The sequence below is a fragment of the Podarcis filfolensis genome, assembly GCF_964270895.1.
Source record: "Podarcis filfolensis genome assembly, chromosome: 1".
Classification (NCBI taxonomy): domain Eukaryota; kingdom Metazoa; phylum Chordata; class Lepidosauria; order Squamata; family Lacertidae; genus Podarcis; species Podarcis filfolensis.
The window spans coordinates 113,213,504-113,335,399 of NC_139604.1; the positions used below are offsets into that span (position 1 = coordinate 113,213,504).

The following is a 121,896-nucleotide window of genomic DNA, read 5'->3' on the forward strand; positions in this document are numbered from 1 at the left end:
TAGAAGGAGTGGTGGAATCACTGTCTTCCTGCAGCCCAGAGAAATTGGCTCCGGAGAATGGCAGGGCCCTCCTAAACAAAATGATGGATGCCAACTTGAATTACTTTCAAAGAGGACTAGACAAATTCATGGAACATAAAGCTATCGATGGCTACTTGCTAGGATGGCTATGTTCTGTCTCCACTGGTGGAGGCAGTAATCTCTGAATACCAATTCCTGGGAATAACAAGTGGGAAGAGGGTTGTTGCATTCAGGTCCTTGTTGCAGACTTCCAGTTGGCCACTGTGAGAACTGGATGCTGGACTAGATGGGTCATTGCCTACATTGGCTCCCAGTACATTTCCAAGCACAATTCAAAGTGTTGGTGCTGACCTTTAAAGCCTTAAACAGCCTCAGCCCAGTATACCTGAAGGAGCGTCTCCACCCCCATCGTTCAGCCCAGACACTGAGGTCCTCCTCCGAGGGCCTTCTGGTGGTTCCCTCCCTGCGAGAAGTGAGGTTACAGGGAACCAGGGAGAGGGCCTTCTTGGTAGTGGCGCCTGCCCTGTGGAACGCCCTCCCATCAGATGTCAAGGAAATAAACAACTATCTATTTGACTTTTAGAAGACATCTGAAGGCAGCCCTGTTTAGGGAAGTTTTTAATGTTTGGTGTTTTATTGTGTTTTTAATATTCTGTTGGGAGCCATCCAGAGTGGCTGGGGAAACATCATCATCATCATCATCATCATCATCATCATCATCATCAAGCAGCCTCTTAGAGGGTGCAAAGCTGCCATGGGGGGGATGCAAACATGAATTGGCAAAAATGGCATCTTCTTCTTCTCTTCTCTTAAGAGACATCAATGTACCCTCCCTCACCTTGGAGGATAATATCTAGTGATATCAAATGCCACATTTCTGGATATTCCGCCCTCAGTATTTTAAAACTTCCATCTTGACTACAGCACCCTTTGATTCACATCAGAGTACCTGAAGAAGGTTGGGCGCCTGTTTTTTTTTTTTTTTTAATGCTTTAAAACTTTCTGTGTTTTGTTAGTCACTGTTATCTCAAGCGTGGAGAACTTCAGGCTGAGGAACCCATCACAGCCCTCTAAGACTCTGCGTCTGGGACTCTCCCTTGGTTATCCACCCTGCCCCTGTCACACCTTTTATTGCCCCTGTTTCATATTGTTTTTCATTGCTTTTGCTTGGCTGGAATGTGTTCATCAACTCTGACAGTGCCTCCTGCTTCACTGGGATGGAGGACAGAGAGGTGTGTGTGTGTGTGTGTGTGTGTGTGTGTGTGTGTGCGCGCGCGCGCTGTACAAAGGTAAAGGGCAATAAAATTGGGGGAGGAAATTTCAACGTGTGCAATGGAACCTCTCCCGCCCGTCCCATGACAACCCCAAATATTCCCAGAGGGTTGGAGGGTGTCCCCTAGGACAGTTATAGGGTCCCATAGAAGGGAGGAGAAGGGGGAAACATTCAGTTGCACTAGGATAAATCTTTGCACTGAGAGAATGCTTGTTATATTGAATTCCACCCAATATTTATATTAAGGACCACTTTTGCCTCAGACTCCACCTACCTCTGGCATGAGGTCTTCAGAAGGTTGCTAAGATGCTTCGGCCCTCAGACTGAGAAAGTTTCCACACTCCCGATAAATATGTTTGTGTGTGTTCACTAAATGGAGTTTTCCACAGTTCTTCGTGGCAGTTCAGTTTTCTCCCTCCTCTGAGCAACATTTATGTTAACCAAGAACGCTTCACTCAGTCTCCTTTGGGCCAGCTGATACCGCAGGGGTTTGTTGCTGGGCCTCTTCTCTTCAGATGCCGAGTGATAGCAGCAGATCACTGGGGAATTTTCTTTCCCTCCTGTTTACAATGCTCTCGGTTCCTGTCACAGCCTGGCATGTTTATATCTGCTGCTCATTCTTCCAAAGCTTTCAGCCATCCTGTTTCCACATCATTCCCTACATTCCACCCACCCAGGCACACGCTTTGGGTGGGCACATGAGGAGCAGTCCATTCTGCAGGCAACATTTCCTCTTAAATTCCAGCCAACCCTGGAATTTCCTTCTACACCTGTGATTTATACTACAATTATGGTTTGTCGATTATTAATATTAATACAATTGAATTTATCAATAAACTGTTGGTTTATTAATTAGTTAGGCCCCTCAAAGAGTGAACAACATATCCATATAAATGAAAGATGCAATAAAAGTGAAATAAGTCAATCAAAACAATATAAAATAGCACACTTGCCAAATCTCATTGGTGAGCATCTGAAAGCAGCCCTGTGTAGGGAAGTTTTTAATGACTGATGTTTTAATGTATTTTTGTTGGAAGCCGCCCAGAGTGGATGGGGAAACCCAGCCAGATGGGTGGGGTAGAAATAATAAATGATGATGATGATGATGATGATGATGAGCTGCTCTCCAGCATTCACATTTTATTTGGAAACCAGGTATTCTCTCCCTGGCCCTCCTTCCCTTCCTCTCTCCCTCTCTTTGTCTCATAGAATTGTAGAGTTGGAAGGGACCCCAAGTGTCATCTAGTCCAACCCCCTGCAAAGCAGGAATCTCAACTAAAGTACCATGACAGATGGTCTCCTTGTCTCTCTCCCATCCACAACCAATTACCATGAAGGAATGCCCTTACCCACATTATAGCCCAAGGAGGTAATTCCCATTGATGTTGTTCCCTTTGGAGCCAACCCATCAGTGGCAACCCATCACAAATCTTGGTCTCCAGATATATAGTGTCCCCTCTCCCCAGAAACCAGCCACAGTTGTGTCAAAGTTCTTACTCTACAGGGGTGGAGATAAATAGCCAACCCTTCTGATTCCTCCAACAGGCTGTTCTTCTGCAGTTGCAAGAGAAAAGGACAGAGGAAGCTAAGATGCTCTCCATCTGACAGCCAGCAATAGTCTTACTTATTCCCTGCTTCCTCTGTAATGACCACAGTACAACCATGATAGCATGTGGTCTCTATGCTGCCAAGTTCAGCAAACTACAGTTCCCAGGATTCTTGGGGGGGGGAGCCACGTGCTTTAAATGTTTGGTATGCATTTGACAATTCTTTCCCTCCCTCTCTCTCCCCATGATAGTTCTCCTCTGCTTCCTCATTTTGTATCATCCTGTCTCCTTTTCGTGTTAACCCTTCCCACCCACTGCAAAGCTGTCACTCCTCCTGCAACAGCCGCCATGTTAAGATTGGTGGCGGTAACTAGCGTGGCATATAATAAATGGAGGGGGGGAATCATTCACAAATCTTCTCTTAATTTCCCCCCCAGCGACTGCTTTAGATGTCAGGAAGAAAGACACTTCTGTTCACAAACAATCCCTTTGCATCATCCATCCTCCTCTGAGGGCAGCAGCCAAACTCCACGAGTTTCAGGGCATATTTTGCAAAGCAGAGTCCTCTCTGGGAAAAAAACAAAACACAAAACAGTGCAGCAAAAGGATCAATCCGCATTATCGGCATCCCCTTCACTAATTAAAAGGTGCCAGTTTTCTTCCGTTTGAAAAGCACCATCTCCCCATCACCTCTCTCTTTCTTGCTGGCGGCTTTGATCAGAATTGGGCTGTACTCCAGAAACTCATTAAAAAGAAAGTGCAGCCAACTCTTACTTTAAAAGAAAGTGTGTGTGTGTGTGTGTGTGTGTGTGTGTGTGTGTGTGTTGGCGGAGGTGGGGGGGGAGAAGATTGCTCATCTGTCAGAAGAAAGACAAACAATGTCATACGATTGGCTGCTAATTTGCTGTCCCCCAGGAGCTCTCCTTTATTTTAACTTTTTAAAAATATATATATAAACACAGAAGGGAGCTGAGCTACTGAAAGATGCTGAGTCAACCTGGGATCTGCTCAGCTGAAAGCACTTTCCTTTCTTAGAATGGGCAGGGAAACGACATGCAAAACTCTCCAAGGCAACACCATGTGGCCAAAGGTGCCAAACTCTCCCCCCCCCCTCCTTTAAATATCTTTAAAGCTTAGGAATGAGGAATTTTCCTGGATAACACCACTACCTAATGTCTCTTACAATATGCCACTGCAATGGAGTGTTGGGTGCATTCTGGGAAGTTTGAGGTCTAAGAGACACAGCCAGTTCCCCTTATGAGCCAAGTGCGTGTTATGTATTCAGTGCTCTGTATTTGCCTAAGCTTGAGTCTGGACTAAGGATTCTGAGCTCCTGTGTGCTGATTCGACACATGTTGTCCAATCATTTCAGGATTTTAGCCTCTGCCATTGGCCCTCTGAGTCGTGACTGGCAGCTTGGAAGTGTAGACAACCAATCATATTGGGAGTGGGAGTGGCCCAGGCTTTCAGAAATGTATATAAGTAGTTGCTTTGCCTCTGTTTCCCAGTTATGTAGTTCAATAAAGGCTCTTGCTGTTACCACCGTGTCTTGCCTCATGGGAACCCACCCACACTTCAGTGTGGGTGCTGGAACACGACCCAGAATCCTTTGCAAACACATTGGCATTCCATGGCTGTTGTGCGTGACTATGGGGCTGGGGTCAAGCTTGGCTGGGTGCCTGCCAAGGACTCACTACCACTGGCATGAGCCTCCTGGACTTGCTCCTCCTCTGCAACACTGCAACCTTGCTCTAGCCCAGAGGGGATGAACGACTAGGTCCGTGATGATGGCAACTACTGCTCAGTAACATCTGGAGGTCCACAGGTTCTCCCCACCCCTGCAGCGCCCACAAGGGAGTCCAAGACTTTTGTTCTTCCAACAGCTGCAAGGAATAGGGAAATTTGTCAAGTTTAATGTCTTGTGTTATCACTCTGTAGGAGAGGCAAGCTGCCCCTGTGAGACTCCAGCTCCCATCAGCACCAGCCAGCATGGCCAATGTTGGGGGATTGGAAAGGCTGATCCATCAACATTTGTGTTTAGCGGGTGGCGCTGTGGGTTAAACCACAGAGTCTAGGGCTTGCCGATCAGAAGGTCAGCGGTTCGAATCCCCACGATGGGGTGAGCTCCCGTTGCTCGGTCCCAGCTCCTGTCAACCTATCAGTTTGAAAGCACGAAGTGCAAGTAGATAAATAGGTACTGCTCCAGCGGGAAGGAAATTGGCGTTTCCGTGTGCTGATCTGGTTCACCAGAAGCAGCTTAGTCATGCAGGCCACATGACCCAGAAGCTGTATGCCGGCTCCCTCGGCCAATAAAGCAAAATGAGCATCACAACCCCAGAGTCGTCCGCGACTGGACCTAACGGTCAGGGGTCCCTTTACCTTTACACCTTCAAATATCACATGAAAGACTTTAGGACAGGATGGATGGAACTGGGGTCCTCTGCTGCTTCTGCATCCATGCTATATAGGAGTGTTTGTTTTTGAAAAGGTCGGTGGGTGGGAGTGCCTTTTTATTTAAAAGTCTTCTACATGCATGCATGCATATTGAAATCCTGTTAGTGAGGGAGCTTTTATTACTCATGCTCCTTCCACGAGCTGCAACTGAATAAGACAAATGCAAATTACAAAGTGTCAGCGACTTGCCAAGGGTCAAAGGTAGCATAGAGGAGATGAGTCTGTGGTTTGTTATACATCGTTCCAGCATACAAATAGTGTCGGGTATTACATTAATGAAACAGATTCGTGAATAATTGTGTTTATTTATTTATTGTACAGGATTTCCATTTTGTGAAATTTTGCCAAACCAAGTAGTGCCCTTCCATCACCATTGCTATACAGAAGGAGGAGGAGGAAGACACTTTTCAGGGCTAAACTGGGATATATACTCAGACCTCATAAATGAGAATGGGGAGGATAACCACGTAGCTCTTGGACTGCTGCTTTGGAAACCTAACAGTGGGTGTAGCTTGCAGGAAATCTAGTTATCAGTTATATATCTGCAAGATTGCACCATCTGGCTGACCGCAGTGGGAAGCAGGATGCTAGAATTGCTGGACTATTGAACCTATGCAGCAAGGTTTTTCAGATGCTTTTATGACATGGCACTATGGAAGATGTAGGTTTGCTGCGAGGAGTTAACAATTTTGTTTTGTTTAAGTGTTTGCTAACGGATAAAACAAAAGGATCTAGACGTGGAACAAGAGAGGGCATAATGGTGCTTGGTTAACCTTGGGGATTCTAGCGTGTGCTGAAGAGAGTGCTTAGGTCATCTGTTATCTGTGCTAGAACTAAATGGTACTCTTTGGCTTGTGTTAATAGAGTATTAGAGACATGATAGCTGAATAAATTATATCTTCCACTTAGGGAGAACCGCGTTCTTTATAAACATTAATTGCAGACTAGAGACCTATACTGTGTATTTATTTACATTTACTGTAACTAAGGGACGCAGGTGGTGCTATGGGTTAAACCACAGAGCCTAGGACTTGCTGATCAGAAGGTCAGCGGTTCAAATACCCGCGATGGGGTGAGCTCCCGTTGCTCTGTCCCAGCTCCTGCCAACCTAGCAGTTCAAAAGCACATCAAAGTGCAAGTAGATAAATAGGTACCACTCCAGCGGGAAGGTAAACGGCGTTTCCGTGCGCTGCTCTGGTTCGCCAGAAGTGGCTTAGTCATGCTGGCCACATGATCTGGAAGCTGTACGCCGGCTCCCTTGGCCAATAAAGCAAAATGAGCACTGCAACCCCAGAGTCGGCCACGACTGGACCTAATGGTCAGGGGTCCCTTTACCTTTACCTTACTGTAACTAAATGTCTACATTAATTAATCAATCGATGATGACGTCTTAGTGGTTTATTAAGTACAATCTAAAACATTCATTAAAAATAACATGATCTGTCTATCTATCAGATCAACAATTTTAAACTGTTATAAAACAATGACACCTAATAAAAGTACATGTTAAAATTAATATCTCTCGTGAATCTCCCGCTGTTTAGGTTCATTGGATGACGTGGGGTTCTAGTGTCATGAGCAATACTTGCATGATCTTGTGCCCTTTTCCCTTTCACATTCCCGCCCCACCAAAAAAACTTAAAATAATAGACTACCTTCTTGAATTATCAACAGTCAAAACCCAAATAAGACATCTCTGCTCGTTTGTACATGCTGTCTCCATGCTGTATTTTTCTGCAAACTAGATTTTCTCCTCCATTAGCTATCAACGGTTATTGAACAGTGTGCAAATCAGAACTTTGTCCCTGTACTATGTGTCTGTGCCCCCACATTTCTAAGCCCTTTCCTCAAAACCATGAGGACAAACTCCTCTTTAAAGGGAAGAATGAAACCTCAGATTGGGACAGCAATAGTATTCTGTTATAGCATGCTCAAATGGCAAGCTGGAAAGCCTTGTGGTATATTCCAGGGTGTGCATGGATATAGGACTGGGTAATCATCAACAGCTGTTGTAGGATATTAAAAATACAGAAAAATTGTTGGAATATGAGCCTCAAATCACATGGTTTTTTTGTGATTGCTTCTTAGTGTTTCTCCCTTAGTCCAAGGTTTCCTGCAGTTGTTTCCATGGAGATCAGGCCTAATGTGGCTGCTGACATGGAATATTCTTAGCCAGTTTACATCTGATAAAGAAAACTCCTCCCCCACACACTTCACTTTCTTCCCGAGTCCTTTGCAATGAGTTAAAGGCTGCTTGCTTGCTCTGAAAGTCACACAGAGTGGTGATAACTAAACTCAGAGAAAGAATGAGGAGGAAATCAATGTGAAGGGAGAAGATGGACACACTCTAAATTCACAAATTACACTATGCGTATAAAATTCAAAGTATTTTTGGATTTCTTTGAATTCCTGGGCAGCGCTGGGCACTCCCCAATATTTGAGGGGCTGGGGTATTGCTTTTGTTTGATATGAAGTTATGTATTTTTTGTGTTTTTATATTGATCCTTGGATGGCGGGCGGAATAGGATTATGATTATGATTAGAGGGAGAGTGTGAGGCAAGGCCTTTTTTCAGCCAGAACTTGCCGGAACCTCTCAGGTGGGCGCCATTGTCATTCTAAGGGAATGAGGGAGGTGCTCACGGTGAGTTCCTGCATCATCTCTTTTTTCTAGAAAAATAGCACTGGTGCAAATCCGAGCTAGTGTCATAGAAATCAGGAAATACAACTTGTGAGGAAAAGGGTCAGCATGAAATGAAATTAGGGATTAACGAGGCAATCTAGCTGTTGTTTATTTGTTTGTTGTAAATTTATCTCACTAACGTGCACAGAAGGACTTGTCAATTTTGGTTCTTTCGGTTTCTCATTTTCTAATCTTAATTTGGTTCTCCACGTTTTGCTGCCCACTTGATCATTGGCTGAAACAAGAAAAGAAAATTCCTTCCAGTAGCACCTTCAGATACCACACCTATCAGCCAATCACCCATTCCCACCACCCTTCTGAGTAATACCCCTCCCCACCCTCTCACTATATATAAGGATCTGGTGGCTTCTGTTTCAGTGTGCATGCACACAAAAGCTCATACCAATAACAAACTTAGTTGGTCTCTAAGGTGCTACTGGAAGGATTTTTTTTTTATCTTGTTTCGACTACAGCAGACCAACACGGCTACTTACCTGTAACTTGATCATTGGCTGTAGTTCAGTGGTTCTCCAACCAGAGCGAGGCTGCTGAGTCTAGACACTGTTTTAATTTCCCCCAATGCCAGTTGTGGGGGATATGTATTTTAAACATATGCAACTCTTTCTCTGGGAAGATCTGACAAACTCCCTCCCTCCCTGTTATTAGGTGGGTGTTGAAAACCTTTTTTTATTCATTCCAAAAGACATTTTATAATTGATTCTGCTGTTTTTATAGACCATCTGTTGTTGTTGTTTTCAACTGTTGGTTCGCACCCACATCTAGTTGTATGACTGCTCTGGTTATAGTTAATGCTCAGTGTGTTTTTGTTGTTATATTTTACAATGGTACCCCTGGTTAAGAACTTAATTTGTTCTGGAGGTCCGTTATTAACTTGAAACTGTTCTTAACCTGAGGTACCACTTTAGCTAATGGGGCCTCCCGCTGCCGCTGCGCAATTTCTGTTCTCATCCTGAAGCAAAGTTCTTAACCCGAGGTACTATTTCTGGGTTAGCGGAGTCTGTAACCTGAAGCGTATGTAACCTGAGGTACCACTATATTGTATGAAATTTAGAGAGCTGGTGTTAAAAATGAGATATTGATAACTAAATAAAAACATGTTGTTTGATACTGTCCTTTAGATTGCAATTCCCTTTCCTAAGTTTCTAGACATTAATATTTGAGTGTGTGTGTATGTGCTTAGGGGATACATGCTCATTCATATTTACTTTATTCTACTGTCTTTTTGGCTTTCCTCTTTGTGCTTCTCTGAGAGTCTCAGGTGAATGATTAGATGTTTTTATTAAATTCATAAAATACCAGAGGCTGCTCTCCTGCTTGCTCTGCTCACCAACGTCCCTGCCATTCCCCCCTAGAGCTTTCCCTTACTACCCCATGCAGCTATTAAGCTTACTTTTCACCTTCCCAGCTCCATTTCTGAAGCCACTTTTCTCTTCTAGTCTTCTGACCATGTTTGCCTACCTTTTCACATACAAACCCCATTTTCCAGCATGTTTTGGGTAACTCAGGGATGGAGGGACACTGGAGTTTTGTTTTTGTTTTTTTAAAGAGAAAATGAATTGACCAGTTTTAAGGAGAAATATCAGAGATGGTTATAGAAGCTAATATCAAAAAGCTAACACATCAAAGCCTTCCGAAACTCCCTTCTCAATGTACTCAAATCTTGTTTTGAACTGCCACTTCTGCCCCTCCATGTCACCCCCTGCTCACTCTACATGGAGATTTGACATTATTTAAAATCACTTTTTCCTGTCAGTGTCTCTTCTTCTGTGCTTTATTCAAATCTCTGCTGCTGTTCAAAGCGGCCACTTTTTCCTCTCAGCATGTGTCCACCCCCCACTTTACTCAAACTTCTGACATGGTTTAAAACAGTTCCTTTTCTCCCTTTCCATGTTCTGGCTATACTCAAATATCTCCTGCTTTCATTCCTCAGTTGCCTCATGTGCGAGAGAGAAAAGATGCGCAGCTCTCAAATATTAAATAAATCAATTTTAATAATAATGATGCTGTGAGCAATTTGGAAGAAAGGTGAGAAATAAATGTAATAAAACTACAGTGGTACCTCAGGTTAAGTATTTAATTCGTTCCGGAGGTCTGTACTTAACCTGAAACTGTTCTTAACCTGAAGCACCACTTTAGCTAATGGGGCCTCCTGCTGCCGCTGTGCCGCCGGAGCACGATTTCTGTTCTCATCCTGAAGCAAAGTTTTTAACCTGAAGCACTATTTCTGGGTTAGTGGAGGCTGTAACCTGAAGCGTATGTAACCTGAAGCGTATGTAACCTGAGGTACCACTGTACATCAAAATTATGTTCTATATTATGTCTTCAGATGAATTCCTCACATGAGTGAACATATGCGGGTAAGGCAGAGGAGATCTCCAATGTTGGTGCATCTTCCTAATCACACTCCCAACTGCACACAAAAGGCCACCAACCCATTTATTTATTATGATCAATGTCAGCAGTAGGTGGCTGAGAAATTTAACAAATAAATGTAAGTTATTAATTGCTTCCCATGAGGCACCTCAAAGTGATTTATAATATAATAAAAACATATATAAAATAGTTACACATGTAAAAACAATTAAAACAATTGCACATATAAAATAATTGTTAGAAACCATCACTCTGTGTGTGTGTGTGTGTTCTTGAAGGCCTTCCCAAATGTTGTGTTTGATTATAATGTTTTGAAAGAAACCAAAGATGAGCTTGGCGATGGAGCACCACTCTGTTTTGCTTTATCTCCTGCCTTCTCTCTGTCTTTGGCTGCTCTGGGCTTCAGGTTGGCAAAGAGCCGGGTTCTCTCCACTCGGAGACTGGAGAGCTTCCCTCCATTTGTAGTTGGCATCTTTTATCAGCCAGATTTCAGCAGCTCTCCTCTCTGCTTTCCAGGCCAAAAGCCAGTGACTGGCAGCTGAGGTCAGGGAATGCAGAAAATGTTATGGCAGGCTGGAACCCTGAGAAATAAATTTATTCTTTTTCCTCCTGTCCTCCCAGTGTCCCCTTCCTAGGAAGCTAGACAATATTTATCTGTGGCTGCCATCCACAACACAGAACAAACAGTGCAGTTCTCCCCATGCTCCATTTTCACTCTCACTCACTTGTTGGGATGGGTGACTGTCAATTTCGGTGTCTCAGTTTCCCAATCTTAAGTTCTGTTCTCTACAGTGTGTGTGTTTTGTTTTGTTTCAAGTTTGCAAACTGTTATGGCAAAGCCCTCATGAAAATTCACCAACATTTTAACACCAATTTTTCCTAATATGCACATTTTTATATGCAGTTTTCACCAATGTACACATTTTTCCAAACCACTTCAATATAATACATTTTGTATGCTATTTTCACAAATATATGCATGTTTATGCATAAGTTACCCTAGTATGTGCATTCTTGTACACGTTATTTGACTGGAGAACTGTGCTGCAAAATTCAGAGAAGTTTGAATTTCGAAGAATGGCTGTATCTCAATTCTAAGATTGCCATGGAAAGTGTGAATTAGGTAGGTTTTTGCTTGCCCACAAGGAATGTGCTGACGGCAAACATCTTGTAGGGATTTTCCCACATCTATTTCACATAGGCTGTGACAAATGCAGGTGGAGAGCTGCAAGTTTCTGTCATATTAAGGCATTTTTGTCTGCATGTGTGAAATTCTGCTTGTGTTCCTGCAAAACACTCAGAACTGGTGATCCAGGAAAAACTAAGATCCTGCATTCATGTATATTTTCAAGGGAAACAGATCAAATATACACAAATTCTTCATACTTACAGCTTAACCTCATCCATGTTTACTCAGTAGGGCTTACTCTCATGTTAACTGTTGATGACAGGGCCATATATTTTTGCACAACACATAAAGTGAGTGTTGACACACATGATTCAGACCCTGCATAAAGGCACTGTTCCACATGGTACAGGCAGAGAAAGGCGGAGGCAAGCTGCTCTTACTACTGCTAGGTAAGGTGAGGCAGCCATCTCAGCAGGCCAGTTTACGGGTAGCACAGCAGGGGAGAAAATTTGTCTGTGTAAGCCCCAATGCAAGAAACAACAGTTGCACAAGAACCCATTCATTTCATTAAGAGGTTCACAGGAAAACGCCCCGCTGCCCATGTCCTGTGCTATTTTGTGAAACTGCCATTTGGATTTGCTGGCGGCAAAAATGTCTTACTCAGCCTTGAGGGAAGCATTACTGTAAACCAACCAGAGCCAGATTGTGACTGTATTCAAGAGAGCAATCTCAAAATTAGCTGAAGCCAGCATCCAAATACAACAGAGCTGCATTTCCCCCTTGCGTACCAGGGCCCAAGTACTAACCTGGTTGGTACACAGTGTCAGAGAGAAAGAAGCAGGTTTACCATGGCACCACCCTGTCAGGTACAAACCACATAAGTCATGAGGTTTTCTCAATCTAGAGGCTTGTGTGCTGTAATCATGAGCAAATTAAGAATGGCTCATTGCAGACACTGTCATTTGTAATCACAAACAAGTGCTTTCCCGTGTTTGGAACTTGCAAGGGAAAAAACACAACGAAGTAATTAACATTCTCCCTGTGTACCTTTCATTCGCTTGCAAAACAAAACAAAAAAAACCACCCATCAACGCGGAGGCATGACAAAGTGTTTGTGCTGAGTCAAATGAAGTCAACAGCAAGGGCCGTGACTGTGCCCCACTGAGCTTTGTGCTCCTTGAGCAAAAAGGCAGAGGGCATGTCTTGGAGGATTCCTGAAACATGCTTGAAATGCTGAACAAGCACTATAGGAAAACTTCACTGAGCGGGAGTTGAGAAGCGTCGCCAATACTTCCAACTGCTGCCAGGATGTAACAGAAGGGTGAACGAAGCCCATGAATCCGACAACGTGGAGGTGCCCCTGGAAGATGTGCATGCGATCTGTGTTTACCCAAAACAGCCCTGGTTTTTGCTACCTGTCCCAGGAAAGTAAGGGTTCCTTGCTTTGTCCCTGTTTTGCTCTTTGGCATCCAGGTGAAAATGCTGCAATGTGGGAGTGCTCCTGTTCAATGTGCCAGCTAGGCAGCCAGCCGGGCCCTACACAACATTCCCATCTCTCTCACCTGGCAATTGCACAACAGTCAGCATTCCTTGACCACTTAGTCCAAATTGGGCTGTGTGGGGCAGCAGTTGCACACCCCATGGTTGCTCATTTCCTTGTTGTTGTTGTGGGGGTGGGGGTGTTTCTGCAAACCTCGATGTTCCCCTGAGCATTCTGATACCCCCTCTCTTCTTTCTCCATGGCCTTATTTTGGCTAAAGTCTTGTCTGTACACACCAGCTGAGCTGGCTTCTGGAAGGAGCAATTGTTGGGTAGTAGCTTTTCAAAAAAGCTACTAAGGTTTCCATTTGACATTTAGTCTCCTCCATTTAGTCAGTGGATGTTAACTTTTCTGATGAAAAGCTGCTGCATCTTGTCTCTGGTACTGACATGCATCTCAATGTGCACGCATGAGCAGTAAGGCACTCTGCTTGCCATTTAATACGCTGCAATGATTCTGCAGCTGGCAGAATTTTGACCGATGCAGAGCCATCAGGAATGATACACGGCAAAGCCTGAGGGATGGCCGCATTCCTGAGGTGCGATGTTTCTTCCTGGCATGCCTTCCCTTCCCCTTCCTCCCTTTCCCTTGCTCAGTAGGCTCCGTTGTGTCACATCAACATAATAACTAGATGCAAAGGGCAAACTGTACAAAGAGGAGGCTGAACAAAAGATCCAAAATTTGCTCTTCTTTCAGATTTTATGATGAGCAACACTATTTCAACATTCTATTTTGAAAGATAATATTCATCACACTGGCCAAGAGTGCTATGCAGGGGCTTAAGTCTACCTAGAACTTCCTCCTTCTGAGCTAGGAATTCTACTCCCTAGGGCAGGTTGGCTTTGCTCATTTATCAGCAGTCTGCCCATGCTTATGCTGGGGTTGATCCCCTGGCAGGTGGAAATAAGTACCATTGCTCAGTGGTAGAATATCTACATTGCAAGCAGAAGGTCTCAGGTTTAATCCCTGGCTGTCAGTGTAGACAATAGTGAACTAGATGGACCAACAACTGACTCCCATGTTCCTTTGTACATAGTGCTGAGCCCTAAATGAGAACTGGCTCAAATCAAGGATAGATGTTTGACATTACAACAACTTTACAAGGTCTATCATATTTACCAACACCGAACTCATTATCAGAGTGTTGGTTATAGCCAAAAAGGCACCATTCATGAGCAAGATGGAGCTATTAGAGGACTCGAGGGAACCGCAAGGGTTGCAGAGGTACAAAAGGGGGGAACCCTAAAAGACACACACCCACCCCCCAAAAATACAGCCTAATGAGGACTGAGCATCTTCAGTGGCTACAGAATGCTGAGTGCATGTTGGGGGGGTTGGGGGGAAGAAAAGGAAATGGAAAATGCCTTGAAAATGTTATGGCAGGCTGAAACCCTGAGCAGGACCACTCTACACGGCAACATTTTGTTGCAGTCCTACTTATTACTCTTATTTGAGTTGTGTAGCAGGGAAACAGAAATGGAGAGACATTAGCTGCCCGCTGCCACACCATGACCCCATAGCAAATGCTGGTCTATCCCACCCAGTTGAAAGATGCTAAATGGGGCCTCCATGTAGAGGGGCAGTGTACCTGCAAAACCCAGATACTCCTGGGGACAAACAGCAGCAAACGGCACTTACTTTCAAGGCCTCCCTTTGAGCTTCTCAGAAATATAGTGCCAGCTGCTGTTCAAAGCAAGATGCAGCAACTTGGGCTAATCTAGCACGGCAATTCCTTCTGTTTGAGCCAAAAAGTCTCTCTCCATTGCATCCCACTGGATTTCAAGTGAAATTACATCACTTTGACTTTCAGCAGTGAGCAAAACTCCTCCAAGATTTACATGCTGTATAAATACCAAACAAGAATGCTGCTTCAGAACGAATCATCTCGCTTCCAAAAACACACACGCATACTTAATTTCCATGACTAATTCATAACGGAGTAGCTTCTGCATAACCCGACTGGGGCACAAGGCAGCAACCGGCTCCTTCGAACAATGTCATTTTTGCTGAAAGCAAGGGAGAAAGGGAGCATTTGATTCAAAGCCTTGTTGCTGTTTCTCCACTGTTACCAATGACAGCATGGCTTTGCAGAGCCTATGGGGGAAAGAGTGCTTTCAAAAGAGTGCTGCAAAGGTCTCTCTGGGGCAATTAGGTTCGCTGAAACCAGAAACCTGGGATGTGCAACGTTTATTTGGGCAAAGAGCACAGTGCATAAATGAGACAGTGACGTCATGAAAAGGATGTAAACAGGTGCTGCTTCAGTCTTTCTGAAGAGGGAGACCTCATGGAGCTTCCATTTTGCAGCGTTTTGGTGGGTGGTGTTTCGACGTTCCCAAACCTTCCCCAACCCCCCTGACCACTTGAAAATTGCTGGACCAACTTAATGATTTCCCCACCTGTTCTAGCAGTTGGAATGGGCTGCTCTAGATGCTGTATGATTTTTCATTGCATTTTTACAGAGCAGCTGAATGAAGCTCATCGGCCACGTTCCTTTGGGGGCAATTTGTTGGGGGGCCACATGTTGGTGCTGCAGGAGCCTGTGGAGGGCAGGGCTGGTGCCAACAGAGGCAATTTTAGGGTAGTACAACCAGTGTAGCTGTATTGGGCGCTGAACTGCAGGGGGTGCCACAAAAGTGCTGTAGAACTGAGCACAAGAGGTAGGGGTGCCCGATTTTAGCATCACACAGGGTGCCACTGAATTTTGAGAGCCCAAAGTGCACCACACTCTCCTTCTGCCACTTGCTTCCTCTTGTTCACCTGCTGCTTGCCCTCTGCAGGAACCAGGGCCATATGCAATGAGGCTGAGGGCCACATAGAGTCATGGGACTGCATACTACCCAGCCCAGCCTTAAAACACCTGAGGATTTCTCTCCCACCTTTTGATACATAAAAGCAATCTATGTAAAAAAGAAATCTCATACAACTACAATGCCCTCTTGCAACACATGGCAGGCACTGCTCTGTGACAGCATAGCCACCCATTCCCCAAACCCAACTCTCATTAGGCTGTTCCACCTCAACTGACTCTCATTCCAGTGGATTCCTCCCATGGGTTGGTATATGGGTAGTCCATTGCCTAACTCTGTGCTCTTTACACTGATCTTTTCTCTGTCTTAAGAGCAGGGAGGAGCAGCCAAGTGTCGCAACCGCATTTCTCACCAGCAATATGCTGCAGTGAGTCTCAGGGTGGGGCCACATTCAGTGTTTGGGACCCACTGCTTCCTCATACACTGTGAAGCCTCCCACAATAAGACTCGGTTAGTTCCACTTGTGCAGGGCTGGCTCCAAGTTTGACAGGGTCTGGGCCACATGCTCTCTAGTAGGGGAGACCCCGGCTGAAATGCTGGTGGGCTGCTGCCAGTCATCGCAGGGACAACACTGATCTAGAATCATAGAATCGTAGAGTTGGAAGGGACCCTGCCCCCTGCAATGCAGGGATATGCAGCTGTTCCATAAGGGGATCGAACCTGCAACCTTGGTATTTTCAGCACCACGCTCTAGCCAACTGAGCTATCCAGACCTAGGTGAGCTGAAAGGTCTGTCTCAACATAAGGCAGATTCCTCTGTTCTTAGAACTATGCAATGGGAGAAGGTTGCAGCCTTACCTCTGGAGCCAGAACCAATACACCGTAACCTCTACTCTTCCCTGAATTTGCCCTACCAACAAGAAACTATTTGGGCTGCTGCTGAGCAGCTGATATATTTCAGGCACAGCCTGGTCCTCCGAAGCCTGCTTTCTTCTAGGAACCGGAGTACAAAAAGCTACAAGAGCAGAATGCTTAGCAGCTCGCCATGAATCATGGAACTGAAAAAGGGGGAGAGTCCGTGTGGAGCATCGGTTCACGCGGTCCTCTGTCACAGATGCTTCCCTTAAAAGTGTCAGAATAGATGACCTGGATGTAGGGAGCAGGGGAAAGGGAGGGGAGTCGACCCTGGTAAAGACCCTGAGCATCTTTTCACTGTATCATGGAAGTTGCAGGCATCTCACACAAGGGTCCTACATTGCTGCTTCTCTTGTGCTAATCCTGTTTAGGCAGGCATCATTTAACAATCTGGGCTCCCCCCGAAGGCTGCAGCAGCCAGCCAGAGGAAACTGCCCTGTCAATCTGAAAGGAAGCTGAAGGGCAGCCACGGCGCTTGTGTACAAAGCAGATTTTGAGCTGGGGGCACGCAGATGCAAAAGAGAAGCGCAGAGTGAAAACGCAGGGACCCACAAGAGCGTTAACCCCATGGCCTGCTTTAGACAGCAATTCCCCTCTCAGCCTCTCCCCAGAGAAAAGCAGCTGCTTTAGCTCTGCCAAAATGTCACCGATCAACCTCTTCTTTTCAGCAAAGCAAATGTTGCCTCCCCATTCTCCAAGTCAGCACCAATCCAGATAGCACAGCCAACAATGCGCATGCCAGAGTCTCCCAGCAAGTAAGCAAAGCGGTGGGCTGGCAAGGGAAGAAGTGAGGGGGCGGAGAGGAAGAGAGGAAAAAGCTGGAAGACGCTTGTCAAATCCCAATGCCTTTCTGTGTTAAATCTGTAAGGCATCCGAAAGATCCAATATGAGAATCTTTTGCTAGGGAGACTCAAGGGAAATTCCAGTAAGTTGTAATACTGAGTACAAGGCAACAATGCAAGTCAAGTTCCCTGAAAAGATGACAGACCTTCATCAGCTTAAGATCCATCTGTTTAAGGTTAGAATAATAGAATAATAGACTTGCAGAGTTGGAAGGGACCCCAAGGGTGATCTAGTCCAACCCCCTGCAATGTAGGAATCTCAGCTAAAGCATCCATGACTATTAATAATAATTTTACTATTTATACTCTGCCCATTTGGGTGGGTTTCCCCAGCCACTCTGAGCAGCTTACAGTATATCTAAAATGGCCACCCCAACCTCTGCTTAAAAACCTCCAAGGAAGGAGAGTCTACAACCTCCTCACTGAGTCCATTCCACTGTCAAAAGGATCTTACTGTCAGAAAACTTTTTCTGATGTTTAGTCAGAATCTCCTTTCTTGTAACTTGAAGCCATTGTTTCGAGTCCTACCCTCCAGAGCAGGAGAAAACAGGCTTGCTCCATCTTCCATGAGACAGGTTGATCATTGTGTGTCCCCCCCGTGTATGAAACTATTTCAAGTCAATTGCTCACAGTGACAATTCTGTCGTGGTTATTAATTTCCTTCCACAATGTTAGGCCTGGTCGTTGTCCTCTTCAGATCACCACACAAACGCTTCTTGTTCTTTTATATAACTTTTTATTGCGTATTAACAAAACAATCTTATAAACGGTTCTTAAATATTATTCCTCAGAGTCACTTCTTTCAGATACCTTCTGAGCTCTGCTTCTCCATGACCAGCCACTCTCAAAATGGCGAAGGCTCCTTTCCCTTCGTTTTCCCTCTCTTTTTTCTAACCTCCTGGCTAGAGCTGGCCTGTATCTCCCCTCCTCCGAATCTGAGCTAGAACTTAACCCTTGCCTTTCCTGTGAACAGCCGGTCCCTCCCTGTTGTTCCTCTTGCTCCCTTCTATTAGATTCACTGCTCTCCTTCCCCCCTTGGGGAATGCTTTCTCCCTCTGAGAAACTGGAAACTTCTAACTCTTCCCTGACACACAAAGTAGGGGTGGGTGTGCGCATTTGGTGCAGGTCGGGTCCTTTAGTGCAAGTGGGGCACTGCCCCATCAACCTCAGTCTGCCCCCACTTGCCTGCTGCCTTACTTACAAACAGTCCAGGGAATGTTACATGGGCTGCCACCTTCCTCTTCTTTAGCTGCCATTGTAGAACTCAGCCAGTCATTGGGTCAAGCTCTGCCAATAACTGATCTAGCTCCACCTACTGTTGACCTCTCTTCCTTCTGCCCTACTGGTCCCAATGGGCATCAGTCACCACCACTGCTGCTCCAACCGTGGGGTGGGGTGTTTCTTGCAAATCTGTGTTGCACTCTTCCCTTCTGTTTTTGTTTTCAAGAAGTGCACTGTTACAGATCATGTGCGGAAGTTAACTTACACGCTCTATAATCCAAGCTGGATATTTTCCTCCCAGGGGTTCCACAACACAACCATAAACTAGTGGGAAATGAGTACCATGTCAAAAACACTCTTTATAGTTGTTGGTTAAGCTACAATTCTGGGCTTGTAATGCAACTTTTATAGATTTTGCAGTGTTTTAGCCAGATTTTTTAAAAGGCAGGATATTAATGTTTTAAAGGACAACAGAACCTACTTCATTGCCCTCCACCCGACTGCTGCCACATGGCCAAAGCCCTATGCATGATGATCAAGCAAAAGGGAATTACAAGTAGGAAGGTATGTTTTTAGTTAATTTGCTAATGGCTACCCACATTGGTTCCATTTTCTGTAAATTACCAATTAGACCTGCTGTGTCTTGTTTTGATCGAGGGGTCTGTACAGTTGCTAGCCAAATAAGAGCTAATTCTTCAATGCTCCATAGCATTTGCCATCTCAGGGTCCAACAGTGGCTTTAAGTACCTTTTAACAAAACAGGCCCAGCTCCCCGTTGGAGACTAATTCAACAGGAATTTCCAGGCCAGTTGGATGAAGTTTTTGATTCAGCTGTGATCAAGGGCTGCTTTCAGACCCCAATTTAAATAGGAAGACAAGCTGCTTGTATTGAGTATTATATAACTCGACATAAAAGTGGTCTATTGGTTTACACCTTCCATATACTTATGTGCAGCAAATGAAAAGACTGCTGGACAGCAAACTCTGAGCAAAGGGAAAGTGTGGCCAACAAGTGGCAGCTGTTTGTCACAGAGATTAGCCCGTCTCACATGGTATGCTCTAAAACCACTTCTTGGAGGATTCTGACATGACTGAACCAGCATGCTATGTGTAAGCCCAGTTGAGCCCCTGATTTAATGGTGGATCTCGACCTTTTCTCAGATCTGGCATTTGCCCTGGATTTTAGAATAGTTCAAATTAGATGTTCTTCTGAGCATCTTTTTGTAAAACAGAGGTTTCAGATTAATCAAATCTTCTACTGTGGCTGTGTTATGGTACAGACTGCCATTTTGGGGCAGCCTGATTATTTTCATCCAGCTCTCAAAACGAAGGACAAGCACTATATCCATCCAAAAATCATTTTTATTATTAACATAATCTTCCCATTGAGCCAAGTGGGTTTATAATGCATAAGGAATGTCGGTAAATATTCCGTCTTTAGCATCTTTTTACATATTTCCATTGATAAATAAACTCTGAATTCACATAAAAAAGTTAAACTTAAATAACTAATATTTTCTTTTCATTTCTTCTTCTTCTTCTTTTAAACAGGCATACATTGGTAAAATATAAATATTCTTGTACACAACCTCTCTTCTAAATAAAGGCAATAACAATTAGCTACACATCACAGTTATAAACAACTAAAAACATAAACCTTTCGGTTAATTTGTCTGCCTGGACTACTGCAGAGATGGAGCACAGCAAATTTCACATTTTGATTCCGGGCCCAGAGAGGTTGAAAGACATGAAGAGAACGGGTCTTTGACAGGCTTGGTTAAAAATAGGCTGCTCTGCCACTGAATTTTAACTCGAATCTATTATTCTACAGTTGGTGTTTGATTCTATTTAAAGTTTTACATAACACTCTGATGTCACCTAATAAAACATGGCACAATACGCATTTGAACAATAGCGTCAGGCTTTAAAACTACTATGGGGCGAAGATGCAGGTGATACACGGGTGGTGGCATGTGTATGGTTCCCCCACACTTCTGGTTAGTTATTTCTCTGCATTAACAATAAGATGCTGTATCACTTCCGCAGTCAGAATCTCCCACAGTAATGAGCAGATTGCCTGTTTTGTTGCATTACCTCTCAGCCCGAAGAGCCGCCCTTCGAATCAGGAGGAAGGCTTACGCAGCATGCTTCCTAACATTCTCACATGATGATTCATCAATTTACCCGGACAGCCTTTCAGAGGACTCGAGGGATGATGGTGAAAGGGACAATGGGGCTGCTGGCCTCGAGCTCCAGAGCTGTCAGGAAGCACTCGGTCGCCGCATCGTCATTGCCCTGAGCTTGCAAAACCACCCCGAGGCCATTCCAAACCTCGTGGGCCGTGGAGTTCACCTGGACAGCGTCCCTAAGGATCTTCTCGGCCAGGCTGTACCTTCCAAGCTGGTGAAGTATCAAAGCCTGCAGCGAGCAGAGAAAAGAGTGCCATGGGAAAGAGGTTGAGGGAACGGCAATGAAATACTGCAAATTTAAAAAAGAGAAGAGCACATTCTTCAGTCAGGGCAAATGAGAAGACCATGGCAACAAGGCTGGGCCGTTACCAAATCCCAAAACATTTGGATTCTGCACTCTGGGCAAATTCTGTAAGAGGAAGAGCACATGCTAAAATGGAAAATGAACGGAAGATGTATGTGTGCAGAGGCTGAGCCTCCGGTGATTTAGCTGAGAGGAACTCCTAAAGGGCAAGTGTAGGCTGTGCAATCCTGGAGGAAAAGGCAGCTATTCAACAGCACTTCTTGCAATTTTCCATTGCAGTTAAGGCAAGCAGTATGCATTCTTCATCAACACACAAATAAACAGTTCAGTTGTACACATTAATTATTAGATTCAGTGGAAGGGAGGCATTCCACCTCTGTGTCAAGCAATTGTTAGGGAACCAATTTTTTTTTTGGAAGAGGGAAGGACACACCCATAAAACAGGATTATTTTTCCCAATAGGAAGTTTCCTCTTTGGTATTCTCAAACAAGGGCAAGCTTTTTAAACTCCTAGAATAATGAGATCATCAACCTATTAGTCAATTGAGGACTCCTTCCACTTCAAATTCTGGCAGGTAGAAGCTAGCCTTTTGAGAAAACAAACAGAACAGCAAGTGGCTATAAACTATGCTTTGTAAACATAGAAAACAAATTAAACGAGTATGTAAAGATCACGATACACTATGCATACATGGAACCACTCCCCTCCCTCCGGGACATTCACTCTAAGGCAAAGGTTTTCAACCTTTTTGAGTCCACGGCTCCCTTGACCAACTAGATTCTTTCTGCAACACCCCTGTGGGGCTCAGGAACCCAGTTGTGTCACCCCTTGCCTGCAGAGCTGGCAGCCTCTCACCCTTTGAAAAACACCCTTCCTTGTGGAGTGTTTCCTCAGCCTCCTCTCTTCTCCCCTCTCCTTGGGAGTCCTCCAAGCAGCTGCTGCCACCACCCCCCCCGGTCTCTGAGCTGCCCCCAAAGAGAGCTGCCTCCTCACACTGCCCCACAGGGTGCCTGGGACTTGTCTGTCCATTCCCGCCAGCTGGCGGACTGGCTGGCTGGGCTCCCTCACCTGCTTACTTGCTTACTCTGAGGCCACCTCAGCTCCTGGCAACCAGCACCACCTGGCCAGCCCCAGAGGCACCATTCGCCGGGGGAGCTTGTAGCCAGGGCCGCTGCAACAAACAGCTGTGCAAGCCTTTGGGAGGCAGAGATGTGAGAGCACATCAGAGGAGGGAGAGAAGGAAAGAGGGACAGAAGCCAGCATTGCCCGCAACACCCAAGGGTGCCACAGCACACTGGTTGAAAATCACTGCTCTAAGGTATATAGAGGTGACATTTCCCATTCTGTTGATTGTTCTTAATGAGCAGAATGTACTTTAGTGAGCTGTGTTTATACACAGTATACCTTTAAATAAAAAGAGTTCTTTTCAGTCAGCCACTATACCTAAAGCACCATTAGATTTTATTTATCCTTCAGAATTCAACCATACTAGCATTTTTTAAAATAACAATGCCTTTATAACAACTCTGTAATGTGACTATGCTTGGAATATTAGTATTCTAAATTAGTATTAAGGGGAGGGGTATTCCAGCTGTATCAGTTGCACCTACAGAGAAAGGTACAGGTTTCGTACCGACTGTGAGGGCAAGGTTAAAAGTATATCAGCAAATAAATGAATCCAGACATCTCCTCCTTCTTAGGGATTTTATTGTCTATCTAGCGGATTAAAAGGGTAGCAGGAGTAGCATGGCTGCTTCTCTAAAGGAAGCATGAAATGATCCAGGAAACTATTTATTAGTGCTTTCATTTGAAGAAAGGGCACATGTGACATTTAATCTGTTTATTCTGATCAGGCAAGTGCTTTGGGCAAATGAGATAAAATCTTAAAAGCGGCATTCAGATTTGAAAATATGAATGTAGTAAAGAAAACAAACCCAAGAGGGTTTTAGAATGCAAACATTCCTTGCTAATCCTTCATCTCCACCTGACTCACAATAAATGAACTTTGCATTCAAATAATAAAAACTGACAAAAATTAACGGGTAGTTAAACTATATTTTCGTGCCAGTTAAGGCTATTGGAATATAATATCCATTCTACATTGAAACACAATATATTTTTTACATTATTGGGTATTAGTGATCCTACTTTATCTAGGATCTTCAAGAATCCCTCTGGTCAATGGCAAAATTACAGCTTATTCAAATAGTTCTAGATTCTACATCTTATATTTTGGGCAAAACTTCACCAGATAATTTATTTTGAATTCTTTTATTGGTGGATTATTGATAAATATAAGGAACCATCTCTCTCTCCCCCAGGTCCAAATCCTCAATATGCCAGGGGAAGGCTATCAACAGAATATATTATTCGTTTAGAGATGGAAGGGTTTCAAAACAGTTACTTGTTTCTCTTCTGAAGGGAAAAAGAAAAGGATTATTTATTTATTTATTTTTAAAAAGTAAACTTTGCAAGGCCTCACAATAAAAGAATTGAACTGAACTAGACAGTGGAACACTGTTTGTATGCAATGGTATGTCTTGACTATGTTATTGTGTTTGTTTTTCATGCCTGTTCCTGTCTATTTGATTGTACAATGCAAACTCTCTAGTACACTACATAAATGCAGCTGTGCTATAGTGAAGAGTCCAATTCTCATTGTTCTTGCCCTCCTGCCCTGTCGCCCTCAAACAAACCTTGGAGCTAAGGTACTGAATTGCTTTTCCTTGCTGCAAAACTCTTGTTGCTAAGGGGAAAATGCTCTTCTGCTTGGCAACAGTGTTTTCATAAGGTCAGCCGTGGTTGTTGCTACACGCTGAACTTTATTTTGCTCCAAAACAACAACAAATGAATGCATGAAACAAGTTAGTGCAATTCTAGAAGTATTTAAGAAGAAAGCAGCTCCTTGTGGAAGAAAGAAAAGCTTTGTAATGAGGAACACTTGAAATGGCAAGAGTGTACAGTTTGTTTTAAGCTGCAGCGCTCCGGAATGGCAAATATGTATTTTAAACATGACAATCAATTGATGTTTCCACTGATTTCAAGTAAACTAATTTAATCAATTTCAAAAGAAACTAAAAGGGACCTAGATATATTTAAAGTAAAGAATGTACCAGTGCTGTTTTAGGCGCACCATTGGCCTAACTGGGCATGAGGACGCTTGCTGCGTTAAAACTCATCCTAAATTCATACTAGCCATAACAGCTCGTATCAAAGGAAGAAGAGCTGGAGTAAAATAAAAACATACTTCTGTTTTATTGTTTCTGAATTCTAAATCATTCTCTTTCTTGCTGAGAAATCTTTGTTTATTCCTTAAATGTCATGCTGATAAAGGGAGGCTCATGCTGCTTAAAGAAAACATTTGCCTTCCCCAGCCTCAAGCCCTCCAGAGGTTGTCAGATATTACAACTCTGCACAGTCCCTGACCATTGCTGAGGCTGAGGGAAGCAGTAGAGAAAAAACATCTGGCGAGCACCAGGTTGGTGGGGGGAAACAGGGGCATAGGAAGGGGGGTGGCGGGGGCAGACCGCCCTGGGTGTCCTCACTGAGGGGGGTGAGATTCAGCCCGCCACCCGCCTGCGACTCCCAAGCCTACCCTGAGCCTTTGGGGTAAGGGGGGGAGCTATGCTGCTTTGCTGGCGGCATTTGCCCCTTCTCCCTTTGTTTTGACAGCTTGGGAGTCGTGGGCTGGTGGTGCGCCAAATGTCCGCCATGGGCAGATTGCTCCTCCCCCAGCCTCAGGGCGCGCCGCTGGGGGGAAGCTGAACTATTTATTTACTTATTTGCTTGAAAAGTTTACAGTCGTACCTTGGCTCCTGAACACCCTGGGAGTTGAACGTTCTGGCTCCCGAACGATCGAAAACCGGAAGTGAGTGGTTTTCAAACATTTCGGAAGTTGAACAGACATCCGGAATGGATTCTGTTCGACTTCCGAGGTATGACTGCATAGGCTGTCCTAAAGCAGAGGCTTACAATAAGGAAACAATTCGAAATTCAATAACAATATGGTAAAAGTATGCTACAGAAGAAAGACAAGTTGCAGAGATTTGATTTTAAAAAATCTTAAATAGATTAAAAGGCCTGGGAAAATAAAAAGGCCTTCACTTGGCAGCGAAACACCACCAAAGCAAGTGTCAGGCAAGCTTTTATTCTGGGCATGATTCAGGTGATGTATCTTATTGGCCTAAAAATTGTGAGTGCACAAAGTATCACAACAGTCTACATCTTTTTGGCTTTGCAGCATGGGCAGGTTGAAAAACCAAGCCCTGTGGCTTATTTTAACAAGATGTGTAATTGGCCTGCAGTACTGCCTCCAGGTTCCTACGGCAAAAGAACACAAGACCAACTGCTTGCCGCCCTTAGATATCTATTTCTGTTTAAATCATAACACTTCTCTTCAAATGCAAGTTGCATCCACCCACACAACTCAGCTGCATGAGGCCTGAGTCACACACGGTTTTAAAATGCATCTCTGCAACAGTCATCAAGCTAGGAATTCGATCGCAGCAAAAGGAACAGGAAAAAAACCTTAGATTTTTCAGGAATCCAGCTGCACCAAAAAGCCACAGTTTGTACAATGACAGGACAGTTTTGTCAGTAATACTACCAGACAGACAGTTTCCCTTGGCCTGTTTTTTTTAGTACATCCTGCTTTTACATAGGTTTTCTTGATCAACTCCAAAGCTCAAGCACATCATTGGTAATTTTTCTGCTTTTTGTATCATTGATCCATTTATCACCCCACCTCAGCAGGGCAGTTATTCATTTATTTCTCAGTAACTAATGGCTGGCACAAAATGAACATGGTGGTAGCAGCAGCAGTAGCAGCAGCAGCAGCAACAACAACTACTGTATACCACACTTATGTGCATTTGGATGAACATTTTTGCAGTTTATGAGAATGCTGGTGCTGTAAAAAGGCTACCCGAAAAAGTGCCTGTATCTCTCTGTGTACACACAGCACAGGGCCCTCCACAAAGTGTGTGTTGCTTTCAGTGCTTTTTTTTCTAAACAAATAATTTAGGGGTACTCTCATTTTCCTACTCGTATTGAAATATTGCCCCTCAATGAGACCAAGCTTAGATTCACAAAATGTTTAGGGGTATGCGTCCCTCTGCGTCTCCGTTGGAAAAAAAACACCGGTTGCTTTCATAAAGGGTGATGTGAATCTGACATATATTCATGTTGAATGGCAGTAAATCTGTTTTCTTTTGAAATTTCTGCTTTGTTACATCTGCACAAGTGGGTTATGTGCCAAGTCAGAAACACTTAAATCCATTAAAGTTCATCCTGAGCTGCCAAGAAAACAGTAACATTCATGGTTTTGAACCTGCGGTAAAGTGGGGGGAAATCTGAAGAGAGGAAATGGAGTTGGCCCTGATGAGTCGAGTAGGAGAATTGTATTTCCACATTGGCACAACTTCTCTGTCCTTCATCTCTAAGCTTATTTTCTCACCTTCTGCTGGCCCTGCTGTGTATTTTACATAGCCATTTATTTCATAGGTGTATAGATTCAACCGAGTAGCTGCTTTTAATTAAAAGCAACAAAACAAAATGAGATACGATGTTTTTGCTTTCTAGTACAACAATACTGGTTTCTTAAGTCATCCTTCCCCAGTATAAGCAGAAATAATTACAGAGAAGCATTTTCAATCTGATATGAATCTAAACATTTAATCAGAGGAAGAGAAAAGTAAATAATAGTGATACAAGAGCCACAAAACATGGCTCATACAAAAGATGATTGAGCTTTGTTTATACAGGATAGATCTCTGGGTAACTTGCAGTAGAGCAACAAGGATTTCCGATTACCAACTGTTTAACAACAGAAATAGCCTTTCTTTTCTATTTCCAAATTAGGCTACTGAAACAAATCAATTGTTGTTGTTTAAAAAAACCTGTTTTGGATCTTTTACAGGTATTATACAGAACAATATAAATGGTGTTTTCTGAGCGGAGGGGGATCAAGAATCGTGACTGTGAGTCCTGGAAGACCTGCTCCCTGCCTTACAGGCCTTTTTCCACCTGGCCTGGGAGGGCAGGGCCTGGACTGACTCCAGCTGCAAAAGCTGAGGCTGCTGAACCGAATATTGTTTAGGGGGTTTTGTTTGGGGGTGGGTGTTGCTGTTAATTTTCTGTACTTTCATTTTGGATCTTATGATTTATGTGGCAATTGTTCAATTTGGTTGTTTACTTTTTAATGTTTTCTTTATGACTACTTTTGCTATGTTTGTAGTCAGGTAATTTTTTTATATGTTGTAAGCTGCCTTGAACATGGTTTTAGCTTTGGAAAGGCGGCATACAAATAAAATGACTGACTGATTGAAGAACGGATTTTTGTGTGACAGTTCTAGTACAATCCCCCTTCTCCAAGAAAAAAAATTCTAGGCAGAAGAGGTGCTCTGGGCAGAAGAGGGTGTCTCTGCCCTTTTTTCAAAGCCACTATTTCAAATTTGGCTCCAGGTGATGAATCTCTGGCTGCTTAGGAAGTAAAAGGAGACTATGTAAGCTTCAATAGTACAGTAGTATGTCTTATATAATTGATTAAATGTATCGACAAAATCTATTTTCAAGTCAAGGTTTCTATGTTTTTTGATGTCCTTTCATATGAAAAACACATTATTTGACAGACCAAGATAACACCAGTCTTGAAAGACCTACGTTGGCTCCCAGTATGTTTCCGAGAACAATTCAAAGTGTGGGTGCTGACCTTTAAAGCCCTAAACGGCCTCGGTTCAGTATATCTGAAGGAGCGTCTCCAACCCCATCGTTCTGCCCGGACACTGAGGTCCAGCTCTGAGGGCCTTCTGGTGGTTCCCTCACTGCGAGGTTACAGGCAGCCAGGCAGAGGGCCTTCTCAGTAGTGTCACCCGCCCTGTGGAACACTCTGCCATCAGATGTCAAAGGAAAAAACAACTACATCTGAAGGCAGCCCTGTTTAGGGAAGCTTTTAATATCAAAGGACTATTGTATTTTAATATTTTGTTGGAACCCGCCCAGAGTGGCTGGGGAAACCTAGCCAGATGGGCGGATTATAAATAAGAAATTATTATTATTATTATTATTATTATTATTATTATTATTATTATTATTATTATTACATTATAATCATCATCATCATCCTTCTACAAGTACTTTTCTGGTTTCAATAATGAAAATGCATTGAATTATAGAGGCCACTCAGAAGCCACACACCGTCTACCTTGTTATTGTTATCCTATATCCAACTTCAGTGTATAAAGATCACCACAAGCGCTCTCAGGTGAGCTAGGCTGAGCAACTTTGCCCAGGGTCACCCCAGGGAACTTAGTGGGCATGTAGGAATAATGAATCTATATCCCTCACATGCTACCCACCTGCACCAAAACTTCCCCTCCCTTCCAATAATTGTGCTATCTGCCATTTTGAGCAGACATTTTGCCAAGATTTTCACTGCTAAGATTCTTTGTACAGCAGCTAAGTAACTGCAAAGATTTCCAAGAAATGAGTTACACATAAATGTGAGTGACGTGAGGAGGCACTTTCTCTCTTTTCCATGCATTTTTTATTTTGTGTCAAGATGATATACACATGATTCATGCTAACTGAAGCAACGCATGGGCACCAACTGTCAGCTCAACTGACCAGTACTTCCCCTATTTCTTCTTCTACTGCTTAAAAAGAAGAAGCCAAGCTGAATGATGCTTTCAAAAAGTTAACATTTCAAAGTATTAGTTTGAGCTAATGGTTCAGCATCAAGGTCATCATGCTTTCACAACCACAAAACCTAAAATATTACTTTTAAAAAAATGAAAGTTGGAACTCCAAATTCCAAAATGACCCAGTGGGAGAAGTCACAGCCTGGGAAAGGAAAATGAATGAATTTGAGATGTTTAGGTCTGAAGTATGGGAAAGTATTGTTTCAGAAGACATCTGAAGGCAGCCCTGTTTAGGGAAGTTTTTAATGTTTGATGTTTCATTGTGTTTTTAATATTCTGTTGGGAGCCGCCCAGAGTGACTGGGGAAACCCAGCCAGATGGGTGGGGTATAAATTATAATAATAATTACTACTACAGTGGTACCTCGGGTTAAGTACTTAATTCATTCCGGAGGTCTGTTCTTAACCTGAAACTGTTCTTAACCTGAAGCACCACTTTAGCTAATGGGGCCTCCTGCTGCTGCCGCACCGCCGGAGCACGATTTCTGTTCTCATCCTGAAGCAAAGTTCTTAACCCGAGGTACTATTTCTGGACAAAAAAAATTTTTTTTCCTTCCAGTAGCACCTTAAAGACCAACTAAGTTAGTTCTTGGTATGAGCTTTCGTGTGCATGCACACTACTATTTCTGGGTTAGCGGCGTCTGTAACCTGAAGCGTATGTAACCCGAGGTACCACTGTACTACTACTATCAGAACGTATAACAGCTGGATGTTAGCCTAGAGAGAGTATTTTGTATAATTTTTTTGTATGTAACTGACAGATGGAAATTGGAAGTTTATCCTTCCTTCCCTCTTCTATTCCTCTCTTCTCAGAGTGAGAGACTCCTCGGGAGAGAGCTCCACAAACTGGATGCCACAACAACAAAGACTGTAAGAAATAAGAAGGGAACATCTAGTCCAGCATTCTGTTCTCACAGTGGCCAATCAGATGCATATGGGAAGCTCGCAAGCAAGACCTGATTGCCTCAGAGCTTTCCCTACTTGCAATCTTTAGCAATGGGAATGGGCAAGGAGGGGCAGCTGCCCCCCCATCAATAAAAACCAATAAAAATAAATAGCAAACTTGAGGTTCTGTCCCCTCAACAGAAGGCCTGCTCCCCCCAACAAAAATCCTGGCTACATCCATGGTGATGGGTATTCAGGGGCACACCGCCTCAGACAGCGGAAACCGTTGACAGCCATCATGGCCAGCAGCCTTCTCCCCTCTTACCACTTGCCTCACCTCAGATGGCAGGAGGAGAAGCAAGAGCGACTCCCTTGAAAAGTCAAGCCTTGGGTAAAGAATATATACTTGGGGTTCTCACTCCATTATTAAGTAGTTACATGTAAAACACATTTTTATCCAAAGCGAAAGTGTAAAGAAATGTGCGCACAGCTCCTGGGCTTCCTGTGCATGATGCTTTCTAGCATCTCCCAAAGAGGACTGCATGATGCTTAAGCTTTTAGCTCCCTTGTAACGCTAACAGGGCCTTTTGTCTCTGCGCTCTTTCAAGGTTGGTGGTTTGCTAATGGTCTGCTTTGCTCCCCTTTTAAAACCTGACCATTAAGTGCTATAAAAGACCCTTTCTTCCAGGTCAAATGCTTTATGCAAGGAAATGTGGCTTTGGGGCATGGAAGCTTCCTTTTAGCATGCCGAATCTTTGTCAGCATAACTTCTCCATCCAATTTCCTAAGCAAAAGCCCCGAACAATGACGCAGAGCTATATTCCAAAGACAATGTCAGGGTCTCAATATGTATGATCCAGATGCTTCCCTAAAAGCCTTGCTTTTTGAAATAATGCCACAATATAAACTATGGGTAAGCAGAAGATAGGGCATGGGGAGCCAGCCAAACACACTCAGAACCCCTCTTCAGACCTTCTTGCTCAACACAGGAAAACAGCAGGTGGAGAGGTGGAAGCAGATCATGGAAGACCAAAGTCAAAATATTGCAGTGTGCAGAGCTCCTGTTCAGTGTTCCTTCCAGGCAGCCATCCTGTCTCCTAGGATGCTCCACCGAAATCTCCCCTCTTGGTTTTCCACCCCTAGACACTCTGCATTCTGTGGCCAGTGAGTACGCTCAATCCTTACTGGTTTATTTTGGTCTTAAGACTTTTCATACTTCAAACTGCTAGGGCTTCCCAGGATGTGCTGATACCTGCCAGTTTGGCTACACAAGGATCCACACTTGGAGAACAAGTTCATTATTACACATGGAATTATTTATTGGCCAAGTTTTTCTTTTAGACAGCTTAATTGATAATCGCTAAGCACTAAAAATCTAAAACTAATGTGGGCAGACGAAGGTGATAGACTATATGGGACTGGCCGAGATGACTGGCAGAATCCGCGACCAAGGAAAAGAGACGGTGGAAGAAGATTGGAAGAAATTTAAAGTTTATCTTAAGAACTGTTGTAAAATTAATGAGTGCTAAAATGTCATGGGTAATGTAAAACAGAATTGCAGTGACAAATATTTGGGTAAGAGAAAAGGGATTAAAGAAAGTGAATTATAAGTAATTGAAATTAGGGGTTGCTGGAAAAGTTTAAAACAGGGATGCAGAAAAGGGAGGTATGGGGAAGTCGTTGAAACAAGGTTTAAGGAAAAGAGGCTATGAAATTATACGTGTTTAAATGTTTGTTTGTTTATGTATTGTCAGTTGTATTGTGTTTTAATATATGTTGGAAAATTAATAAAAATTTATATTAAAATATATATATATAAAACTAATGTGAAGCAAAGAGCCAGAATCACTCACCCAAGGGGCACTCCTAGAGAGGAAGGTCTTTGGAAACCTTCTGACATTCACCAGGGAACTTGCCTGGTTAAACAGGTTTAACCAAGAGGAGCCACCACTGAAAAGGCCCTGTTTCTTCTCCTCACTCCTTTTATTTAAACAGAACCAAGTGTCCAGATAAAGGCCTTAACATTCGACAAAGAGAGCAAACACATTAACTATTCTGCTGCATTCTGGTGTAGCGGCTCAGTGCAAGGAAAACAGCATGCTGGATTTAAGTATAGCATCTAACAAGGCTATGCAAATATTACAACTGTAGAACTAAACAGTGACAAAGATCAGAGAGAGAGAAAAGATATAGGCAAGCAGCAAAGAAAATTACTACTTTCATTGAATTGCCTGCAGCTCACCCAGTCCTTAAGGATCATGGGGGGTAATGGAATATAATTTAATCACATTCAACGCCACATCTTCATTGCCAATTTTACAGCAAAACTGATAATCAGTTCTTAATTAATATTATAACATTAAATTGCTTTAAGAAGCCTTGAATAGGAGAGCCACTCACCAAATTAAAAGGTAATACAGTGTATTATCTAACTGAGCAGACACTATAAACACATTATCAAGCTTCCTTACATTTTTTTTTTAAGATGCATGTTCTTCTTCTAAAACCAACAACACAAAATGAAGTTACCATAAGTTAGTATTCAGGAAACAGCACTGCTACTGAGCATTAGTCATGATTTAATTGGCTAGCTGATTAATCAGTTGATTTACTAAAATTCTTAGTTGGATCATTTAAGTTTCTATACATAATTATGTCTGGTTCAGAAATCAAGGAACCGCAGTTAAATTGGCCTATATACTAGGCAAATATTGATACTGATACATTACCCAAAAAATTGGCAAGCTGATACAAAATTAGTATGATGCTGTACCAGTGGGCTGAAATGCAGAGATTCAACATCTCCTTGAATTCTGTGAAATAGGCTAGGTTTCTTGCATCCTCAAGAACTCTCTGCCCATTCTTTTAAGGCAAAACTATACGTCAGGCTAAATGTGTTATTAATAACTACATGAAGTCTTTAAAGCAATTTAATAGCAGTTTCACCAGGACAGCAGTGTGCACGGAGAATTTAAGTGTTCATTCCCAAGCTGTGATCTCAATGAGTGCTCCCCCTGGCTATGAGTCTTAGGAAAAAGTTTGAAGTAGTTACTAAGGACACTTTTAGCATCCTGTGTCATTTGTCCTAGTAAATCGGGGGGGGGGGGGCGCTACACCTTGTACATCATTATTATTTTAAATGATGAGCTTGGCTTGACCCTCACGACAGAACACTGTTCTCTGATATGCACAATTTGACAAAACATTAAATAAAACACGCTATATAACTCTTTTGAAGAATGCACCTTGTTAGGCCAGTGAAGTTTAACACTAGCACTTTAACCAGATACAAGATGAGCAAATCGCAATGACATCCTAAGTTTGGCTAGAAACGATCTACTTAGTTCAATGCAATTAGATACACGAGCATAAAGTCGTTGCCACAACTTGCTCTAGCTTGAGCACTGCCATTAATTTATATTTTCCAAATCATAGAAGTGCTTCTGTTTAACTGATAAGCAATGGAAAAGAGCATCTTTTCCAATGCTAACACACAAAGGAGACAATAAAATGGAAAGCTCACATGAACCTGCCATCTGACATTTCATCTTCAAAGGACCACTATAAAAACTGTTGCATTACAAGGCGGAAACTTTGTTTCAGTAACATTTTCCAGTAGATTTTTAAAAAATAAATACTTAATGGAATTCTCCGCTCTGCCAACAGAAAGAAGAATATCAAACAAGATATTCTGACCACTGGCCACTCTCTTGCTCCTCTATGCTGTTCCGGGTTTCCTCCTGACCCCCTCGAGCCAATTTTGGGAAAGGCTGGCTCACTATGTATGCATAGATGCTCAGCTGGAGCACCAAGGAATCGCAACATTAAAAAATACACTGTAATTAAATGTTTTTCTCCTGGAGAAATGGGCTCTTCGAGCAGAATCTAACTCAAGTTAGCATAATAATGGAGCAGAAGTGGGTGAGTTTGTTCAGACTTAAGTAAATGCCGGTTCACACAACAAGGCGGCGTACAGCAATGTATACAATAAAATATAATCCACCATAAAAGCAGTACAAAATTACTGATCAAAGTGAATTCTTACAAAAGTCCTAGCAGACACAAATAATACCAGCATCCACCCAAAGAAAACTTTGCTATAGGAAGCTTGAAACACAGTCAAAAAACCCTCTCTTCAAAATTTTGGGAAGTGTCTACTTAAACCTTATGCCACTGATCTCTTACTCATTCTGTTATTACTATAGAGACTTGTTATTCCCATTTTACAGACGCTAGCCCTTAGCAAATGCAAACTGTGACTGCTCGCTTGCATATATTAAGTAAACACTTGACACTGAAAACGCGTACGTTTTTGGGGCAGCGTAGGACCCAGCCTGCTATAATTGGCAGGGGCCCAAAATGTAAAGGGGAAAAACATAAAGGGAAAAAAAGGCAAAAGGACATGGGGAGGATGGGGAAGAGGGCCACACTATTGTCTAAATCTTGGAAATTTGTGTAACGTTTGTTATGGAAAGGGGGGGGGGGAGAAGGAGGCTTCTCCCCAGCATTAAGTGAAGTTATCCTAGCCCATTTTCCATCAGCTGAGGACAAGAGTCTCTATGGCGTTCAGAGGAGTCTTTACTGGAAATATAATAGAAACTGCTTCTTTCAAGTTGAATTCAAGTGGGCAAGGAAGGGGATTTTAATGTATGGCTTTTATTTTAACATAAGTGTGCTGCTTTCTGTCCACCGCCCACGCGCTTTACAAGGTACCTTTTAGCACTTGCCAATGTGCTTAATTATCTCGAACAGCCGGAGAACCAAAAAAGAAAAGAAAAAGAAACCTTCCCCTGTTCTGTGTTCCATTCTGGTGTGTTTGCCTTATGTGCTCTTTTTCGGGATGCAGGGAGGAAAAGCCTCTCTGAATAATTCATAGGGGCCTAGGCAGAAACAAGCTCCTACTTTTGAATAAAAACGTTGGGTACAAGGAAGGGATTATAACTTTTCCACTGAGATCTATTTGCAGCAGAGGTACTTTGAACAGCTATGTTAAAATGGGACAGTGGGGTTTTGTTTTTTGGGTTTTTTGCACAGCAAAGCTACACTGAAAAGGCTACTCTGCAATACAATTCTAATGGAACAGATCAAAGATACCATTCCTGCTGGCCGAAAGGAGATTCCCAAACTTACGCCTATAACTTCTGTACCACTATGAACCGTTCGCTAATGCCAAACTAGACATGGCATTCTTTAGTCCCTCCTGGCTGGTTTTAACAAATAAGACAAATAAAACAAGACACACACCCCCTCCAATAGACTTGGACTGTGTTGTTGTGGAATGAGGCAGAGAGAGCATGAAAACCTTGCCATCCTGGGGTGCCTTCTCCTAAGTTATTACATTTATTTCTTTATATCACTGGCGGTTGGGGTCCCCCCCCCCAGTTTTGAAAGATTAGCATTCTAGCCGCCTTGGAAAATAATATCACAAGTCTTGCTGCCCCCCCCTTTTAAATAAGACAGTCTTCCAAAATATCTATATTGTAGGACATCCCGTATCGTTGGAAACGTATTTGCATTGGGTGTCTTATATCTTTGTCTTGAATTGTATATTATATATTGGGATGTTGTGTAATTTTTGGCACCATCCACATGTTTGAAACTATATAAGGTATCACACTTATTAGTGAGAAAATGTAGAGGAAAACCAAGGGAATTTCACTGTTGTGCCCAAATATTTCAGACTCCCCTTCCTCTGTTAATAAATGTGAAACACACACACAGCATTTAGAAAGAAAACTTATTACAAAACTTGCAACCACTTGAAGAACTGAAAAAGAAATTTGAAATCAATACTAATTTCCATCCACATGAAGCAGAAGACATGAATAGGAAAGAGGTAAAAATATTGAGTTAAGTTGTACGAAAATCAGATGCAGCGAAATGCCTTATGCAGCAGTTAAATGCCTTATAAGTAATTCATACTGTGAACAAAATCAAAATGAGCATGTCAGCAGGTCCAGTGTTGTACTGCAATCTGGGAGAACAATCAAAGCTACGCTAACATCGGTGCAGAACCTACAGCCCACAGCCTAATTAGGCTCACCAAGGCAGGCATGGTGGTTTGGGCTTAGTCAAGCCACACCCACCCAGGCCCACGCAGAGCAGGGAACAGCCAAGTACATTTGCCCGGGTCTCAGAGGGCTAAGCTGACAGGGGCACCTGGGACTTGCTGCTTTTTTGTTTGAGTTTATAACTTCATTCTAACAAGACTCCTGCCCGGGCCTCACACAAGCGCTGCATGGGCCTGCACCCACCTGCCCAAAATCTGGCAGCATATAGGACATGAGCTTTTGTGCAGATACAACACATGGCTGGCCCAAATGTGGCTTGTGGAGGTTGCTAACCAGCTGATAGGTGTCACCTGCAGAACCCTGCGCTTAGTGTTGCATGGGACTTTTGGCGCTTGCAGAGAGCCGTGTTCCTGTTGGGTTTTCTAAGCACGGAGCAAAAACGGATGACTTGACATAAGGTGATTGAAAGGGAGACACCCACCTCTCCTGGCTGTCTCACCTCGCCTCTCCTGGGTTCCCCGGCTGACCCTGGGAAAGGCCCCTCTGTGCAAAAGGCCACCACTGACAACTGTAAGTTGTGCGAGTCAAACCAGCAACCCCAAGAGAAGCCCCCCCTCTACTAGCTAAATGCGGCTGATGCTGCAACTGTGCTGTGCATGGGTGGGGGGCTGCCAAGGAGCAGCACTGGAAGTCGTTTGTTCCTTATTTATTATTTTTACCAATGTGGTTCTGTCCTCTCTTTCTCTTCATCCACCGCAGATAGCCTCACAACAGTTTTGAGACCAGTGCCCTAAGGCCCCACATTAACTGAACTTACGGAACATCATTGCAGACTGCTCAACAAATTTCTAATTATCCAACTGTTTGTATAATTGGGGCGCAATAATGATATTAATCACAAAGCACTTGACATATGCAAAGCCTTTTCCAGTGTTCAAGCGCTTTGCGTGCATTCTGTGGTATAAACAGGACTTACCAATCTCTGCATACTTTTGACATGCGTTGGGCTAATAGATAAGGCCTCTTCATACCAGCGTTTGGCTTCATCAATATTTCCCCGAAGTTCTGCCACTTGACCTCTCATGTACAGAACGTTGTGAGACATTGGAAAGAGGTTAGCAGCTTCCTGAGTACATGCTGTGGCTTCTGCAGGCTTTCCAATTCCTATGTATACTTCAGCTGTGAGGAGGAAGGAGAGAGATGAATGAGTGGTCCTCCCTAATTAATATTCTCTCCATTGATAGTTATGGCTAAGTTCCCCAAGGAAACTACCTCAAGCAAAGATTTTCTCTCTCAATTATATATATTCCAATCTTCATTAATTCTCTTGAGATGCCAGCTTTTGTGAATCCAAGGGTACAAAGGGTAGGGTGGGAAAGGAACAAAGGGAAACTTGGGCTTAGCTCTGATGTGGGACAATAATGAGGTTACACGGGTTGTTTCAGGGCTTTTTCTCAGCTGGAACTCGCCAGAAATCCGGCACCTCTCAGGTGGGCACCATTGCCATTAGAAGAGAACAAGGGAGGCGTTCATGGTGAGTTCCAGCACCTCTTTTTCTAGAAAAATAGTACTAGGTTGTTTCCATATGAAAGAAAACAATCTTCAAACCTCTCCCATCTCTATCCACGCTATTTCTATCTCTATGAGTGTCCCCACCCCCATCATTCAGCCTGGACACTGAGGTCCAGCTCCGAGGGCCTTCTGCCGATTCCCTCACTGTGAGGTTACAGGGAACCAGGAAGAGGGGCTTCTTGGTAGTGGCGCCCGCCCTGTGGAACGCCCTCCCATCAGATGTCAAGAAATAAACAACTACCTGATTTTTAGAAGACATCTGAAGGCAACCCTGTTGAGGGAGGTTTTTAATGTTCGATGTTTTATTGTGTTTTTTATATTCTGTTGGGAGCCGCCCACAGTGACTGGGGAAACCCAGCCATAAATAATAAGCTATTATGTTATTATTACGATCCTTTAACTTTTTTTAAAAAACAACAACAACATGGCCCCGGAACAGGAGAATTCAGACAACATGCATTAAGGATAACATGAACTTTGAGACCCTTTAAAAACACAATGGGTGGGATTCAACTAAACTGTCATGTGTGCTCAACAAGCTCCAGTCACACAATTTGACTCCCCCCCCCCCAAAAAAAATTCCCCTATATCAGCTCCAGGTTGGGGCAGAGAATCAGGCAACTAGTTCCAAATACTCAGGGGAAAGTTGGACTTTTATTTCTAAGAGAGCAACCTCCCTCTACTATAGCAACCGCTTTTGAAACCGAGGGACAGTTTCATAAACTGTTAGCAATATGGGATGGGGAAGTGTTCAAAGGCGGGGGTGGGGAATCTGAGGAGCACATGCAAGCCTTTGGGGATTCTTAAAGTAGCTGTCTGGATCCCAGCCCAGTAAGTAAAGATTATTTTAACCAAAGGTGTGAAGGCATATATTAGCACTTCGATCTGCTGGGAACCAGCAGAGGAAGAATAAAGGAAAATCTGAAAAGTTTGATGAAGCCCTTCCAATAATTGCATAAAAACATCAAGGACCTCATAAAAGCATTTGGTAATTTTAAAGCCAATGTTTAAGTAAATTGCAGCCCAGGCTACAGAACAAAATTTCTTGCGATTAGGCTCAGACAGGCACTCAAGTCTGTCTCTCAATGAGTTATTAATGATGAGGGACTGCATGCAATTTGTTTCCATTGACACTTTCAGGCATTTTCTCTCCCTCTCTCAAATTTTGCCTGATATCATTCATACTGCTCTGAGCTACCTCAATTTTCACAGAAGCAGTAAAGATGCTGATTTATAAATTCCCTATATATCTCCCCTTTCCTGCTCACTTGTACTTTAATAACCAAACAACATCTACACGCACACACACAATTTTGTTTCCCCCTACCCATCGCTGTAAAATAATGTCGCTGGTATATAAAAAACTGCTTCCATACGAAGGTTTTTAAATAAGCGCTATTTACTACCACCAGCCTGATAGTAATATGTGGAAAAAGTGACAGCCAGGATCCCAAGGGCCATTCATGATGTACCACAGGGACATTTACTTAACGTACTTTCCACTGTAGTAACAGTGCCTTACAACAAAACAACACAACACCATACTGTACTTGTCAGGCCTAGCTTTCTGATAACAAACCACCTCTTACTTTCTCTCCCACCCGCCCACCAACCCCAAATATTATGGGACCATCCAAGGTGGCACTGCATACAATGCAAACAGTGGCGTTCTGGCATTAAAGTTGGAACCCCTTCTCATCAAGGTGTGGAAGAGAGGGAGAAAGACAATTTAACTCAACGGCATCACCCTGGTTCTATTCAGGTGAAACTCAAACCAGGGCTCAGGAACATCTAGCTGCCTAGGTATGCCAAAAAAGCTTGGGAACAGGAGGGTTCAAAAGAGTAGCCAGGCTTAAAAAGGTAAAGGGACCCCTGACCGTTAGGTCCAGTCACGGACAACTCTGGGGTTGCGGCCCTCATCTCACTTTACTGGCCGAGGAAGCCGGTGTACAGCTTCCAGGTCATGTGGCCAGCATGACTAAGCCGCTTCTGGTGAACCAGAGCAGCACACGAAACACTATTTACCTTCCCGCCGGAGCGGTACCTATTTATCTACAGTGGTACCTCAGGTTAAGAACTTAATTAGTTCTGGAGGTCTGTTCTTAACCTGAAACTGTTCTTAACCTGAAGCACCACTTTAGCTAATGGGGCCTCCTGCTGCCACTGTGCCGCCGCTGCATGATTTATGTTCTCATCCTGAAGCAAAGTTCTTAACCCGAGGTAATATTTCTGGGTTAGCAGAGTCTGTAACCTGAAGCGTATGTAACCTGAAGCATATGTAACCCGAGGTACCACTGTACTTGCACTTCATGCTTTTGAACTGCTAGGTGGGCAGGAGCAGGGACTGAACAACGGGGATTCAAACCGCCGACCTTCTGATCGGTGACCTTCTGATCAGCAAGCCCTAGGCTCTGTGGTTTAGACCACAGCGCCACCCGCACCCCTTGTAGCCAGGCTTAAACAAGGCCAATTATGCAATTCCAACTCAAACAGATGGGAGGCAGAGTCTGTATGAGTCACAGAGTAACTCAGGACTGACTTGGGACATATTAGGTCTTGTCTGGATGCCATGCTTTGGAATTTCACGCAATGGGAGGCTGGTCTAGTCCCATTGCAGATGAAATTATTCCGGCAGGCCTTTGACTCATAATGTAGTCTTGGCTGCTGCAAAATAGGTGCCATTTTACTGGTGTATTTTATCTTCCTTGTTTAATGTTTTCACTTTGCATATTATTGTGCTTTATTTTATTTGCATTTCATTGCTTTTGGCCACCTTGAGCACCATTTGAAACATGTCAACCAACCAAAGTACTTCATTTAAAGGCCACTGTCTCAGGCTTGAAGTAAGCCTCAAGGCTTTCTGAGGCTTACAGAAAAATAAAAAATAAAAAATGTATTTGAAGGACTGTTGTTCCAAAAGAAAAGCTCCCCAAACACACAAGCATGCGTGTGCTACTATGACATCACATTTTTCTTCTCAGAACTATTGGGCATACCCAACAACCTCCACTAGTTGGAAGAAGTCAGCACAGAAAAGGCATTAGACAAGTTTGATCTTACAGAGGACTAAAGAACAAAACAAAAAAGTGAAACTTAAGCTGCCGTAAGACTCTTGTGACTTTTTGGTTGGTTCTAACAAAGGTATTGCTCAACTATGGATTTAGGAGTTACCTTTGTTTTTTAAAAAAACCTAAACACAATCATTCTAATTCAAGGGGGAACAAACAGAATTTGGAATATTTAAATATGGGAAATGTGTAAATAATACACCTCCCACATTACTGCTCCAATTAAAAAGGAGCTTTCAAGTTGGAAAGTAGGGTGGAAGACCCAAACACGTATCATCCACATTGTGACTGTTTTGCACTATGTCTGGAATTAGTAGGTAAGCATCTAATTTATTTGGCCTGATAAAACATAATTAACAACAAGATGTTTTACAACATAACAAAGTTTAAACAAATCAAACTGTTTTGTAACTCAGTACCATAAATTGCTCCCATTTATCTGTCCCTTTTATATAGCATAAAAAGTCACACCATACACCTTTATATTTCCAACCTCAAGGCTCAGTTCAGATCTGAGGTCAAGTACATTCTTTTCTTCCCTGCAACATTCTTCCTCTCTTTATTTATCGTTTTAGGAAGCAGACAAAGGCTTCTATCCTAACCTTACGTACCTGGGGGCACGCCCCACTGAACTCAGTGTGATTCGTTTCTGATTAATATACGTAGGATGACAATATACAGTTGCAAACCTATATGCCCTTACTGGGAAATTGGTAGCTGAGATTTCCTATTCTTGTTTTTATCATCCTGCTACTCCCACTACTAAATATTTTGGAACGGTATTTGTCTGCCTGTCTGTTTTCTATGCATTTTGGACACTTCTTAATGAAATTTTTGCATGATGGTTTCTGAGATCAAGGAGCAGGTATGGACATCATTGGGTGCCATTTTCAATCAAGATGGCAGACCGAACTTTGCAATACCGCACTGAGTTTTTGCTTTCTCAGCATTCTGGAGCAACGCTGGGTACAAGGCTACAAGTTTCTCATCTTTGTATCCTACTAATGCACTCAGGACAGTGTACATGCCCTGCCCCACCCCACCCCTCAGAACAACCTTATGATGAAGATTAGCGCAAGATGGGTTCCATGAATGAGTGAGTAACCAGCATTCTAGTTTCTGTATTTGCAGACAACATCTCATTTGGGAAAATAATCTGTGGATCTGATTCCTCTAACTTGCTGTCTAAGACAATACAGCACAGTTAACAGATACATCATATGGGTCTTCGGCTGCTTTGTTTTGGGGAAAAGTGATTTTACTTCTAACCTGTATTTCAAAAACAGCATCGTTTCTTGAAATAGGTACATTATAGTCTCTGATAATAGCTTGCCACCTCATTTGTGGGTCGAACTGCCTTAAACGTTATTCCATAACTCTGTAATGTCGATATCTCAATATACCTCACGTATCTGAGCTTTAACACCAGAAGGTTCAGTCAACCTCTTTTACTCTATTAAAGCACATTTACATGAGTTTGTTATTGACACCTCAAGTCAGAAGAGCATGAGGCTCTTAATCTCAGGGACTTGGGTTCGAGCCCCACGTTAGGCAAGAAGATTCCTTCATTGCAGGAGGTTGGACTAGATGACCCTTGTGGTCCCTTCCAACTCTACAATGTTATTATTCTACATAAAAAATGTATTTCAGATTCTCCACCCCCCTCCCGAAATTAGTTTTAGCTTGCTATTCTCTTTTGCAGTCTGAAAAGCATATAATTGCAGATGGCATTTTATCTTTTTTGCCTGAAATTCATGGTTTGAGCTGCCCAGATTAAAGTTCACCAAAACAACGTCACTCTTAATTTTCAATGAGGCACTTTAAATTTCCATGACTTAACATAACCTGAGCAGCGGATGGGAAGGGGGCGGCGGGGGTGGGGTGGGGAACTCAACCTCCTGACAAGGTTGTTAAATACTAAATGCCACCCTCCCCTAGACTACTGTTTCATAAATTAAGCATACCATGTTCTTGTCTTGAAATGTAACGAAATGCCACATTCCGAATAAGTGTCCTTAAAAGCTGTGCTTTTAGCTGACATACAATAAAAACATTCTGCCCCGCTGAAGGCAATGACTACAGATTCCTGTAGCTAATGAGCAGGAAAAAAGAAAACAGCAGCTGTGCCCTATTACCTGCATGAAGCCAGATTTGAGCCAGAGTCATCCAAGGATGCAGAGGACCTTGCTTCGGAGCACTGCTCTGCAAAGACGAGGCAACTTCAGACAGTGCCTGCTCCACTCTAGAGGCTGCTATCGACGTCGCATGGATCGAACCTGCGGAAATAATAGACATAGCTTGCATCAGAAAGAGAAAGCCTGGGCTTCAGCTGCTTGCTGTTCTTCATTTTAACTCTGTGCATGTAAAGGTGTTGCGAAACCTTAAAACACCTACGTTTGCCAGGCTCCCCCTTCCCCTATTATAAGGATGTTAGTGTTAGTGAACCTGCATTGAAAGCCTATTACATTACTAGCGGAAATGACAGATGAGATTGGAGCAGCCACTCGTGAAACACAAAGCTTTCGACGACCGACAGCAGGTATACAAGTTCCACGCACACACATACAAGCTGTAAGACTCCAAGAGGTTTGGGGATGATGCTTATATGATGTAACTCTTACTACTTACTCTTCACTGCTAGTTATCACTGAACACCCCACCTCCCTGGAGGGGTAATTAGAATACTATTTTAAGGATAATAATAGAGAGACTAAAATAACCTAAGAAATGCAGAATGATCTCAACGTTTCCCTGAACAGAAACCAATTAAGTTGCAAAGACTATAAAGTTCACTTAATCACCAATATTAGCAGCTGGGGAAGTGAACAGAACGAGCACTTCGTCCAAAATGGAGTTGATAAATCTAAGCAGGGAGGGGGGAATCTAACCAACAGATTATTCTTTTCCTTGATATTTTCCTATATGTTACGGTTATTGCTCTTAGCCAATTTCTATTTGATATGAATGTACAAAAAAACAAGCGGCTCCTGCCATAATACTAGATATCTTCCTATATCAGTTTTGCTGTAGTTCCTAAACATGTGAGACACTCACTGCATCTCTCTAACGTGGTACCAATTAAACATGACGTTCAAAGACTTAAATGCACGCTTGACAAATGTGGAGGTCACTGAAGAATATAAACAAAGAGTGAAGCATCAGAAATGTTTGCAAGGAGAAGTAGAGAGACGAATGCCTTCTTTGTCAAGCTACAAATAAATTGGCGCACTCATCTAATCACCTTCTAATATTTCCTTGACGGCAATTTTGGAACAGAGCTGCTAAAATGTACCCTGAATAATGTCAGGTGTTTACATTGTAACTTCTTGTTCACACATAAAGTTATCGGCGTCTTAAGTCTGGCAAGAGCTCCTGGGGCTTTAAGACTTGTGTGACAAGCAGAACTTAATCGACTGAAACTTTCCCTGGCATGCAGAAAGGGTAAATGTCATCTGCTGAACTGCTTGCCCCACAGAAGCTCCAAAAGGAACAGCTTTAAAAGAGAACTAGACAAATCAATGCAGGAGAAGGCTGTCGTTAGATCTCCGGCCACAATGGCTACGTTCTGCCTCCGTTGTCAAGAGTCAGTTGGTTCTGGAACTTAATCCGTTCCAGGAGTCTGTTCGACTCCCAAAACGGTTTGAAAACCAAGGTGCGGCTTCCAGTTGGCTGCAGGAACTTCCTGTACTCAATTGGAAGCCGCAGAAGCTTCCAAAAAACGTTTGCTAACCGGAACACTCACTTCTGGGTTTGCGGCGTTCAGGAGCCAAAATGTGCAAGGACCAAGGCGTTCGAGAACCAAGGTACAACTGTATGCCTCTGAATACCAATTGCTGGAAATTCCAGGTGGGGAGACTGCACTCGAATCTTGCTTATGGGCTTCCCATAGGCATCTGATTGGCCACAGTGAGAACAGGATGCTGCACCAAATGGGCCTTTGGTGTGATCCAGGAGAGCTCTTTTATTTTCTTATTACTGGAAATGCTATGGGCACCATGAATTCAAGATGTTACATAAGTAATGACTTCTCATTATTGAAAAGGGGACCGCTATGAGGGGACATTCATACGTTTTGGCACATATAAATGTGGTGAAGACTAACCAGGTCTTCCCCCCAAACCAGCTTTGATACCTGATTTAGTACATATATTATCCCTGGCATCTAGGATTATGGCCCCTATAAAGCAGCATTCAAGTCAAGTGAGCCCCAACTGCAGTGTGAACCAACATAACCCTGATACGGGCTTAGCACCTCAGTGAAAATGAGGCCTATGTGGGAGATGGTAGGGATAAGGCAAACATCTAATCTCCATACACACATCTATCACAACAACTGTTCCAATACCTCCCATTTATGTTTTTCTAGTCAATCACCAACTGGAGATTTTCTGCTATCAACTAGGGCTTGCTTGTTTAGCTAGAACACCCTTTTCATGGTCAGGGCTTAACTCTCTGAAAATAGCAAAAATCCAATATTCAGCTGTGGCTTCAGCCACCAAATTTGCTGCCTCACTTCTTATTACACTGCATAGCTATTTGTGTACCACTTCACCTTATACCCGTTCCAGGAGTCATTATAAACTTAACAAAAGTAACTGAGCTACGATTTCATTCACTAGGATGAACCAGTGCTTTGTTTAAACGGCTTAATTTTATAGTGCTTTATTTCAACAAGGGACACCTGCCACTATTTGAACCATCGACAAAGGAAGCCTGTCATTGTGACAAGATGATTATTAAATTTTCCAGCATTTCTTGCTAGTGTTTACTTTGAGAAGGCCTTTTGTTTCTGAACAGCTGATAAATTGGCTGACTCCAGCACAAGGGGGGCGGGGACAAACCAAAAGAAGACAATTCTGTATTGCTTTTCTACTTGAACGTTTATGGGATGGGGGGGGGAATCCCCTTCTTAATATGATGAGCATGTTGCTACTTCCCCTGTGTTTATCTTTAGGATTGCCAAGTGAATGATGAAATGGTAAATACTTGACATAATGCAAATCCTTCAGAGGCTCACCCCTCTCCTTGCTGCAAAATGGAAAGTTGCTTTTCAATCAAATTTCATGAGAACAATGTCTTAATTAAAGGAAAGGAAATGAGCAAAATCATGCAAGGTGAAAACACAACCCGATTTCACATGCACACACAAATAAAGCAGGTGCCAGAGCATGTAAGAGTGCTAAACTGTGGTACATGCAGAGATCTGTATGCCGGTGCAAGTAAAACTCTCTCTAGATTAAGAGACAGTACATTCTGTAGGACCAAATAAAACATTTATGTGTACGTCTAATCTAGGGGTAGCCAAGTTTGTGCCCTTCAGATGCTTGGACTACAAAGCCCATTAGACCAGTCAGCATCATCAATGGTCTGGGCTGATAGGTGTTATAGTCCACAATAACTGGAGGTAATACCACACTGGCTGTCCCTGGGCTAATCCCACAAGACGGTGGGCAATACCCAATGATAGTCATACTGAGAGTAAGAACAGTGACAACAATGGTGTCCACTGATTTCAATGGATCTAGTCTGAGTATGACGAACATTGTATATCACCCTTTATTAGCCACTGCAATAATTCACCCCCCACCTCCAATATGTTAAAAGGCTCGTCGACGTTTTCCAAAATGGATGGTGTACATTAACGAAGAGGAGCCTGGGGCTTCCATCAACAAACAAAACTTTCTTTGTTCCATAGGGTTGGTACATGAAACAAGTATCATGGGTTTTTTGCTAATTGATCATACACTGCCATCAATATAATTTAGAATGGTGCCAAGACCACATAAATGGCTAATAAATAACAATACAGTATTAGGCGTAAGAATGCCAACAACGTATCTTAAATAAATAAAAAAAATAAAGTACTTAATTTTTTTAGAATAGGTTAATCTTGCTTTATTTTCTTTTCAAATCTTTTTATTACAAGTTCAGCCTCTTATTCCTTCCAGCCAAGAGGCCAGAAAATGAACTAACTGATCTGGAGAAATCATAAATATGGTGGATTACGGACTTATGCAATGGATTTTATAAAGTCAGCCCCTGCTCCCAAGGTCCTTTATTTGCAGCCCTCCAGAAATTAATACTGCCTCTTTAATAACAGAACTCTAGTCCTAGCTGAGGGCATTCAGATCTCATAGGATTTGCAGCCTCAGGGGTGACTTGAATGGCTAAGGAGCAGCAGCCTTGCTTTGCACAATGTCAAACCTCCATGACGAATGGACACACATTTACATTCTGTGGTGGAGGGAAGGTGTTATTACTAAGCCTTTAGAAGTTTAAAAATAGACCTGTATAGTAAATACTACTTACAAACTGAAAAAAGGGAGAAAAAACCATGAAAGTAAGCATCTGGAGGGTTGCCTTTAAACAACAGATCAAACCACAAATTAAAATCACGAAGGATAACAGCTATAAAACAGAACTGCACAAAAAAAGCAAAATACACTTCTGATAACCTTCAAACTGTAAGCTCGTTTTCTTGTTTTTCCAAAGGACAGTGAACATTTCGAAATAAGGAGTTTAAAATCACGATGAATTCCCGGTAAGAATTTGGAGAAAGTTCTTGTTAAATAAATCCCTTTCATGTCATGTTAACAATCAAACTGAATATAGAAAAACAACAGAGTATACATATTGAGAGCAAGAAAGCTACAGAGGGTTTGGACCAATTCTATTCATATGGATTCAATGGGGGAATGAAAGTGCATAAACAACTGCTCTGAGGTCAAATAATTGAGGCTCCTACAAAACTGCCACATAACTATATTTCCCCCCCTCATAAGATATTGCAGCTCTCGCTGGAGGTAGAAAATTCACAGCCTGCTTTTGTGCTTTCATTTCTGCAGCATCTCATGATTGGTCCTACATCCCTATGGAAAGCTAAATAAGTTCACGGCTTCACCAACAACAATTTAATGCTACGTGGGCTATGCTCTGTAGAGGCTCTGTTTTAGAAAAGGATATTGTCTATCACACTTCCCCAGCTGTTAGCTAGCATCCAAAGTAATAACCACTCCTGAATTTTTAAAGCTTTTTTTTGGGGGGGGGGGAATAAATCCCCAAAAGTTCATATCAGCACCCGTAAGTGCAGACAGCACGTGATTCCAACCACTGCAAAATGAATTCTGACACAGATCCATCAGAGACCAGTAGACGAAGACCAAATTACAAACTACACCTCACAGCCATTTTCTGGGCAGGACCATTTCAGACAGCAAAGACATTTTTTTGTACGCTCCCTCATGAAGAAACCCCACCTTACTTCAGGTAGTAAACTAACACACCAAAACAGAAACGTTTAGCACAGCATCCTTTCAGATGCACTACCTGACTGCCTGGCCTGCAGCCCAAAGTAGCAGAGCCCAGAATTGTATCACCTTAGCTATGGCCTCACTTTCTGTAAGGCGCAGTAGGGCTCTGAGGGAGGGGCGATATTTTTTTAAATGTCCCATTGAAGAACCAGGATCACAGAAAAGCCACGACAAAACAAGTGGGAGCAGAATTAACATCAATATGAAAGCACAAGTGCTATCCTTTCAAACAGCATCTTGAATAGGATCCAACTACATTGTGACCTGATTAATTTGCACTCCTTTGCTACTTAATTTCTAGCACCTGCCATCTAATTCAGTGCCAGAGACAACGATTTACTCACTCTACTCCTCCGAAACGAAAAGATTAAGCCAATTTACGATAGCCAACCCCCCCCAACAACCACCACAGTGCAAAAGAAACCTTTCCTGTCTTGAAGCTAGCGTCTAGGAATGAAAATTGTTGCCAATTATATTTAATTCTGTCAAATAAAGGTCCTAACATTTCAAAACGAGTTAATTGCATGGATGAGAACAAAATCCAGTAAAAAATAAAAAATGTTGCACCTATAGTACAAAAGGAGAAGTAGGAGCTGAGTTTCTACCACTCAAGAATCAGTATAGTACAGTGGTACCTCAGGTTAAGTACTTAATTCGTTCTGGAGGTCCGTTCTTAACCTGAAACTATTCTTAACCTGAAGCACCACTTTAGCTAATGGGGCCTCCTGCTGCTGCTGCGCTGCCGGAGCACGATTTCTGTTCTCATCCTGAAGCAAAGTTCTTAACCTGAGGTAATATTTCTGGGTTAGTGGAGTGTGTAACCTAAAGCAAATGTAACCTGAAGCGAATGTAACCTGAAGCGTATGCAACCCGAGGTACCACTGTACTGACAAATTTGGGTGCATACTTATAATACTAACAGCGTGTTTTCCGAGTGCTCCATCACACATGATGTGGAGGCACAGGCATGTGGACCAAGAGTTGCCATGCCCTAAGAGGGGCCAGGTTTTCTCCAGCTTGAGGCTTCAGATCCAGAGCTGTGAGGTAGGTTGGGGAGTTAAAATGGCAACCCCATCGCTTCTTCTTTCTTCTCCTGGCTCACAGCCAAGACATGTAAATCTTCCACATCCTGGTACACCCCCAGCGTTAATCCTCGCTCCACAGCACTGCATCGACAATGGGTACCAATCCTTGCGCAACAGACTCTTGGAACAGCTGTGCCACTGACCCATCACAATATTGCTAAAATGCCTTATGGCAGCACTTAGTCGGTGCTCTCAGGGAGGCAATGGAGCCCCCTGGTGGTCCCTTGATGTAACATTTCATGAGCCTTCCAAGGGTATTGGAGTGAGGAGACTGATTTAAGAGCATGCCCACTTGAAACCATCACTGCTTACTTGAAGAAACATGGAGTATTGCAGCCTAAAACTCTGACAGTTTCAAATGCCTAATGATTTTTTAAAAAATAATATTCATCATCATATAATCCAAACAGGTAGATTGCACTAATACCAAATACCTTGATGTTCAACAACATTTACGGGCAATGGATGCTTAGCAGTTATGGAGATTATCAGAAGCACAAACAGAGCAAACTAGCACGCCTATCAGAAAGAGGAAATCAGTTTACAGAGTGGCGGTTCGCAGGGCCCAGGAACGAGGTCACAGTATGGATTGGTTGCATAGGGCCAGACAAAGGTATCGGATTTGGGATGAGGGTGAGGAGATTGAGGAGACATAAACAGGTGGAGAGGAGATTCTGTTCTTGAGAGAGGTGAAGATGTGGAGGAATCAGAAGCTAAAAAGTGAAAGAGAAAAATATAAAGAAAATGCCAGGAATAGGTTTTGAATGGATTAATGGATGCCATGAAAAGAAAAGAATAATCCTAATAATGTATAGCTCATTTAACCACCGCTAAAAAGGAAGCAACAGTTTACCACACAAAATATATTTTCCTACAAGCACTGCAAAAAGGTCGTTTTCCTTACATGAAAAAGAAATTTTTAAAATGTTTACTGAGATTTAGTAAAACCAGTTTCAATCAAGTCAAGTTATTTTGGAAAGGAAAACTGATATAATGGAAACATTTGTAAGGCAAGCTATTTGGCACATCCAATAGGAATACAGATGGCAAAAATTATTTTCTGAAACAGGGGTAGCCAAGGTGGTGTCTTGCAGATGCTTCGGACTCCAACTCCCATCAGCCCCACCTAGTGTGGCAATGCTCAGGGATGACGGGTGTCGTAGTCCAACATTTGCAGAGCACCATGTTGCCCACTGTGTCCTAAAACCTGAGTGCCTGAAGCTGCCAAATGCTTGTCCAAGTTAGAAATAAAACACCAACTGTCTAGGTAAGTGATTCTGAACTTCATTTAAAAAATAACTAAATCCTTGAACGACAGGAGACAGAAGGTCCGCTTCATCACCCTGTTCCATGAAAGGAAGGCGGTCCTGGTGTCATTCCGCTGGCAAAGCATCCTGGTTCATGTGCTCAGGTGCGACTCGAGAATTTGTTGCTCACACCCTCCCTTGACAATATCGAAGGCAATGTGTGTATTTATTTTTATTAAAGCCAGTTCTTCCTCCCGAGAATTTACAGAGGCATATAAAGGATTATCCCCTTTTATGTAAATAAGGCAGGAAAGGCCTTGAAATAAAGAGTCGCTTCAAAGTAACTCCCCAAATCCTCCCTATAATTCAAATTCTGTAGTGGAACTAGACTCCCTCTTGCTCTAGATGAGCCATTTTGCTTGAAAAGGAGGTGGGAAAACTTGTCAGAGCTGGTAGAAAATGAGTGTGTGGAGACAGCCTGGGTATGCTGGGCTGTGCACCACCGAAAACAGCTCTGCCAGATAAAATTTTGCAGACTGCAGTCACAGTTGATTGTTTTAAAGAAGAGATCTATGAAACAACTGGTAAATTGTCTATCAGCTCTGATCTAGTTACAAACGCTCATACTTCACTTTTTTCTTTTGGCTCTTCATTAAAGCAAAAAAAATTCCAGTGATGAAGCAGCAGGAGAAGTGGCTATTTTGCAGTTCATGCATGGATGGAGCAAGCCGTCAAGGATCAACTTTTACATTTGAACCTCCGTTTTGGGAGGTCCCTGAAGCCTCAATGAAGACCAGAAGCAAAGTGCTTAAAGAATGGCTAGCTTGCTAAGAGAAGCACAAGCAGGAGTTTGTTCCAGGTGGGCAGCTTGCCAGAGCCACTATCAAAGCAGCCTTTGACACATAAGCATAGGTAGGTTGAAAACAGATAAAACTTAATCTTCAGTTGTGTCCTAAAACCAGATTAGCAGCCCATAGTCTAAAAAAAGAAGTCAGAATAAGGTCCATTGATGCTTGTAGTCTAAACTTGCCTCTAAACTATGATTGGCTTTGTTGTATCTAGATCCAGAAAAGTACTTCTGACTCTGAAAATTGATGAAGGGCATGGTTGTTATAAGGTGGGTGGGAGGAATCTGGACCAGTTTAAAAGATTGCAAAGAAAAAAGTGAAGGCCATGCTAACTTTTAATGCATGGTCTACTATCCTCTGGCCTGGGGGAACATAGACATTTACCTTATACAGAGTCAGACCACTGGTCCATCTAGTGCATTATTGTCTCTACACCAACTGGCTGCATTTCGGCATTTCGGATAGGGTTATCTTCCACTCCTACCTCTAAATGCCAGCTAAGGACATGTTTGCTCACAGCAAATTCAGAGCCCACCCTCTCCCCTTGGGGAGGGGCTGTAACTCAGTTGTATGCTGAAGGTCCAGTTCTGACCAGTCCCTGTAGCTCTTTCATCTTATACTGTGCAATTCTCCCTCTACCAACGCTGCCATCTTCCCAGTCCCAGCTTCCAAACTTGCCTGACATTTGGACATCGAACGGGGGGTAATGTGCAAAGGTCCATAACTGAACGTGAAATCATTGCTTTAATATCACAGAGGTCCAGAGCAGCAAGAGATAGGCCCAGTTAGTGTGGCCTGATTCCACCACTGTGTATAGACAGTCACTATATTGCCTGCAAAGAGCTTGTGAAATTTTAGCACTGAAGCCTGCCTAAATAGCAACTCATGTAAATAACAACACAAAACATTTCAATTCCGACGTGAAGAATGGGAAATGCACCTCATTGCCAATATCCAATTGGAAAGAAAAAGAAAATGGGAGACAGATAGTAGATTGGGTATCTTCATTTAGAACACTAGAAATTTTCTCTTTAATATGGAAACTTTTATCTGTTACGGTAACACTGTATGGCTTGTGAAGATCTAAAGTGGTTTTATATGTCAATGAAAACAAACAGGCATAAGAAAGAGACTGCACAGAGATATAGTAAAGACCAATATGGATAAATTATGCAATTTAATTTTGCCCTGTTTTCAATGATAGGCTAATGACTTGGCAGGTTGAAAGATATATATTTTTAGTTAAATGTGTCCCCATTACTTTATGTGGCCATCCCTAACCTGAAGTATGCTTTCAATGAGCCAGTAAACTAAAAATAAACGAATTAGAAGTCATGCAGGAAATCTACTTATGATGAGTGGAACTGCTTACATTACTTTATATTAAAACTTATATTAAAAATATTAAAATATTAAAAAAATATTAAAACTTTGTTCTTCAATATTGTTTGCATAATGCAGCAAAAACATATTTAGGTGTGTAGAAGGGCTTACAGGTGAAAAACAAAAACAAAATAGGACTGTGCCTGAACTTAAAGACTTCATGAGCTAATGTAGCTGGTTCCATCATGAGTGTACTTGTGGGATAGATATGATTTTCAAACATCTGCTTCCCACATTCACCCTTTTTATATCATACACTGAAATATACGCCTAAAAACAAATGTGTGAAGATGTCTGTACCATCCAGTCCTGTGTTTACTTGATACTATGCCCCAAGGAATTCTGTGCTTTTGGCTCTACATGTGAGGCTGGACTACAAATCCCATCATCCATGCCATGCTGGTCTGGGCTGATAGGGATTGGAATTAGTCACCCCTGCAATAGGAATTACTCTTCAGTAACAATGCAGAGGATTGTAGCCCAAGGCGCAGTTTGGATTATGAACTTTTGGCCCTTAGTATACATGGATATTTATGTTAAGCATTTAACACAGGAGAGGACTAACACACAACTCTAGAGTATGTGCCTGAACTTTTATTGCATATGTATAAATTTAGTGTGTGTGTGTGTGTGTGTGTGTGTGTGTGTGTGTAATATGAAACTAAACATAAAATAAATAAATATACCGCAGCAAATTTCTATCTTGCCTCAATTGCTTTGATAGGTTTTAGATTAAGGCATCTAGCAGACAACACATATCGTTTCTGACACTTTATTGTTGTAGACAGTAATCCTCACCTGTTTCAGGGTCACTGAAGTCTGGCAAAGTAATTGTACTAAGTTGTCGCCTGTCGGCAATGGCTCTGTCTAACAAACTGCTGCCCCGTCCAGAATCGCTGTAGGAAACAATGCAAAGCATTTGTCATTTAAGGCTTTAAAAGTGACTATTTAGCTTACTGTACAGCTCTTCATATACAGAGTTCAGTGCTATGTGTACTTTATCTACCAAAGGGATAGACAGCCCATATATCATATAAAAAACACTGCATTTTATGCTGATTAAAGTCTTTTCACACTATGGTTCAGATCATTTCAAAGCACTTGTTTAATTGTGAATGGATGTCTGCCCTACTGAGTCACTTGTGGCATGAAAATGATTGGCTCCACTTGGCGGATCTGAGAGACCAAGCTTAAAAAAAGAAGTCTTTCCATGAATGACTTCCACAGAATGAGATGATGGACCCCCCTCCTCCAAGGGGTTTACAATCTAAAAACAGACACAAGGGAAACAACAGAGGGACGAGAGGGAAATCAAGGCAGGGATGCATGCTGGAAGAAAATGCAATGACTACACATATTTATGGAACGTCTTCCCCTTTATGAATGTGAATACCGCCAGTGTCAGCTCAGGAAAAGAGAATTATTTCCCTCTTATTTTGGAAATACAGTCGTACCTTGGATCTCAAACACCTTGCCTCCCAAACAAATCTGCTCCCAAATGATTGAAACCCAGAAGTGAGCGTTCCAGTTTCTGAACGTTCTTTGGGAAGCCGAACGTCTGACGTGGGTTCCGTGCCTTCTGATTGGCGGCAGGAGCTTCTTGCCGCCAATCAGAAGCCACACTTTGGTTTTCGAATGTTTTGGAAGTCGAATGGACTTCCGGAACGGATTCTGTTCAACTTCCAAGGTATGACTGTAAAGTATAGTGACAAAATGGTGAGGAATGATTATATGGATAATGTTATAATTGTGCCAGAAGTAAATATCAGACCAGGGATTTGGTGCTGCTCAGTTAAAAACAAATACTATTTGTCCCTTTCTATAGGGGTGCAATACTACTTAGTAGCATCAACACTTTTGTCATCCCTGGTGATCTGGTTTTTTAAGTGGTAGAAAACCTTGTTTCTTCACATCTATCCTAAGCTGGAAAATGGCTTCCTGGTTTTGAATCTGAATAAACTCAAAATTTCCTTTCAGTGAAATGTCTAAATCCAATTTTTAAGCAATGTGTTCTATATACAGAATGAAACTATTTCCTTTCTTTGTCTGGCTGCTGTTAAAATGGTGCCAAAAAAACAAAAAACTCTGTAAGACACCACCACAGCTAATTCCTTGTGCAATGATGCAATTACAGTAATCCACAGGAAACAGAAGGGACCTTCCGTAGTCCATTTTATCAACCAATAACTATTACATCAGTCAGCACACATTTCCTGGAAACAGCTCTATTAATTACTTCCTTGATACATGAACAATGCTGTGCCAAACGTCAGTGATGAAGAAAATGAAGCTGAAGGTAAATAACCTCTTGTGGAGGCTCGGCTGGCTAGCACAGGTCTCAGTTGCTTCCAGCTGGGCAGTCCAGGCAGGAGCATTAATGGGTGAGAAACATGAGCTGTTGTAGTCCATAAAGATGGTTTATTATTTGCTATGCACAAATCAGACACAATCCATTATAAGTGTGTGTAGTCAGTAATAAGGATTTGGTTGGTGTACCAACCACTGCACAACTGGTTCTGAATCTTGACTGACCTGGAAGAGAAGGTGCAATAATTGCATATTGATACAGACTACTTGTTGCTACTGCCACCATATAACCCTGAGCCATCCCAATTTTCATTAAGCACAGGTATGCAAAAGCATTTCAGCACTGAAAGCGGAGATGAGCGCCACACCCCAAAGTCAACTTTGACTGACTTAACTATCCAGGGTTCCTTTACCTTTACTGGTGATTATTAATTCATGTGATGCAGGAAAGTTCTCTTCTTATATATTCCACAGCCAGGCCCAGTGTACCTGAAGGGGCGTCTCCACCCCCATCGTTCTGCCCAGACGCTGACGTCCAGCGGCAAGGGCCTTCTGGCAGTTCCCTCATTGCAAGAAGCAAAGCTACAAGGAACCAGGCAGAGGGCCTTCTCAGTAGTGGTGCCTGCCCTGTGGAACGCCCTCCCATCAGATGGCAAAGAGATAAACAACTACCTAACATTTAGAAGACATCTGAAGGCAGCCCTGTTCAGGGAAGTTTTTAATGTGTGACAGTTTAATGTATTTTTAATCTTTGTTGGAAGCCGCCCAGAGTGGCTGGGGAAACCCAGCCAGATGGGCGGGGTACAAATAATAAATTGTTGTTGTTGTTGTTGTTGTTGTTGTTGTTGTTGTTAATTGTGTTTTACTTTTTAATAACTGAGTTCTTACATTTAATTTTTTTAAGTCATCAGTTCTAAACTCAAGGCAGAAAAAGCAATGTTACAACTGCCCTCTACCTGACTTAGTAAGAAGCAAGGAAACTGAAACAACTAACAAATAATGTCATTTGAAAATTATATACAGTACTTTCCACTGGAATGGTATAACTTCTCTGGTTCATTGCAGGTCAAAATGCACACTGCTCTCCAGGATAATCACTACTAAAAAATATTTTTAGCCAAGAGTGCATCAAGCTCATCAGAAAAGCACTGGCCAAACATGATTAGATTCTGTGCCGACATCAAGCAAGCTGCAGAAGTTTGAAGGTTTAAGCATATTACTGCAATTGCGTGCACATAGATATCATGCTGAAATTAGGTGTAAAAGGAAACTATCACCACACTGCTCAAATCAGCACTCTGGAAACTCAGATAAGCAGAACATTTTGCAAATACAGAATGGGGAAATAGCTTCAAAATGTGTTTAAGATGAAAAAGGCTGCTTCTGAGTCTACTGATTCTATCAGCAACAGCAACAACTGTAATCCACTTTTTACTTAATCAAAATACAATTCGTAGACTCAGATATGACTGAAACCAACTTTTAAAATTTAGAGGCGAGCAATTGATTTAACTATGTATTTCCCAGATACCTACTGAATGAGGACAGGGTATTTTATTTTGGGGAACATTATTAATTTAAAACAAAATCCCACACGTATGTTCTCTGAATTAAAAGTTGTGCACAGAAATGTGAAATTACTGGGAACTGGGAAAAATATTATTTACATAGTAAAGGTAAAGGTAAAGGTAAAGGTACCCCTGCCCGTACGGGCCAGTCGTGTCCGACTCTAGGGTTGCGTGCTCATCTCGCTCTAGAGGCCGTGAGCCGGCGCCGTCTGAAGACACTTCCGGGTCACGTGGCCAGCGTGACGAAGCTGCAGCTGGCGAGCCAGCACCAGTGCAGCACACGGAAATGCCGTTTACCTTCCCGCTATAAAGCGGTCCCTATTTATCTACTGGCACTTAAGAGTGCTTTCAAACTGCTAGGTGGGCAGGAGCTGGGACCGAACGACGGGAGTTTACCCCGCCGCGGGGATTCGAACCGCCGACCTTACGATCAGCAAGTTCTAGGCACTGAGGTTTTACCCACAGCGCCACCCGTGTCCCTATTTACATAGTAGTATTGCATTATTACTATTATCATTATTATTATTATTACTACTACTACTATCATCATCATTAACAACAACATTTTTAGTCTTCTTATTAAAAACAGGCCCTGCCCACACTACTGCTGTTGTCATAGGCAGATGTTATAATACCTCGAATCACTCATAATAGGATGGGTGGCAGGCACAGAATAAGATGCCCTTCATGCTTGGTTCATTGCTGTATCTGGTAACTGTTAACCAGTCATAAAATGAACCCTGGGATGCCCCTAAACCTTGCTTTAGAGCTCTGATTAAACTTAATACACTTAATACATCATTTAGTAGCACCCCTAGCTTCATTCAGCCTCAGTAAGACACACTGATAAGTTGGGCGAGGATGTATGGGATGTTGCAGCCCTCTCTGATGACGACACCATCTGCACAGCCATTCTACTTCCTGAGTTTTCTTCTTCTCTCTACCTGCTGGAGGGTCATGGTGCAAACTGCACACAAACTACAGAATTTGCACCACAAAACGTGGTGATGGCCACCAACTTTGATAGCTTTAAAAGGAGATTAGACATAGGGGTACCAATGGCTAGTAGTCATGATAGCTATATATTACCCTCAGGATCAGAGGCAATATGTTTCTGATCATCAGTTGCAAAGGAACTGGGAGCAGGCTGTTGCTCTAATGTTCTTCCTGTGAACTTCCCCCAAGCACCAGACTGACCACCGTGAGATACAGGATGTTGGACTTGATAGGCCTTTGATCTGATCCAGAAGGACTCTTCTAACATTCATAAGGCTTAATAAACTTTTATGACTTGCTACCCCACAAGGAAATGTAGTGGTAATGAAGGGAACAACCAGGTCTACAGAGCCACAGCCTTGTAATCATGTGTACCAATGACAGCATGGGTCCTTCCTAAACATTTTAGGAAAGCTGATGTATGAAACATCACATGTGCCAAATCTCAAATGGGGAAAAAACCCCAATTATCAGTGAGTTTGTCTTATACTAAGTGCATAATCCATAATCGGTAGGTTATACTTTCCCCTCTGCCTCATTTCCCTGCTTTATGTGCTTAAATGAATCAACATTTTGAAGGGGCGGAGGGGAAGCCATAAAATCCACAGCCTTTATGCAGAACGTAAATGTTTGTCTCATCTTGGATCACACATTTGAAGTCTGACAGTGAATGACATCTGCAAGACTGCTGAAGTCGAGCTGGGCGCATATGCAAGCATTTACTCCGAGTCAGTTCTCACCTGGCATAAAGAGAGCGCCACATGAAGGTTGTTAACTCACAGCGGGGCCACAGCTATTACATGCTGGCTTTTACAGAATTTGAAAAGAGTAATGTGATATGCTGCATGGGGGACCTTGCTGATCTGATAGCATCATACAGGATGGAATATTACTCTGATATGCCTTGCTGCGGCATAACGTCACTGTATGTTTTCATTTACTTGACAGGAATGTAGCAGTAGAAAATTGTAAAGTACTACCAGGAAAAAAACAGCGTTTCTACTCTCAAGATTCTCATTTTGCTTTGCAAAGCAGAATGAATCCTCTCTTTTTACTGAAAGCAAATCAGAATTTCTACTTGTACTGTACTGCAACCACTCTAGAGTTTCACTCACTTAAGATTTTCATGTCTTCTTGGAGCAGATTGAGCGTGCAGGGGGACGGGGAAAAGGGAAGGGAGAAATCAAAGAAAACCGTTGCCCTACAATCTCAACTAATGGAAGCCTCTGCCGAATCAAAGAGCCCTCTGTCAGCAGAATGCCACAATTGGATACAACCCAAACTTCATTTTTGTTTACTATCTTGAAGGTCAACTCAAGTGGAACAGTTCGGATTCTTTCCAGTTAAATAAAGAAATCAAGCCGGTCCAATGCACAAATGCCACACCCATAACAGAAAAGCAACTAACATGGTAAGCAAAAATATAGCCACACAAACCTCACATGAAATATAAACTGGAGTATGATACTCCCCCCCCCAAACAAGCTATGAGCAGAATTCACCTAACCAGTCAGCAAAATCCCAGCACAAGGACTTCCCATTGTGCAACAAGGCTGCCCTGCCCTTTCTTCCTCCTGCTCCCCCACTGGCGGGGGGTGGGGGGTGGGGAGAATACCCAGAACACAAAACGGTGGGAGGAGAGAGGATTGTTCCATCTGGCAAACTGCAATGCTTGCACAGGCAGAATGACTGGAAGAGGGTGATGTTGAATTCCAACCTTTATTTACATGCAAAGGATTCACTCCGACCCCCTGCACACACAAACAGAATGCGCTCCCTGTTGTTCTGTACTGTCCTTACCTGGGGTTAGTGAGATTGTAACAGGATTTCCAGATCTGCAACATGTGTTTACAAGTGAGGAGTGCCTCATCTGGGCCCCGGCAGAGTGATTCCAATTTGACTTTTGAAAACAGTAATCTGAGAAGGAGAAGAAATCAAACTGTAATTCAACAATAAAGGACGTTGAAAACATAAATGAAGCCCTGATGGACAGAGCAAAGGCTATCTACTCCATCATCCCAGATGCCTGTGAAAAGCAGACAAGCAGCCTTGGTTCACGCCAAGTGATGCTAACACTTAACAAGCCTAGCGGATCCGTTTTTTTTTGTGAACTTCAGTGCTTTCACAATTACTCTAGGTTACCCACAGGAAGGAGTTTCTTTGTAGGCAAGTCAATATGAAAAGGGTTCCCTAAAGATAAAAGGTTTTAGATCACGGTTCTAGAGCACAGAGGCAGACGTTCTCTTTGAAAACAGCAAACAAGCAGCATTTTTCTTCTTCAAAAAGTAGCTCATGAAAGTGGACTCAAAAACCAAGCCAACATGTACAACTCTAACTTTGAAAGAACTCTAGTCAGCAGCCAAAACTAACCGATTTTCTATTAAGCTTTATGGCAACGAAAAAGGAACCATTACAATGCTGAAGAAATTATACCTGAATAATGCAACGGTTTATTCTGCTTACCAGTTTGTTTTGTTAAAGGTTGCGTGCCTCTGAATTATATTGGAAGCAATTAGGAGGAGCGAAAACTAACTGTTATAGGGAAAGCAAGTGTATTAGAGGTGTACTGAATGAGAAATGTGTTAAGTCAACTAATCTGTCAATTCCATCCACCAAAATAGAACATTTTGAACTGGTTTGTAGGCGTAATTCTAAAAAAGGCAAGCAGCCCAGAAACACGAGGAGGGGATTTGTGAGGGTTTTGCAAGTTTTGCTTGGAAGTGCACAATTGCTTTCAGCAATGGACAAGAAAGTGCCTGTGGGATTGTGTCCAGTCAGCTGGTCTGATCAAGTTTTAATTATGCCGTGGTAAAATGTTTTCAGAATTTCACAGCTGTTTTCAAACACAGAGAGATTCTGCACTTGACTGTTGCATCACTCTTTTGAGTAGATTTAAATAGTGGTCCAGTCATGTACCACCCCTTAACCAAAACCCTCTCTATTAGAGGGCATCAATTCTACAGACTGTGGGCTCCAACGAAAACACCTATTTGAGTATCAGAAGTATGTATCAGACAGCTGTTTGCAGAATACAGATGTAGCTAAAAAAACAGAAGCTACTCATCCAGATCTAGGACTTAACATATTATACCCCACCTTTCATATGAGAACATAAAAATGTAATAAAATAATACACTCAAACAATAAAAGCAAAATAATAAAAAGCAGAAGATAAAACAATCAACATTCAGTTTCATAAGTCCACGATGCAGCAGACTTTTGACATAAACAATGGCACTAATTTTGGATAGTCAACAGCTTGTGAATTCAGTCATAACAGCAAATCATGGTTACATCTGCAACACTGGCAGCCCCTTGCAAACCATAGTTTGTAAGCTGGAATAATACCTAATGACAGTTTTGTTTTACAAACCATGGTTTGGCATTATGGCTGACTGCACTTGCAGTTTGAGAAAGATCCTGTAAGTCCCTTCTCTGTTGTTTCAACAAGCAACCAACAGTATGGAAAGTGGCATGGTCCCCACATAGATTGCAGGTGTAGAAATGCTGATTTTTTATTTTATTTTTTAAAAAAAACTTCTCAAAAGAAGCACTCTGGGAGATAAGGGCTATACTATTTTCTACTTATTTATTTGACATTATTTATGCAGCACCACATAATGATGAGTTATTCTCTGGCTGGCTCACAAAACGAAACAGCTTTAAAAACAATTATAATACAGCATTAAACAACTCCAAACTAGGATCAAAACAAAGTAAAAAAGCAAAGAAGTGTGTTCTTTCACGTGTGTACTATCATTACAACACCTTATGATGGATTAAAGATTGTTACTACCAGTATTCCTATAGTTCAACAGTAGGATGGAATATTACTGGGCTGGTTTTTGGTAATGGCTATGAGCAGGCAGAAACTCTCAGCACAAAAGTCAGATAAACAACTTGAACCCAAGCAGCATGACTTACATCTTTAGCATATGTGAAGAATCTGACCCTGTTTTTTTGATAAATTTAATACTTGCAGAAGGAATTTCAGGCACAACTAAAAACCAGTTAATCTTAATGGCCCTATTTCAAAACAGTTATCTGCTTACATGAATAAGGAAAGGAGTAATATCAATGAGAACCAACAGTGATGCCATGTAAATGTGCCCCTGCTCTGCGGTAATAGCTTTAGTGAGAAATCTTCAGTGTCCTAAAAAATATTTGAAAGCTATGATGGAAAGCAAATCATTACCCATTCTTTTTAACAAGTATTCCTTTCCTTCTCCATAGAGACTTGGAGCAATAAAAACTGAAGTAAATAAATGTATTAAGGGTCTTTTTAAAACAACACAAGCAACATCTGACAGATGTCTACTTGAAGCAGAGTTTGTAGTTTGATATTTGTCCACCAGGAGACCATATATTTCTGATGTTCATTAGTAATGATGACCATATTTTCTGATAGTCATTAGTAATGAAAGAAGAAGAAAAATTAATACAAGTTTAACCAAAGACAGAATGCCATGATAACACTAAGATGGAAAAACAATAATTTTGCAGTAGAGTAGTTCATTTTCCAATCCCAAAGCATCAAGCTGTTTCCCTTCTCTCTACCAATCTCTAGAGACGCTGCCGCAGCCAAATGATATAGTGACTTTTTAAACCCAAGAATTGCATATGGCCACTAAACAACTTGCAGTGCAGTACTATGCAGAGATTCGATGGTGTAAGGAGAAACAACAGATTGCAGTTGTCAGGTCTGAGCCCAAAGTCAAATCTGAGCCGGAGGCCAGCAGAGAAGGAGAATGAGCAAATTTGGGCTTTGAAAGCTAACAGTGTTTTGGGGTCTTGGCTGTCTCACACTGGAGATCTGATGCTGCCGTTGGGAACGTTTATGATGTGCTCCAATGTATGCTCAACCTGAATATCTGTAAATAAACCCAAATCTTATAAACTGCCATAGCCCATCATTAGCCAGTTCCCCACAAAAAAATCAAGCTTATGTAAGTACTGCACCCTGATCCAGCAGGGCTCTTATGTTCTTATACTGGGGTTTCCTAGAGCTCTGCCTGTCATGAAATTCAGCCCTCAGAAGCAGAAACACAGATTTACACTTGGTGGGGCGGTGTTTCAATATTTACATTTATTTTAATAGTATCACACTACCACCAGGTAGAAATATAACACTTATTCCTAAGCACATACATTTTTCTGATAATCATTACAACACCCCTATAAGGCAGGCCAATACTACTACACACAGCAGGTTACAGGGGTAGGGAATAAAGGTGGAAGACGGCAGCTTGCTTAAATAATAAATAATAATTTTTTATTTAAACCCCGCCCTTCCCGGTTCAGAAAACCGGGCTTAGGGCGCCTAACAACAAATTTAAAACACTTAATTGTAGAAGCAGCATAAAAGACAGTATAAAAACATGAATAACAATAAAATTCAAAGTTCAGAAATCAATTTGGGGGAAATCCATCTGATAAGCATTAGATAGTCACCAAGGCTAGCTGGCTGAATTAGTCCTACTTGGGCCAGCGAGGAGGCCAGGGGAGAATAAGCTGTGGGGTCTCAGAGTGGGTAATCTTCATGAAAGGGGAAGGGGAGGGAAGGGAAGGGAAATAAAGGATCAGGCTGAATTCAAATTAAAGGCCAGGCAGAATAGCTCTGAATAGCGGAAGGAGGTTAAATCCTGAAGGGCCCTTGTCTCATGGGACAGAGCATTCCACCAGGTCAGAGCCATCACTGAAAAGGCCCTGGTGATGGTGGAGAATAGTCTGACTTCCTTAGGGCCTGGGACCTCTAGACTATGGTTATTCGTGGACCTTAAGGTCCTCTGCGGGGCATACCAGGAGAGGCAGTCCCATAAATACGAGGGCCCTAAGCCATTAAATGAGCTCAAAACTGAGTTAAAATTTGAACCAGGAACTTCCGACTCACAGATCATGTTTATAACCACTCTGATACACTACTTGTTTTTACAGAATGATAAGAACCAGCGACATTTTAAGCACATTGATGTGAACACGTCTGCTGAATGAGTGCAATTTGCCACCCAGCTGTTTTGTGATATGGCTCGTTATTCTCATTTATTTATCTTGATACATTGAGAAAAGCAGCAAGATAATCTACTCCATGAAACCCATCAACTTTGCAAAGGGAGGTCATGACGTTTCTTTCAAAAACAGAAAAGGAGAGGATGAGAGCTTGTCGTTTTCATTCTGTGTATCATGTAAGGCCTGTGAATATTACTTTGCAGCAAAAGCTAACCCAATACAATGAAAAATAAGAATTGAGGAAGCAGAATATCACATAGCTATTCACCAAGTTTGAAAGATATAGCCTTCTGCAACATGGAAAAAAGAAGAAATGCATTGCACAAAATTTGAAAGACCAAAAATGGCTCAGTCATTTCAAGGGTTTAAATTTTGTCTCATACTAAGCACGCATATGCATAGAAACTACCAAAAAAACCCAAAAAAACCGTACTCACATAAAGTTCTCTGGGTATTCGCTCAAGGCCATGTCAATGATATTCAGAGCATCGTGATAGTGTTTCTGAGCTGACAGCAAGAGGGCAAGGAGATGCAGAGAGTTAGCATCGTCTCCTTGAAGCTGAAGAGCTTGGCGAACATATCCTAAAGCTTCTGGTATCTATTTGAAAGAAAAGTTGAAATGGGTTATTCTTATCACATACAGTATAATTCCCCTGCTTTTCGAGATTAGGAAGAAATGAGAATGGAAAGTGGCTCCACCAAGGAAATATTCACTGCTAGGGGGAAAACACAGACAGACAGACAGACAGACAGACAGACAGACAGACAGACAGACAGACAGACACACACACACACACACACACACACACACACACACAAACTGTTCACTAAAGTGTCAAGAGGCACTGATGATCTTGCCGCTCACTGGCAATGAAAAGTAGCCAAAGTATGTGACTCCTATTAGCTTCCTAAAATAAACTTTAAAATGTTCCCTTTGCACTCAAAACGCAAAGCAACTTGGAACAAGCTTTGGTGTTTCAGGCACCGGGATTTTTGCAACTTAACAGATTTTCTTCTGACTAAACAAAATTCAGCTTTGTCGCATTTTATGTAACAAATTAAAACATCAAATAATCTTCAAGAAACAAGCATAATTATACAGGGGGCCACCATTTTGGCTGGTGTTGATAGTCATCCAAAATTTTGTCCTTGGAACAAACCCCTGCCGTCCAAAAGGAGCAGTGTGGTTTTGTTTCTGATGAATATGGAGTGGTTCTAACTACACCACATGGTTGGGGATGAGTGAGGTCTCAAGAAAAACACTGCTGGAAACATCAGTGGTGCCCCTTGCTTCAGTGCTACCACCACTGTAACTGTGGAACATACATCAGGCTTTAATACAGAGGTTTTGCGCAAAACCTCTTTAGCACTCATGCGTAAGACCTCAGTTATTTAAAGGAGCACAGATATAGAAACACCTGGACACATATCCAGAATGGAATAAAATAATGGTGGGGGAAGGGGAGACAAGAAAAAAATTCCACCCATACAAAAATGCCAAGCTTTAGACACTGGTATGGACAGCAAGAAACAGAGCAGCCATGAATATCAATGGCTGAAAAATGAGTATGTGTGGAAGGTAACATTACAGATGCACACTCAGAAAAATTGATATGAATGACCCATTTGCAATAGAAGGCCCCCATCTGGCAGCATCCTACAACTCTCTGAAGAGAATGAGAGGGGATTTCCTTAAAATAGAACGACAGCAAGGGACTGGATTTCATGTTGGGACGGGGCTTGCGGGACAGAGAAGAAGGCTGAGTAAAAATATCAAAGCCTTTGTGCTTCTGGACTCTGAAGGCTAGGTGCATCCCAGAGATATCTCCAGTTCTTCTTAAACATCTCAGCATAAGAGCCTTGTTTTCAAGGTATGAAGGACCTGAAGCTGTTCTTTGCACTTCTTGGTGGACGAAGAAAACGTTCATTCCACTTCTTAGAAACAGGAAGATCAAGAATAAATATGAACGTACAGATGATCATTAACTAATACAGCTATTATTTATACTTCCCTAATTATCCCCCGTAGGGATTTTTTTTGCTGACCCCCTCCCCCACCGGCATATAGATTCTGCTGAAAAATATAGGGCGAAACCCAGTAAGGTGACAATTTCAGAACTCACCTGTCGGGATATAGCAAACTGTAAAGCTAGATAAAATGCTGCCAGGTGATCAGTTGGAGACAAGATGTGAGCCCTGAAAAATAGTAAACGTATTTAGACCATCAAGTCACTTTAAATGTCCAGGTTTACCTTTGTATTTGTCAATTTGTACTGCTGATAACTGATCTACCAGCGGAATTTTGTTCCTGAGCAGGAAGTTAACTCTGCTCCTCAGCCTTCCTAGCATCCCCATCTTAAACCACAACATTACAGCCATCAGCCTTATTATTAACAGTACAGTTCATGTGAGGATCTCTGCTTTTATTTATTCCATAGTTTTGCATGTGGTGGGTGTTAAAAACAAAAAAGGAGCAAATTGACAGGGTGTAAGGCAGGAGAGGCAAAGGAGAACTAGAAGAAAGAGAGTCCTCATATTTCTCATGACTCTCTACTGGGTCTTCTACCACAGCTTTGCAAAGTAAGTCTCTAGTTCAGAGTGGGGAACCTGTGGCCTGCAGACGTTGGAATATTTGACTATATACATAAATGCAAAATCAAATATTTGGAACATCTGGGGAAGATGGCAGATGAAGGTACTTTCACGCATTTTCCAGGGACCATATTTCAAGGTTTCCACTGTCTAGTGCTCACAAGCAAAATATGCAGTGAAGTAATAATATTCTTGAAGTAAGAAGAATACCTTCTGCTCTGAGGTTAAGGGATAGGGGACCTTTAACATTTTATTCTATTTTTAAGAAGTGAATTAAAAAACTGATAAATAGGCAGCTCATTGAATTAATAATGGGATACAGAGATTTTATCTTGTAGGTTACTGTTTCAAAAATCCAGTTAAAGCTAGAACTGACTTAAAGTTGTTACCATCTGGCAGCTGCCCACTGATCTATATGTCACCCATCAATTTCAGACCTCTGTAAATAGCCCAGAAATAATCCAGACTTAATACTGCTTGCACAAATGCCTGCTATGGTACAAGAGATGACAGAGGTGATGCCATCTGTAGCAAGAAATTGTATATGATAGCTAAATCCATATTTTCCACTGCTGGAGGGTCATGAATAGAGTCAGAAAGGAATTTCTCCAGAAGCCTTTTAACTCATAATTTTTTTTTCATAAAAAAGCATGTTCACCCTGTCCTGTAGCAAACATTACAGCCTAGTCCTTATGCCTTAATTTCAGCTGTGCTTTACTAAACAATTAAAACATCAGAAAGAACAATTAAAAGAATTAGATCAGGAAGTTCAAGTTCTATCAGGTGTGGGTCCTCTATTTACATAAAAATGTAAATTTATTTTTTTATTAAGGGGACCAATCAGTCAATCACTATCTTGCTTGAGGTACAAATTAAATTTAGAGATGGCTCACAATCATGTTACTATCGAATGGATCTGCCCTAATTCTCTGCTCATGCAACTATTCTGCCTGTGTACATAGTTAAGGAGCTAGAAGTTGTGATTGAAGATAATATGTCTCTAGGAAGCTAATAGTCTCTAGGAAGCTAATAGAGAACCAATAACGCTTAAGTTATTAAAACACAACTTGATTGCAGAAATATACTATTTTCATCCTTCTGCTTTATGAGAATTCCTGAGCCACATTACAAGTCATGGTGAAAACATTTAATTTGCTCATAACCTCTTAGAATAAGAGGGTTTAAGTCCCTGAATGAACAATAAATACTTTAAACCAATCTAATAAAACAACATCAATATCATATACAGTATATTCTGTCAATTTTGGGAATGCTATTCAGAGCTACATTTTCTTCTTCTGGAACAAAATGTGTATTCAGGCAAAGAGTCATTCTTTAAACAGATGTTGCACAAGCATTATTCTCTACTAGCTGATAACAAAAATATCTTTAATAATGAAATCAGAGGAAATCCAGTCTGATTCCAAAGGATTTGCCAGCACTACTTGATGAAGCAAATGTTAACGCAATATGTTCTGTACTCATGCACGCAGACTCCCAGAGGTAAAATCCGCATTACATAATCATTTATAAATATCTCTTTTAAAAAATACACATAAGGTTTTTTCATTATCTACAGCTGAATGAAAAGATTAACACCCACTCACCTTTGAAATGCAAGAAGAGCCTTTCGCTGCAGGACCTCTTGTATCCCTCGCAAAGAAGCTAAAAACAGGATTTAATTAGTCATATTAAGCAGAGGCTTCAGATCAAGCATTTTTTTAAAATAAAAAAAATGGACATCAATGAATCCTTTTGACTGTTTGACATATTTCTAAATGCTCTATGTTGTTGACACTTTACCCTTATAAACTGATATACTTACCATCTGTAGCTTGTAAGCTGTAAGTCAGTCCCAGGGCTAAGAAACCTTTTGCTTTGAATTCTGATGTTTTGTCCCCCATATCAACCACCATTCTGGAAAACCGTTCTGCTTCTTCTAACTAAAAACAAAAGGACAGATTTATACGAGACTAGTTAATAGACAGAACCATGTTCACTCCCAATGGTCACATATCTATTTCAAATGGGGTCTGCTTAAGGTAAAGGTAAAGGGACCCCTGACCGTTAGGTCCAGTCGTGGTCAACTCTGGGGTTGCGGCGCTCATCTCACTTTATTGGCCGAGGGAGCCGGCGTACAGCTTCCGGGTCATGTGGCCAGCACGACTAAGCCGCTTCTGGCGAACCAGAAAACCGTATATTTGAAAGTATATTCTTTTCAATCTAATATATTCTTGGAATTTTGATATTTTGACCTGGCAGAAGGAGTCACATTTCCATTGAATATAAATCATGCTGGATCAAAAGCAGCAAAGCAACGGCATGTGTGCATATTTCTTTAAATACCCATTTTTCTTGACTCAAGAGAACTTATAAACAACTTACCCAATGAAGGGATCCCATACATAATTTGGCAGCAAGAAGTGGGATTGTGGCATCGTCCGGTTTCAACCGTATACACTCTTTCAAGACCTTCACAGCTCGAGCAGACTGTACAAAAACATGTCTCGGGATAAGACAACCAGGGTAGCGGAATATAGTAAGAATTGTGCATTTTGCCATTAAGCCCCTTTCCAAGCTGTAACAAAAGAATTCTAAACAAATTTCAAATAAAAGGCATTAGTTTAATTCCATGATAGGATCAATACCCACAAATCTGATTGTGGGCATCTTTTTTTAAGAGAATGGAACAGGTTTTGCCTCCTGTGCAACACAGCCAGGCTATCAAACATGGTGGGTCACAGGCTACATGTTTAATTTCCAAGCCGCAGATAAGCCAGGAAGTTGTATTTAAGAGATGGAGCAACACTGCCACACTGGATTAAAATAAAATAGTCTGGTATTTTTTTTAATATTATTTAATATTATTTAACAATATTACCAAATATTAGCAAGAACTACCACCAAATACCTCCCCTTTATGGCTGTTTTTTCCCCCAGCACAACTTATGTTCCATTTCTCTCCCGTTTATGAGTGAAGAGGCTGCTCTAAAGAAAAGGGAACGGAAGGGAGGGAATATTTCAAAACCAGGGAACCAACAAATGCCATTTCATTTTTCTATCCATCTAGTTATCAACCTTTTTCTCAATTAAAAGAAAATAGGGCACAATTTCTGAATAACACTATGGACAGAGACAGTGACTGAAAACACATCTCCTGCAGGGATTAATTTTAGCAGATTATTGCTAAAAAGTTTCAAGGCACTTGAAATAAACAAAACAAAACAAAAAGAATTCAACCTCTTTCAGCAGTATGCTAAGCTAAACAGTGAGCATATAAAAGTGTTTACCATACTGAAATTATATTCAGTCTTGCACAAAGACAGTAAACGTGGCTTAAAGTTCTTTGGTGTTAAATGAAGTTAAAGCTACAATCCTGCACCCAAGTACAACCCCCTAAAACACCACTGATTTAGCATGTGCAGGATTGCAGCCCACATTATAAGCAGCAGACCTCAATAAAACAAAATCTGCAAAGAGACCTACTTTTCCTGCCGCCATCAAGGACAGTGCAAACTGATACCAAAGATGGAATTCTTCAAATGCAAATTTCATTGCTCTTTCCAAGCACTAAAACAAGAAGAAACAACACCCAGTTTCAGTTAAAGTAATAGCATGCATCTTTCCAGGAGTAGCCTGGAAATAAAGAAAAGTTATAAGGCACTTGGCTTCTTCCAAGTGCTATATAAACAAGCAACAATTAAACAAACCTCTCAATAAAATAAAATTGCAATAAAAGTAATATTGCAGAATGCAAAAAACTAAGGGCTACTTTTACATTTTTATGACTCATGAAGTGCACATCCCTGCATTAACCCAAAGAAGGCAAATTTATTACAATTGTAACTTGGGATTTTCTTTTTTTACACGTTTTCGGCTAACCTATTTTTTTCTCCACAGCACAATATGAACCCATCTCTCAGGTCTCCTCCACAGTCACTTACGGACTCATTGTTAAAACCGTGTTTATGGAAGACAATCTTACTCGGCTACGAGTGATCGCCAAAGAAGAAAGATGTAAGACAATGTACAGGAGAGAGAACGTGATGTGTGAGAACGGAATGTGTACAAGAATAGGGTGCATGTTTATTCTGGCCCCACCTACTCTGGATGTGCAGCCCCTAAGCAGTTTCTTCCTTTTTTTAAAAAAAAGATATTTATTAAAGTTTACAAAAAGAAGAAAATTACAGAATAAAAAGAAGACAAGAGAAAAAAGATAAAAAAATAGACCTAAGCAGTTTCTTCCAAGGGTATTTGGCCCTAGCATTGGAGATAGAAAATGGATGGGCTGGGCATACCGCAGATCTCTTGCCTGGGGCCCACAAAATATGGAGTAAACCTGCTTTCTGTTGTTATTACTTTTATTTTTATTATTACTATTACACTTATTATCTGCCCTTCACCAGCAGCTCCCAGGAGGGTCTACAACCATTTAAAACAGTAAACACAAATTGCAGCCCTATGAATAAGGCAGGTCCTGAAAGCACATGTATCAGGTGTCAGAAGCAAGGGAAAAGACATGAGTCTTCTGCACTCCCCAAAAGCTGTACAGTGGTACCTCGGGTTAAGTACTTAATTCTTTCCGGAGGTCCGTTCTTAACCTGAAACTGTTCTTAACCTGAAGCACCACTTTAGCTAATGGGGCCTCCTGCTGCCACCGTGCCACTGGAGCCCGATTTCTGTTCTTATCCTGAAGCAAAGTTCTTAACCTGAAGCACTATTTCTGGGTTAGCGGAGTGTGTAACCTGAAGCGTATGTAACCCGAGGTACTACTGTATAGGGAAAGTAAAATACACATCTCTGTGGGGAGGGAATTCTACAACAGAAGATGTCACAGAAAATGTCTTCTTCCAAGCTGCCACTCCCCCCCCCCCCGCACCAAGCTTCTGAGAGTAGAAGAACAACCAAGAGCACCCCTTCAGCTGCTCTTAACTCTCAAGAGGGTCTGTGGGGAAGGAGGTAGACTGGTTTGAGGGCTTTAAACAATATACTACTCATGCCTCTCCTTCCTCTTCCCTCTTTTTGGGGGTGATTCTGTAAAATTACAGTGGTACCTCGGGTTAAAGACTTAATTTGTTCTGGAGGTCCGTTCTTAACCCGAAACTGTTCTTAACCTGAGGTACCACCTTAGCTAATAGGACCTCCTGCTGCTACTGCCGCACAATTTCAGTTCTCACCCTAAAGCAAAGCTCTTAACCTGAGGTATTATTTCTGGGTTAGTGGAGTCTGTAACCTGAAGCGTCTGTAACCTGAGGTACCACTGTATGTGCAACTTAGCTTCTCTTTATCAAAGAATGCAAATCCTCCCTTCTTTTGAAAATTTCACATTTAAAGTACAGTAGTACCTTGAGTTACAAACGCCTCAGGTTACAAACGCTTCAGGTTACAAACTCCGCTAACCTGGAAGAGTTACCTCGAGTTGAGAACTTTGCCCCGGGATGAGAACAGAAATTGTGTGCTGGCGGCGCACCGGCAGCAAGGCGCCCCATTAGTGAAAGCATGCCTCTAGTTAAGAACAGTTTCAGGTTAAGAACAGACCTCCGGAACGAATTAAGCTCTTAATTTGAGGTACCACTGTAAACCCAAACTTAATTTTCCCAAGTGGAACAGATTGTTCATAGCATTGGGGAGATCCTCTCTCGTGTCTCTTCTTCCCTCCCTCTCTTTTCCCCTTAACTCCTAGCATATTCCTTAAGCCACTTCATAAAAACTCTTCACGCTGAGATTCATGCAGCCGGGGGGCGGGGGGAGCCTCTCTCAAACACTTTAGGTCACAAAGTGCACAGCTTCTGAAATCTCTGATTTATTCCAGTTCAAAAGCTCTACTGATCAAGACAACGGAATCAATAGAACACAGATCAGGAGGACAAAGCACAAGCTGGCTTTATCTGTGTCCGTAAAAAGAGGAAGGTAAAAGGAAAAAGTCAAGGGAAGTGTAACAAGAAAGTTCCAAACTAGGTTCAAGGTTACAGATATGACCTTTCAAAGCAACAGTGCATGATCCAAATGGTTAAAGTGAGAAATGTAGGTCATCTCTTTGCAAAAAGGAAACCAGCTACTGTAACCATCATGGTGATCTCCTGGCAAGTATACTCTGAATATTTTCATGCAAAGTTTTGCTTGAGTTGCTCAGTTGCTCACAGCTGCACGCATCAGTCCAAGTTCTGCATCTACTTGCTGTGAACCATTGATTTGTTTTTAAATGGCAAGATTAAAGTATTTCCCCTCGCAAGTATTTCCCCTATATTGTTTTTCACAATATAGAACTTAAAGTTGAAATATTTAATTCACCAACACTCAGCCATAATAACAACAACAACAAAAAAGCCAAGCTAAAATAGTGAACTGGGACCAATCAAACTTTCTGACCTGATACAGTCATTTCCCCACATCTTCTAGGTAGGCCATTTATTATGTAGTCACAGAGAGAAGTTCTAGCATGAGTAACAGTACTATGTTTTTACACAGTTGTTAGTAATAGCATCCCTGATGTGTGTACAGCATACCATTTTCCTCCCTTGCTTTGAGAATTCAGGGGAGTTAAATAATTTTAACTTGGTCTATATATATATATATATATTTGAATATCTATTCATACACACACAGACTTAACTTGGCTTTTTAAAGAAAAGTTGATAAATTTTAATTTATTTTTAATAAATGCCAATTTAAAAGTTACTTCAAATACCCCAAAACAATGCTATACATGTCTATTCTGAGGCAAGTCCCCCAGAATTCTGTAAGTATTACTCTCAGGTAAGATTGTATAGCATTGTAACCTTAGAAAATAACAGGACTCTGCATGTGTATGGTTTTTTTCTTAAAACAAAACAAAACAAAAACACCCTAAGAATTCATTTGCAATATTGTTTTTATCACAGAATCTAGTTATAAGAAGGCAATGAAAACATTCAAGTTGATTTTGCCTAATGTGATGGCGACTTTTTCTTCAACCAGGCTTTGAATCACTATGGTGATTCTCATAAAATAAAGGTCGGACATACAATGACTCATTTTGGCAGCAAGGAAACAGAAAAGCCTATCAAGGTAACATGGTTTCAAAATCTCAACTTTCAACTCACATTACTTTAAAAATGTGCAGAAACTGCATTGAGGTATACATGTTGACACTAGCCAGACAGAGAATTCAACTAACAATCTATGGGAAAAGCCAGAATGTAAGATACCTAGGTTCAAAACCATTTAAGCCTTTAAAGATAAAATTCAACAGTTTGAATTGGGCCTGGAAACAACTCAAAAGCCACTGAAGTTGGCTCAATATTAGTAGAAACGGTCTTTAAAAATTGGCTTCTGTTAAGCTGTAGCTGCTAAATTTTGCATCAGCAAGATAGACAAAAGCATTCCTGATACAGACTAAAAAAACAACAACTTATCTGTCAGCTCTCTCACCTTATTTGCTATAACATCTTAAAGACAGTCATGAGGTGGGATCACTCAAATACCCAGCTAAGCAAAATTGGTACTGAACAAGTAATAAAGTCTCCTAACTATAGAGCAGTGTGAACCTGAATCCAAATGTTTAATTTGGGACAAAGCATGCCAAACAAAAACACTACAATCATCTAGTTGAAGAAATGTGTAGCTGCACTGATTATGAATTACATTCCATTATTTGTGTCCACATTACACAATGACTGTTATCTCTAAGACAGTATTTGTATTATATCCACCAAAGTCAATGTTCAGCTGAATGATACACAGATTGCGCCATGCTGTGCTGAATTGGCGAGTTAACTTTTCATATGCTCTCAACCCAGAATGTCACCTAGGTGAACCTCTGGGCCTTGGATTCATTGGTCAGTTGTCACAGCCTACCTCTGATAACATTTCATATTGACCTCTTCTTCCCAAAGCAATGGTAAGCAAGTCATAGACTACAGACGCACTTTGCAAACTGATGATGCGATCATTTTTATGTTCTGGTATTCTGCTCAGCACAGCATCGCGATTAGCCTGGATAGCAAGACCAAAAACGAGAAGAGAGGATCAGTGAAGCAAAAACATAAACAAAATGGAATAGCAAATTCAAATTTTCGTTGCTGTGGATGAAGGAACTACATTTCTCAAGGGATGCTGCATCACAACTACCATAAATACCTGAGATGCAAAATACCTGAGATATTTAAAAACATGAAAAGACGCTGAACAACCTCTCTCCACAAGAAGAACAGTACATATGGCATCTGTTTATTTACCTGGTGGATGCATTAAACAATAAAGATGAATTTTTCTAAACATATTCCTCTGTAGGGTTTTAGATATAAATTAGTAGATAATTTACTTTTATAACCGACCAGGGGAGAAGATCACCATGTCCTTTACTTTTCAACAAGACTTCACACTCATAGTTGTCTGGCTTTTTAAAAAGACGCTGATGATGGCCAATGGTTCGAGTCAATAAAAATAAGTGAATCAAGGTAATCAGTCACCAGGGTAGGTTTTCAAAGTGGCTGATAAGGAGCACTCTGCTTTTAGAAGCTTAACTGCTCATATATTGCCTTGAAAACACATCTTCATCGATCAAGAGTATAATTCCCCTTGAACAAAACTGACATTTCCTTTCAGCCCTGGAACTTCTGGCAGCTCAAAAACATACACAGTTGCAGACACCCACGATGGCAATGCCAGCAGCAGTACGGATCCTACAGAGTGCCTGAAGTATGGTACACCATATGCTCATCTTCAAAATGGAGTAAATCATGGTGTGAAAAGGTTGACTAAGGTTAATAATGCAACAGCAGGAATGTAAATGAGGGTTCCTTCATAAAGAAAAATGGCTCACTTACCATAGATTCACTAATCAGCAACAGCAAGAGCGCTTCTTCAGTGTTCTCTTGAGGACAGAAAATGCTGTTAAAAATTGAGTATTCATTACCGTAAAAATCAAGTTATTTGAGATTCATTTACATACAGTAATTAACTACTGTGTCACATTTTGTGCTATTAATGATTTACCGAAACTTTGTTTATGAAAACCTATTTTGGGTCTCATATCATCAGCAAATCAAATAATGAAAATACAGCTATTTTTAAAAGATGTTTTGAAATTTAACAAAACTGCAGTAATTAGGATCAACAACTAACAGCTCAACCCAATTTGCTATTTTTGACAACTATAAATTGTCACATTGCATTTGTGCTCAAAGGCACCACCTTCATATTTCTGGATTTATAGCAATACACACTCAAAAGCCAACACTAAATTTTCTCTCTAGGCTTCTTATATTTGGATCACACTACCTTGCATTTTTAGCTGCTCTCCAAACCCTTAATAGCATTAATTTGCTTAAACCACTTTTGCATTATTATATTCTTTCTTAGAAGATCTACAAGGCCAGCCATTCTTCTGCTTAACTGGGAATATGGAAGGTTGGCAGGAGCAAGGGGAATGCTCCTGAGATAGATAAAACTTTGTGGAATGCCCACCGAAGAAACAATAAACTCATATTAAATTACGTGATGATGTTTCTCCTCTGCCCCACACTACTGAGTTTTTAGAGGTACAAAGTCAATTCCTTTTATTGAGTGACTAAGTGATTTAGGGGAGGGTCCATAACTCAGTGCTTTGCATCACTGGTCCTAGGCACTTGTCAGTCACTGATATCTCCAGCTTAAAAAGATCAAGAAACAGGTGATGGGAAAGGCCTCTGTCTGAGGACCACTATATTTCTGGTCCACATCAATTATACATGTGTTTATTCCTGTCCATTCTACCTCATTTCTGCATTAATCTGAACATTAAAAGAAAATCTGTATGAAAATTGGTATTGAACTACAGTCATACCTTGGAAGTCTAACGGAATCAGTTCCGGAACTGATTTTGGAAGTCCATTTGACTTCCAAAATGTCTGAAAACCAAAGTGCAGCTTCTGATTGGCTGCATGAAGCTCCTGCAGCCAATCAGAAGCCGCAGAAGCCCCATCGGACGTTAGGCTTCCAAAAATAGTTCATAAACCGGAACAGTCACTTCCGGGTTTGCAGCGTTCGGGAGCCAAAACATTTGAGAACTAAGCTGTTCGAAAACCAAGGTACGACTGTATCTACTGTTACCTTTATACATCTTTTAAAGATAAAGGTAAAGGGACCCCTGACCATTAGGTCCAGTCGTGGCCGACTCTGGGGTTGTGGCGCTCATCTCGCTTTATTGGCCGAGGGAGCCGGCGTACAGCTTCCAGGTCATGTGGCCAGCATAACTAAGCCGCTTCTGGCAAACCAGAGCAGCACATGGAAACGCCGTTTACCTTCTAGCCGGAGCGGTACCTATTTATCTACTTGCACTTTGACGTGCTTTCGAACTGCTAGGTTCGCAGGAGCAGGGACCGAACAACAGGAGCTCACCCCGTTGTGGGGATTAGAACCGCCAACCTTCTGACCGGCAAGTCCTAGGCTCTGTGGTTTAACCCACAGCTCCACCTGCATCCCATACATCTTTTAGCACAACATTATATTTATATATATATCTTATCTCAATGTGCACATTTCTAAATGTATTTTTTTATTTATAAAATATGTATAGACCACTATTTCATTAAAAATATCAAAGCAGTTTACAACAAAAAGATACAAAACTGTATTTTGAAAAGTTAAAATCAGACATCAATTATTTATTGTGGAAAGATGTATTCTTAATTGCGTGCATGGGCCTGGTGGAATAGAAGTTTTCAACAAGGGTTTAAAAGTTAAAACAGAAGGCGGCTGCTGAATCTCTATTAGCTGAGTATGCCGCAATCCTGGGACGATGACACTAAAGGCTCTATTTCCTGGTATTATCAAGTGACCAATGACGCTGCTGCAGACGATTTATCCCAAAGTTCACAGGTTTTAACTCATTTTTGTATGGCTATGAAGTGATAAATATATCACAAGATTTAGAGAAGTGCAAAATCAGAAAGGTAATTGTATCCCACCTGCGTATCAGTGCAGGAGGTGCAAACAATTCAAAGTGCTGGTGCTGACCTTTAAAGCCCTAAACGGCCTCAGCCCGGTATACCTGAAGGAGCGTCTCCACCCCCGTCATTCAGCCCGGACACTGAGGTCCAGCTCCAATGATCTTCTGGCGGTTCCCTCACTGCAAGGTTACAGTAGTGGCTCCTGCCCTGTGGAATGCCTTCCCATCAGATGTCAAGGAAATAAACAACTATCTGACTTTTTGAAGACATCTGAAGGCAACCCTGCTTAGGGAAGTTTTTTTTAATGTTTGATGTTTTATCGTGTTTTTAATATTCTGTTGGGTGTCGCGCAGAGTGGCTGGGAAAACCCAGCCAGATGGGTGGGGTAATTAATAATAATAATAATAATAATAATAATAATAATAATAATAATAATAATATCTAGATCAATTCACTTGAAAGTGCAGCCCAAAATGGTTTTCCACCATTCCTACTTCTGCCCAAGATCCTGGAGAGATGCTACCTGCCAGAGTAGGCAGTATAAGGCTTCAATGACAAATAGTCCTATCCGGTGTAAGACCTACTTTCTGTACTTCTGTTCTTCTTGCTTTTTCTTCCCTTCCCATAATATTAGCAAAGATCAAGGGATGCAGCTATTTAGGAATCCTCAGAGGTATTAAATATAGAAAACAAACTTCTTTATGTAATAAGGAAAGGAAGACCAGAAGAACATTTCTTCTTCTTCTTCTGGGAATTTACTTTTGTTACGCCTTTAAGGAAATGCTTCACTAATATTCTACTCTATGCATAATTCAGTATATCAAAAAAGTCAGATAAAACAAATTTCACTCCACTTACCAGGTCCAAAGTGCCAAATGATAGCAAATGCAAGTGAGTGCATTTAAACGTGCTCGGGGAAATCTTTCAGACCAAAGCTAAGGGAAATGCTTAGAACCAATTTTCCCCTGCAAGTTTCTGCATTTGAAAAATCTCTACCCAGCTCAAAACAACATAAATACAGGTCCAGTCTCTGTACTGTAAGAATCGTTTCTGGAATGGCTTTGCAAATTATTCCTGTGAAATATTTTAAAACACACATTTCAATGTTTTCATTATCGCTAATAAGAGACTGGAAGCACTGTCATTTTAATTGCTCTCCCACTGTTCTGAAACAACGCCTAGAAAAATACAGCTACACATCGGCTTTTCTTTTCTTTTTTGAACTTGGACACCTTTTCATAAGCACTGTGGGTGTAACTCATGGGTAGGCAAAGTAAGGCCCGGGGGCCGGATTCGGCCCAATCGCCTTCTAAATCCGCGGGAATCAGCATGTTTTTAACATGAGTAGAATGTGTCCTTTTATTTAAAATGCATCTCTGCGTTATTTGTGGGGCATAGGAATTCATTCATTTCCCCTCCAAAAAAAATATATTCGGCCCCCACAAGGTCTGAGTAACAGTGGACCGGCACCCTGCTGAAAAAGTTTGCTGGTCTCTGGTGTAACTCAATGCTGTGCTCTTCCAGTCGTTCCCTCTGCACAAGCCTTTCAGCCTGCCAGACAGAACAACCCCCCTCTCCTTCCCACTGTGTGTTGTTCTGGGATTCTCCCAACCTAGCAGAGCCAATCTGGGAGATGGGCGGGGGGGGGGGGGGAGAGGAGAGATGGGACAGTCCCATTGCGCAAGTGTAAGTCCTTGCACAAGGCTTCCTCTGATGGGGCTAGTTAGGTGAACCCCACCCTGGGAACTTAAATGCTTTATCATTTTAGAAAGCCTCTTACATGCTACTGGAGCAGATCACAGCACATGCAAATCATCAACAGCATTGCATTACAGCAATAACAATTAGAAATTTTAATATTGGATTGTTTCATTACTTCATGGAACAAAGGCTCACGGCAGGTAAAAATTCTGAAGCTCCAAAAATAGTTCTAAGGTAGGAAAAACTTCTGCATGATGTTCCAAAAAATGGTGGGACCTGCCAAGAAAACACTTCTGAAGATGTTCATGCTATTCTAACTCGACAAGCAGGTGACTGGGAGGCGGGGGAGATTCAAGCTACCACCTTTTGGCAATTTTAAAGAGAGAGAAAGAACAGCCAAGACCATGCCACTGGCTGGAGGACTCCAACTTTTTAAGCTAATACACTGCAGCCCACTTAAAGCATCTCTCAACAAAACAGGCATAATATCCAAATAGCGTTAACACAAACCAGAAAGTATGGATTTTGTTCTCCACTCTTCTTTCACTCATATGCGCACTGGCACAGTTTAAGAGTTGCGTTCCTACATTTTATCATCCCAATTTATATTTCAGCAATACTGTTGCAATTCATAGTAACGGATTAAAAAATAATCATTATCATAAACGAAAAGCTTACTTTTCTCCAGAGTACACCCGTGGTCTTCTGCTAAGCGCATAACTCTTAGTATTTGCACCTTTCCATAGGGGATCATTCAGGGGTGACTCGTGAGGAGGGTCGTCCAGTGGATTCCAGTAACTTTGTTCACACATGCCTCGTAGCAAGATTTCAGCTAGCTGCCTTGCTATTGTCTGTCAACAAGGAAAAGTAATTTCCCGGAAGTTAAGGGTGTACAAAAAAAGGGTGTACGAAGAAAAGACTGCAGCAGTAGGGACGTAAGTAGAACTGTGTAAAATTATGCTTAGGAGCACGAAGCAAAACAAGCAATTACAACACGTAACTTCGGTACAGCAACGGAATGTGCCATCAACATATTGCATTTTGCTCAACGTGTTCTATACCATCTTACAATAGTACTCAAAGCAGTTAACATAAGATGTCACTGTAATACGTATTAGAATGAAACTGGCTAACAAAAACAAAGTTCTTAACAGAATCAACCGAGGTTTAAAAGAGCAGCTGATGAAAGGTAGATCATTCTCTGAGTGTGGATCCTTACACAGCTAAGAGGTCACTCTACATGTGGGCAGAGATGGTGCCAGGTTTGAGGAAGGCCCCAAAGACAGTGCATTCCATCCTCTGGCCACTCCATCCTTTTCCCACCTTACCTTTTTAAACTTTCCCGCGTTTGAGTCCGTAGTGGTGGCCCAGAACTTCTCACTCTGTGCCTGGCTAGCTAGCTGGGTGAGCAAAGCTCGCAAGTGAAGCAAGACTGATGGATGGCACATTGTGAAGCGCTGCGCTGACCAGATCCTTGAGGATCCATGCGTTTCCTAACTCCCACAGGGGGAGAGCGGCAGCAAGTTCAGCCAATGAGATGTCAGCTTTGGAGTTGTGGGGCTCCTGAGGCCATCTGAGTAGCAAGGGGACAGGCCAAGCCTCCTCATCCCACCCACTTCATGCTCTCATTTGCCTCACAACCCCAAAGGTGGAATCTCATTGGCTGAGCTCACACCACTTCTGCCATGGGCTCATAAATTTTAAAAATCAAAATGGGAGATATCTAACACCTCTGGGGCATGTCCAGGGCTGTTCAGGAGCTCCTGGGGTGTGTGGGACCCCAGAGTTGTGCCCAGAAGTCCATCCATAGTAGTCCCACTATCAACAGGCGTAGGACAACCTCAAGATTACAAGAAATACCAAAAAAACAAAAACAAAAAACCCCCCAAAAACTTAGCAGGAACACTCCCCTCCCGGCAAAAAGCAGGCCACTGAGAATTCACAGAGGCTATGAATGGTTATGCTCCACTTCTAGTTTTGGAGGCACTTGGCTGGATTCAGCTACCCTGTTCCAATAGTGGAAGCCACTGCAAGGACTTCCACTAGCACAACAGGGCTTTCTTCCTCCCCACCTCTCCCCAAATCTTCTTTGGAGGGTCAAGAGATCCCCCAGAACGGCACACACAGAAGGAGAAGAGGGGAGATTGTTCCGTCAGGCAAGCAGAAACGCTTGCACTGACGGAATGATCTCCGTAGTCAGGGGTCGGCAAACTAAGGTCCGTGGGCCAGATCTGGCCCAATTGCCCTCTGGATCCGGCCCACAAACGGTTCTGCAATCGCCGCTTGGATAGGCGCGATCGCCATTTCCCCCCTCTTTTTTTGGGCACCATTTTTTGCAATTTCCCCCCTCCCTCCCTGCAGCGGTATCTCCTCCCTCCTCCCTCCCTCTTCCTGGCTTCTCCCTGCCCTGCAGAGGAAGGGGACTGGGCTTTGATAGGAAGCCTCACCACCCGCCCGCCTCTCCCCATGGCCGCGCTGTGGGCTGGAGCTTGGCACGCCTGCTGGCCACACACCTGGGAAAGCTGGCCTGAAAAGGAGAGGCGCCACCACCACCGCTGGCTCCCAACTGCAGGCAGAGCAGCGGAGGAGGTAGACCAGGGGAGAGAAGGGGAGAGAGAGAAGCCCCCTCCGCCATGTGTGCGCTCCCGCACGTGCAGTCTGGCCCCATCACTAGGTCTGGGGGACGGTGAACCAGCCCCCTCCAAAAAAAAGTTTGTTGACCCCTGTCCTTGGTGCTATGAAGAATTCCATCCAGTATGGGAATTGCAGGTGTGTGGGGAGTGTTACTGCATCCAGGTCCTACTTGTGGACCTCCCATAGGCACCTGGTTGGCCAATGTAAGAACAGGATGCTGAACTACATGGGTCATTGGCCTAACCTAGAAAGGTTTTTCATATGTCTTTATGTAACGTTCAATGCGCATGAAAGGGTGGCTGTTGGGAGGGCCCAGAAAGTCAGGTGGTGAGAGTGAAGGAATGGCGTGGCTAGAAACATGAACAGAAGCACTTCACACTGCATGGTTATTTAATTTAACAAAATTTATGTACCACCTGAATGTAAATGGAGCCTCTTAACAGCTTATAAATGCAGGTCCCACTTGTCAAAATTCTAATAAATAGCAAATGCTGGTCAAAGTTCTTCTCTGAACTGTTAACTTTTATTATAAGCTTGTACAGGCATGCATGTTAACCAGCAATTGTAACATAATAATATTTTTATCTGCTGGTTACAGCAAGGGTCATTGCACTGCAGTACATCAAATATTACTACAGTGCATTCTTATGAAAATTCCCACTTTTCAAAAAAAGCCCCACTTTTCAATGTGTTCAATAGGGACTTACTCCCAAGCAGGAATGTATAAAACTGCAGACTATAATAATCACTAATTATCAATTTCTAACAATCTGTAGTTAATTGTAGTTATGAAAACTTACCATGCGTAAATTTTGTGTAGTTCTCGTTTCAACAGCTCGTAGGATCTCTCTAAATCTACCGACTCCTCTTGTCAAATTCCTGTATGTATACACAGAATTCCACAGAAATAGTATTTCCAGCTAATACGTTAACATTTAATACTTTATAAGGAAGCATCAGTCCCATCCCCCCAATGCCCGCCCAGTTTCTAAAGTTGATTTATCCACTTTTGTAAAGATCAAGTAACTTTTTACTCTGGATCACAAAAAATACTATTTCCTCAAATCCAAAACATAACATATATGTTTCAGAGAAGGCAAAAAACACCAAAACAAGAAAGGCCAAATGGTTTGTTGACATTTGAGCTTTCACAGTCTGCACTCCAGATATGCCCAGACTGCAATTAATTTGTCACTGGACAGCAAAGCAACGTTTGTTATCTTGATGCTGTTGCAGCTATTTTTCTAGAAGAATCCAGAATATAAATCTGGGCTGAACAAAAATCCCTCCCATCCCTCAGAAATGTAAAGCAACCATAACGCTGAGATGGAAAATTAAAGAACTGGATGGCATATCTTTAATATACACTTGTTCTGAAAACAACTTTACAACCAACTTTAATTTTCAGCAGTACAGGGTTTACAGGAGAGGTAGCAAGTTGAGCAGAAGGGTACCACAAAATTTAATTCACTATTCTTTCTTAAAATGAGAATGAACCTCTTGTCATTTTTTTCTCTCATAAAAAATGCATTCCCATTACTGCTAAATAAACGGAAATAAATGAGGGACAGAATGAGCGCAAGAAGTGCATGTCTCAACCATATAAAAATAGCCTTTTCTCCAAGGTCAAATAAATCTGAGCAACAGTAACATGAAATTAAACAGCAGGATTGACAGCAGACTTGGACACTGGACTTTGCAGTAAAGCTGCAGTACACAACTGCAAGTTCGGCTTGTCAGAATGTGAAGACTTCTGCAGTGCTCCGAACGATTCACAACAATCCATAAATGGAAGCTGTACATGACAGAATATCCTGTACCCACCCCTGCTAATTTACAAACCGTTTCCCCTTTCAAACAAAGCATTTCCCCCTTCTAACACACACAATCCCATATCAGTTTTAAAAAGGAAGTTTAGTTCCTCCTTTATTGCAATGCATCATCATGCTAAATATTATATATTCATTATTATGGGCTTCGTAGCAGACTCAGCTCAGCACCAGCACTAGAATCCAGAAGATGTCATCATATATCACCAAAATTATCCATGAAGTTCATATGGAGGATTGTTCTATGCCTATTTTATGCCCCCCAGCTAACTGATGTCTACAATATTCCCATATCACAAAAATACTCATAGCTGCCTTTCCCTGCTTATGGAAAGTTCTTAATACTTGCAACCATGTTCATATCCATTTACTTGGAAGTTAAGCCCTACTTTGTTCCATACAACTTGCTTCCAAATAAATGTGCACGGAATTGCAGCCTTCAATTAACCAATCATGCAAAGTATCCTTGCATGCGTACAGAGCCCAAAAACTGGCTTCATGTTTTTGTGGGTCTTGAGGATCACATCACCATTTGCCCCACCCAGAGTTAGAAACTGAGATATGAAAGCTAGGAGCTAAATGGCACCTTGAACCTAGGTTATGGGCGCAACAACCGAATGTCTAGGTGTGCTTCTTTTACAACAAGAATACAAAGCTGAAAATGAATGAACTGCAGCTAAAATCTTACATTCATTTTTCGCATGGTCTAGTCCTCATCGGAAGACTGCAAAAAGCAAAGCCATGCTTCCCCTGCCTGCTCCACTAATATTCTTAAGAGACCCTCTTCTTCAGTTTTCAGAGAGTGGCTGGAAGTGGGGAGGCAGAAAAAGGTCCTCCTTTCCATCCACTCTGCAGTTTTAATCTGAAATCTTAGGCGCAGTACTGTGTGCCCAGAGCTCAGAAACTGCTCACACTAATGAAATTCCCTGTCGCAAAACGCACCTGGAACAATGGGAGTTTCAAACGCTCGCCCCACCTTCCCCCTTCCTTTTACAGAAGCTGCAGCTTTTGTTGATTCTCCTCGTTGCCTCACTGGCATCAATAAGGAAGTGGATGCTAGATGCACACCCTCCATTCTTCTCCTCATTGGATAATAGATGATCATCCTAGAAGCTCCTATATCAACATCACATTGTGCTCTTGTTAGCCCCATAGCAAGTTAAGCTCTGCTACCTCCAGGTACCTCTTCGTAAAAATGACCTAAGATGACCTCTAGTAAAGCAGAGGCTTCTGGGACGTTTTCCTGCTTCTCAGCAGGATGTTCCAGGAGAGAACACAATTAATTCTCTTACACTCCCTTTATCACTAGGCTTAAAAGGAGGAAAATTTCCCTTTGGAAAACGGCCCAAGAGTTTTGGGGGCAAGTGGAAGGGATGCCTTATATATCAACATAAATAAAGATGTAACTTAACACTGCAATTTCTCTGAATTACACGAGAGAAGAAAAGCAGGAGAAAAAGAAAATGCTATTGACACAAATAGAAGATCTGAGAGAAGAAATTGTACTTCCTAGAGTTATCAAGAAACAAACTAATTATGCAAATTCCCTATGCTAATTCTAATGTTTGTGCAAAACTTGAAAATTCAGACACTCTCGCATTATAAAGATGGCTATCTTGATTACGCAAACCAGGCAGATATCAAAATGGTGCAGTTTCGTAATTCAGGGGAGGAAATGCAGACTTTTGCATCAGTTAATGGTCCAGCACACCAACTCCATTTGGCTGAGACAATTACACTCCAGCATAATAAATACTGATTTACACTGTGCCAGGGCACCTGTGACCCAGGCAGTGCACTGATGCAAGATTAAAATGCATCACAAGTTAGTTAATCAGCACTTTTGCCAGGATAAAAACAATAATTTTGCAGTGCAGTGCACTTTGGCGTGGCGTCAGGGCTTACGATATTTTCTTCTGCAGTGTCTCTGAATTGCTTCATTAAACTTCCTAGTGCAGAGTAGCATAATATCTGCAGATCATCAGACCAAAATACTTCTACACTTAACAATAGAAATAAAACAGTGAAATTAACCTGCTAAGCATCTTCTCACCTACACTGTCTCTTGCTGTCTGTTCTAACTTCCTGTCTGAGCTTTTGGGCACTGTTTATGGAAAGGGAACAGAAAACCAAGGGGTTCAAAAGAACCGAAAACCAAAGCAGAAGTACGGAGATAGTAGTCGCCAAATCCAGTTTTACAAAACATTAGTCATTTCATCCCAGGCAATAGCTAAACTAGCAGTGTATGAGCAATATGGAAAATTCAATACTGCCATCTAAACAAAAGTGGTCTCTAAAGTAAGCTGTCCCCCATTCTGAAGGTTAGTTTCTTATCTTAGATCCAAACTTATAATAATAATAGATGGCTGTGTGTGTGTATGCGATAGTTGCAAAATACGGGCTTATATATCTTCTTGAATGCTAAACAAAATAAAAATTTAAAAGCACCCAAACCAAAAGTGCAGCTTCTAGTTTCCTACTGTTCTTATAAAGGATCGATCCTAGCTCTGTAGCAGAGCTGTGCATGTCTCAGATTCAATCCCAGGTATCTCCAGGTAAAAAGGATAACGTATTAGGTAGGCGAGCCATGACGCTAAGGGGCTGGTCAAAGGCAGCTTTCTATGTTCCTAATGGCTTGCAAAAAATCTTTCTTATTTCAGCTGGGACTCCCTACACGATCCATGCAAACAAATATTGTTGGTGCTGGAAAAGATGCTTGGATGAAGGGCGGAATAATAATAAATAATAATAATAATAATAATAATAATAATAATAATAATAATAGATGGTTCCAATATTACCTCAGTGAGATAGGACTCAATATCACCTTCCTGTGCTACTCTGCTACGTCACAGGTTCCTGGTCACGTGGAAGGTATAGCTTCTTTCAGAACCATAACTGGCCCATCTTCTCGGAGGAGCAACATTGGCAAAGACCTGGGGTTTCTGATATTGCCAGAGTGGTGCGGGAAGGAGACACCTTGTAGTACTATCCATGCTGCTGAGATAAAAGGCCCTATTTGGAAAGGGGCGCCATGGTACCAACTCTGCAGCTGCTTCTACCCTGACAACCAACAACTCCTGGCCACTCTCTCTCAAGCTGCTTTGGGATTGGACGGAGGGTTATATGCCAGTTTGGGGCGCATCTAGGCTCCATATCACTATGGGAGCAAAGAGGGAACAAAAGGGTTTTGGTGATGAAGAACTAATGCAACTACTTTACTATGTAAGATGTACTATCAATTTTTGAAAAGGTTTAAATATGAATCAGCATGCCACAAAAGGGATTGTTCTGTGAGAGTACTTTATTCAAATGGACAGCCATAGTGGCTATTGAAACAGAGCTTATTGTTAAAAAAATAATAATTCTGAAAACTAGTATACAGGAACAAACATTCTCTAATTTAGAAGGGACTTCTGGAATCAAACATTTGGCTTCAGGACATCAATGTACCCTAAACTGCATCCCTATCCTGCGCTATCATCCCACACAGCCGGTATTTTTAGATATTTTGGATTTTAGGATTTTAGGAAGAGTAGACTTCATTTTAAATGCACCCTGGCAACGGAAATGGAGGGTAGCTATAATTGTATTCTAAAGAGTCGCATCACACTGGCCTGGTTCGCCTGTCACATTAAACCACTGTTCAAAACAATGTTTTAATGTGAATAAGAAATATGCACTCTGCTCAAAAGTTCTGTGACGCTCGTTCCCAATTCATGTTGCTGCCATGCCATGAATGAAGCAAGCCAGAGTCTGGTTTGTTGTACAGTGGTACCTCGGGTTAAGTACTTAATTTGTTCTGGAGGTCCGTACTTAACCTGAAACTGTTCTTAACCTGAAGCACCACTTTAGCTAATAGGGCCTCCCACTGCCGCCGTGCCACCGCCGCACGATTTCTGTTCTCATCCTGAAGCAAAGTTCTTAACCCGAGGTACTATTTCTGGGTTAGTGGAGTCTGTAACCTGAAGCACCTGTAACCTGAAGCGTATGTAACCCGAGGTACCACTGTACTGTCTAAACCCAGGTTCACGATTTGTTTCTCCCAAACAACACACAAGCAGTTAGCAAAGAACAAACCTTGGTTGCGACTCTTCGTTTATTTGGGAAAACAAACCACAAGCCTGTTTGGATGGCATGACATGCCAGTATCTGGCTTGTTTCATTTGTAGCAAAGCAGGAACAGCAGGATAAGGGAGGAACACTATGGGAACTTTTGAGTAGTTTGCACCAGCGCATTGTTCATTCAAATTAAAACATAGGCTGTTTTAAACCATGGTTTAACATGGGCTGCTGTCGCATGGTTCTTCTCGTGATAATACAATTTCTGTTCCTTACACAAAGCTTGCAAAAAGCACAGTCACAAATGTACTACTGTAACAACTGGGACAAAGGTCATTTTAAGAGGTTTTTAGTACAGGAATTTTCAGGAAATCTGGTTCACCAGATAAACTCCCTGCTAATAGAGTTTCCATTTAAAAGGAAGCTGTGAATCAGTTCGCATGTTTTCATGCTCACTTACTGCCAGGTTCCACAACTTCTAATGAAAAGTGGCCCACTCTGCTTACGTAGGACCCTAGAAACAAGAATGTGAAAGTGGGAGTTTAAACTTTAAAGAAAGGATTTATAACCCCATGAGTTTAGAAGTTCAGAAATGCCTCCAAGGTTATCATCTATACAAATGTACATCCTTCATGATGAAGCAAAATTCAATATTGCACAGGGCTTCCTCTAAGGGGACTTATTAGCTGGATCCCACCCAAAGCCATCTAGCAGTTTCACAAATATACAGCTTTTGTTTTCAAAATCACCAAAGGGTCCTGATATGCTCACCTTGCTTAGCACAACAAGCCCCTCAGCAAGGTGAGTGTCTATACTTTCTCCTGTATATGACGAGCCTCCACCCTCTCATGAGTTTGGACCTGGCGAGGCAGGCAGAGATCACCAGGAAGTCATTCTGACTCTGAAGGAACACCCAGGACTTCTAAAGCTCTGCTCTGAGCCTCCACTATTCCTCCAGGCTTGGAATCACAAGCAGGCCAGGGGGTTACCCCTGCCAGTTTGGTGGAGAGCCAGTGTGGTGTAGTGGTTAAGAGCAGTAGACTCGTAATCTGGGGAACCGGGTTCGCGTCCCCACTCCTCCACATGCAGCTGCTGGGTGACCTTGGGCCAGTGACACTTCTTTGAAGTCTCTCAGCCCCACTGAGAGTGGGGTGTTTGTTGTGGGGGAGGAAGGGAAAGGAGAATGTTAGCCGCTTTGAGACTCCTTAAAGGGAGTGAAAGGCGGGATATCAAATCCAAACTCTTCTTCTTCTTCTTCTTCTTCTTCTTCTTCTTCTTCTTCTTCTTCTTCTTCTTCTTCTGCCTCCAAAGCCGGGGAAAGGGATCGTGGCAACCAACAACAATCTAAATCTGGGGAAGTCCTGACCAGAGGGCATTTTTATACACCATTGAGATGGACTTGTAATCTGCCAATGGCTCAGTGGACATTGGAAAAGGAGCAGCTGCTCCTCGCAGCTAAATGGGTGGATCTGGATATACAGCACAGCATTATGTGGACTGCGCATGAGCAGCCTGTCTTTTTGTTTTAAGAGGAAAGAAAAGGGGGATGAAAAAGTCACAGTGCAATGCGCATACAGCATGCAAGGAATTATGAACTCCCGCAACATGCCTCTAATCCAGGAGGCTCCTTGACCTGAGAAAGTAGCAACTGATCAACCTCTGGGCTGGACTGATATGGCAGAAAGTAGTATACAGTGGTACCTCGGGTTACAGACGCTTCAGGTTACAGACTCCGCTAACCCAGAAATAGTACCTCGGGTTAAGAACTTTGCTTCAGGATGAGAACAGAAATTGTGCTCCGGTGGCGCAGCAGCAGCGGGAGGCCCCATTAGCTAAAGTGGTACTTCAGGTTAAGAACAGTTTCAGGTTAAGAACGGACCTCTGGAACGAATTAAGTTCTTAACCCGAGGTACCACTGTACTCAGCAAAACATTACAGTGCGTGTTTGTGTTGGGTGCAGTGGTGGAACCTAAACCTTAGATTTGGTCAACAACTTCATTTTAAAGAAAAACCACCACCTGCTTGTCCAGATGTCTGATTGTTCCAAATACTTCACCTCACATAAAGATATCTACAAATGCTTCCCCGTTTTTCCATACTGCAAACTTCCTGAAAATTGTCTACAGTCATGTATACAAAAGGAATTGGCGTAGCAGGGTAATTCTCCCCTTGGATTGGACATTTAACCTTGTAACCTCATTAGTCCGGTTTGCCAATTCTGCCCTCGATTGCGTGAAACGCCCTTTCCACCCAGTCAATGGAAACATGCATTTGCCATCCATTTTACGTGTTTTTGTTTTAAAGAGAGGGAAATGGTGTGAACTAGCTAGATCTCCTCTTGAAAGGAAAACAAACTGTTGTGTTTCCTTTCTAGGGCTGGTTTAGGATTTCTCTGCAATGGGGGCACATAACTGACAGAGAAGGGGCAGGGAACCTTCTTTTTCAGCCAAGGACCACATTTCCTTGTGAGCAACCTTCACGGGAGGCGGGGGGCACGTTTCAGCAGTGCGCAAGACCACAGGTAAAAATGGGCAGAGTATGGATGCCACTGTTCCCTTTCTAGAGCAGGCTACAGTCGCGACTCACAAAAGTCAGAGCTTTCTACACATAAACCATTTCTCCAAGCAAGAGGCATTATTCAAGGACACATTCAATCCCATTAAAAGCAGTGTCTCCTTTTCCATCTTTCAAATGCTTGTAAACTCTCTCTCTCTTCATAAATTTACCCTTGTCTAAAATAGTTTAATTCTACAGCCTAGCCCTACGCACCGACCACATTGTCTCATATCACAGAGATTGAGTTCCTTGAGAAGTAATTTTGCCCCCCCCCCCAGAATCACTTGAGCCTAAGTGCTTTTGGAGAGCCTCTTTGAAAAGTAGGGTGATGGCAGCTCTGATGCCTTTGTAAGCTAAAGTGAGACCCTGAGAAGACTTCGGCACCTCAAACAAAGCAGTGCCTTTCAAACTTGGAAGCTTCTAAGTTGGAAAAGCAGCAGCAATGGCACACAGGGGAGATGCAAGTAGGCAATCAGAGCAATGGGCTGAGCGCCACTTCTAGCCTTAATCTGTATTAATTACAAAAGAGTCAGAAAGCTTTCACCAAAATTGCAAAGATTTACTACCTTGCCATTTACAAACAAAAAACAAAAACAAAAAACAGCCTGCAACCTCTTATTGGCAGCTGATTAGCTGGAAAAAGGAAACAAGATTGCTCTATGTAGTACTGTCATGGACTTGCCACTCTATTACAGGCTATATGGTGGGGCATTAACATTTAAATTAAAAATACTTAAATTGGTGTTTAGGGCATTTTACAAACTTCAATAAAAATATATAAGCACTCAAAATGCAATTCCACAGCGAAAACCACAGTGAATACAGAACAGACAAAAGTGAGTATAGGAAGAAATGATGTGCTGAATTGGAATTAACCAGTCCCCTAAAAACACTAGGAAAACAGAAGTGCCTTCGGACATTTTTCAAAAGGTTAGAATGAAGGAGCAAGTTCAAAAGGGCCAAGACAGGTCTGGTACAGCAGTGTTCCCCAACCTTGGGCCTCCAGCTGTTTTTGGACTACAACTCCCATCATCCCTCACTAGCAAGACCAGTGGTCAAGGATGATGGGAATTGTAGTCCAAAAACAGCTGGAGGCCCAAGGTTGGGGAACACTGTGGTACAGGGTCCATGCCATCTGCAGCTCTAATAGCTTGCAAACTGGGAACCAGCCATAGTACACTTGCTTCTTTTCCTTTCCTCCTCCCGTCTCTGGAGTAATATCCTCCCTCCCTCTCCAGCATTAAACATTGCTTCACAGTGGCTCAGTTCATGCTTAGCCAAACCATAGCTTAACATGAACATGTAAGTGTGTGGGTTCCTGAAGAAGTGATAGTGATTGCTACACTCATCCCCTGGTGCTGATGTGCTGCCAGGGGTTAAGCCAAGATTTCGTTAGCAGGCCATCCAAACCGAGCTCATGGTTTGACTCCTCCTGGCAACCATGGCTGTCACATGCAAACCAGGTCACTGCATGTATACCAACATAAATTCTGGTTAACGCAAACCAGGATTCCCCATAAATCATGGACTGAAACAAGTTCAAAATAAGTTTGCAAACCAAGGTTGTAAAGGATCACACTTTGAGATAACCATAATTTTCAACAGTAAAATGACAGGGAATGTTGGGAAACAAAGAGAGAGAGGTGTCACTTGTGATGATAGAAGTGCAAATCACCCTGTGAAATCTTTAGAGGGAGGAACAGCAATCTGTTCACCATGTAACTAGAGCTATTGTCTACCATCTACCCTTACTGTAGGAGCTGCCACATAGCTAGCAGTCTCAAGACGGAGGCTACTGGTTTGCAACCATTCTACTTGAAATAAAACAGAAGATCTTGCTTTTTAAATAACACCATTGCTATTGCTTAAAGCATATCTTGTTTCTTCACAGCCTTTAGAGAGAACCCCAAATCAAGTCCATAGTGTCAGTCAATAAAAGACTTTTATAATCCAAATGACCCTGCACAACAGCAATTTAACAAATTTGCAGGTTCAAACTATTAACCACACAAAAATGTGGAAGTCATTCTAACACTGAGCATAAACTTGGTTAAAAAAGTTAGAAATTAATGAAAGGAAATTCTGTTGTTGTTCACTTGACTTTATAGCAGAAATGCTTCATTCTGCATTTAAAAAATACAGTGTGGAACTTCATTGTGAAACATCTAGGCTTTATAGTATAGAAATTTCTCATTGGTATTCCATTCCAAAATCAGCTTCAGACAACACTGAGAATGCATGACATGGTACAAGCAGCTTTAGGAGATGCAAAACAATATCCCTAACAGGTTATCTTCCCTGAATGTCTAAGGAGATGTTCTATTCCCTTTGATCCAGACGTATTTTTCTGTTCACTGCAGTTCTAATGAAAGCGTTATCCATAAAGGCAAGGGAAAACTGATTTACTACCCCTGTTAATAAACCAGCCTAAAAGTTGCAGGGAGTCAGTCCAGGTATATAAAGTCATACCCAAGGATATAAAGCAAAGGGTGATGCGATCAGAGCAATGAGAAAGAATGATGATCGTTGCAGAAAGAGATTCCAAGTTAATTAAAAGAGAAAGGCAAGGAAGGGGGTAAACGCCAGTGAAGAGTAGCTTGCAAAAGATAAAACAATATGGCTCTCATTCTCCCCTTGAGCCAATTAATACAAGCTGGGCTATGCCTGAATGCTGAAGTTGTTGATAAATTGTCACTCATGTGAATGTGACTGCAAAGAGTAGATTTGCACACTTGGTTATCAGCATGGTGATAAATGAGTCTGAATTCAGTATAGAGAGATAGACATGATATTCTTCTGGCCTCACGTACATTACCTCTACATGGAAGGATCCCTGTAGGGCTCAACAGAGCTCCCATTTCCTCTCTCACTGGTAAATGAACAAGAAGCAAACTAGGAAATGGAAGGTTGTGGGTGACTCTCATTTGCCCAATCCAGGCTTCCCTTTCTAGGGGGTGGATATTATGATGAGCAGAGTTGCGAGGCGCATATAGATTTCTTGTTTTCTGGATTGGTATATTACTCCCATGTGTATCCAGCAGAAAGGAGACAAACAGGGTTCTACTGAGTCCTGTGGAAATCCAAAACTATGACATCCCTTCCATTAAACTGTAAAACTGACCTAGCTCTGACTTGGTGCCAAGCACTGGGTCTTCAGATGACTAACTAGATATTCTATTTGAGGAGCAGGTGGGGTATTCGAGAACCAGTGCTGAGGATCACCTTGATAGGTCTTCTTCTGGAAGACCAGCTGAAGACCCCTTGGAACTGTCAGAGGGACACGTTGGGCCACCCAGTTGTCCCCAAGAATGCCGAAAGGCCAGGGCTAGGCCCAAGAACAACATAGCATAAAGATAGGGACCAAGATTTGTCATGACACTTGTGAGGAGTCTACTCATGAGTAAACAATCCTTGGGTTGGTATGGGTATGGTCTAGGAGGCCACAGTATATAAGGTCTCGCTCTTGAGTTTGCCAGTTGCTGGAAACAACATAGGCCTCTGGTTCCTTTTTCTCCATTCTAGTTACCTGCCTTACTGGGGTATTCAACCTGTGATATATCAATGTGACACTGACCTCTTGACTGTTATCTGATCTTGCTGCTGGATCACATTGTGGACTTACAACTGATTCTCCATGCCAGATCTTGAACCCTGCTCTCTTGGGAAAGTGCTTTGATAAAAGGCTTTTACCACTTTGGTCTGAGGGTCGGAGCAAGACAACTGGATAAGCAACCAGAAAAAGTTGCTTATTATGAATAACTCTGTTCATAGTCGAAACAAAATAAATTAAAATAAATAAATAAATAAATAAATAAATAAATAAAATCCTTCCAGTAGCACCTTAGAGACCAACTAAGTTAGTTATTGGTATGAGCTTTTGTGTGCATGCACACTTCTTCAGATAGCATAAATGAAATTTTAATATTCAGAATACTGTTATGAAAGAGAGACTGCATTTGCATGTTGGCACCAACCCATAGTTTCATATGATGTGCATGAGCAGGAATGAGTCACCACAATCCTTGAACTCACATGATCCCCTCTTCCCATGCAGTCAGGAGAGGGAGTCTGGAACTTTCCCTTCTGCTGTGATTAATCCTAACTATGTTTAGTTTAAACAAGCCAGCTTCAGTAACTACAGTATGACAATGACAGGATGAGAGGGACAAAGCACACAAGCCTGAGGCTCACTATGGCTCATTCCCGCTTGAGCATGTCATACTAAACTATGGTATAGCATGACATGCGACCGCAGCCAGTGAATACAATACCGTTCTTTTTTTTCATTTTTCTCTTCTTTTGGGGAGAAGAAATTAATGACAACTTGAAGTGTACGAATTATATATGGTTATAAAACGGGGTCAGACTTCGAGAAGATAATTGATTTTCCATGTCTCTTCTAAATGCTCCTACTTGCTGTTTCAGTTTACCTAAAAGGTAATGGATCTTCAAAGTTTCATTAGTGTCTCTAACAGCAGGTTAACATTTCTGTTTAAAAGAAAACCTTCACAGAAACAGCTAATAATGGAACCAATTAAATGGATCACTTGGTCCACCTTAAGATAAATTATTCTGCTTCAATAAGCAACAATATAAACACCCACCAGTGCGATGAGTCTAACCTTTTTACAGATGCTAGTATCTTTGCATATTTTCCAAGTAGTGTTTTTCTCCCTCTCATATACACTCCCATAAACACAGCAATAGTGATCAACATGGGGAGAGTGCAATCATTCACATTGTTCAACAAAGTTCAAATGTATTCAGACAGACTCAACTGCAGGGCCTTTGCCCAAAGAACTCTGGAAGCCAAATCTGTGAGAAATGACAGAGTTTTCACTGCTAACTCAACCCTCCATTTAATGCTTTTAAAAGTATCTCTTTACATGCAATCTAATTTTCAATGGTTTATCATTTATGAAAATGCTAAAGTTGTGTCAAACTCCTACTTCCATTGCAACCCTTTCCTACAGACAGCTGGAAAACACACATATTAAAAAATCTAACATGTGTCACAACTGTGAATACAAAGAAGCACCAGCAGAAAGTGTATGAAAACATCCTAGGATTTTCTGTGTTTCGGCCCATTTTATGTTGCACCCAGGTAGACAGGTTTGCCAGCAAGGGCACACTCAATAGGGAGCCACAGTCAATAACTGCTCTGTGATACATTTACTGCATTCACACAATCCATTTTAAGTGTACACTTATAACAGATGAGTTGTGCAGCTAAAAAAATAGAAATGTGTGAAACGGCCCAAAATATATATATTTTTTTCATTAGACTGGCCATGTATGAAAAAAGAAATCAATGACCATCTTTATAAGGGAAGACAATGAATGAGGTATTTAGGAGAAAATAAAGATTCCTGCACAAAGGGATATCAAAACAATGGGGGCTGAATTGGAATAGCCAAACCAAGTGTCATGTTTCAAGACTTTTCAATATTATCGCTGAGAGTAAGGATTGATGTGAAGAGCTTCTTCAAAAAATTTCTTTGTGTTTGCACTATGGCGATAAAAATTGTAAGTTACAAAACAGATACACCTAGAAAGACCCACTACAATGAGACATAACTGCAATGCATAACCTCAGTTCCTGGAATGGTGTACAATCCTGAATGATTGATGTCAGAGCTACCCTAGGTCCCAGCTCACAAAGGACCAACGCTGCTTCGTTGTTAAGTATAAAAGTCTTTATTGAAGTTCAGTTTCACTTCCAGAGCCGCAGCACGCAGCTCTACGTCTCAACTGTCAGACCGCTGATGCTCCGTCTGAGTCTCCTCCCCCTTGACACCAATTTAAGATTCTAGCCTTGCTCCACCTTCTCCGCTGCTCCTTCCTCCTCTGGGTCCGCCTGCCCGCCGGGGTTCCGCCCTTTCTAGCCTCTTCTCCCGCTGATTCCCCTGAGCCTTCTCCCTCCCTCCGGCGGGCTTTAGGAGCTGGTTCCCCATCCGGGTCTCCTGCTGTTCCGCGCGCCTGCACATTTGAACTTGGCGCGCGCGCCCAGCCAGCAGCTTTCCTCCTGACCGTTTCACTGCTGCTGTCACTGCTTCCCCCTTCGGGGGGGCTAGCTGCAACTGACCTCCCTTCCGTTCCCCAACTCTCCGATGGAGGCGTGGTCAGCCCTGACTCCCTCTCTGGAGGAGACACTGCCCCTGACACATGTGACTCTTCCCCCCCACTACGCTCTGGTGGGGAAACTGGTCCCGATCCTCCACTGCTGCTTTGGGGTTCCCCTCTGGCTCCTTGTTTCTGGTGCGTCCCCCCTGGGACCCCCCTTGCCCTGACCATCGGCGCCCCCTTCTGGGAATCTTCTGATTCGCTGGAGAAGCTCATGGAATCTCTCGGGCCACTGTCATACTCCCCTACACTGCCCTCGGATTCTTCCCCTTCGCTCTCCAATTCCTCTCTCCCCAGTGCTCCTGCTCCTGAGTCCCTGACAATTGACCTGCTGGCTAGACCGGGTGACGGAAGCCAATGGGTCTCAAACCCTCGGTGAGTTGGGGATTTTCCCTGCATGCAAAGACGGGTTCAAGCAGAATGAGTGGATTGAGACCAAGAGAGGGTCCAACAGTCAAGAAGGCGGTTTCTGCATATGCTGTAGAGGGAAGTGAGGGACAGATGAAGCTCAGCAACCTGGAGAAGTAGGCCATCTAGGAGAAGGAACACTCTAAACCTGCACTGCCTTTTGAGATATCTTTGGGAGAAGAAAAGCCTAAGGCGTAACCCCTACACAAATCCAGAGTGGAGTCCCTAAGATGGTGGGATGGCACCTTGCATGCTTCCCTCCGGCATCTCCTGCAGCCAAGCTGGTGCCAAACAGATTATTCTGCTTTTCTTTGTAGCACATCAGCAAGACTGGGGGGGGGGGAGGGCTTGTCGTCTGTGCAGCCCAGGATCTCCATGCACACTGCCCAGGCTTGCATCCCATGAAGGTCACTTCCATGCAGAAGTTTGATTTCACCCCCAGAGGTGCACTCCATTGTCTCTTGAGGCAGATGGATTCCAACAACATATAAATAGCACGTTATTTGGTTGACATGCCAGTCAATTGACTAGTCAAATATTTTCAACTGACCACTTATTATTTGACCATGATCAAATACTGTGAAATATTCCAAAAATGGCATTGTGTAGATGGTAACCTTTCTCTCTCTCTCTCTCTCTCTCTTCTTTCTTTCTTTCTTTCTTTCTTTCTTTCTTTCTTTCTTTCTTTCCTGTAATGATGGTGTAATTTGCAAGGGCAGAAGACATGGGCAAATATAGCAGCAAAGCAAAGCTTCTCCTATAACTGCAGGTGTTTCACAAACAACCATCAATGGTAAAAGACACTGCCTAGTGGGAAGGTGTCCGCCTAAGATCAGGGAGGACAAGGTTTGTGCCCACTTTCCACCCTGAAGCTCACTAAGTGGTGCTGGGCCAGTCACCCCGACTCAGGTTGTTGTGTGGATAAAATGGGGAAAAGGGGATCCCCCTTCAGGTCTCAGTAGAACAGAATAAAAATGTAATAAAATATACAATTCATTACATTTTTAGAATTAATGTAATTATTTCACAATAGCAGCTGTGGTTATTTGTGTGGTTATTTTGCAATTAGTGCCAGACCAGCATATAATCTTATTTGTTGCCATGATGTTGATACTTTAAAAACACATGACCAGGCAAATGTTTTTGAAGAGGTCAAACACCCAACCTTAGCCACTTATATTGGTAAGATATCTACAAGCTACTTCTAAATCTAGCATTTTCACGTAAGATTGCACCAAGTTACTTCCAGAATGAAAACTGGATGGTTGAAAGGGCCATATTCATAGATCTTTGGTTAATTAAGTATGAAACCTTCACTCTGATGAACAAACACAAGAGTGTAGGAAATGGCCTTAATTATTCAGAACAGAAGCCAGCTAGTAATTGATGTTTTGTAGGAAGAAATGAATTCTCAGGGTCGGTGCTAGTCTGTTTCTGTTGCAGCAAACACAACAAGGAGTCTTGAGGCACCTTAAAGATTAACAAATTTATTTTGTGGACCAGAGTCCACTACTAGTTTCTTGAACTGGAATAAACTAGTTCATTGTGATCAGCCCACCAACCCTAAGCCCAGACTACGCAAACTATCTGTGTACTTAAATAAGAAAATTCCTATATTTCTCCTGTGTAAAGTTTTAGGAACATGCATTCTGTAGCTCATTCTTTTCCAGTATTTCCCACTAAAAATTGAAATAGAGTACAACATTTCCTTCTTCCCTTCCCCTTCCCCCCTGGCAACCTTATTTACTAGGGGTATTCGAAAAATGAAATCTTAATATTCCATTTTTCGTCCAATTAAATAATGGTATCAGAACTACAGTACAACTCAGAGACCATGCATTATTCCATATTGGTTCTCAAAACACTAAAAATGGGACCTATAAAACTCAAATGAGCAATTACATGCTATGTTTCAAAACTTGGAGTGCTTTTCACCAGCTACGACACTTATATCAAACACAGTTTAGCAACACAGCAGGATATTCTACTCTTCCTATAAAGGTTGACTTGAATCTAAAATGTTATAATAGTCACATCTTTCAGAGGGTTGTGGGAGTAGCAAACTAATCTAAAACCTAGTGCACCAAGTTTTGAAGCCTTCAAAAATGAACAGAGGCTTGAATTCCTTTCTTCATTTTCTGTAGCATTTGGATTTCTTATATACCTTAGTAAACTATTCTTAGGGAAGGTTATTGCAAAATTATGGATGACCTGACATGCAGAGTCTACAAGGATCTACTGAGTAGTCACAAATGGAAATATGCATATACATACTGTTGGTCTTCATGCACGTTTATCCTGCAGCACAATATTAAAATAAGTGGTAACTGAAGAGATTTGGAAAAGAAGTTTTAAGATCAACAACTCTTCTTTTTCTAGCATTCTTCATTACTAAAACTTTACCACCAAATGGGTAAATCTGTAATACAATTTTTTGTAACCGATTACATTCCCATAAAACATACTGAAGGATCTATTTTGCACACAATTCAAATTATTGTGCAATGAAAAATTGACTGTCACAAAGGAGTTAATATTTTCAAAGTATCTATACTTTTGAAATATTAAGACATAACCCAAGGCTGGCCTAGTTCACTTTCTGGCAGATTCTTAAATTTATGATCAAGGAGAATATTGAACTAAGTCTTACCCATTTTTGAAGTACAAGACATGGGCTCTCTGAAGTCCTGTTTCTAAAAAATATCCAAGTTCTTGTTCATGTGCCGCAGGCCCTGGCTTAGGGCTTCTGTTCTGTATATTGGCCATGATTACCTGGGTGATCACACAATGGAATAAATCGAAATTACCCAAGTTACTACCTTTCTCCCAAGTCAACTTACACACACAGTATTGATCTTCATACGTTCCTTTTATCATCTCAATGTCTATATCCTGTTCCATATGTGACAATAGTGGTGGGTGCCCAAGAGAGGCTCTCACACTCCCTTTGTTGCGCAACTGCAACACAACAGTCCTGGTGTGCTGCCAGTAGGTTTTACTCCACAGCACAGGAGTTGCTGCCACCAACCTCCCACTTACTCTTGCATCCCCAGATGGGAGGGAACCTGGGAGGCACTAAAGAAATTACTTTTTTAAAGGCCACTGTCCCAGCACTTCTTCGTTTGGGGCTTACTGTAGAGGCAGCTCACACTCTCTGAGTCTTTCCCAAACCTCGGAAGAGTGTGCTGGTCATTACAACTCCAATCCTAAACTTCTACTGGCCTGAATATCAAGTATGAATATGTGGGGATTCTAAAACCCTGAGGTTGGCAACCACACTCTCACTCCAGCAGTCAACTCTTGGCTTAGCATTACATACCAGCTGCAGATCTTGGTTAACAAAGCACTGGTTACTTGCTAAACTGTGCTCCTAGTTCGCTGCTCCTGTGCTGACCGTTGCTTTGTTATAAACCACAATCCTCAAGTCATCCATAACGCTAAACAGAGATTCTTTGAAAGTGAAACTAAACTAAATGCATGAGCCCCATATTTTGTTCAGGCTCATGGAGTCTCATCAAGCAGTGCTAAACGACGGTTTAGCATTACTTTCAAATGGGCTCACTATTTAGCCTTTGCCAACCTGAAACCCTCCTGCCCACCTAGCAGTTCGAAAGCACGTCAAAGTGCAAGTAGATAAATAGGTACCGCTCCGGCGGGAAGGTAAACGGCGTTTCCGTGCGCTGCTCTGGATCGCCAGAAGCGGCTTAGTCACGCTGGCCACATGACCCGGAAGCTGTACGCCGGCTCCCTCGGCCAATAAAGCAAGATGAGCGCCGCAACCCCAGAGTCGGCCACGACTGGACCTAATGGTCAGGGGTTCCTTTACCTTTAACCTGAAACCATTCCAGATATTCAGGACTCCCAACAGCATGGGTGCAGCTCCCCCCCCCCCCCCGATCGAGTAAAACAATGTCCACTCACCTCCTCATGCGGTTTGTGACACCGCGTGGGATTACCTGGCCAGGTGCCACCCACCTGGCTACAGGGTGGCCATCGCCCTGCCCCCATCTCGGCAGGACAATGGGCTGCCGGCTGGGGGTGGGGTGAGGGCTAAGAAAAGGCCGATGCTGTTAGGCCCAGACTCACTTGCTTTTCTTCCTGGAAGCACTCCAGATATTTTGGACTTCCAACAGCACAGGCGCAGCTGCCCCCCAAGTAAAACAATAGAAATACTTAACCAACTGACCAATCACGTCAGTTATACCCCTCCTAATGAAGTCCTGCCCCCACAACAAAAATCCTGGCTACTCCCATGCCCAACAGCCCCAACCAGCGCAGCTGATGGAAGTTGTAGCCCTAAACATCTGGTTGGCAAAGGCTAATCTAAACTGCTACAGCACTCAAAACTACTTCCATGCCGATCCTGTTCTCCCTTGCCTTTAACTGCATTTTATGTTAATGTGATTCCATTTAATGGCCCAATTTGCTCCTTTCATCAATGTTTCACTTCCTGGTCCCACTGTCCTGTTTTTATTTTACGATGTCTGTAACTTGCTTTCTTACTCTATTTTAGTGTTTTAGGCCTAACTTTGAGGCTGGCAAAATGTTATAAACAAAGATAGCAAGAACCCAAGTTGCTTAAACAAGTGGTAAACAGCTGTTGAGACCACTGAGGAAAGAATGGATTGAAAAGTTCTTTCGGAGGATTTTTATGTTTTAAAAACCGGATAAACTCCAGTACATTCCTATGAAGTCAATTTAACAGGTTGGGAAAATGAAACACAAGGTCATAAATAAAATCCAGGAATCTGCATATACTTCAGGACTACAAATTCTGTGTTATATTTTAAGATTACACAACCAATAAGCCACTCAGGCATGCCAGCTTTCATTAAGAACAAAGCTGCAACACATTTTCCACCACACACTACTGGTACATTTTTGGTGAAAGATTCTTTTTACCACGTGAACCCTTAGGAGTTTTCCTGTGAGTTACGCAAGCCACACTGTCATAACCTTGAGACACTGATAAAAAGTCACAGCATTCTGAACAAAAAGTGCTGAACAGCACATGATGTTGGATTATTTTCAGCTGGAATGTGTAAAGAAATGAGCCATCAATAGGAGCTCAGTTCCAGCAAATAATGAGATATCCTATTCTGGCATGCAGCCAGATTTATTAAAATAATGCACACTGGGGTCAAAGAATGAGTTATTTAATCTTCAGTAAATGTCTCCAAATAGTGAATTAGGCATTACAGCTGTAAATTAATGCTTTACTTAAAGTAACAAGAGGTGCTCTATTTTAGATGGCACACAAGTTTCTGGAAATTTCAGGAGAAAAATAAAGTGCAGAATTGCATTGCTGATCACAATATGCTACTGATAATTTTTTTAATCAAAATCATGCATAAATCAAAACTGGCATGCTCTGAGCATCTCACCCAGGTCTTTCTCTTTTCACTAATACCTGGAATGCAAAAGCCAGGACAGACGGGCATCCTCGAAGTAACCTTTTGAATTTATGGCCAAGGTAGGTTTTTAATCAAGATCAGTACCATACTGAAGCATACCAACACTGCTACTTTTCCCTGAGGTGGTTCAGGAATCACAAGAAACTACTGAGCTACAGCCCTTCTCAATGTGAATATGTCTTATTAAACAAGAAAGCTTAATAACCTATGGTTTGAAGCTGGTTTGCTTAGAAACTAACCATGGTTCGTTGTAAACTGGGGTCCCCGTTTCCTATGTAACACTAAGCAGACATTCTCCCAGCAATGCAGAAGGCCAAGGGGGTATGTCTAATGCTTTGTTTGAGTGCACAGAAACTCATCCACACAGCACAAAACCATAATTTGTCATTATATGCTAATGTGGCTTGTGTGAAGGAACATTTTCTTAGCACAAGTGTTGGCCTAATGGAACGACCCAGTCCTTTCCAGTTCTATAGTCCTCTTTCACAAACCAAAGTATATACATGAATTTATACAGTTAACACTAGTCCAAGTAAGTAAACATAAATTTAGTTTTTCGATCTTTAGGTTTCATGAATAAACATGATGGCCAATACTGCCCTAAGTTACCGTATTTTTTGCTCTATGAGACTCACTTTTTCCCTCCTAAAAAGTAAGGGGAGATGTGTGCACGTCTTGTGGAGCGAATGCAAGCTGCGCAGCTATCACAGAAGCCAGAACAGCAAGAGGGATTGCTGCTTTCACTGCGCAGCGATCCCTCTCGCTGTTCTGGCTTCTGAGATTCAGAATATTTTTTTTTCTTGTTTTCCTCCTCCAAAAACTAGGTGCATCTTGTGGTCTGGTGCGTCTTATAGAGCGAAAAATACGGTATATAAAAATGATGTTAATAGCATTTTATACCAGTGAATATGTGCAATGTGCTTTATATGTATTTTCTGCAATCCTTATGATCTGGGAGTACGGTGTGGTTTGGTGGTTAGAGCAGGAATAGGCAAACTTGGCCCCCCAGATGTTTTGGGACTACAACTCCCATCCTCCCTAGCTAACAGGACCAGTGGTCAGGGATGATGGGAGTTGTAGTCCCAAAACATCTGGAGGGCCGAGTTTGCCCATGCCTGGGTTAGAGTGTTGGACTCTGGGAGTCTAGGGTTCAAATCCCTACTCAGTCATGAAACTCATTTGGTGACCTTTAGCCAGTCACTGGTTTTCAGTCTAACCTATCTCACAGGGCTGTGATGGTGGCTGTTACTATAATATATTACCTGCCCTTCAACCCAAGGTGGCAGGGTTGGTTACAATAATAAAAACACAACGTTAAAAACAGTTTAGAACAATGTACAATTTAATGTTGCGAGCATTAAAAGGGGAGGGGGGAGAACCATGCATATCACCTTGAGCTTACCTTGAAGAGGACTGCTGCACCTGGCATTACATCCTACTATGGAATAAATCACATCCAATATTTCAATTGAACTAGATATTCCATCTTACCCTTTCTATCTCCTGGAGGTACAGAAGGGCTATATCCCCAGCCTTCTCATAGCACATAATAATTTCTTGTTCACGATCTGCATGGAGGTTACTTGTTGAAGAGGAAATTGGCAACTTTTCTAGACAAAGACCTAAAAACAAAAGATATTTCAATGAAAATAAAATAATCAGGGGCTAAGGCAGTCTGTTAGGGACGCGGGTGGCACTGTGGGTAAAACCTCAGCACCTAGGACTTGCCGATCGTATGGTCGGTGGTTCAAATCCCCGTGGCAGGGTGAGCTCCCGTCGTTCGGTCCCAGTTCCCGCCCACCTAGCAGTTCGAAAGCACCCTTAAGTGCAAGTAGATAAATAGGTACCGCTTTATAGCGGGAAGGTAAACGGTGTTTCCGTGTGCTGCGCTGGTGCAGGCTCGCCAGAGCAGCTTCGTCACGCTGGCCACGTGACCCGGAAGTGTCTTCAGACAGCGCTGGCCCCCGGCCTTTTAAGCGAGATGGGTGCGCAACCCCAGAGTCGGTCATGACTGGCCCGTACGGGCAGGAGTACCTTTACCTTTACCTTTAAGGCAGTCCGTTTTCAATGGCCAAGCAGAGAAACCAATACAATAGTTAATTGTGCCGTAGTGTCCTTGTAAACTGCTGTACCTAACAGAAAAACCAGGGGTATATCTGATTTGAGAAAATCCATGGATAAAGCAAAGCATGTCTTCGCCCTGCCGCCACCTTTTTCCAGACTGTGGCAGACCTGCTGTTTGGAAAACTAAATTAACTTCTGTGCATGTAGTTTATTGGATGAAAGTCCAAAATGTATGACTGCATACGTAACAGTATCCATTATATATTTTGGAAGGTGGTTTCTCTGTTCACTATGCATTTGGACACCTCTAAGGAAACCCTTAGAAACCCCAAGTAGATAAATAGGGACCGCTTACTAGCGGGAAGGTAAACGGCGTTTCCGTGTGCTGCTCTGGTGCCGGTTCGCCAAAGCAGCTTCGTCACGCTGGCCACGTGACCCAGAAGTGTCTGCGGACAGCGCTGGCTCCCGGCCTCTAGAGTGAGATGAGCGCACAACCCTAGAGTCTGTCAAGACTGGCCCATACGGGCAGGGGTACCTTTACCTTTACCTTTTAAGGAAACCCTTACCAAATTTTGCATGACGGTTTCTGAGATCGAGGAGCAGGTTTTTCTCTATGTTCAGGTGGTGGTCTCTACCTTTCAAAACTGACCTGATTTTTTGCTTTCTTAGAATTCCCAAGTGATGCTGGGTACAAGGCTGCTAGCAGGTATGTTTGTTCTGATAGAGGTAAATTATCCTATACTTACTGAATTCAGGGAGGAAGATACAACACTGGAGGAGGCAGAGCTGGGCTTAGGAAACAACAAACTGTAAAACTGAATTCCTTACTCCTTATTTATTGAATAAAAGAAGGCTTCAGTGCTTAATAGGCTAACATTTGTTTCTGGTAATAAAATAAGCGTTTTTAAATCTATCATAGCAGCGCTAAGAGGTAAGAAATTAGAAATGATGGGAAACTCAGTAACACTTGTTCTCATCGTATTTGGACAGGAAAGTGAAGTGGAGTAAAAGGCCAACAGCCTCTTAAGGCCAAGAGACAGATGGACGGAGGTTTCTCCAAGTGTGCAATCATCATGGTTTACAGGCAACAGTGGAAAGGCTGGAGGGGGGAGCACTTAATGTGTGACGTAGGTCTCTAGACAGCTCCTAGGAGCAACACAAGTGTCCTCATCCTATCTGACCGGTGCCAAGCTATCTCTGGGCATCAATCCATACCAGTGTTACCCAGACAGATTAGGGAAGCGCCTGTCAATTAACAATGCCCTATTTGACAATATTTCGGTTCCTTGTGACCCCTTATTAAGGAGCAAGTTTTCCCAGAAACCTCCCTCTTTTGCTAGCATGTCACTGCCAATACCTCATTTTGCTTGTTGCAAGTACAGTTGTACCTTGGAAGTCGGACGGAATCCGTTCCAGAAGTCCATTCGACTTCCAAAGCGTGGCTTCTGATTGGCTGCAGGAAGCTCCTGCAGCCAATCGGAAGGCATGGAAGCCCCGTTGGACGTTCAGCTTTCAAAAGAACATTCGAAAACCGGAACAGTCACTTCCAGGTTTGGATCATTCGGGAGCCAAAACGTTCGAGAACTAGGTTGTTCAAAAACCAAGATCCGACTGTATAAGGGAGAGTAGGTTTTCAAAACAACTTTGCAACATTAACTTGTCTGCAAAAATCTACTCATTTCACTCAAGCCAAACAATCCTTTCACAGGGTGACTTTTTCCTTAATCTTTTTCCTAGATCAGAGACATTTTAAAAAGCATTAAAATTAATTTTAACATCTACCCACCCCTTCAAACTCGAATTCTGTTAGCCTATCAAGTATTCTACACTTCTACCATGCTAGGCAGCAAAATCTCTTCACTGCTATATGACTAGCAGTTGGACTGAACTGTGCAGGACATGCAAACGCTCAGATTAATTTTAGACATTATTTAGAATCAGTTGTCAATGCTGCCACTGAGTCTGCTCTCTCTGAAGAAAAACAAACCACATAGATGGCAAATGTTTGCTCTTCCAGACAAAAGAAGCAATTCCAAATGCATCAAGGCATGAAAAATTCTATACCCCAATGCACAGAATCTGCTGTGTTCTCAAAACAATGACCCAGCTTTCTGTTATGCACGCACACTGCAGAACACATCTTGACACTGGGGCAACACTGCCACCTATAGAAACTACGTCAGTATTGCACAGGGGGAAACGACCCAAACCTATCCTTGCCCGTTTTAAACTTCTAGATGCTGTTCATAATGATAAAGTACGTCAGAATGGATATAGAAGGAAGATACTTTAGTAGAAGGGAACATCAAGTCATATTCCAAAAAGGAGTTATCTGAAATCAACATCCCTGACAGGATGGCTGCAGGAAGCCTTGAAAATGTACAATTCTCAACTCAATGTTTTTGCTGGGAATCTGGGGTATATTCCAAAATCACAGTTGAAGCTTTGATTAGACAACCTACTCCTGCAAACTTTCCACCCTTGTCTATTCCTAGACTATAAATAATGGCCCCAAGCACACAAAGAAAAGCCATACATATCATACCATGCCTTACCATAAATACCAATAATTTACAATGATGCAATTGTCATTAGAGCTGTTTATTTCCATAACCTGCTTGCAGAAGGTACCTACAATTGATTTTCTGGGATTCTACATCCCACCCCCATTTAATGGGGCCCCTCATCCTTGGAAGAGACTTTTCAAGGGGGTAGGAAAGTCAGCTCCCACCAGGCCCCTTCAGTGCACTTTTTCCTGGATCCAACCCATATTAATCAGTGTCTTCAAAGAACAACAGAGTAATAATAATATTTCATTATTTATACCCCACCCATCTGGCTGGGTTACCCCAGCCACCCTGGGCGGCTTCCAACACATATAAAAACATAATAAAACATCAAACATTAAAAACTTCCTGATACAGGGCTGCCTGAATTTGAGTTCCTTTGCTGAAACAAAAGCATGTCTCTAATTCAATGAGTTTTCAGCTTGTAGTTTTGGTGAACTTAAACTAAATTAAGCATAACGTTCCTCAAAAGTATTCCTGATAACATGATCAAAATAACTGCTTGTAAATGCCCATCTACTTGCATGAATAGTGTAAAGTCAGAGCCACAGATTCATACTAGATCGTGCCTCCTCTTCTGTGAGATGGAAAAAACAAACGTTGCAATGTACCAGTTTGGGGGAAGAGAAGGTGTGATCTGGTGCATATCTATGGCTCCAAGATGATGATCACACAAGTCACAGCTTGCTTGCTTGTTGGAACCAACCATGGTGCCTTTTGAATTAACCGGTTAACACTGAGAGTGGGACATACTTTGACCAAGATGTGTATGCATTAATCTGAATTACTAGTTTTCTTATCTTTGCTTCTTGCAAAGAATCATGCTTCTTCCTACGCAGCCAAAATGTTAACAGAAACAAGCATCACCAAGTTTCAATTTGGTCACATGTGCAATGTATTTTATTTGAAGGGGATGCGGGAGAAAAATCATGGAAGAACTGAAAGTCGTCTTACCTTTGGTAGAATATGCTTCAGCTATCATCCTCAGCCGATAAGGAGGTACAGCTACTAGCTGCAAGCCATCGAGACCCACTCTCGCATATATGTTAAGAGCTTCTTTGTAATCACCTTCCATATAGTTTGATTTGGCCATAACCAAGTTGGCTTCTTGTAAGAACTCTGGCTGGAGGAAAGAAATTGCATATATTTACTCCAAGAAAACACAGCATTATCTGCATTCTTACCTTGTCCAAACACTCTATCTAGCATTGTGTATAGTTTTATATTCTAAAGATGAGGAATCGTTGCAACTGAAAACACAGGAAATAACTACACTCATGAAATTTATTTTTAACAGTCGCAAAAACATCCTACATAACATTTCACCTTGCAGCAAAAATGCAGCTGTGAAAATTGCATAACCGAAATAAAAATACCAAACAAGAGGAAGAAAAATGAACTAATTAGCTTTTTCCCTAAATGAATGGTTGCTACCATTAATTTTATTATTTCAAAATAACAGCTAAATAGCACTTTTATGCCCTGTTCCCAGCTCCTTTCTGCACAGCCCAGCCCTTTATCTGCATAGCCCCATCCTGGGTTTTATTCCTTTGTCCATTAGTGTGCTGCAACACTGGGGGGGGGGAATGCTGGGAATTTGCTGTTAGATTGCTGGATGAAACTGTAAGGATGAAACTGTAATAAGATTTAACAAATGACCATTAAAGATAAAGGGACCCCTGACCATTAGGTCCAGTTGTGGACGACTCCGGGGTTGTGGCGCTCATTTCGCTTTATTGACCGAGGGGGCCGGCGTTTATCCGCAGACAGCTTCCAGATCGTTGGCCAGCATGACTAAGCCACTTCTGGCCAACCAGAGCAGCGCACGGAAACACTGTTTACCTTCCCGCTGGAGCGGTACCTATTTTCTACTTGCACTTTGACGTGCTTTCGAACTGCTGGGTGGGCAGGAACAGGGACTGGGCAACGGGAGCGGGGATTCGAACCGCCGACCTTCCGATCAGCAAGCCAAAGAGGCTCAGTGATTTAGACCACAGTGCCACCCGCGTCCATTATTGGACACCAAATACCTACTGTAAATAATTCTAAAGCGAAATGAAGCCTGATGGGCAGAGCCATCATCATGATTGCTCCCCCTCCGTCCTCAGACAGCCCAAAAAGGAGCTCCCGGCAATGAACTGAGCCAGCCAACAGGTGGAGCTCAATTCTTGTAGCAAATACAACCAGACATGAGTGAGAGCACAGAACTGAACCTATCAGATGACATAGGCAGCAAGAAAGCCTACTTTGCTGCATCATCAGTGAACCACCCAGCAGAGCCTTCTTGAGTGGTGAATGGGATACTGAAGTCCAGGCAGAAACAGCTAGTCACCCAATAGCCTTTGGTGATAGATTTGTAAAGCACTTTGAGGTGTCAGGTTCATATGCAATTGGAACTCAACGCCACAATTGCTGCCAGTCCAGCAGAAGGTAGTCAATCACTTTTTTGTCATATTTTGTGGAATCGGTTTGCTATAGTAACCCAACGATGTGGACAGGGTGCTTGCAGGGGTCAGGCAAGCCATGCACTCTCTTGATCCTTGCACAACATGGCGGGTGAGATTCAGTAGAAAGGGATAGACCGTATGGATCCAGGAAGCGGTTAATGCCTCATAACGTTGTGCGGCGGGTTAACAGAAAGTTTGTGGTTTAAGCCCTAAACGGCCTCGGTCCAGTATACCTGAAGGAGCGTCTCCACCCCCATCATTCTGCCCGGACGCTGAGGTCCAGCGCCGAGGGCCTTCTGGCGGTTCCCTCATTACGAGAAGCAAAGCTACAGGGAACCAGGCAGAGGGCCTTCTCGGTAGTGGCGCCCACCCTGTGGAACGCCCTTCCAGCAGATGCCAAAGCGATAAACAACTACCTGACATTCAGAAGACATCTTAAGGCAGCCCTGTTCAGGGAAGTTTTTAACGTGTGATATTTTACTGTATTTTTGGTTTCTATGGAAGCCGCCCAGAGTGGCTGGGGAGGCCCAGCCAGATGGGCGGGGTATAAATAATAAATTATTATTATTATTATTATTATTATTATTATTATTATTATTATTATTAGACATTTTAAGGATTGTGTACACTATTCGGAGCTCCCAGCTGGGAAGAAGGGCAAGTATGGAAATAAGAATATAGAAAATGCGTCCACCTCGCAAAATCCAAACACAGCAATGGAAAAATATTTCTCAAACCTGATTCCAAAAGCCTGATGCAGACTTTATTTGTTAACTCAAAAATTCCCAGATACTGTTTTAGAACTGGCAAGTACCTTTAGGTTTCCTCGGTCAAGCGCTGCAGTGAGGTGCTTCCTGACTTCAATTAACTTTGGCCGGGGACCGCAGGGGCTCGCGCCCTGCTTAAGAGGGTTCTCCTTCAGAAAAAGTTCCAGCTTGGATTCGCCAAGGAGGAGCTCTGCCATGTCATCTATGGAGAGAGACGAGATCATTAAGCAGATCAATGGTCTGCACATGCTGCTAACACCAGACACCGATCATAAGAGGACACAGAAAGCCTACAGCCACGTTTGTGAAACACACAGTGGCAGAAATTATTTTCAAGAGAGTAAATAATAATAATAATGCTTTCATTCCCATAGCTTCTCTTGCAGCACAAAACACTTCTTTGAACAGAGTTCTTGACTCATAGTCCAAAAGGAATGTTGCATGTTACATATGCACAGTGGTAGCCCACTAGCCCTTACAGAACAGGAAAAGGTTATTTATTAATTTGTTAATTAAATGTGGATACTGCCCTATACCCGCAGGTCTCAGGGTGGTTCATAGGATAAAATCATGATATAAAAACACAGAATACATAATAAAAATGAAAACAACAACAACCCAATAACCCCTACACACACCCATTTTAAAAGGGCATTGAATGTCAGTCAACCAAAGGCATGGTTAAAGAGGAACGTTTTTGCCAGGCACAAAACTAGATGGAACTAGATGGAGAGCTCAAGGGGAGAGGTGACAATTAGCGTGCTGTTTCCCAACTCCAAATTGCCTCTTCCCAAGTGTCTACACAAACATTCAGAGAATTGCATGGCTTTTTCCCTGCAGTGAAAAACGTGGCTGGGGGGGGGCACTGCAACAGGGACACCGCAAGAGGGAAAATGCCACTCTCCCTTCTCTGCTCTTGTGTCTCTCCCCTAGGAGTGGCTTTTCCTGTTCCTTAAAAAGGATGTCAGGATATCAGTAGTTCTATATTTAATGCGCCATTTGAACTGAAGAAACCTTGTAAAATGCATTTTCATGGGCGAGGAGGGTCATGCACCTACTTCAGTTCTCTTCTTCCCTTCTAATTTCATATATCTTCTACATTTTTCTACCCGCCCATCAACTGCCAAGTTATAACCGTGTACTTCTGCAACAGAGGACCGCACAACACTGTGACCAACAGCTTGCACAGCCCATATTGATTTAATGTACGGTATTTAGGCTCCTTTAAAAAATTCCACAGACAAGCACTGATACCTGAATTTGCTTGCCCTCCTCCTCATGCTTTTCCGCACAGTATTGCATCTATTAGATAATGAGCCTTTGGGCAGGTATTGTCTTATCCTTTAAAATCTCTGCATTGCATTTAAGCAAATTTTGAATGCTTTATACAGTGACACATAATTGCTGTACAACAACTTTCAGAATTAAGCATGCATAACAGAATTAGTTATGTATGCAAAATAGAATAGGGCATGCATAACTATGTGTGTGTCAAATCTGCTTGCTATACCAGTAGCGTTGTTCCAAGTATATTGGTTCTAGGGGTTTTAAGATTCTAGACAGAAAAAAACTCAGAAATGAATTTTATTTGAGTCATCTTCGACCAGCATACAAACAATCTTGGTTAACTGTCTGTAACCACACACAGGTGACAGACACTTTGAGAACTTCAACTGTCTACTGCGTGAACATTCATTTAATGAAAACTGTAATACCAGAAAGATTTATGCCCATGTCTACTTGCCAGGAATCTGAGAGAGGCACATTCAGCAAACTCCTATCTGATTTGTGGGTAAACAAAACCGTAAATCCATCTTGTTAACAGTGTGCATCATAGCCCTAAGACATTCTGCTATGCAATAATTACCAAAGTAACGGGAACTGCTGTTCATATATTACTGAAAGAAGGAGTGTTCTACAGCTTTTGTAAACATAGTTGACATCTCACTCTGGCCCATAAGCCATAGTTATAATTTCTAATAACTGCTTTGCCCAAGCAGAAATTATTAGCATGAAGAACGCGATGTTCGGCTCTAAGAATGAGTTGGGGAGCTACTGGCATAAGCGTGGAAATCAATCATTCCAATAGTTAGGGCCCCAAGAGCCATAGCTAAGTATAAATTTAATCTAACAGCTGCTTCTCCTTTGCAAAGGGCCTTCAGGAGGCAGAAGATTTGCAGTGGTTGGAGGCAGGAGGCTTGATCCTGCTAGCCCATTTGTCCCATTGTCGAATTCACTTCTCTACAAATGCCCTGACCTATATTTACGCTGCAAATTGGTGCCTTATCCATAGGAGAAAAACAATTGGGAGGGCAGTTTCAGGCAAGAGGATTGACTTCCCCACTAGTAGTGGGCCACAACAAAAGTCAGGCTATCATTACATGCAGCTACAGTTGTAAATGTTTACTTTGGACCCTAGACAGTTTGAAAAGCCATTTCCACTTTGAGACAAAAGGAACTGATTTGCCTTACTAACTCTTAGCATTTCTAGGTTGTTGTTTATTAAGTCTACATTCCAGGCTGTGCACAGCCAATAGCTTTATAGAGATTTAGAGGAAGATTGTAGAGCCGTCTTTCCTATACATATTTCTGTGGCCTCTGGTCAATCCTGTTTTGCACTCCAAACTGCACCCTAGTAAAGCTGAGCTAAGCCCCATGACAACAAAGCAGGGCTGTTGCAAGAAATATGATTGTGGCCTATTAAATAATACTTTTAATGACCAATTCGCTCCTCTACAAAAAAATAAAATATAAATCCCTGTATCATTTTGTAACTGTTTGAGGCCGAGCTGAACTACAGTCGTACCTCGGAAGTCGAACGGAATCCATTTCAGAAGTCTGTTCGACTTCCAAAACTTTCAGAAACCAAGGTGCGGCTTCCGATTGGCTGCAGGAAGCGCCTGCAGCCAATCGGAAGCCACGGAACCCATGTCGTATGTTCAGGTTCCAAAGAACATTCACAAACCGCAACACTCACTTCCGGGTTTGCGGCATTCAGGAGCCAAAATGTTTGACTTGCAAGGCATTCGAATTTCGAGGTACAACTGTATTTGCATCCGCTATGAAAATTTCCCTTCCTTCCAGCACTAATTAGATAAGCAAAGGTGCAAAAATTATCACAATGTGCCTTCCACCTCAAGCCCCATTCAAAGAGAGGGTAACACTTCTAGCTTTAACTCTGAGTTGACTTTGTGATGTCATTTGAATGAATTTGACTGGCTAGCAGCATGATGTCATTGCACTTGCAATGTAATCCTCAACTGGCTGGGATAATTTAAGCAGAAGAAATCAGAGCCCAAGGAACAGTAAAGAGATGGAACACTGGGACTATGAACAGGATGGAAATAAAGTAACATCGGGAGGTTTTCAGTACTGTACTTGACATTATTCATACTAGATCAGTGGTTCCCAATTGGTAGTCTGTGGACCCCAGGGAGTCCAAAAAACGGAATCTGCATTACTGAGCTATTTGGGAACCACCGTACTAGATGATAAACTCTAAGTACCTAAAAATAACCAATAGAGAGAGAGAATTATTAACCTGGAACAGCCAATGAAACTTGTTTCATGCGATCATGGTATAAAGGCCATTCTTAGACACCACCTTACCATATACTGGAAGCTCAAAACACCAAAAAGAATCTTCAAAGCAGTGATTGCCAAAGAGTGAAGTCAAGAATTAAGGAGTCGGGGAAACCAGTGGCTAGTTGTTATAGGGCATGAAGTTAAAGACTGACAAAATGTCTATTGAGGTTTCATACTTTACTTAACTTTAAAAAAAAAAGTAGTTCTTAACCCGCTGCTGATTTTGAATACCTTGGAAGTGGCCAATTTCCTTGTATACTGAATTAGATAACCAGAAAAATCCACAATCAAATATTTATAGAACAGCATAAGGAGTCGATTGTTTAGTTGCACAAGAAAGCCAGCAAGGACAGAAGGCTACCAATACTGATTGCATCACTTGCGAAGGTTAACAAATTGCCACGTCTCAAGCTTTAGAATTGCTCAAAAAATGCATGTGGCATTAACAGGGGAAAATACGTCTATACCAGCAGTGGCATTTTCTCCCTACATACTACATGACTACTTTTTATGGAAACCACATTGCTGTCCCCTGCCTTCCTGGTCACGTGAGGTTTCCTGACACTGCATACTCTGAAGAGCAGCAAAAACACTTAAAGATATCCACTCTGAGAAGACAACAGCAATGAGGAAAACAAGTCCTGTAACAGTATTAAGTAGAGAAAAACAGGATTATCTTCAACACCAAAGAATGGCTATACTAGAGAAATTGCAGTTCACTCTAAGGGAGAGGCATGGATGGAAACTGAAGTAAGCAATTTGCACCAATGTTCCAGTGCATAGGTGTTATTGAATAACTGCCTGCAATTCTGATTACTTTAATATAATTGAACCAGAGAGAGGCAGGGTCAAGAAAACAGAACAAATCCATGTTTTTATCATGCACAAAAAAACACAACCACTTTAGGGCAGTCTACTTATGAGATTAGTTGCTAAGAGATCTGCATAACTGCTTCATAATGCTATTTAGAAAAAGAAACAGGAATATCACAGAAGGTTATGGCAACAGCTAAGCAGCAAAGGAAGGAAATTCTTACCAATTTTGGTTCCTGGTATATAAGAACTACACAACATTAAGGTGAATGCTGCTGCTCATATCCCTAAAATACTGAAAAAAGATCTTGATTTGTATAATTATCAAGAAACAATAGATTTCAATAGCCTTAACAATAGATTTTAGGGCTGTTCAGCAATGCCGAATAATGTCCTGTGGTGTGGGGCAGTTGGGGGGGGGGGAGAGAGAGACATGTAGACAGACAGACAGACAAGGGAGAAGACTTATGTCTGAACTGCTAGTACAGGGGTTTGCCAATTTTGCACCTGCAGATTCACATTGCCCATAGCGTTCCCTGCCCCTGCTGAAATTAGGATTTAAATAAGCATTTTATTGTAGCCAATAGAACAGTTTGCGGTGTGTATGGTGCCTAACATACCGTATTTTCCGCTCCATAAGACGAACCAGACCACAAGACGCACCTAGTTTTTGGAGGAGGAAAACAAGAAAAAAAATATTCTGAATCTCAGAAGCCAGAACAGCAAGAGGGATCGCTGAGCAGTGAAAGCAGCAATCCCTCTTGCTGTTCTGGCTTCTGGGATAGCTGCGCAGCCTGCATTCACTCCATAAGACGCACACACATTTCCCCTTACTTTTTAGGAGGGAAAAGTGAGTCTTATAGAGCAAAAAATATGGTACTTTCTAGGGAGTATGATTTTATTAAATTTCTATGCCTCCCCTATTGGGGGAGAATGGTTTATCTTGTCTGCCCACCTGTTTGTTCTCTGCACGTTTGGATGCCTCTTGAATATAATGTTGCTAAACATGGCATGAGGGTTCCGAGGTGGGGCTGACGCACTTCATCCATGCTTGGATGCCGGGCCACATTTGAATCAAGATGACAGGCCAAAATGTTACTTTGCCATGATTTCTCCCACTTTTTGGTCATAGGTTTGGCCACCTCTCAGTATATTGTTGCCAAACCTGGCACAACAGCTCCCCATGAACCCTCAAAATCTCTTTCATAGGATCCCTCCATAGAATCCCAGATTTTGGGCTATGCAGCAGGAGGAGGAGGAGGAGGAGGAGGTAAAACCCTGTTTGATCTCACCCTAAGGCAGCGTTTGAAATTCGCCAGGCGCCAGGCACATTTTGCACCTGGTTACCAGCCAGGTGCATGCCTGAGGATCCTTGGGTCTTGCTTGTTTTCACACACTAATAAGGCATCCTTTAGAATTCTATCCGTGATCAGAATGAATGTCAGGAACCAAAAAGTCAAAACAAAAAATACGACTTCCAAGCTGTCTGGCCTCAAATGGCAACTAGACATTCTGTTTTGGCGACTGTAACCCTGGTTTAAGGAGCCATTTGGCACCTAGCTTATATATCCGAGTTTCTAACACTGCCCTAAGGCTACATCCTATACCCACTTATCTGTAAGTAAGTCTCTTTGAATTCAATAGTACTTACTTCTGAGTAGACATGGTTATGATTACACTGGCAGAGTAATATCCAACATTAAGCATACTCAGAAATCAGAAATCAATGAACTTACATAACTTAAGTTGGTTATCACCCCCAGGCTGTAATTCTGTGTGTGTGCAAAGGAGTTAGCAATATTGTATGTGAATGAAAAACTTTGTGGGCTTCCTTTCTCAGATAAAATACAGATGGTGACCATTTTGTGCACCTTCAACTGATGTGCGACCACCAATGCTGAGGTCCTTCTGGACTCAGAACAGGGAGGAATGGGGTGGAACATGGGCAGGGCAGAATGTGGTGGGATTGTGCTTACACACACACAGGGGCCAGGAACGGAAGCCCCCGCACAAAATGGTTGCTGCCTGTATGTCAAAAGGTTAAGCATTGGATATGGCATGTCCTCAGTTTCTCCTTTCCATTTTCAACTAACCACAGCTTCACATGAAAAACTGTGGTTAGTTTCATAGCCAAAACCAGCAGTTTATTTCTTCTATCTCAGCCAATCCCAGTTTGTCACCAACTATGCAGTCCAAGAGGAAGTTGTAGCCAATCACAGCCAATCCTTAACAAACATGTAGCATGCTTTTTTAAAACACTGGTTTGTTGCAACTGTGCTTTCCATTTGGGGGGGCGGGCAGTGAAGCAGCCCTCCTACTCTAGTACTTGTTTCATTTCTTCTAGCAACCCAACAAAACCATTTCTCTGACAGCTTCTCAGTCATAAGAGTTCAGCACCTTCCAGATTTAAACTTCACCCTATGGTCCAAAACTCTTTGGTGTAAATAAATATATTATATTTCTTAGCTTAACACCTACAAGCAAATTCTGCTAGTATGGTATGTACTCTCAAATAAATACATTTAGGACTTTATGTCAATCACATTGCTTTTTAATCCGTGATAGCCACTGGCAGCAACAACATACCCCATTCTTTAATCATAGTACACTCTCATCACCATATCCCGGTACCATGCTTTCCCTTACTCCAAAACATAAATAGAGAAGCTTACTTAAAAGAATGCCTGGAGGGTTATCGTAACTAAACGGGCAGCAGTACTGGAATACCACAGAGTGCTTTGCTACAAGAGAAGTGTGGTATCTCAAATATCCCCTAAAAGCCTTTAAAGCCATTGGTATGAGAATCGCTGTTGATGGAAAAGCTCTCAATACCCCTCTGCAGATAGTACTGCTAATAACCACAAGCCTGGAATGCTTCACTAAACCAAAGCACACTGGAACTCAAAATATCAAATGCACACAATCAATGAAGATAGGTTTAACGACATATTCGTATCCTCTAATCTTGTCAGCACACTTGGTGTTTTTGGCTTTTTAAACAGTTAACAGACTTGTTTACAAGAAATAAAAGAGCTAGTTGGGGAGGGAGTAACATGTAGATATGAAGATGTAAAAAAATATATGATCAAATGCTATGGAAACCTCATTCAAGCCTTACTCTTTTTTGAGCAGAAAACTGCCTCCTTCTACATAGAGATTCATAAGTTATATCTTCAGTAGTAACTACTGTACTTCTTGGTTGGTGGCAAGTGTGTAGGACCTCGTGAGTGCACATGTGAAAAGACCAACATAGCTTTAGTAAAGCTTGTTAAGTTGCTTCCAAATGACCAGTTTATTGGACATTAATCCAGATTTATTTGCACATATTTGCAGGAAGGTTAGATAACAATAAATATTTAGTTGTTCATTCATTCCAATTTGTTAAGGTTATATTAAGTTATCCCATTCATTCCAGTGTCGTCACCGCAATCACTTTCCTTATCACAAAAAGTCTGATTTGGGGGGAGCAATGCAATTTGAATTAGCCGGTACATGATTGAAGGCCAACCAAAAATAATTACAATCTGGAATTTTAAATAATCATGTTAACAGAGGTTTGTGGTTCAACTGAAGTGATAGCTGCAAATGTTTCTTTCCGCACTAACATTATTTTTATAGCTTGCAGATGCCCACTACAAATTATTCATTTCAGTAAAACTTATTTCCAAGTATGTACATATAATTAGAGCCTGTCTGATTCAAACATGCTTATTCAAAAGGAAGTTCCACTTTTACTTCCAAGTTAATTGTATAAGCTTGCAACCTAAGTCTGCTAAACAAAACACGTGGACTGGGAAGTAAATCCCACTGGAAAAAGTGGGACTTTTCTTCATATACATGCTTAAGGTTCTTCTTTAAAAGTTGTTCCTTCTTATTTTATTATTTATTAAGAATTTTATATAGCTTCTCTTTCAAGAATCCCATGGCTCCCTGTAATGCATTCTGAAAGACACTGTACTAAAGACTGAAAGTACTACACCACAAATGTTCACAGTAGCTAACAACCACCTTGCAATTTATAACAGCAAATGCTACATTAACATAGAGGATTTTTTTTAAAATTTAAAAAAGGTTATTTTTAGGACTTACAGTTGCATATAACAACACACTCTTAACCATAGGGCTGACAAGCTGTGCAACTGACCAGTCTAATATTGTCAAATATTCCAAAAATGCCACTGTGTAAATGGCAGCTTACATGTAAAAATGTCATTATGGTGAAATTAATCGTTATGGCAGCAATCATGGGCAAGCCTAGAAGCATCACACAACTTCTCATATTAGCTCCCTGATATAAATACAGGTACATAGTCGCCTTTGACCGGACTTAACCGTCCAGGGGTCCTTTATCTTTTACCTTTTTACACAAATCCTTATGTGCATCCTACTTGTGCACAACTGCATTTATGCAGGTCGCTGCAAAATGAATGAATGAATGAATGAACAGGCCTTTCCTTACTTGGAGAAGAAGAGTTTGGATTTGATATCCCGCTTTATCACTACCCAAAGGAGTCTCAAAGCGGCTAACAATCTCCTTTCCCTTCCTCCCCCACAACAAACACTCTGTGAGGTGAGTGGGGCTGAGAGACTTCAGAGAAGTGTGACTGGCCCAAGGTCACCCAGCAGCTGCATGTGGAGGAGCGGGGACACAAACCCGGTTCACCAGGTTACGAGTCCACCGCTCTTAACCACTAGACCACACAGGCTCTACTGGAGTAGCTCCCACACTGGAACTACTGCCCTGAAGTTGCTCAGGAGAGGGAAGGCGGCCTTTGATCAACCAGCAGTGTGGGGCAGGAGGCTCCTTCTCCCCATCTCTGCTGCGCATCCACACCCCCATCCTGGCACCAGTTTTGCTGGATGCCCTTCTCAGCATTCTCCCTTCCAGCCAACGCCACATGCAGCAGCTCCCCATAGGCAGGCAGGCAGGCTCGGGACAGGTTGAACAGTGGCCCCAAGCGATTTCCAGGATGAGTCTCTCTCTCTCTCTCCCTCTCTCCCTCTCTCTCTCTCTCTCTCCACACACACACACCCTCCCTATTATACTGGGAAGCTCCACACTTTAAGAGATTTCACTTATGCACCTGGGGGCCTGGAACGTAAACCCCGTGTTAAGTGGGAGGACGCCCGCATAGGCATATTCAAACAGGAACCCAGCTATAGGTGGCAATGGCCACAGCATAGTGAACAAAGGATGAGGCTGGAACCAGGGGGCCATAGGCTTAAATCCTCACTCAACCATGAAGAACATCAGACAGTGGTTAGACTAGTCACCTACCCAGCCTTAGTCTAAGCTACCTCACAGGGTTGTTGTCAGAATAAAAGGGTTCCATAAGGCATCATGAGCTCCTTGGAGGAGGGGTTGAATAAACATGAATTAATCATTACTGTTTTACAACAGCTCTCTCTCTCTCTCTCTCTTTTGTAAGAAAGTTAAGTATGAAACCTGTTGATAGTTACCATCTTTGTTGATCCCATACAAAGGTTTTTAAAAATGCATGACCAATATTGGACCAAATCTTTTTAGATTGATCAAATTCCCAATTCCAGTACCCTGCTTACAGAAAGAAAGACCATTTTACGCCATAGCTCAATGCATCAGAATCCCATCAAGGGGTGTTCAGTATTGTATTCTGTTTCCACTGGGACACGGGTGGTGTTGTGGTCTTAATCACTGAGCCTCTTGGGCTTGCCGATCGGAAGGTCAGTGGTTCAAATCCGCACAACAGTGGTGAGCTCCTGTTGCTTTGTCCCAGCTTCTGCCAACCTAGCAGTTCAAAAGCACACCAGTGCAAATGGATAAATAGGTACCGCTGTGGCGGGAACGTAAACAGCGTTTCCGTGCACTCTAGCACACATCACAGTCCTCTGTATGCCAGAAGCAGTTTAGTCATGCTGGCCACATGACCCGGAAAGCTGTCTGTGGACAAACGCCGGCTCCCTCGGCCTGAAACGAGATGAGCGCTCCATCCCACAGTCGCCTTTGACTGAACTTAACCATCCAGGGGTCCTTTACCTTAACCTTATGGTTCCACTTTTTATTAGTTAAAGCAAACATTACCCAACACATGAAAGAGGAACAGGTTTATCATTGTTTCCTCATGTTAAGTGAACAACTCATAACTTTCTTTTTATAGGCCCTGGCAGTACAACCTGATAGAAGTTTTTGGTTGTTGTTTTTAGGTATTGCTTTCCCCCTACAACTCTTCAATGAATGTATTCCTATTCTAGGGCTCATAAATGTCTGCGTCTATATAATTTTATTGCTCCTCAGTATGACCATTGTCAGATTGTCAATATTAGTTATACTATATCAATATTGGTGATACTATGAGATCAATTTCTCAAACAGGGAAACCATTTAGAGGGCCAGTCAAAATGAGCAGATCAGATCCAGCCACAATTTCTCTGTGTGGGGAGTACTGAAATTATGGAAATTGAAGCTAAGGCATGAGCAAACCTTGGCTTCTATGGAGCTGAACAAATAATGAGCCCAGGTTAACACATGACGCTAAAACAAACCATGGTTTAGCTCCTGGTATTGCAGCGGTACCAAAACCAGGGGAGGAGTGAAGTGGCTGTGATTTCCTCCCAGCACACTCACTCATTGATGCTATTGTTACTTGCCAAGCAAGCCACAGATTCTCAGGCCTCCCTGGAAGTCCTTTTTGCTAATGCCAAATTATGGAGGCACTAATTCTGGTTAAGTGGCAGGAAACTCTACCTGGTGTTCAGATGAGATGCAAGCTTAAAAAGCTTTAGCCAGAAGTCCTTAGACCTCTGTTAGATAAAATCACACAGGTGCACGCTGTTTCAGCACCATCGTCAAAGACCTGAAGGCATAAATACTTATACGCAACTCCTTGCATGTATGAAACAAATAAAACGGAAGCATTAGAGCATCTGACCAATAAAACAAACAAACCAGAACCATCAGTTCACACCCTAACGCTGCTCTTCGAGGCTTAAATTTGAGGCTGGCCTAACACCACAGCATTAACCGCAGGAAATTCCCTGCCAGTTTTCAGCCCAAGATACTTCAGACTTTATGCCAGGGGACGATATTAAAGGAGAGAGAGAGAGAGAGATACGTATAGCACGCACAGACTACCGACATCACTCTGCAGCATCAACATGCAAAAACACAAGGCACCTCAGGTGGCAGGGTACCACCCACAGCCTGGGGGAAGGGGTCACAGAAGTGCCACCCCCCACCCCACTCAATTGAGCACCCAGAGCTTCCTCTGTGGGGAAGGGCAGGACGCCGACGCCGTCCCCTCCGACCGGGGAGCCTCTGCCCTCAGGGGCGCTCATGTGGCCCGGCGGCGGCGGAGGGCCGCATTCTGCACATGCCCAGAGGCGCCCCTCTTGTTGTTGTGCAACCGATAAGGCGGGCTGCCCGCTGCCACGCGAGGGCACCCATCCCCTGACGCACCGCGGCTGCCCACTTGGGGGGAAGCTCTGCCTCCACCGCCCCCGCGCCTTCCACCCTCGCCGGAGGAGGAGCAGGTGGGTCAGGGAGGGGGGTCCGGCCCCGCGGCTTCCCTTCCCCCTCCCCCCCCCGCAGGGCCGCACCGTTCGCGATGAGCTTGGCCGAGAGCTGCTTGACGAGCTCGGGGATCCTCTCCCACTGGCACTCGGAGCGGCACCTCTCGATCTCGGTCTCCAGCCGCGAGCCCCCTTTCTTGGTGGCCATGGCGGCAGGGGGAGGCTGGGCGGCCCCCGGGCGCCGCGGGGGCCGGCCACGGGTGGGGGCAGGGGGCGCGGCGGCGGCAGCGGCAGCAGCAGCAGCGGGCGCCTTTTCGGCGGCGGAACGAGCCCGGCTGCGGCCCCGGAACGGGAACCGGAGGGGGAGCCGAGCGCCGCTCGCTGCAGCGCCACCTGCCGGGCGCTCGGAGGAACGAGGCGGGGGCGGCGCGGGCGGAGGAGGGGGGAAAGGAGGAGGAGCGGCTCCTTGGGCGGGAAAAACGGGACGGGCGGGAGAAGAGCTCAGTCGCCAGAGCCGCTTGCTGTGCTCGGCTCCTCCTTTCCTCAGGGCTGGGGGAGGCAACTAATATTGACCATCTGACGGTGTTCATATTGAGAAGCAATAAAATTATATAGACACAGACATTTATAAGCCCTAGAATAGGAATACATGCCTTGAAGAGTTGTAGGGGGAAAGCAATACCTACAAACAAACAA

The 121,896-nt window shown here is 42.4% G+C and overlaps 1 protein-coding gene across 3 annotated transcripts; it reads right to left on the reverse strand.

Annotated features, from left to right (window-relative positions):
* Positions 1–20,108: 20,108 nt before the first annotated feature.
* TTC7B (tetratricopeptide repeat domain 7B) lies at positions 20,109–121,624 on the reverse strand. Of its 3 annotated transcripts, XM_083612067.1 has the most exons (22): positions 121,288–121,608; positions 109,362–109,516; positions 107,055–107,223; positions 102,961–103,091; positions 98,706–98,827; positions 81,878–81,956; positions 79,122–79,294; positions 74,640–74,703; positions 73,669–73,806; positions 69,319–69,402; positions 68,218–68,322; positions 67,658–67,775; positions 67,440–67,497; positions 65,364–65,436; positions 63,678–63,838; positions 59,035–59,151; positions 53,162–53,259; positions 49,431–49,598; positions 46,800–46,850; positions 42,626–42,766; positions 36,827–37,029; positions 20,109–21,182 (listed from the first exon to the last, which is right to left on the reverse strand). In XM_083612067.1, the coding sequence occupies exons 1-22, from the start codon at positions 121,406–121,408 to the stop codon at positions 20,961–20,963; spliced, it is 2,751 nt and encodes a 916-aa protein (XP_083468193.1). In that variant the 5' UTR covers positions 121,409–121,608; the 3' UTR covers positions 20,109–20,960. The 3 variants fall into 3 exon arrangements, with proteins under 3 accessions (XP_083468193.1, XP_083468194.1, XP_083468195.1); XM_083612068.1 differs by lacking the exon at positions 46,800–46,850; XM_083612069.1 differs by lacking the exons at positions 46,800–46,850; positions 49,431–49,598 and having other exon boundaries at positions 121,288–121,624.
* Between the last annotated feature and the right edge of the window lie 272 nt (positions 121,625–121,896).

Coding starts and splice junctions, on each gene's coding strand:
- TTC7B (XM_083612067.1), bottom strand. CDS start 121,408: ATGGCCACCAAGAAAGGGGGCTCGCGGCTGGAGACCGAGATCGAGAGG. Junction 107,224..109,361: donor TTGACCGAGGAAACCTAAAG/GTACTTGCCAGT, acceptor TCTTTCCTCCAG/CCAGAGTTCTTACAAGAAGC. Junction 53,260..59,034: donor TACAATCTCACTAACCCCAG/GTAAGGACAGTA, acceptor TGTTTCCTACAG/CGATTCTGGACGGGGCAGCA.